General features: G+C 52.1%; 6 protein-coding genes and 2 long non-coding RNA genes across 54 annotated transcripts in view; 4 read left to right on the top strand and 4 right to left on the bottom strand.

The window, feature by feature from the left end:
- The window catches only part of LOC104063992 (centrosomal protein of 290 kDa), an 11,143-nt gene extending 1,704 nt beyond the window's left edge, over positions 1-9,439 (top strand). For 4 of the 8 annotated variants that reach the window (XM_054075461.1, XM_054075459.1, XM_054075458.1 and 1 more), the window contains 3 exons: positions 885-1,013; positions 5,161-5,212; positions 8,276-9,439. In XM_054075461.1, the coding sequence (XP_053931436.1) occupies positions 8,308-9,225 (918 nt within the window). In that variant the 5' untranslated portion in view covers positions 885-1,013; positions 5,161-5,212; positions 8,276-8,307 and the 3' untranslated portion in view covers positions 9,226-9,439. Of the gene's footprint in view, positions 1,014-5,160; positions 5,213-8,275 lie in introns of all 8 variants that reach the window. The other 4 variants (XM_054075456.1, XM_054075460.1, XM_054075457.1 and 1 more) reach the window with 1 other exon arrangement.
- A 5,424-nt stretch (positions 9,440-14,863) lies between these two features.
- Positions 14,864-19,241, bottom strand: LOC128853131 (uncharacterized). Its single transcript, XR_008451422.1, has 4 exons — positions 18,806-19,241; positions 18,163-18,690; positions 15,213-15,303; positions 14,864-15,008 (listed from the first exon to the last, which is right to left on the bottom strand). It is a non-coding gene; the product is annotated as an uncharacterized LOC128853131 (long non-coding RNA).
- Positions 19,242-24,264: 5,023 nt separating this feature from the next.
- On the top strand, positions 24,265-30,582 carry LOC128853130 (uncharacterized). The gene is made up of 6 exons (XM_054075462.1): positions 24,265-24,332; positions 25,432-25,761; positions 25,891-26,163; positions 26,336-26,395; positions 27,646-27,697; positions 28,766-30,582. Exons 1-6 carry the CDS (start codon positions 24,275-24,277, stop codon positions 28,767-28,769), a joined length of 777 nt encoding a protein of 258 aa, XP_053931437.1. The 5' UTR covers positions 24,265-24,274; the 3' UTR covers positions 28,770-30,582.
- Positions 30,583-30,753: 171 nt separating this feature from the next.
- On the bottom strand, positions 30,754-52,839 carry LOC128853129 (hepatocyte cell adhesion molecule-like). 11 transcript variants are annotated; one of them, XM_054075448.1, is made up of 11 exons: positions 52,686-52,839; positions 47,750-47,881; positions 45,777-46,118; positions 41,769-41,996; positions 41,462-41,566; positions 39,281-39,379; positions 37,891-38,010; positions 37,555-37,650; positions 36,684-36,776; positions 36,023-36,099; positions 30,754-34,938 (listed from the first exon to the last, which is right to left on the bottom strand). In XM_054075448.1, exons 2-11 carry the CDS (start codon positions 47,781-47,783, stop codon positions 34,897-34,899), a joined length of 1,236 nt encoding a protein of 411 aa, XP_053931423.1. In that variant the 5' UTR covers positions 47,784-47,881; positions 52,686-52,839; the 3' UTR covers positions 30,754-34,896. The 11 variants fall into 11 exon arrangements, 9 of the variants coding, with proteins under 9 accessions (XP_053931423.1, XP_053931421.1, XP_053931422.1 ...); XM_054075446.1 differs by having other exon boundaries at positions 30,755-34,938; positions 41,769-42,041; XM_054075447.1 differs by having other exon boundaries at positions 30,755-34,938; positions 39,281-39,376; positions 41,769-42,041.
- A 4,974-nt stretch (positions 52,840-57,813) lies between these two features.
- LOC128853110 (uncharacterized) lies at positions 57,814-89,934 on the bottom strand. 15 transcript variants are annotated; one of them, XM_054075173.1, is made up of 16 exons: positions 85,684-89,934; positions 84,188-84,655; positions 81,412-81,516; positions 80,054-80,091; positions 78,098-78,316; positions 77,066-77,171; positions 67,579-67,633; positions 64,534-64,878; positions 62,995-63,264; positions 62,390-62,506; positions 61,220-61,321; positions 60,555-60,677; positions 59,931-60,023; positions 59,534-59,626; positions 59,217-59,274; positions 57,814-57,966 (listed from the first exon to the last, which is right to left on the bottom strand). In XM_054075173.1, the coding sequence occupies exons 7-16, from the start codon at positions 67,631-67,633 to the stop codon at positions 57,915-57,917; spliced, it is 1,308 nt and encodes a 435-aa protein (XP_053931148.1). In that variant the 5' UTR covers positions 77,066-77,171; positions 78,098-78,316; positions 80,054-80,091; positions 81,412-81,516; positions 84,188-84,655; positions 85,684-89,934; the 3' UTR covers positions 57,814-57,914. The 15 variants fall into 15 exon arrangements, 14 of the variants coding, with proteins under 14 accessions (XP_053931148.1, XP_053931154.1, XP_053931149.1 ...); XM_054075178.1 differs by having other exon boundaries at positions 57,858-57,966; positions 59,931-60,018; XM_054075179.1 differs by lacking the exons at positions 62,390-62,506; positions 62,995-63,264.
- Positions 89,935-90,085: 151 nt separating this feature from the next.
- On the bottom strand, positions 90,086-108,055 carry TMLHE (trimethyllysine hydroxylase, epsilon). Of its 8 annotated transcripts, none has more exons than XR_008451362.1 (12): positions 107,921-108,055; positions 107,583-107,823; positions 102,874-103,006; positions 101,044-101,233; positions 99,219-99,395; positions 98,207-98,486; positions 97,000-97,119; positions 93,855-94,091; positions 92,456-92,594; positions 92,253-92,355; positions 91,982-92,087; positions 90,814-90,950 (listed from the first exon to the last, which is right to left on the bottom strand). XR_008451362.1 is itself a non-coding variant. In XM_054075180.1 (9 exons), exons 3-9 carry the CDS (start codon positions 101,222-101,224, stop codon positions 90,819-90,821), a joined length of 1,266 nt encoding a protein of 421 aa, XP_053931155.1. In that variant the 5' UTR covers positions 101,225-101,230; positions 107,583-107,823; positions 107,921-108,050; the 3' UTR covers positions 90,086-90,818. The 8 variants fall into 8 exon arrangements, 2 of the variants coding, with proteins under 2 accessions (XP_053931155.1, XP_053931156.1); XR_008451363.1 differs by having other exon boundaries at positions 101,044-101,230; XR_008451364.1 differs by having other exon boundaries at positions 102,874-102,996.
- LOC128853111 (uncharacterized) lies at positions 107,985-117,114 on the top strand. 3 transcript variants are annotated; one of them, XR_008451367.1, is made up of 3 exons: positions 107,985-108,126; positions 111,551-113,254; positions 113,342-117,114. It is a non-coding gene; the product is annotated as an uncharacterized LOC128853111 (long non-coding RNA). The 3 variants fall into 3 exon arrangements; XR_008451368.1 differs by lacking the exon at positions 107,985-108,126 and adding an exon at positions 108,218-108,297 and having other exon boundaries at positions 111,551-113,219; XR_008451366.1 differs by lacking the exon at positions 107,985-108,126 and adding an exon at positions 108,218-108,297.
- Positions 117,115-127,226: 10,112 nt separating this feature from the next.
- Positions 127,227-137,775, top strand: part of SPRY3 (sprouty RTK signaling antagonist 3) — a 15,408-nt gene continuing 4,859 nt past the window's right edge. The window contains exons 1-2 of one of the 7 annotated variants that reach the window (XM_009562281.2): positions 127,227-127,363; positions 135,542-137,775. The exon at positions 135,542-137,775 is cut by the window's right edge and continues 4,859 nt beyond it. In XM_009562281.2, the coding sequence (XP_009560576.2) occupies positions 135,589-136,509 (921 nt within the window). In that variant the 5' untranslated portion in view covers positions 127,227-127,363; positions 135,542-135,588 and the 3' untranslated portion in view covers positions 136,510-137,775. The other 6 variants (XM_054075779.1, XM_054075776.1, XM_054075778.1 and 3 more) reach the window with 6 other exon arrangements.

Here is a 137,775-nt window from a genome sequence, read left to right as displayed (position 1 = left end):
CCTATGAATTGCTTGGTGAATAGATTTCCAGGGTTGCTGTACTTTCATCAGAAGTTTCTGCTTTCACCAGAAGGGTAAACAATAATTTTCCTGAATCAGCAGCAAAATAAGGGAAAAAACTATGTGCTGGCCAGAGCGCTACACTACCTGAGTTGCACTAAGTGCTACACTGGAGAAAGAGGGAGCATAAACCAAGTTGCTGCATATTATTAACTTAGGTGTTTGAGAAAGGGAATAATTGTGCCACAGAGCTCACTTTTCCTTCCTGCGGCTTTAAACGTTGACCGGAAGTGTTTCTCATGTTCGTATTGTAATGCAAGAAATGTACCGAAGGATATAAGCTCTGGGTGCTGTGAATAGTTTAGCTTGACTATTGCCACAGTCTGTAAATATTATTATAGTCGATAGCTTAAGCAAATTAAAGTAGTTGGAGTAGCCCTTCAAATCCCGATAGAAAACAAAGATAATAGAAAGAAATGCTGCTTACACAACTTAAGAAAAGAGAATAAGCTGTCCTTACTCAGAAAATGTCCTTACACCTCCTTTGATGCTCTTCTACCCCTTCCTCTGCTTTGTTTTCACTCTCACTCAACCCCTGCATTCTATTCCATTGAGCACTATTTAATATTTATTACTTCTTTCACTTTAAAGTGGAGATGCAAGTGCTAATGTTAGTAATTTTTAGAGATGGGACTGTGTACTTGTGTCAGCCTGCTTGCAGATGATGCCTAAAACTAAAGTTGTCTCTCGGAGTAGCTCCGACTCAGGCAGTGTGGAAGCAGGTTCACTCTTCCAAGGAGCACTCTGCATAATGGCAATCCTGGGCTGACTGCCCAATAAATGCCTTTGCTTCATCACAGTCATGCTTTCTTGCATCATTACAGTTAAATTTCCAGGCACCGAAACCTACACTGACCCTGAAACTTGGGAGGACCCAAACAGAGCTGCCCATCAATTTGCCAAGGAGCTGGATGCCTCTTGGATTAAAATTGAGCGTGTGATTGAGCGTGCAGGTAAGGCTGCTGGGGCTTCTTGAATCAGCGGTTCCATTCAGCTGGGATCGAAACTCATGCCTCATAATGACAGGCAAATGATTATACCTCGAGTACAGGAGAACTTTTTACATTTGCCGGAGTGGTTAAGAGCAATGAAGCTGCACTTGCTTCTAAAACGGAAAAAAAAACCCACCCAAACCCCAAAACCCCAAATATAGGGGAAAACCCCACAAAAAGCAAATAGGTAAAGGAAGAGTCTTGCTTGACATTGAAAGCTTGGGGGGTTTCTAATTTTGTATCTGCCATTAAAAATGTAATTGGAGGGAGTGGGACGGTTTTGCTGCCTATTAGGCATTAGGCATGAGTGCAAATTCTGCTTGCTTTCTTTTTGTAAGAGGGATTTCTGACCTCTGAATTTTTGTTCATGCGAGTAAGGAAAACTGGCTGCAGCACAAAATCTTAAATAGAGACTAGGAGGGTCTTTCTTCTGTATAACAAAATCTTCCCTAAGGCTCTTTTTGTTCTACCATTTTCCTTTTTGATATTTTATGAATACAAAAAGTTACTGTTTAACTTCTCATGACTGATTGTAATTGTACCAGCATTACACTGCTTTTCTTCCTCTTGAGCTGTCTACCACCTCCTTAAGCCATGGTGTTAATGCTCTAAAAAGGCAGTTTCGTTTGTTTGCATTAATAAGATATGTGACATTTTTATTACACTGCTCCATGTAGTGAAATTAAGTTTCCATGGGTAAGAAAAATATCAAATACTTTGGATTCCTGGATCCCAAAGGGATTCTCTATTCGACTTTCTATGTTAGTCTTTCCTAATTCAATACTTTTTTCAGCACTCTCCTTGTAACATGTCTTGGCTACTTGCATATACTTTTGCTTTCCTGTTGTTTTATACAAGTTTTATAAAAGCAGAATACTTTTAAAATCACCCCGGCATGAAATGTAAATTGCATACACGGGTATTATTTCAAAAGAGAAGTATCTCTAAAATAAAGTGATTTAACTGTAAAAAGAACTTCACACTGAATTCACAGTGCCTCTTGAAAGTGGCCTCACTCATGTTGAATCATGTCTTAATCAACTACTATCATTGAAATTAAAAATACTGCTCTAGCAAATTATTCCTTCAGATGAATAAGAGCATAAGAATTCAGCCATTACTAACTAGTAATTTTTGTGATGCTAGAATGGCAGCATCTTTTCTAATAAATACACAATATCAAGGAAGTAAATTCAAGATTACCGTAGAAAAAGTACTGAGCTTTATCTTTTGCTTTGAGTTAGAAAACTGTCAGCATAGCAACTGTTCAGAGCACAAAGAAGTTTTCAGTTGGACTTTACCGATGCCTTCTGAGAAAAATGCTGAAAACTCTTCAGCTGCAAAGAGAGTGTAAACCATATTTTCACCATTATGACAGAGTAATTCCAGCGTGTTAATTTTGTTGACTGTATATTAATTTATTCTTGATTTTAATGAGTATAACCGATAGCAAAAACCTAAAGTCTGTCAGGAGACATCCTGAAGAAAGCTAATTAGAAGCTCTGTGGTGAAACCGCATTGTGTATGTGGTTTAGCTATGGCTTTAACCTATTGATGTAGATAGCAAATAGGAGTGAAATGAAATACAGTCCAAGAACAACAGAATGTTTAAGCCCCAAAGAAGAAGCTGAAATGAAAATACAGTATTTCTATTAAGGAGAGCACTAGAAAAGTCACTTAGCAGTCTCAATATGCCTCAACAATGATGGCCACGTCAGCTGTTGAGCAGTATCACATCTCTCTCAGACAAACAAGGTGCAAGGATGCTGTGCTCAGTTTGCATGAGGGATATGTGTTTTCCTCGTCAACATTTTCACCACTATCCCGCTGCGGCCACCTGTCAGATCCAGAATATGGTGTCCACTATATTGAGTCCTTGTTTGCACCACACGTCCTTTGTTTCAGCCTTTTCCTTGCTGAGATAGTGGCTGTGCAGCTGTGCAATATTCTCACTCTTGTCCTATTTTCTGGACCCTTTGGGGGCATCATTTCAGACGAATATACTATTTTCTTGGGAATAAAAGTAGTTCATTGGCTAGCATGCTGCCCTGAAATGCATAAGATACAAGTTCAGATCTCTGATTTGCCTGAGTGCGAGTGATCTGCTTCTGGAAACCAATCAAAATCAGATCACGGAATGCTGGAAATGAGTTAAGTTTTAGTGTCTCCTGTGCCAAGTATCCTAATTACCTGGCTCTGAACTATCACATACATGCACACGCTTGTAATCACATCTTGGTTTTGCATGGAACGAAAGCCATTTTGGAAGGTAGTGCTACAGAAAATTGTTATCCTTTCATAAGTTCTTGTGGCTAGGAGCTGTGAGTGAGGCGAGTGGTGAATTCATTAATAGTCGTCCCTATTGCTAATGAAGTGGAGGATGAGGTTAAGGCATCAAGCTAAGAGCATGTGCCGCTGGTTGTTATGTATGCCCCTGCCTCATGGTATTCGTGGCTGTGAGATGGATATTCAGATCATGATTTCAGTGCCCAAGGATGGTTGAGGCTAATGCCTCACCTGGGCAGACAGGAACAGTACTCTGGCCAGTTAGCTCAGGTACAGCAGAAAGTTAGCAGAGGTATATGGAGTTGATTTGAGCTAACCTTCATCCAGCTGGTGTAGAACAGAGGGAAAGGAATTTGATTCTGTATGCAGTCATCGCCTATGAGATTCGTAAAAGCAGCCGTGCTGAGCAGAGCTTTGCCCAAATAAGTCAGTAGTAAATATTAAGCTTTGGCCCAAGTTCTACCTTTCTGGCTGGAGAGCAGTGAAGCTGATGCCTTTATCTTTCTCTAAGCTCTGTTACTGAGGTGCCAGGAGAACAGTAGTGTTGGATTGGTGACGGTGCCCAAAACAGAGCTCATTCATTAGGACCCTTCAGCATCTACCTCATCAGGCAGTCAGACCCGTTTGCAGGCACACCTTGCTCTCCAGTGCCAGCCAGGTGCCTTGCCAGTGTATATACGCACTTAACTCCTAATCCCACCAGGTTTTGCAGGATCTCAGCCTATGTCCCAAAGGGATTCTCTAGTCGACTTTCTAAGTTAGTCTTTCCTAATTCAATACTTTTTTCAGCACTCACCTTGTAACATGTCTTGGGTATAGGTGCGTCCGCGTACTTGCGTATACGCAATAGTTAAGGTATGCCATAGGCATGCGGGAGATAATTTCTGACTTGATTTGGTGGAGGAACTTGGATCTATATCTCTCATACTCCAGATAAATTTGCATACCACCAGGTAACTAAATATTTTTGGGATGAATCTTCCTCTTTTTAAACAAGAGATGTTTTTTCCTGGCAGCAGAACGGGGGGGTCTCTCTTTCTCTCTCCGCTGACATAAATAATCCTTAGATCTTTCATAATCTCAATAATAGTGAGGTAGATGTATTGCCATTCAGCTCCACATCTTGCATGCTTCCATGTTCTTTCCTGTCCAATGGAGTCTAATTACGTCTCTCCCAAATGATAGTTGTTGAGGTAGCATTTGCTGCTGGCCGTTTGGCCAGTTGACCACCCAAGTGTTGTTCACTTTAAAAGGGGTCGTTACCAGAGGTAAGCAGTGACTCAATCTGTCAGTCAAATAACAGCATAACAGTAGAAATTACTTCAGCTTATTTGTGGTCACAGATTTAAATTATAAACAGGCTGCACACTCCTAATGGATTTTCTCCTGGTGTGTAACTAAAACAATACTTACTTTATGCTACAACCCGAGGAAAAAAATTAAGATGCATGCATGATTAAAAGACGAAGTACTTTGAAATATATTATCTTTCTAGTTTCATTTAGCCTCAAGGACCATGCAGAGAAATAAGTTTTCTCATGTATTTTCATATTATTCAGTGTCATTATTACAGAGTCCTGTTCACACAGCAGGAGTTAGGAGAACAAAATGAGGTTTGATTTGTATGGTTTAATTTTATGAATGATGACCACGTTCCATGCAGACATTTAAGAACCTATTAGAGCTCAGTAACAGTGCTGAACAGAAATGTTCGCTATCTTAATGATTTAGTCCTTCAAAGGAATATAAGGTTTTTTATCAGGAAAAGGCACTCCATTTGTGTTACAGTTTCTCAAACAAAATCTGTTGTCTTCTCTTTCAGGGAAACCGGTCATGAATACACAGAGAATGGGGCCTTAGATGCATTGCTTAGGGTGAGTACAAAAATCAAGACATATATAAATGTCTTTTAGGTGGCATATATTTTGTCACTTTTACAAACATGGTTTTGTTTATATCTGTGCATATCTGTGCTTATACATGCATGATATTCATACCATTAAAATGTTTTTCAGGCTGAGAAAGGCTTGACAAGTACCAGCATTTCTTTACATCATTTCAGCAAAACCAGATCAGAAATGAGAGAACGAGGCAGGATTACATGGAATATTCTAGGAATTTAAGTGGCTTAATGCAGTCATTTGTGGGGAGATTTGTTGAGAAAGTCGCATTTGGAAGACCTTGTGAGAGGATTTGGGGTAGAAAAATCACATGTGGGGGGAGTTTGAGTGGAAATTTGAGAAGATATGGGGTGAAAGTCATGGTTTGGGGGAGTTTGAGGAGGGCTGTGAGGAGATTTGGGTGAAAGTTACATTATTGGGGAGTTTTTGAGGGGATATTGTTTGACTTCTCATGACTGTTCTGGGCAGCCAGGGCCTCCCCACCCTCACAGGAGAGCACTTCTGCCTCAGATCTCATCTCAATCTCCGCTCTTTCAGCTCAAAAACATTCCCCTTGTCCTTTCACAGCCAGCGGGGGCTTTTCCTTATTAATGTGACCACTGTAAATCCTGTCCTTCTAAGCCAAACTGACAAAGCATGTCATAGAAATCATAGAATCACCAAATAGTTTGGGTGGGAAGGGACCTCAAAGCCCACCTGGTTCCAGCCCCCTGCCATGGGCAGGGACACCTCCCACTGGATCCAGTTGCTCAGGGCTGCATCCAGGGGCAAGCTGGGAGCTGAAATGAGAACCTCGCTGCAGGGCTGCTTTTGTGATATCACCTGTTTGATCACCATGGCCACACTCAGGCTCCCAACACTGAGCTCCCTGGGGCTCAGAGAGCAGCCACCAGCAAATGCTGCCCAGGGAACTGCGAGTAGCAGGCATCGGTGCTGCAACCAGCAGCTATTTGGGAAACCTGGGAAGAGCAAAGGAGCAGCAAAGGTCAGTGTTTTAGAAAAAAACCCACGTTTTGTGTAATTCCAGCCTGAGCAACGTTTGTTTTTTCCATGGCGATGTAGTCATTCCTCTAACATTCCCACAGCTCTGCATCTACCTCTCCCCTAGAACCAAAACAACTGCACAGATTCCTGTACAGATTCCTGTGCCTCCCCATTTCCACTCTACTCCTGATGCAGCTCCCACATTCCCAGTTTGGAACCTGTTCTGCTATTACAATGATGGGCGACTTTATTAAAATTATTCTATTATGTTCACCTCTCTACTGGATTTGTTCATATTTTCTTTAAAAGGGGGCACCAGTTGTATTGGGAAACAGTAAGTTTTAGTTACAAATGTTCATTAAAAGCATTAGACTTAATAAGATTTCTCCCTAGTTCTAAATCCTGGATTACACTGTTCCTCTTTTCAATAACTAGTTTACAAAGAGCAAAGTCCCACGCCCTCTTTTACAAGCGCAGGAATCATGAACACTGATGCAGGCTCTTTCTCAGTGCAGGGAGAGGATGAGGGGGAATGGTTTTAAGATGACAGAGGGGAGATCTAGATCTTCAATCTAAGGAAGAAATGTTCTCCTGTGAGGGTGGGGAGGCCCTGGCCCAGGTTGCCCAGAAAAGTCGTGGCTGCCCCATCCCTGGAGGGGTTCAAGGCCAGGTTGGATGGGGCTTGGAGCCCCCTGAACCAGTGAGAGGTGTCCCAGCCCGTGGCAGGGGGTGGAACTGGGTAGGCTGTAAGGTCCCTTCCCTCTTAAACCATTCCATGATTCTATGATTTTCCTTCCTTTAGTCCCCGTTGTGGACTCAGCTGTGCCTCTCACATTGCAGGCCCCTCGGCAATTTTAAAACACAACACTGCAAGTTATAAAAAACCTGATGCTCTCCTGAAAGGACTGCTTAAAGACAATCAGCAGATTCCTAAGGTGGGATTGCAGGCACAGAGCTCACTCAGTCTAAAGAGACAGTCAAATAATTACTTACCACTTGCTGTTAATTCAGCAGCTCCCTGCCTCCTTCACATCACAAAAAAATTCATGTCTACTTACTAGACTTCCCTTTCCTGTAATGTATTATCTTTTAATACCCTGGTATGTACAGGTAATGGATTTTTCAAAGCACTGTAGAGGGCATTGACCATTATCATGAATCATAGAATCGTGGAATGGTTTGGATTGGAAGAGACCGTGAAGATCATCCGGTCACAGAATCACAGAATCGTGGAATCATAAAATGGTTCAGGTTGGAAGGGACCTCAAAGCCCATCTAATTCTTAACCCCTGCCATGGGCAAGACACCTCCCACTGGATCAGAGAGCTCCAAGCCCCATCCAACTTGGCCTCGAACCCCTCCAGGGAGGAAGCATCCATGACTTCTCTGTGCAACCTGGGTCACGGCCTCCCCACCCTCACAGGAAAACATTTCTTCCTAAGATACATCTAATCACCTTCCAGTTTAAAGCCATTCTCCTTCACCCTATCACTCCAGGTCCTCAGAAGAAGTCCCTGCCCAGATTTCCTGGAGCCCCTTTCCAGACTGGAAGATGATCTAAGGTCTCCCCAGAGCCTTTTCATCTCCAGAGTCCAGGGCACAACCCCAACTCTCTCAGCCCGTCCCCATAGCAGAGGTGCTCCAGCCTTCTGATCATCTCCATGGCTGCCTCTGGACCCATTCCAATGGATCCATACCCTTCTTTTATCAAGGATTACAGAACTGGATGCACGACTCCAGGTGGGGTCTCACCAGAGTGCAGCAGAGGAGGGGAGATTCCCCTCCCTTGCCCTGCTGGCCACGCGGCGTTGGATGAAGCCCAGGACACGGTTGGTTTCTGGGCTGTAAGCACACGTTGCCAGCTCATGTTGAGCTTCTCATCAACCACCAGCCCAAGTCCTTCGCCGCCACGCTGCTCTCAATCACATCAAACATTTTAGCTGCCAGTTGAAAACACAAGAGGCCATGGCTGGGGCGGGGGGGGGGGCAGAAAGCAACAGTCATATAAGTGGCATAAATGCTTAGAATTTGTAATTGTTCTTTCTGTTACAGTTTGGTAGAGTTTGACTCCCCCTATGTGAAACATGGCGTCCAAGACAAAGCAGATGAAAGAAGACACAACACGCGCTGGGGAAGAACAGCAAAGGGCAAGAACTAAGAATGAAGATCAATCCAAAGAAACAAGTGACGTGGAAGTGCTTGCACAGGAGAGGAAATCATGTTTGCAGAAGGAATCCAAGATTCTCAATGAACTCATGAACACGTACATGGGAAGAGCAGAGAGCTTGATGCAGGAAAATAAATTCCTAGAAAAGGAAGGCAATCGGATTCAGAAAGAGAGCGACGCCTACCTGTCCTACACAACAAAACGCAGCCAGAAGCGTGAGAACCTGGTAATAACACTAAATGACCAGAATCACATTCGCCTGTCTCAAGCCCAGAAGCTGACCTCACAGTGTGCAGCGAAGGAGGGGGAGGTCAGGAGAGCACTAAAGGAGATGGAGACAAAGTTTTACCTTATGAACGAGGAGGTTGAAGACCTGCGGCGTCTCATAGGCCCATCCACTCAGCTGGAACGGACGAAAAGGATTGAAGAGCTGGAGAAAGAATTACAGGTCACAAAGATAGAGTGTGCAGATAAAATGCGCGAAATCTGGAGTGAGTTCCTGCGGGACAAGGCTGCCTGTGAGATGGACTGTCGCCAAAAGATCCAGGTGCTCACCCAGAGAGCAGAAGCAGCAGCAAAACAATGTCTGAGTGAGCAAGTCAAAGAAATAAAGGCAGAGAATCAGCACCTGCGCCAGGAACTGCACAGACTCATCGAAGAATCAAAAGCCCTTGAAGAAACCAAAGTCCGTCTGGAAGAGCAGCAGCAGCAGCTTCTTCGGGAGAACAAATACATTCTGAACATGGCATGTGCACGCTACCAGTTACGCCTGCAGCAGGCACACAGTGCAAATAGCAAACCCTCCAGCTCTCACAGGTTGGAACACATCCATTGACCTAAAGAAACACTTCTCCACCCCTTGGTCATGCCTGGACAGCCAGCTGTTGGGTTTACAGAGTAAATGTCCTGTGGGTGGATGAAGAGATTGATTTATGTAGCGCATGCTCAGCGTGCAATCCAGACCGACGGTCTTCAAGGCAATCTCAGCTTTAACTTTCATGACATCTGTAGTGAGATATTTGAAACTGCAATCTCTTCACCTCCCTAAATAAAGAATCAGATTTCCTCTCTCAGTTCAGACTTTGAAGTTTCATTAATCTGTAGTTTTCCATGGGAAAACTGTAGTGATTGAAGGCCCAGCCTCCAACTGGATGGTGCAACAAACTCCTCCTCATTATGCCCAAGCAAGGCTTTATACACCCTTAGTGCCTCCTTAGCAGCTATCCCGGTGATTTGCCACTTCTAAGGATCTTACAGCTGCAGCAATTAGGCCTAACTCAGCTGGCCACCAATTATCTCTTATCTAGCAACCTACAGGAAAACTATCCTCTTAGACATAGTGAGGCCACTTCTCTGCTACTTTTCACTGCTGCCACAGGACAAACTAGTGCAGGTCAGCTCTTGCCTTCAGCATTACCTTCATTTTCATAGAATGGTTTGGTTGGAAAAGGCCTTTGAGATATTCAATCCAACCGTACCTGTCCACTACTAAATCATCCCTGAGCACCTCGTCTACCAGAGTTTTAAACCCCTCCAGCGATGGGGACTCCACCACCTCCCTGGGCAGCCTCTGCCAGTGCCTGAAAACCCTTTCCGAGAAGGTATTTTTCCCGATGTCTGATCTCAACCTGCCCTGGTGACACTCGAGGCTATTTCCCCTCATCCTGTCAACTGTTACTTGGGAGAAGAGACCAGCACCCACCTTGCCACAGACTCCTTTCACGGAACTGTAGACAGTGATAAGGTCACTCCTCAGCCCTCTTCTCCCCAGGCTAAAAGAATGCACTTCCCTCCGACGTTCCTTGAAAGATTTGTACTCCAGACCCTCCACCAGCTTTGTTCCCCTTCTCTGAATGTGCTCCAGCCCCTCAAATGTCCTTCTTGAAGGAAGAGGCCCAAAATGGAACCCAGGATTCAAGGTGCGGCCTCACCAATGCTGAGTGCAGGGGCAGAATCACTTCTCAGCTCCTGCTGCGTACACTGTTTCTGACACAGGCCAGGATGCCATTGGCTTTCTTGGCCACTCGGGGCACGGCTGGATCATGTTCAGCTGCTGGTAACCAACACGCTCAGGTGCTTCAGGTGCTTCTTTGCAATCGAATGATTGCCCACCACTCAAGGCCCACCCAGTTCCAAACCCTACCATGGGCACAGACACCTCCCAATGGATCAGGGGCTCCAAGCCCCATCCAACCTGGCCTTGAACCCCTCCAGGGATGGGGCAGCCACCACTGCTCTGGGCAACCTGGGCCAGGGCCTCCCCACCCTCACAGGAGAACATTTCTGCCTAAGATTGATGATCCAATCCCAATCTCCCCTTTTTCAGCTCAAAATTCTTCCCCTCACCCTACCCCTGCACTCCCTGATCAAGAGTCCCTCCCCAGCTTACCTGGAGCCCCTCTCCATACTGGAAGCTGCTCTGAGGTCCAGGCTGCAGCGGGGAGGTGATGGTGTGCTGCCCCCGCTGCTCCGCGCCACTCTGGGGAACCTGCGCTCAGCCCACGGCTCCCTGTGCGACGGGGCACGGGGGTGCTCAGTGCTTGGCACACCGTGTGCCCCCTGTGCCAGGTGAGGAGCACAGGGGTGTATCCCAATACAGCCCTCCCGGCTCCCCCAATCCCACTGGATCTGCTCTCTCCCCAAGGTCCCGGTCAGCTGGCTGTGGCCGGTCCCTGCACCCCACACGAGGGACACCAGGAGGCAGGAGCTGGGCTGCCCCAGCTGCAGGGCTGCATTTGGAGCACTTGTTTCACAGGAGGCACCTGATGCCTCCCCAAGCCCGAGGTCAGGCTGAGACCAGACAAAACTCATCATGTACAGCTCAAGCGCTCTTGATACACAGACCTGTTCTGGATAGGGCAGCTTGGGGGGAGCTGTAAAACCCCACAGAGCTGGGGCAAGCACAGCCGACTTTCTGTGCTATGTCTCCTGCCAACCCCTCCACCCTCCCCTGAGAGCTCTCCCTCGCCAGGGCTCGGGCCAGGCCATCCCACACCCACGGGGCCGTGGGTGGGTCCCCATCTCCCCTACCTGTTACTGTGCTGCTGCGTCTCCTTGGTTTTGGCATTGGTGGTGGAGCTTGCAGTGAGGTGTGTGGGCAATGGCTGCAGCAACGGGAGGGACACCTTTTTCCTGGGGAGGACAGGAGCTGCGTGTGGGTGACTGGGGACAATCGACCCACCCTGGCTCGGGGCAGCACCCCAGAGCCTTGGGCTTGTACCCACTGGCAGCCCCCCTTCTCCAGGCAGGTGTCACTGTCCCCCTGCTGCCAGACAGGGCTGTGCAGGGCGCTTGGCAGGGCTGGACTCCCAAGCCCCCGTGTGCCACACAGCGGGGCAGCGCCAGCGCCCATCTCCCCCATCCCACCCACGGTGCCGGGTGTTACTCATGGGCCGGGTGCCGTCATGGTGAGGGGGTGGTCGCAGGACAGGCGGTGGCAAAGGGCCTGCGGGTACCTGGGGAGGGGAGAGAAAGGCTGGGTGAGCTCCAGGGGGGACACGGCACGCAGGCAGCAGCGAGGAGACAGGCACTGCCCTGTAGGGAGTTACCACGTCTGCACAGGGAACTGTCGGGGGCTGAGCCTGGTTTGTCCCCCACCAGCTTAACACAGTCTGTTTGCTTCCAGAACCGAGGGGCTTGGAGCAGGGAGAGCGGATGTCTGTGGGCTGGGACCACCTCAACCTCATATTAGGCACCAGAGAATCCACAGAGGGGAGCGTCCAAACACCACCACAAGCACATGAACTGCGCCTGCGTACACCCACTCCACTGCAGTCTCATGCACCCCAGTCCCGTGGGATCTGGGCATGCTGGCAAGGCCAAAAGCAGCAATTACGGTAGTCTTTACTGGGATGGGATTCTCCCAGCCTGGGAGCAAGTGCTGAGCCCGGGGCATGCAGCCATCCCATGGGTTTAGTATACGCTTTGTCACCGCTGCCTGAGGACCCGGACATGCTCACCTTGGCCCTGCCACCCACTCCGAATCCTGGCAGCCGCCCAGGGCTGGCAGAGACAGGGAGTGAAGGGCACAGGTGCCCACATCTGCCATCCCAACCAGCCCTCACAGCGCATGCCTCAGTGCTAATTACACCCCTGTGCCTCGCCAGGAGGGCAGCTCACAAGCCAGGTCCGCAGGGCACTGCATGTCGCAGCCCTGCCCAGGAGGACAGACCTCCATCCCCAGTCCTCAACTCAGAAAGGCTTTAGTACCCAAACCGCAGTGCTGGTTTGGGTGGGCCCTGTCCCGCAGGTGTCCCCTCCTCTGGCGTGGGGAAGCTGCTGCTGGCTCCTGGGGGAGGAGATGGCCCAGCTGCATCCTCACCATCTCCACAATCTGCTGCTAAATTGCTCCCGTGCCAGGGTACCACGCTGTCCCCGATGGCCAGAGAGCACGAACGGGGCGAGTGCTGTCCCCAAAGTCACCTGCCCTGTGCCCATCACACTCTATTTCAGCTGCTTCATGAGCTGCCTCTGCCTGTGACGCCTTGTCCTTGAGCTGCTTCAGGGCATTCTTACAGCGCTCCAGTTGCTTCTGGGCAGGCCGCAGCTCCAGCTGATCCAGCTATGGATGGGTGAACCCCCTCAGCCCACTGCCCTGGCACGGGACGTGGTGGTCTCTGAGGGGAGAAAAGCGGTAGAAAGCAGCACACGTGGGTATTCCACCACCACCCACATTGCTAACACCACTGTGTTTTCCTGCAGTTTTGGTGTATTTTATTTTCCTTTACTGCTGCCCACTAATGAGATCCAGGGGCACAGGATCTCTTGAGGACCAGCCTGGGCCCCGGCTGCCGGCCCAGCTGTGGTTTGGCTGGCCCCCGAGGTACCCTTCCAGTGATACTGATGGAGTGACTTCTTGCTGGGCCAGGAGGCATCCTCAGGGCTGCCAGCCACCCTCCTCCAGGCTTGCTGCCCCCCCAGGGGTGTGCTGTCTGCCGCAGCTGGGAGTGGCAGTGCCTGGGCAGACACCTCTGTCTCCCTGCAACTCATCACCCCCCATGGGTGGGAAAGGCGGCATTGGGAGGGCAGGTCTCCTGCTCATGGCCAGTGCAGGTGCCTGCAATAATACATGCACGGCTTTGGCAGGCACAATGACGTCCACAAGCTGGAGGACAAAGCTCTTTGTGTGCCTGCCAAAGACAGCCAACAGATCGATCAGAGAGCCTCATGTGGACCATTGTGCAGGCTGGATACCACAAAGTTCTGCACTAATGCTGCTTCCTGGGTATCCTCAAGGTAAAGCCCAGCTTCCAGCGTATCAAGAACAGCAGGGGATGGACAGCACGCTCAGATCTTAAGCAGGGAGGCTGCCCGCTGCATTCACGGGCACCAACCCCTAGGCTGGTGGCAGGCATGCTGCAGGGTGACAGATTGTAGGCAGCTGGGTGTCCAAGAACTCCCCCTCTCAGGCAAGCAACCCCTGATGCTGCTGCAGGCACTGCGATACTGCACTCTTCAAAGTTCTCACCGGCCTGCACCAAACAGCAGATGGAAGCCTCCCAGTTTCTTGCACCTGGGTCACTCAGGCTTGCTCTCAGCCTGCCACACAACGCACCAGTAGAACTGGGGCATACATCATCCCAGGTGTCCAGGCGGACTGCACAGCGCTCCTCCAGCCCCGTGGCGCGCTGCAGGGACCCGGGGGAGCCAGGAATCATGGAGCCTCCCACCAGCTCCAAAGCAGCACCTGTCACACTAGAAAAAGAGAGGCCACAGACACTCAGTAGTCCAGGGAGTGGTCTAAGTCTCCAGGCCCCCCATGAAGAAAACTGTCCCAGCTCCCTGGGCCTGTGATGTGCCATAAAGACATGGATACATTTAGATCAGATACTGGGACACAAAACTAGTACTCCAGAGACACCAAACAACACTGTTTATTTGGTTATGAGGCACGCAACGAGCGTAAAGGAAGAAGGAAGGGACGCAGCTAGGAGAGCGCCGGGGAGAGATAAAGAGCAAGCGAGCGCACAAGAGCAAGCACTGCCACCACACATCTGTGGTATCCAGCCAGTCCGATGGGAGAACATTCCATGGTTGTCACCCTTGCTCCGCCCTTTTATACACCCAGGACCACAGCCTGCATATGGAGCAGGTTTCATGAACTCCACTCGTTATTTTCATGCCAAGAACACGCAAATGTTCAGCCACGTCCAGAAAATGTGCACATGTCCACACACATCCACGTTCTGACAATCTTGTTCTGTACCTGTTACCAGGGCGGGCCCTGAAAAACATCCTGCTGAGCACTGCAGCCCACGTGCAGTCGTCAAGGCAACGAGATGAGACCTTCAGTTTAGGCACTGAAACACACCAGTTCTTTCCACAGTATACTACACTACCCAGATGCGGCCCACCCAGGCCCCTCAAAAAGTAACACCCCCCCTCCTCCCGCTCCTCCCTACAGGGCTTCCCCGCACAGCTCACATGAGCTGCTTTGAGTACACCTCTTGGGTGCCTGGAGTGACAGGTGCTGATCGACAGGCCTGAAACTGCATGACTCATGGGTGTTCCATATTCCACCGCTACATGTACTGTTCAGTGTAACTTCCCACATTGCTACCATGAACGGAGCTGTATCGTGCCATTTCTAATACACAGGAGCGTACCACTTTCATTGTGCTGCGGAAGAAAAGAGACTGACATGAAAGTTGTTTCAACAGCCCCTTAGGTTAAAGACAAAATATCCAGCTGCTTCCTTGGCCAATTCGAGGAGGAGTCGGGGGTAGTAAGCAGCTGGAGCCCAACTCTTTTTGGGGTGACACAACTTGTTTGTTCAATGGTATAAACGCAAAGCCCCTCACAACAAAGATTAGGAGACCTCACCCAGGCTTGGATGCACCATGTGGGCTTCCCAATTGCAGTTCTCCACATCCTCACCGCCAAGAAGAATCCGGTCCCCCCAGTGACTGCAGACCTGGATGATGTTAAAGAGAGTGGACATCTGTTTTTCTTCATCACTGTAATTATTCTCTTATGATAATCATTATACGTATCACCTTTATAAGCTATTGCTGTTACCTTGTGACTGATGACTACTAATAACCCACTTTCTTTCTTAAGTGTGATAACTCAAGAAAAACTTCATTTGACTAAATTTGGGCATTCCTGATTTTTTTTTGCTCAAGGCTGACGAGTATTCAAGCCTTGGCAATTATTTTTTGCTGAAGACTCCTCAATATTTTAGGATTTGTGCCTTTCTCACAGCTTTTTGCAAAGACCCCCTCTCCTTATGATAATGCAGTGCCCCAGCTGCCTCAGGCAAGCCAGACTGAGGAAAACCCTTCAATGCCTCCAAGTTTGGGAATCAAGACCTGCAGCTAGGAACTCCCCTAGCACAACCCCAGCACCACCAAAAGCCTTGTGCTTAGCACGCCAACCTCGCTACCACGCTCAGGTGACATGCACACATGAGCCAGCTGAGACTCGCACCCAGATAGCACCAGTGACGGATGACTGGTCACAATCCATCGCTGACACTTCTCCTGTCCTCACGCAGCTGGGGCCCACGAGCTTGCTCTCAGCCCCACTGCACGATGCACGAGGAGCAGAACTGCTGTCATAGGCAGTCATCCCAGCTCTCCAGGCACATTGGACAGCACTGCTCCAGCTCCACGGCCACTCTACATGCAGCAGGGGCACATTGGGAAGCAGACATCAAGCCACTCCCTCTCACTTGCCATTAAAGCAGCAGCTATCGAGGGAGCAATAGAAGTGCCCTTGGTCACGCCAAAGAAACCCTCCCAGCTCCCCATCATGAGGATTCTCTACACACTGACATATCCCTCCCCCTCTTGAAGCTGCTGAAGAGGGCTGCTGTCTTTCTGAGCGGGGTGGAGGGGGGACAGAGGAGATCTGGTGGCCACTCCACATCAGCGTCCACATCAAAGCCCACCTGTGCAGCAAGGAGGAGTGGGGGAGAATGAGCCATTATGTCTCTGCCACTCCTTTGCCTATCAGGATGACTAAAGTGGCACCTGGTCATCCCCTTATCAGATTTACACCATAGATTTCAGAACAAAGACTTGGAGGTGATCCTCAAACCAAAAGTATTAATAAGATTTGTGAAAAGAAATCAACATATGTTGCACTTGGGTGATTTAGACTATGAGTTTTTGTGATGGAAACATCCTGATCTACCACCCTGGATTTTCTGGATTCCTACACGTTGGTGGGGGTTAAGCAACTCCCTGTGTCCTGTACCATCAGGCGCCACTGACCAAAGTAAAGGAGATGGGCTGACTGTAACCCGAGATGTTATCACTCCAGAACGGACTATAAGAGAATAAGAGGAGCAAGCCTTAATCGGAGCTCCCTCTCAGCTGGTCTGAGATCCCCCACTGACGTCAACAATCGACGAACATCGAACATCAGAGCGTTTGCAGAACATCTGAAGACTTTATCACCAAACTCCATACAGGTCATATGGTCCCTCACAAATCCTTATAGGATGCTAATATTGGTTAGACTTAAGCTTAATATTCTTGACTTAGAATTGTAACATTATAGGTAATAAACTAAATGTTTAAACACAGTTCTGGGTCCTACTCTGTCTCCCTCGGGGTGTGACACGCATTTCACCTGGGGGCCTGCCAGTGAGAAGCCCACAGTTCCCGCTCAAAGCCTGGCTCCTTCTTGGGCCTCCCGGGACTGCTTCCTGTGGGGGAATCTAGGTGGCGGGGGACCCTGGTTAGGTACCCCAGGCTGCCACTCTAGGCGCGAAGTCATCCTGCACTGCGTGTCCTCATCCAACTTGGGGCTCTTCACTGGGGTTGAGTGCCCTCCGTTGCCTCCACTTCCAAGCAGGGCAAAGGGCAGCAGGTTTATGAGCAACCCCGCACCGCTGAGGGCAAAGCCCAGGTCACCCTCCTGGCATTTCCCCAGTCTCTGTCTGCTGGGAAGAGCCTCTGCCTGTCCTCCAGCCTCTTCTGGGGAAGGAAGGGATTCAGGGGTCAGCCTGGCCACAGGCAGTGACGCTGTGAGTGCCCACAATCGGGGGGACAGGCCTCATTGCCAGGCGATGCCCCCAGGAACCGTGGGCACCATCACAGGGTCCCTGCCTGGACCTTGGATCAAATTCTCCCTAGGGATGGCAGATGCCCGGGGTCCCTGCTGCCTTCTCCAGTCCCTCCCAGGCTACTCCCTGGCAGCTTGAACCACGCAGGCAGTGTGGGAGCTGCCACCGCTGCTCAAAAATACCCCAAACCTCCCAAGTCTTGGTGTGAAGTGGGGGAAAAAAGAACCAAAACAATTTCTGAGGGGAAAATACTAATTTTGTCTTCCTCCAACCCTCATTAAAAATGCAACCCTCCGCCCAACCCTCATTAAAATCCGTGGAAAACCTCCTCCTGCCTTTCCTCCCACTGCCTGTTATGGAGAGCCCTTGAATTGACTCACAAGCAAAGTGATGCCCTGTGCAGCTGTGGTTGGGGGGAGTTTGGGGAGGGCTGTGAGGAGATATGGGGGGAAGTTGCATTTTTGGTGAGTTTGAGAGGAGTTTTGAGGTAAGAATCACCTTTTGGGGGAATGCATGAGGGGATCTGGGGTAAAGCAATCACATTTGGGGGGCGCTTGAGGGGAAATTCGAGAAGGTTTGAAGTGAAAGTTGTGGTTTGTGGGGGTTTCGGGAAGGTTTAAAGTTATCATTTCGGGCCATTTGTAAAGACACACTTCCAGCTCCCCATCATGGGGTTTCCCTACACAGTTCAGCTGGGGGGACTGCTGGGACCCCGAGGAAGGGCTGGGGTCAGTAAACCTCCCTGGACAATCAGCCCACCTGGAGAAAGCCTCAGGGTTGGCTGCCTCTTCCTCAGCAGCATGGGCATTCTTGCAAATATCAAGCATCAGCGCACACGATGGTGTCAACGACCTGGGGGACAAAGCTCCTCATGCACCTGTTGAATGCAACAGCTTCATTAAAGCCTCCTCACATCGGCTACATTTTGTGGCTGGGATGCTGCTTGTTGACAAAGATGGTTGGCAGCTGTGTCTTCAGGAAGTACTCCTGTCGGGCAGATGACCACACAGGCACTGCAGGCAGGTGGCCAGGTGTCCCACACCTGCACGAAGCGCAAGATGAATCTTCCTCTTTTATCTGGGCTACTCATGCATGCTCTCAGCCCACCGCATAATGCATGAGGAGCAGAACTAGTGCAGTACGTTCATGGCCTCATCCCAGGTGTCCGGGCAGACCGGAGAGAGCTCCTCCAGCTCCTCTGCCAGGCTGTGTGCTGCCATGTTCTGGCAGGGCCAGGAATCAAAGAGTCAGTCCTTCTCACCAGCATTAAAGCAGTGGCTCTCATACCTGAAATAAAGACAGAACAAAGTCATCCACTGGTCCACAGACCATCAAATGTGCCCAGTCCCCTCAAGAAGGAAACCCTTCCAGCTCCCAGGTGAGCTTTCCCTGCACAGCTCACCTCCACTGCTGCAAGTACGCCTCCTGGGCACTCACACGCCTGTCCAGCGTCACTGCTGTCCACTCTATGCTTCCATCTCCTGTACTGAGCTCGGCATCCCTGTTTCACACCTGCTACTGAGGCCTCCGCCACCTTTTCCTGGAGCTTCAAGGGCCATGGTTCACGCTTCCAGGCACATACAGCAAAAAGGTCCAGTAAGTACCACGTAGTTCCTCTCCCAAAGCAGGGAAAAGGTCAATTACTGTAGGAGCTTCTGGCCCTCGCAGCCTCCCCACAGCCAAGAGTACTATTGGTGCTTTGCAGGAGAAGGAGAAGTTGACAGTCATCAGCCAGAACTGGGGCTCTTCTCTCCTGGACCTCTGGGCGAGGCAGGTGGGAGAAGGCGATGCCATGGTGCCTGGAGAGAGCGCACTGCAAGCTCTGAGGAGCATCTGCCACGGTGTTCTGCAAGGAAAGAGCATCAGAATGCATCCTTTTAGCATCCCCATTTAAGCAGTACCCCTGCAGTCAGCCATACAGCTGATCATTGTCACCAAGTCAAATACAGTCAGGACAAACCAGGGAACTCTCTGGACCGATCTGGTGCTCCGAAGAACAGCTAGTGGGTAACAGAAGCACGCGCCAATGAGGAGCTCTGGAATCCAAAGCTGAATTTGTGCTTTTACTCATTATTGTATAAGAAAGAAAACAAACTTTTAACAATTAAAATGAAGAGTCCTACGTAGTAACTCCTGTACAAGATGGCTGAGAGCTACTGGGATTAAGGGCTCCCAGTAAAAATGCTATCAGCTTTCCCATCCTGCCACCCAAACTGCCGCAGCTGCACTGGCCTGTAATTGCCTTATGATCAAAATAATCCTGCACTTCAAAATCACTCAGCTATTGCCAGACTCCATTTCAGATGGTAATACAGTAGGCATTTTAGCAAAGTGAATTACTTCACCCTTGTTAGTTAATATCTAACTTTATTTTGAACCTGGTCCAGAGATTCATTTTACTTTTTGTACTCGTAATGACATGATGGTAGGTATCAACATCCACTCTGTTGTGTTTCTGGTGGTTCTCAAGTCATGCAACTCCAAGAAAATTATAGCCTCTGGCACGATATGATCTGCATTAAGCTAAATGAAGAACAAATTAGCAACAACACATCACATACACCACCTGGTTCCAGAAACCCGGGCAACTGACAACTGAGCCGGAATTGGAAGTTGTTTTAGTAACTCCTCATCTTACTGTCTTTCGTGGGCTGTCTTGTTCTCACTCCCAGGAAAAGCAAATTGCAAATGGCTCTTCGGCAGGGTGTCATAAGCAGCTGTTGTACAACGTGGGACCTTTGCTTTCCTGTCAAGACAGTGCTTAAGGCCCAGTGACTTCTGATGAAAAGCACCCTTCCTGAGCTGTTCTACTACCTATTTTTAAGTCCCTATATTGATACTTTTGCAACGATTTGTGTGGCACTGGTAGGAAATATGTGGTGAAGATAACCACTCATTAACACAATGAATGAAGGAATGAATTCACTGAAGATTCACCACAGCTGACAAAAGCTTTACTAGGTATCCTGTCAGAAAGGCCTTTTAGTTTCTGCAAGGAACTTGAGCAGCAACATCAGGCATAAAACTCGCTACGGCAAAAGAAGAATTCTGCAGCAACTCAGTAGTTATGGCCTGCTAATCTGATTATGTTGTTCCACAGTATAAGCAAATTCTGCAAAGAGAGGTCTCAATATGCTACCCCACACAGATATCTGCATCACAGATATACCACAGCTGCAGAACAGCTAAGGATTTACCTCCCAGTGAAAGACTGAAGAAAGGAAGAGAAGAAGAAAGGAAGAGAAGAAGAAAGGAAGAGAAGAAGAAAGGAAGACTGAAGAAAGGAAGAGAGCAGAAAAAGGCAGCTGTAGGCCAAGCACAGTAATCAGAGGCACCAACTAATGCAACACATATGCAAAAAAGTAATCCAGTCAAATAAATAAAACATTGAAACATTTGGTTCCTTGGGCTGAAAACATTTTCTGCTTCAGAGGTCAACACATCTATGGTATTTCACATTCTGATTCATGACTTTTGTACATATGTCTATAAAGTAAGAAATCTGTATTTCTAAGGAGTTCAACTAGACTAAGGTGCCCACTGCTAGCAGTTCAACAGCTGAATGGTCTAGAGGTTAGTCCAGTGCACAGAAACTGTTACCACAGTTGCACATAGCCACAGTTCCTATCAAATTCCTATTTGCCTAATGCTACCAGTTCTACCAGGGAAATGCCAAGTCACTTCAGGAAGAGCAGCACTAGTAGTAGTTCAGGTTCCCCTAAAAATACCACTCTAAGGTATTAATGTAGGAAAACACCATAAGCCGATAAAGCTGACTTTTTAGGGCCTGCATCAACAGATGAGGAACTTGAAGCAGGGAACTAGAACAGCTTTTTTGGTCCTGTGGCAACTGTAAGGGCGCAACCAGAACTTGAGTCTCCTGAGCCCATGCAGGCTGGCTTAACCTAAGCCTCCTTGTAGCAAGTTATACCAAATGCTGTTCTATTGTCTCTCGAGACATCTCTGTCTTGCTTCAAAGCCCTCAACTACTTGAGAACTATGCACAGCACAGTACATGGCCCTCATCCCACTCCAGCACTGCTTCTCAGAGAAGGTATCTGCAGAACTACAGCTCTTTCTCATTTCTGTGACAAAAGTAGGACTGCATTCATCTTTCTTCCTTGAAAGACAGCTGTACAGCTCCACTGATTACAATGCATAAATACCTGGGACTCTAATTAAAAACCACACTGTTTCCCAGAAGAACGCACCAAGGCACAAGGATTTCAAGTTACTATCATTAATACAAAGCTTGTTGCCTTATCTGTGGTACCACAACGAGGAGAGGGTGTGCCACAGACCAGCCTTTCCATCCAGGAAGGTAAAGGAGCGTCCTCCCAACAAAATTCGGACTCTAATTAAAGTGCTTTTCCCCCTGCAGTGTGTCTGCACCACAGCAGATGGCACTGCTGAGACACCAATATCACTAGGAGTGATGTTCTAAGAAGATGCTGTCAAACTTTGAATACTGACTGTGCCTTACGTTCAGCTCAATAGCTTTCTGTGAAACACTTAGGACTCACATTCCCAAGGCTGTGGCATCTCTCTCCGTATCAGACAGCCAAGCATATAAAATTGCTTCTTCCTTACTTTGCTTCAGGATCACCCGAATAATTGACCTGGTAGCACTTTCTGTCTCGGGAACACCCATTCCTGGCTCATGCCCAGATGAGGACATGATGCACTGAGCTGTGGCAATTTGGGAATATGCTCAACCTTCACCACCAAGAGAAAAGGACTCGTTCAAACGTTGATTACAGCAAATGCCTGCTGAGCCCTGAACACTTCAGCTAGAACTTCAGTTCTCTTGCACCACGCAGCCCATCTCTCCCTTTTCTGAGCTGTGTGGGCAGACGTCACGCCAACCCACCTGGTCGAGTCCAAACCTGACTCTGCGGGGGGACGGGGGGGGGCGGACAGGAAGGGAAGGAGGGGGGCGTTCATCTGTGCAGTGACCCAGAGGCAACCTGTCACTCTCAGGGCAAAAATCAAATGCACCGTTTATTCTGGCCTGACAAAAAAGAATGGAACAAAATACTCGGGTGCATGAACGAGATATAGGGGTGCTGATACCGAAAACGTCAGCAAGTAAAACTCTCCAAGATTAGTTTTGGAGTTTTAGAAAGCAAGTGCACTTTATCAGGCCTGGGCAACATCTGGATGTGATCTCCATCAGTCATGTGCAGCGGGACAAGGGCTGTTACTGCACGTATTTCCCACTTACGTGCACAGGTATAGGTTTTCCCAGAAATCCTGTACACGTTCTGTTACTTTCCAAGGTCTAATTTTAACCTTATGAAACTTTCCAACAGTCTTGCTAATTTGGAGCTGGCTCCAGCACTCTGCTTGCCCTTGGCTTTTAAGAGATGAAGAAAACTCCAAACAGAGGTGACTACAGCAGACACATTCATTTAGCAGAAACTGTACCTCATACAGTACGTTTTCATTTTTAAAGGAAAAACAGTGTCTGAAATACACCGTTTTTATGAAAACAATGCACCAGAGAAAGAAAACAGACTATCAAACAGCTCTAATTTAACTCCACTTTAGCTCAGTTTAAAATATTCCTGGTTTTGTAACGGTAACTACTTAGAATCACACAAGAGTTTGGGTTGGAAAGGACTTCAAAGGCCACCCAGTTCCACCCCCTGCCATGGGCAGGGACACCTCCCACTGGATCAGGGGCTCCAAGCCCCATCCAACCTGGCCTTGAACCCCTCCAGGGATGGGGCAGCCACCCCTGCTCTGGGCAACCTGGGCCAGGGCCTCCCCACCCTCACAGCAAAACATTTCTTCCTCAGATCTCATCTCAATCTCCCCTCTTTAGCTCAAAACCATTCCCCTCATCCTGTCCCTGCCTTCCCTCACCAAGAGCTCCTCCCCAGCTTTCCTCTCGTGTCCAGTTACAGCAGCATCTGGGGGGACACTGGGAGGTCACCCAAGCACCAGCAGCCCCCTCCACGCTGCTGACGGCCTTGGAAGGAGTCTGAGGGGACCCAGTCCTTGCTCTAGGCTCTGAATGATGCTGGAAGGAGTCTGAACCTGCCCTCAGGAGGAACTTCTGCACGGGGGGCTCTCAAACCAGTTTGACTCAGCTTCGTGTTTCTCAACATATAAAAACCTCCATGGTTGGTTGTGCCAGATACCAGGGGCCACTGGACCACACAAAGCACCACAGCGGGCTTTGCTGCCGTAAAACAGCTGTGTCTATGCTGCTGAGGGGATGGGAACAATGCGGGGAAGGGGGAAGAAACCCACCTGCCTTCTATGTGATTGCAAAACCTCCCGTGGGAGCAGTGGGGAGCTCTGTGGTCCCCCCCGAGCCCCCAGGGCTGTGTCTCAGCCACTGTCCCGTCTCTCACACAGCCCTGCATTGTGCTGGAAGGATGCTCCAGCCCATCATTAAACCCCAACTCTTTGTTGCTGTTGTGGGCTCCTTCGCCTGCCCTGGACCCCCGGCGCAGGGAACCGGGTGATGCCATTGTCGCAGCGCCTGTTTTGTGGTGGGATTTGGGGGTTTTATGCAGTGTAGTGAGCAGAGCGGGGGGGCGAGGGGCAGCGTCTGCTGGCAGTGTCGGAGCAGTGCGAGGAGGTTGGATACTGCAAGGAGGGGAGCAGAGAGGGCGGGAGGGGAGGGAGAGGAAGAGGAGAAGAAGAAGAAAAGGAGAGTGGAAAGAGGGGAGGGGGAGGGGAGAGGAGAAAGTAGAAGAGGAGAGGAGGAAGAGGAGAGGGGAGGAAGAAGTGGAAGTGGAGAGCAGGGAGAGGAAAAGGAAGAGGAGAGGAGCGGGAGAAGGAGGAGCGGGAGGTGCCGGTAGGAGGTGCTCGGGGCGGTCCCGGTGCCGCCGCCCCGTCCCGTGCGGAGCCGCCGCCGATGCTGCCGGTCCTGCTCCTCCTCTTCGTCCTGCCGAGCCCCGGCAGCCCCGCAGCCGGTGGGGGGGTCACAGGCCAGTGGTTGTCCCTCTCCTCTCCTCTCCTCTCCTCTCCTCTCCTCTCCTCTCCTCTCCTCTCCTCTCCTCTCCTCTCCTCTCCTCTCCTCTCCTCTCCTCTCCTCTCCTCTCCTCTCCTCTCCTCTCCTCTCCTCTCCTCTCCTCTCCTCTCCTCTCCTCTCCCTCTCCTCTCCTCTCCTCTCCCTCTCCCTCTCCCTCTCCCTCTCCCTCTCCCTCTCCCTCTCCCTCTCCTCTCCCTTTAGCGGGGCAGGAATCTTTTCCTGTCTCCTTTGATGAGAAGCAAAGACAAATCCCAGGCTTGGGCAGTGCTTAATCCCATCATTTTCCTGGCAAAAAGGTTTTCATAGGATCATGGAATAATTTGGGCTGGAAGGGAATTTGTCAAACTTCCCATCTCTCTCACTTTGCTTTCTTGGCTTGTTCTTGCTGCAGGTCCTGTTTTTGCTGAACTGAGACTGTTTATGGTTTGACAAGTGGTGGGAGAGAAAGGAGAGATCTTCTCTTGCTCTCCCTGGAGAAAGGAGAAGGAGAGGAATCATAGAATCATGGAATGCTTTGGGTTGGAAGGGACCTCAAAGCCTATCCAGTTCCACCCCCTGCCATGGGCAGGAACACCTCCTACTGAGCTAAGGTTGTTTTCAAGGATGATTGGGAAGGTGTTTGTGGGCTTTCTCATCTCTGAGAGCAATTTCTGGCCAGTGATCCGATGGGAAATAAGCTTTTGTGCGTGAAGAGGGCTCCTTTAGCTTGGTCACCCCTGGGTTTGTGCCCCTGGCAAAGCGGGAGAGAGGAAAAAGGCTCCCCAGATGTGAGCTGAGAGCAGTCGACTCTCCCAGCTAGGTCTGAGCTGCTGGAGCTGTCAGATCCACGAGTTAAGGCAAAGAGCTGCATCTTTTGGCAAGAGATAGGAAGGGAGCCTATAAGCATCCATCAGGACCTCCTGCTTTTCCATGTTGCTGCTTAAATCCAGAAATAATGAAGTCCCCTACGCCGCTGTTGCAGGGCAGCTGAGCCAGGGAGGGTTTTGGCAGCTGAAGTTGAATCCCAGGCACTGTTTAGTGACATCTCATTTCTTTTTCAGCCCGCACGCTTTCTCCATGCTACTCTGCTAACCTCAGCCCTGCATCAGAGAGGCTGGTCTCGGCCGTGGGCTGCACTGTGCTTTTGACAGTCCCGCCGCTGAACGCCACCAAAGCTGTCTTCTGGGAATACAAAACTGGCTCGCAGGAAGGAGTTATCATCAGTTATGCTTTCAATAGACCTGCCAACGCATCTCGCTCCTACGAGAATCGCACCAAGTTTAATGAAACAGACTTCTCGCTGCAGATGGTGCTTCAAAGGGGAGATGATCGGCTGTACCGGTTCCGGTCCGGATCGGATGCCACGGGCTGGTTCCAGCTGCGTGTTGTGGGTGAGTGATGAGATAGCAAACCCTTCACTGCAGCTGGAGAGCTTGAATCGCTGCGGAGGAAGGTGCTGCTCTTCTGGCACCCAGGGAGCAACTGGTTTCAATGCTGACTGTCCTTCCGTGTCTCCCCAGAACCGCTGTCTGAGCCAGAAATTGTGGGCAACTCATCGGTGAACGCAGGAGGCAACACCAAACTGGTCTGCAATGTCCTGGGAGGGAAGGCAGATTTGTACTGGTGGAAGAAAAATGGAGAGCTGCTGCTGGGAAGCAACCACGTCCAGTTTGTTGACAACACTACCACCCTGTGCATCATGAAAGCGTCGATGAATGACAGTGGCTATTACGCTTGTGTGGTCCGCAATGAAGTCAGCCAGAATGAAACCTCCTTCCTGCTCCATGTCCAAAGTAAGTGGGGATTTCTTCCTGATGCCCAGGAAAAGAAACAGGGGAAGCAGTCCCCAAATCTCACCCAGTGTCTCTGTATCCCTGTGCCAAGTGGCAGGTTTTCGCTTGGAGGGTGTGGGTAAAGGGTTGCATTCGATCTAGGTGCAGAGACTGTGGATCTTTTCCTTTGCAGATGCTGCAAATGTGGTGTTGCCCATGATCCTGGCTTGTGTTTTTGTCGGCTTGCTCGCAGGTTAGTGCTGGGTGGGGCTGTCTCTTCACCACGTTTTTTTGGCCAGCTGGCTGCATCGCTGGTGGGCACTGCCGCAGATGCTGCATGAGGGAAGGGATGAGGTGAGAGGAGCTGTGCTGGCTGGTGGGGCTTCTCCTTGCTGGAACCGGGGTTTCGTAGAATCATGGAATGGTTTTAGTTGAAAGGGACCTTAAAGTCTCCTTGGAGCTTTCTCCTCTCCAGGCTGAACAACCCCAATTCTCTCAGCCTGTCCTCGTATGGAGGTGCGCCAGCCCTTGGATCATCCTTGTAGCTTCCTCTGTTTCCATTCCAACAGTTCCATATCCTTCTTATGTTGAGGATTCCAGAAGTGGGCACAATACTCCATGTGGGGCTTCACAAGAGCAGAATAGAGGGTTTCCCACCCAGGCAACTCATGGGCAGGGGCTGGGGCTTTGTCACTACCATCATTTCGTGCCAGGTGTCCCCAATCCGCACAGGTAAGGTTGACCTCCATGGCCTTCCCTTGCCTTCCTGCTCCCAGGCGTGGGAGGGAAGGTGGTCATGAAACGCCTCCTGTGTGTCAAGAGCAGGCATGAGATTCAACTTTACTTTCCTTATCTGGGTCAACCCCCTGCATAGTCCCATGGCTCTGGGGGATGTTGTGCATCCCTTGTAGGGTCAGAGTACCCCCGGCTGTGGTCTGCCCACAGAAGGGAAACTTGCTTTCTTACTCAGTGGCCTCGCTTCTCCTCCTTTTTTGGAGCTGAAGAGCCAGTCCCTGGGAAAGTGGGGATTTTAATTCTCAGATTAACAAGTGCACACTTGGAGAGGGGAAGGGAAACAGAAACAGGCAAATCTGGACCCAAGAAGAGGCTCTGGCAGTGTAAAAGAGAAGTGGGAGGTTCTCCCCAGGTGGTTTCTTTGGATGTTTTGCTATTGCACAAAGTTTTCAGTTTTTTTCCTGTGCAAAGCTTCCAGGCGCTGGGCAGGTGCTGGGGTAGTTCCTCGTGCGTTCTTGTTCTCGTTGTCCCTGTGACGCTCCCCTGTACCTGCCCACATGTTGCCAGAACCGGTGGCCAATTCTGCTCCCCAGTCATCATCTGGGCTGGGGCAAACACTGGGGCGATGGGCAGGGGTGGTTTCTCCAGATGCCAAACACCAGCTGATGGGCACTCCTGGCTCAAGGTTTTGTAGCCAAGCATTGCCACGCTTTGTCTGTGCACCATCTCTAGGGTATTTAATGGAAATGATGACTGCTTTGTCCCCAGGTGTCTTCGTCTGGTGCAGGAGCAGGGACCGCCCGTGTCGCAATGGCTGTTGGTAAGATGCCTTCAGCTCCTCTCTTGGGGCTCCCCCAGTCATAGCTACAAGCCCAAAGTTATCGTTGGCTGGAACTGAGAAGTGGGGCAAGTGGAAGAACTTGGAGTCCTTTGCCAGCTTCTCCTTGCAGGTGTAAGAGGCAGCTGGGGAGTTGCTCTCCCCACTCTGGAGGCAAAAAGGATTTGCTGTCCCCCCTGTTTAGTCCCCACTGGGATTTGCTCTGGAAGTATCTGTGATTCCTCCACCCAGACTGTAGTACTGCTGGCAAAGCAGGTGCCAGCATTGGGGAGTGCAGGCTCACCAGCAGCGAGGAACCTCAGAGCTCCTCCTGGTCCATCATCCTTTGCTCCATCACCTGTTCTCCCTCCACACTGGCTTTTTAATTCTCATTACACATTTCCTGAAGTCATGTGTACTGGGGTATAAGCAGAGGTCCTATCCCAATTACTCCCATTGCACAAACAGCAAAAAACTCAGGCTGTGTTTTTTTGGAGAGCAGAATTTTGCCTGGAGGGGTAACACTCAGCTTCTCCTGTCTGGGGCTCAGATGGGGCCAAGCTCTTGTTTCCAGTAAAGCTTTCCAGATTTACATCAGCCAAGCTGCAGCAGCCTCCGGGGTGGAGCAGATGCAGAGGCTGTGCAGACCCACTCGGAAATGTGCTCCTTAGTGTTTTTTTTGTTTGAATTATCCAAAAGGCTCCAGAGATTGTGGAGAGTGAGTAATTCTCAACATCTTCTGGGAGCTTGCTCACTCTATGACCACAGAGTGCTGTTAACTGAAGCTTCCCGGAGGGTGAGGATAAGGATACGATCCTGCAAGGATAGCAAACTCTTTCCCATGTTGTGGCCAGTCCAAAATAAGAGAGATCCTGGTTGTTTGTTGCAGCCAGTCCCAGGGAACTCCTCCCAGGTATAAGGTGGCTGAGGTAGCTCCTGAAATTTAGAGTAGAGCACAAGTCCAGCACTGCCACCGCCAGCATGTGACACTTGGCAGCTGCCTCAGAGGGGTCTAAGTGAGGATCCAAACCCAGGAGATGCCTTAGCTGGAGACCTTCCTTCTCATTGCAGGTAGAGAGCTGAGTGGCTGCACTCTCCCTGCCTTCCGGTGGTGGTGGTGGTGGATGCTGCCTGAGGAGCGCCACATGTCTGATGCTGTCCCAGCCTCTTCTGGGCTCACCTCTGAAATGGAATTACTTGGCCTGGCATCTTCACCCTGGAGAAAACTGGTTGCTCTCCCAGGAGTGCTGGACCTCACTTGCCACCTGGGCTGTACATGTGCTGGTGCAAGCTTGTCCTTCCCTTTGGCCACTCCTAGGGGTGATGGACCTTGCAGGTCATCAGGCCAGGGTGTTTGCACCCATCTTTCATTCTGATGGGAACAACCCCAGGTCCAGCACCAGGGCTGGGTGTTTTGGGTGCCCTGGTCCGGCTGCTGGGTGCTCACTTCTCTCTCAGAGCAGCTGGTGGCTCAGGAACCTCTCTCCTTGCTCCGGGTTGCTGTCAGGAAACGGAGAGCACAGGTGCATGTCTCTGTTGCTTGGGTCTTGTTTGTAGACCTGCTTTGCCAGCAAAGGGTTTTTCTGGCCAGGGGAATGGTGGGTTTCCCTCTCCTTGGAGTTACCCTTTCTCTTTGGAGAAGTGCACCTGGGAGAGGCTGAAATCATGCCTCATGGTGTGAGCAGTCTCTGAGAGGTCGTACACCTCTTTCTGGGGCACACAGGGAAATCACGGGCAGGCAAACTGGCTCATGGCTTGACCATCTTGGATGCTGCCTACTCTGTCCAGGGGAGATAACCAGGTATAAAGGGGCCGGCAGCACAGGGCCATCTTTCAGCCTGGGTTTTTGTGTTGCAATTAAAGTGTTCAAAGAATCAGAGCAGTTTGAGTGGAGTAAACCAGATTTCAACCTGAGTTTTAAGCTTCAGTGCAGGTTGCCAAGCTCCCTGTTGCACTCGCAGGTGTCAAATAAATGCAGCCACGTTTTACTTCTCTAAGGTTTTTGGAGAGATGTCTGTAAACCGTTTGGGAGATGTTGTGGTTTTTAATATCCATTGCTGCTAATAAAAGTGTGTGTTACCCCAGGTGATATTGTTGTGATCATCAAGGGTGGAGTATCTAAAGCTAGCAGAGACATGTGCTTCCCACTGTTGGTACCTGTGTGGGATTCAGGATTCGTGGTGGGTTGCAGGTGGTGGCAGACCTTGAAGATGCTGGATTTCACCCCATGTTCAACTCGGAAGAGTTGGAAGATTTCACCCAATGTTCAACTCGGAAGAGTGGGAAGAGCCGCTGTGCCCAGGGAGGACATCTGGCTCCTGCATTCCCACTGGAACAGCTGCCCAGGGAGGTGGTGAAGTCCCCATCCCTGGAAGTGTTTAGAAGACGGGCAGATGAAATGCTTAGGGCCATGATTTAGTAGTGGACAGGTACAGTTGGACTTGGTGATCTCAAAGGTCTTTTCCAAGCTAGGGATTCTATGATTCTTCATCCCCTCCTTTTCCTGGGCAGCCCGGATCCTCCTGTGGCAACTGCAGTTTGGGGAACTGAGCTGGGGTTAAAACCAACCCAACAACCTTGTGCTGAGGCCAAGTGAGGGTATTTTTAACCTGAATCAGTTCGCTGAGTCACAGGAACCTGGCAAGCAGCTGTTCTGGCACAGCCCATAGTCCCAGGGATAGCTGGGCTTGGGAGAAGATGCCACCGAGGTCAGAGATGTTTCTGAGGTTCACCCTGTGGATCATTTACAGGGGAAGTTTCAGTCTGGAGGTTAATCTGGTGGCCTTTTACGTGGATTTATGCACAGTAGCTGTGTTTGAAATCAGAAAAGCCTTCTGCAGGCCATAGGAAATACCTTTGTGCATTGTAACAGCCAAATCTGGTGGGGAAAAACAGCCTTTGGGAAGGACAGTACGAACATGTGGAGTTTCAATGTGCTCTGAATAGATGAGTCCCTGTTTGAGTTTGCCAAGCAAACAGATTCCTACTGGTAAAGCATGTTGGTATTTCAAGTTACTACAAAATTACACCCAGAAAACAAGTGTATGTTTATATTTCAAACTGTTTTATTGCCTATGATTAAGCTCATCTGTGATTAATTTGTTGTATGAATCATAGAATCTTGGAATGGTTTGGGCTGGAAGGGTCCTCAAAGTCCATCCAGTTCCAACCCCCTGCCATGGGCAGGGACACCTCCACTGGATCAGGGGGTTCAAAGCCCCATCCAACCTGGCCTTGAACACCTCCAAGGATGGGGCAGCCATCCCTGATTCTTCCCAAGTTCTCATCTCAATCTCCCCTCTTGCAGCTCAGAACCGTTCCCCTCATTCTGTCCCTGCGCTTCCTGATCCAGAGCCCCTCCTCATCTTTCCTGGAGCCCCTTTCAGCACTGGAAGCTGCTCTAAGGTCTCCCCACAGCCTTCTCTTCTCCAGGCTGAACAACCCCAACTCTCTCAGCCTGTCCTCATATGGGAGGTGCTGCAGCCCTTGGATCATCTCCGTGGCCTCCTCTGGACCCATTCCAGCAGATCCATGTCCTTCCTGGGCTGAGGACTCCAGCACTGAATGCAGGGCTCCAGGTGGGGTCTCGCCAGAGCAGAGCAGAGGGGCAGAATCCCCTCCCTCGCCCTGCTGGTCTCACTGCTCTGGATGCAACCCAGGACACGGTTTCTCAGTTATGAGAGCACGTTGCTGGCTCGTGTTGAGCTTCTCCGCCATCAGCACCCCAAGTCCTTCTCAGGGGTGCTCACAATCCATTCTCTGCCCAGCCCGTGTATATGGATTATTTGAAATGCTACCCGTATATTGCTCAGCTAATCACTCCCAGGAGCGAGGCCAGTTGGTGATGGACAAAGTCTCCCTGCCTGGATGATCCATGCCAGGGAATCAGGAGTCAGTAGGGGGGTGCCATAGAGAAGTTTTCTCTGGGGAGTCTCCATTTTGGATAGAAAGGAAGTGATTTTTACAACACAGTGACATGAGGGGGCGTAGGACACCGCTATTTGGAGCAGAAGTTTCTGTTTCACACGGAACACTATTTTCTATTTTTCTCAGACCAATTTTTGCTTTCCCAGGCTGGTTCTCCCTTCCTCCACCTGAAAGAGACAAGACCTCACACCAATTCCTGCTTTCCCAGTCTGTTTTCCACCTTTTTTGAATAGTTTTTCCCTACCCAAATGCTAAGGATGGGGCTCTGAGCAACCTAATCTGATTGAAGATGTCCCTGCTTGATTCTGAAGTGTCCCCTGTGATTCTGTGATTCTAAGATTTGCCTTGCAATAAGACAAGAATCATAGAATCATAGAATCACCAGGTTGGAAAGGAAGCACTAGATCATCAAGTCCAACCATTCCTATCAATCCCTAAACCATGCCCCTGAGCAGCTCACCCACCCGTTCCTTAAACACCTTCAGGGAAGGTGACTCCACACCCTCCCTGGGCAGCTGTTCCAGTGCCCAATGACTCTTTCCGTGAAAATATTTTTCCTGATGTCCAGCCTGAACCTCCCCTGGCGGATCTTGAGGCCATTCCCCCTTGTCCTGTCACCTGTCACTTGGGAGAAGGTCCAGCTCCCTCCTCTCCACAACCTCCTTTCAGGTAGTTGTAGAGAGCAATAAGGTCTCCCCTCAGCCTCCTCTTCTCCAGGCTAAACAACCCCAGCTCTCTCAGCCGCTCCTCGTCAGACTTGTTCTCCAGCCCCCTCACCAGCTTCGTTGCTCTTCTCTGGACACACTCCAGAGCCTCAACATCCTTCTTGTGGTGAGGGGTCCAGAACTGAACACGGTACTCGAGGTGCGGTCTCACCAGTGCTGAGTACAGAGGGAGAATCACCTCCCTGGACCTGCTGGTCACACCGTTTCTGATACAAGCCAAGATGCCATTGACCTTCTTGGCCACCTGGGCACACTGCTGGCTCATGGTCAGTCGCTGTCAACACCCCCAGGTCCTTCTCCTCTAGGCAGCTTTCTAGCCAGACTTCTCCTAGTCTGTAGCACTGCATAGGGTTGTTGTGCCTCAAGTGCAGGACCCGGCATTTGGCCTTGTTGAACCTCATGCCATTGGTCTCAGCCTGTTCAGATCCCTTTGCAGAGCCTCCCTACCCTCCAGCAGATCGATGCTTCCACCCAGCTTCGTGTCATCTGCAAACTTGCTGAGGGTGCACTCAATGCCTTCATCCAGGTCATTGATAAAGACATTGAACAGAGCTGGACCCAGTACCGAGCCCTGAGGAACCCCACTTGTGACTGGCCTCCAGCTGGAGTTAACTCCATTGACCACCACTCTCTGGGCCATCCAACCAATTTTCAACCCAGGAGAGTGTGCGCCAGTCCAGGCCAGAGGCTGACAGTTTCTGAAGCAGAATGCTGTGAGAAACTGTGTCAAAGGCTTTACTGAAGTCCAAGAAGACTCCATCCACAGCCTTTCCCCCATCCAGTAGTTGAGTCACTTTGTCATAGAAGGCGATCAAGTTAGTTTGGCAAGATCTGCCCTTTGTGAACCCATGTTGACTGGGCCTGATCACCCGGTTCTCTTGCATGTGCTTCATGATAGCACTCAGGATCACCTGTTCCATGACTTTCCCTGGCACCGAGGTCAGGCTGACAGGCCTGGAGTTCCCCGGATCCTCCCTGCAACCCTTCTTGTAGATGGGCACAACATCAGCCAGCCTCCAGTCTAGTGGAACTTCCCAGTCAGCCAGGACCGCTGAAGATGATGGAAAGGGGGTTTGGAAAGCACATCCGGCAGCTCCTTGAGTACTCTTGGGTGGATCCCATCCAGCCCCATAGACTTGTGGGTGTCTCGCTGGGCAAGCAAGTCTCTAACAGCCTCCTCTTGGATCATGGGAGCCTCATTCTGCTCCTCTAACTCCTGGGTTTGTACACAGGGGGAACAACTTCCCTTACTATTAAAGACTGAGGCAAAGAAGGCATTAAGTACCTCAGCCTTGTCTTCATCCCTTGTCACTGTTGTTCCTTCTGTATCCAATAGGGACTGAATATTCTCCCCAGTCCTCCTTTTCTTGTTAATGTATTTGTAGAAAGATTTTTTATTATCTTTTACAGACTTAGCCAGTTTGGTTTCTAGTTGGGCCTTAGCCCTCCTGATTTTTCCCTGCACGATCTCACTTCCTCCCTGTAGTCCACCCAAGACGCCTGTTCCTTCTTCCAAAGCTCATAGACATTCCTCTTCTTTTTGATGTCTTTCAAGATCTCCCTACTCAACCAAGCTGTTTTTTTCCCCCACCGGCTCCTTTTCCGGAACATGGGGACTGCTTGCTCCTGAGCTGCTAGGATTTCATTTTTGAAGAGCGCCCAGCCCTCGTGGGCTCCCTTGCCCTGAAGGACTGTCTCCCATGGGACTTTGCTAACCAGCCTTCTGAACAGTCCAAAACCAAGGGGAGCTGCTGTTACTGAGAATCACTCACCTGCCTCTCTGCACCTTAAAAGGAGACTCACCAAGGTGAGAGGAGGATGTGGCACCCAGAGCAGCACCATGCATTGGTGCCAACACTGAAGAGTGCTGCTGAAAGCAAACCAGGGTCAGGTTAAAGGTTCAGAAGCAAAAGCAAAGGCAGGGTGGCTCTGGCAGGACTGCATCCCAGCAGGGCTTGGACAGTATGGTCCGCACATCTTTTGTACCAGAACAAATATTAACCAGGCCAGTAGCTAAAGCTGACAATCTGCTCTTCTGCAGTTGTCTATACTAATTATTGGCAGCAACCCATTCTGGATCAAATTCCTTGAAGTGCTCCAGAGCATCAGCTTTTCCCCTTGATTGACATTCACATGACTTTTGGGCTTTTTTTGTTTGTTGACTCATTAATGTAATAAAAAAACAAGGCATGTGGTGTGGCAGTGTTAGTGAGGCTGGTTAAGCTCCAGCTTGGTCCCAGGTACAACTTCTGGCTCATGGAAAAGCTGCCCCTGCTGGGGTGATGGCCAGTGTTAGCAAGAGCGATGCTCGTATTTTCTCTTAGCCTTGGTTTTATGAATAGAGGGCAGGGAAAGTGAAGGGAGGACACATCATTTGTCACCTGGAGCTATTGCTTAGGGACCTGGGGGCAGCGTTTTGGCAAGATCTTTGCCAAAAGCCTTGTCTCGTTGGTGTCAAGGTAGAGGCAGATCTTACAGACGCCTTGTTTCAGCTGATGGCAGCTTCCCAGCTCCATGGGGCTCTACTCCAGCTGGTGAAGGGACGATCCTTTACTCCTCTTCCTGCTTCTGTCCTCGGGTTTCTTCCAGCACCTGCCAAAACCATAGAGACCATGGCTTTTGGTGGCCTAAAAGGGACTGAGAGCTCTTCAGCCATACCGTGAACTATCCTATAGGAAGCTCTGCTGTGAAGCATCCATAGGAAGCAGTGTCACAGTCCTAGGACGAGCACCCCTTCGGCACACAGAGACATTGTCCTCTCTTAAACATCCCCATCCCTCAACTCACCTCCAGAGACTGTCCTGGGAGAGGCAGTAAATCACCTCCACCATGACCCCCTCCAGAGTCACAGAACCATGGAATGGGTTGGAAGGGACCTCAAAGCCCCTCCAGTTCCACCTCCTGCCATGGGCAGGGACACCTCCCACTGGATCAGGGGCTCCAAGCCCCATCCAACCTGGCCTGGAACCCTACGAGGGATGGGGCAGCCACCACTGCTCTGGGCAACCTGGGCCAGGGTCTCAGGCTCAGTTGCAGGAGAGACAAGGAAGGGCTCCACTGACCCCCAGGTCCTTCTGGCACCACTCAAATAAGGCAGGAGAGGAAGGGGACATTAGGGCAAATCGGCAGTGCTGGCGTGGGAGGGAGGTTACTCTGAGACAGAGTGCAGTGGAGGAGGGAGGAGGAGTAAAGTGAGCACAGGAGGTGTACTTGATGATGTTGGTAAGAGACTGGTTTTCCTCTGTGCGTTATTTGTAACTGTTCCGGATTAGGTGTAGTAAAAGAGTGTTTTTACCCAAATCAAAGTGCAGCAGCCCGTGGAGCTGGGGTACGTGGGACACTGAGGTGCTCTTCCCAGCAGCTGATTGCATCTCAGCAATGCCAGCATGGGCAAGCAAAAATGCAGTGCTCAGGGCATCATCCACTGCCCACCCAAACCCAGGAATGCTCCCCAGGGCCTGACAGTGACCCCATGGGACCGAGCTGAACTGGTGGCCCCAGCAACCAGCGGGCTCACTGTGCCCCCTCAGGATGAGGACAAAGCCCGAGCATTCTGCAGAGATGCAGGCAGGTGCTTCCTTGTTATTATGAATTAAATATTCATTGTGAATTAAATATTCATCAGTAAATAATAAGGGCTTGCAATAGCAGGGAACCAGCTAAAGCAGAGAGTTACCGGGCTGGTTGTGTCTTGTGTGCTCCAGGTGAAACGCGTGATATTCGTCGTCTTCTCTTTTGGCTTATTCCTGTGATCTGCGAAGAAAGGAACGGCCAAATGACTCTTGGTTTCCAACAATGCTTCAGTAATGCAGGCTGCACCCTGCGTTTCATGGGAGAGGCAAAGAAAACCTGGCTGCAGAGAGCAGTGAGGATGGGAGCCTTTCACTGGGCAGAGCCCTTCTCTTTCAAAACCAGGAGAGCCCTGGTTTAGGCAGGGAAAGCAAGAAGCACCATGGAATTCTGCCTTCAACACCCATCTGGGCAGGCTTTCCAGTGCCTGACAACCCATTCAGGGAAGAATTTTTCCCTAATATCCAATCTAAACTTCCTGTGGCACAACTTGAGGATATTTCCTCTCATCCTATCACCTGTCACTTGGGAGAAGAGCCCAGCACCCACCTTGCTCCAACCTCCCTTCCAGGAGCTGCAGAGAGTGACAAGGTGTCCCCTCCTCCTCCTCTTCTCCAGGCTAAACAGCCCAAGGTCCCCCAGCAGCTCCCCTGTTCTCCAGCCCCTTCCCCAGCTCCATTCTCTTCTCTGGATGTGCTCCAGCCCCTCAATGTCTTTTCTGAACTGAGGGGCCTGGAGAACAAGTCTTGTGAGGAGCAGCTACTTACACCACAGGAGAAGGAGCAGCAGCATGATGAAGATTGCTACAGCAGCAAAGCCACAGCTGGCTGTCAGATGAACAGCCTCTGAGCAGCCTCGCTCTGATGAAGAGAAAGGGAGAACCTGTCAGCAGTCACTTCTCGGGCCAACACCACCCCCTGAACATTTGGGTGCCATGAATTTAATATCGGGAATTTCTGCGTTTCAAATCATGGGACCAAACAGGCAAAACTTCCTTTTTCTATGCCAGAGCTAAGAAGCTGCCAAGACTGCATTAACTGCAATAAGGTTTCTGGCAGGACCAGCTCTGCAAAGCCACATAAAGAATCTCTGTGCCCCATGTGGAGTAACCCCTCCTCAGATACACTTCTGTTCCCCAGAAGAAAGGCAAGCAAGGGCAAGAATGGTGCAATGGGGGCCACGAAGATGATCAGATGATCCAAGGGCTGGAGCACCTCCCGTCTGAGGACAGGCTGAGAGAGTTGGGGTTGTTCAGCCTGGAGAAGGGAAGGCTGTGGGGAGACCTTAGAGCAGCTTCCAGTGCTGAAAAAGGCTACAGGGAATGTGGGGAGGGGCTCTGGATCAGGGAGGGCAGGGACAGGATGAGGGGGAATGGTTTTCAGCTGAAACAAGGGAGACTGAGATGAGATTTTAGGGAGAAATGTTTGTTGTGAGGGTGGGGAGGCCCTGGCCCAGGTTGCCCAGAGCAGTGGTGGCTGCCCCATCCCTGGAGGCGTTCAAGGCCAGGTTGGATGGGACTTGGAGCTCCTGATCCAGTGGGAGGTGTCCCTGCCCATGGCAAGGGGTGGAACTGTATGGGCTTTGAGGTCCTTTCTGACCCAAACTATTCTGTTATTCTAAACATGGGCCACCCCTTACCATGGAGCTTCTGGACGTTGTGGAGCAAAAGGGTGGTGAACAACAAGTTGACGATCAGCGTTGTGGGGGCTGTAGAATTCTGGCTGACTTTGTGCCCTGGGAGAGGCAAAAAATGCTGACAGATTAGAGAAAAAGGCACGATGAATGCAGGCTGGAATGCAGAGGAGTTGGGCTTCAATGAGAGAGTGAGCAAGGTGTGGAAAAAGTCTCTGAACAGGTGCCATGGGAGTGTGCTGGGCCTGTGCTGCCTCCTGGGGGTGAAAACCTAAGGAATTTAGTCCTGGGCTCTTATTATGCCTTTTTCAACAGAGATTTAGATCATAATCAGCAACTTACATATTTTGATTTTGTGGTATCTTGGAGATGCTGGTCTCACTGCTGCTGCTGCAACCTCGGTACTTCCTATCACCCCAACAAGGCAGAACAGGGCAAGCAAGATGAAGGCAGCAGAAAAACCTGTGGGAGCAGAAGTAAACCAGAGGGTGAGATGGAAGCTAGTGAAGACAGCAGTCTGAGAACAAGGTGAGGAAAGTTGGCTTCTGGAGACCCTACAACCTATTGCTGCGTGTGGGTGTGGAGGATCCATCAGCCTGTGCAATGGGGGTGTGCAGTAGAAGCTGGACTGCAGACAAGAAGGGTCCCCACATCCTGAGGATGAGTCTGGAAGCAGAACTTACTCAGTGCTGCTGGCCAAGGGACCATGTCCTACAGCTGAGGACAGTTTTTATCCTGTAAGTTGGTAGCAAGCAAATGGTACTGTGTTCAGCTCTGGAGCTGTTGGAGCACCTCTGGAGGAGGCCACAGAGATGATCCGAGGGCTGGAGCACCTTCCGTACAAGAACAGGCTGAGAGAGTTGAGGTTGGTCAGCCTGAAGAGAAGGCTGCAGGGAGAACTTAGAGCAGCTTCCAGTCCCAAAAGGGGCTCCAGGAAAACTGCGGAGGGGCTCTTGATCAGGGAATGCAGAGAGAGGATGAGGTGCAACAGTTTTCAGCTGAAAGAGGGGAGATTGAGATGAGATCTGGGAAGAAATGTTTTGCTGTGAGGGTGGGGAGGCCCTGGCCCAGGTTGCCCAGAGCAGTGGGGGCTGCCCCATCCCTGGAGGGGTTCAAGTCCAGGTTGGATGGGGCTTGGAGCCCCTGATCCAGTGGGAGGCGTCCCTGCCCATGGCAGGGGTTGGAACGGGATGGTCTTTAAAGTCCCTTCTAACCCAAACTACTCCGTGATTCTATGATCCTATTATAAACGTACACATAGGCAAAAACTTTCTTTCAACGGAGAATGGAGACAAGACGTGTGCGTTTCGGAGGGGGCTTCTCTGTGCTTGTTTGCCTTAATGTGTGCTTCCAGCTCAGCGTGTGGCAAAGAGGCACCCATGGTGTGACAAGCAGGCAGCCTCAGCCTGGGGCAGGGAAGAACTGGCTATGGACTGGTTTCAGAACAGCCAATCTTTGTGTTCCTCCCCTGTGGTCCCTTAAGGTCTGGTGGAAATGGTTTCTGAACTGCTTTTCTGAAGCCACTAGAAAAGGGATTGTGGTACATGAAGAGTGCAAAAGGACAAATGTAGCACTTTGGTTTAAAAGAGCAGAGAAAGAGGAGCCTGCTGGCTTACCGAGCAGGACACTCTAATTTCTCCAAATCAAACACCGCTACATCAAAGATGCTGGAGGGAAAAGAAAGATGAGACACTGAAGCAAACAAGAACAGATCAGGTTAAATGAATCCTACCTTCTTCCAGCATCCAGATGATGGAGGCAGCAAGCAGAAGGAGAGAGGAGATACACAAAAATCCATGGGCAAACAGAATTACGGGTTTCCTTGCTTCTTCTCATAGGGGAAAAAAAGGCAAATGTATTCAGTACCAGACAAACTGTGTCCTGCGCTTGAGGCACAAAACTCTTGGGGAAGAGTGGCTGGAAAGTTGCCTGTCAGAGAAAGACCTGGGGGTGTTGATTAACAGCAGTCTGAATACTAGCCAGCAGTGGCCCAGAAAGCAAATAGCATCTTGGCTTGCATCAGAAACCGTGTCTCCAGCAGGGCCAGGGAAGGGATTCTGTCCCTCTACTCAGCACTGGTGAGGCCGCATGTCGAATCCTGGGTTCAGTTTTGGGCCCCTCAGTACAAGAAAGACATTGAGGGGCTGGAGCGCGTCTGGAGGAGTGAACGGAGCTGGGAAGGGGGCTGGAGAACAAGTCTTCCAAGGAGCGGCTGAATGACCTGGGGTTGTTCAGCCTGGAGAAAAGGAGGCTGAGGGGAGACCTCATCACTGTCTACAAGTGCCTCAAAGGAGATTGCAGAGAGGTGGGTGCTGGTCTCTTCTCCCAAGAGACAGATGATAGGACAAGAGGGAATGGCCTCAAGCTGCACCAGGGGAGGTTTAGATTTGACATCAGGAAAAATTTCTTCACAGAAAGGGTTTCCTCAGGCACTGGAACGGCTGCCCAGAGAGGTGGTGGAGTTCCCATCCCTGAAGGGGTTTAAAAGGCTGGTAGATGAGGTGCTTGGGGATATGTAGTGGTCAGGTACAGTTGCAGCTGATGATCTCAAGGGTTTTTCCAACCTAATGATTCTATGATTCTATGAAAAACAGAATGGGTGCATCCTGCAAAGGGAAGATCAACAACAAGCATAGCTTTTCTTTGCTTGTTCAAAGAATTGAACTCCTGAGCTTTAGAAACCCTGAAAACCAGCTTCTTTCTTTGACTTCAAGAGGAACCAGGAGACACCAGACAGGTTCAGGGTTTTTCCACACTGAACCAGACACCAATCCCACCTAGTGAGGCACTTTATGACACTTCTGAGTGTTTGCTGCCTGTAAAGATTTAACAAGTGCTGGATTTCCTCTGGAGACTCATCTCATGGGGGAAAGCCCACCTGGCACGAGCTGTTGCTCACCAGGCATGGAAAGCTCTTCAGGGGAGATTACCCCAAAGACAAGAGCTAATGTCATAACCTGCACATGGTCCCAGAGGTAATGCTGAGAGACAAATACACATGGGAGAAACTTTACCAGCTGTAGGGCTTCCCCACTGCTCTCCACATGGTCTCTGTTATTCTGGGAATTATTTCTGGTGGGCAGAAGAACCCCCTAGCAGATTACTAGGCGCCCTCCAACTAGCTATGTTGGAGGACTCACTGTTGGCTCCGTCTTTAGGTTTGTTTTTTTAATTAAGATATATGTTGCTACTGGAGCACCCAGGTTATCCATGGGTTAGCAGATCCAGTGTCATGACTCAAACACCAATGTGCTCGGTCACCAAAACCCATGAGATGTGATCATTGACCAACTCCAGGCAGGAAGGCTCTTCCAAGCAGTCTGCCTGTCCTGCCCTTTTTATTTCTTCCCAGGGATGTCTGAGGAATGGGTGAGGAACCACTTGTCTGCTTGATACTTTGACTCCATCTCTCACAAGGCCATTTGGGATTAGCTGCTTCTAGGGAGCTTTATTTTCTGTGTAAGCAGGAGGCATCAGAAGCACACAAGCTGAGCACATCTCCTCCCACTACCAAAGTGGGTTGGGATGATGGGGAGAAGAAACTTGGCTGAGGCTTTCTATCATCTGCCCTGTCCTAGAATCATTAAGGTTAGAAAAGACCTCTAAGATCATCAAGTCTAACCATCAACACAACACCATTGTGCCTACTAAACCTTGTCGCCCAGTGGCACATCTACATGAATTTTGAACCTCTCCAGGGATGGAGACTCCACCACTGCTCTGGGCAGCCTGGTCCAATGTTTCACCACTCTTTCAGTAAAAATTTTTTTCCTAATATCCAACCTAAACCTCCCCTGCTGCAATTTGAGGCCATTTCCTCTTCTCCCATCACTTGTTACCTGAAAGAAAGTGCTGTTCACAGTGGGGAGAGGAGGGTTGAATCTAGGGCCTGGGGTGAAGTCCTGGCACTCACCGAACCTGTGAAAGAGCTGGATAATGAAGCTGATGGCAGAGACAGTGGTGAACATCAGCGCGACGATGACCAGCCTCTGTGCGTGGTGTAGAGGAGGTGTGAGACCTGCGGCAGGAGGAAAACCCAACACTGAGGACAACCTCTAAACACAGAGGGGCAATCATACAAAACCGCAAAATGCAGGAAAACCTGAGGGACAAGTCCTTGCCTTGCTCAGGAAAGTCCATGAGAGACAGTTGTACCCTGCAGGGTGGATGTGCAACAAGAGGACACACCACTGGACCCACCATAGCAGGGCAAGTCTAACCTGTCACCATCAGATTCAGAGTTGCCTCCTTCCAGCTTATCATGTTGCTGATGTTGCAGGAGTAGGTGCCACAGTCTGACTTCTCTCCATTCCTTATCCACAGCACAGTGATGTTTTCAGAGAGCAGATAGCACTTTTCAGCAGGAAGGGGACGTCCATCCTTCTTCCAGGAGATGGAAAAAACCTCTACTCCCTCTGGCACCAAGCAGACCAGCTCGATGGGCGAACCTGCCAGGTTTGAAGTACACTGGAGCTCAGGCTGGGGCACAGGCTCTGAAAAGCAGAGAGCAGTGTGGTAGCGCTCCCAGGAGCATGAGAACTGCCCTGTTTTGAACCTCAAAATTGGCTGACATGCAAGAATACCGAGCAAGAATACTGAGCCCCTTGGGCAGTAAGCAGGTCCTGATTTACACCCCAGGTCAGTTTGGAGGAAGAAAAGATACTGCAGGAGCAGTGCAACAACAGTTAAGTTACAGAAAGCAGATGTCCCCATCCCTGCCACTGCACCACTCCTTGGATGGACTCTACCAACCCCTGGAGATCACTGTGGGCTCAGGGGTAACATCCTGAAAGAGCTGTGAGATGGGATTACCGGAAAGTGACTTTCTGGACACTGTCTGACATGGGGTGTCCCCAGAGGAGAGAGATCTTCCCACACAGTGGTGGCACAGGCAAGTATGGGAAAGGAAGAAGAAGCCATGAAGTTCAGCTGAAGAGCAGCGACGTGGGACTCCACTGCTGCCTGCATTTCAACTGGTCCAACTATGTGTGGGCCTAAGCACAGAGAATCAAGCCTTGTGTGCTGGAGAACCACATGCAGAAGGAGGGTTGACTGTCTCTCAGCTAACACCTAGGTACCTGCACTGGTTGGGGCTGCTTTTAACTACATCCGGATTTCCATTTGGTAGCAACCCCATGGTCCTGAGGTTCTTCATTCCTGGATGTCCAGCCTGCAGTATGCTCTCATAGTGATGCGGAGCTCTAGGAAAGGGCACTTCAAAACAGGGAGAGCTCTTGTCAATTTTCCAGGGAAATTCAGAGGCAGAGAAAGGCAATGGTGGTGGGAAGGAAGACAATCTGCAAGGCCTGGAGCTACGCAGGGAGCCACAGGAGATCAGCCCCGTCTGCCTGGCAGACCCAACCTCCTGCATCCATAAACCCAGCTGACCTCAGGATCTGATGCTGAAGGGGTTAGTAGGGCCATTGGTGAGGCAGCAGCATGATTGCTACCAAGGAGCTTCTGGCCTCAGCTCCAAGGGACTGGTCACAAGCTCCTGAGTTCCTCAAATCAAAGGTGAGCAGAAATCCTTTCTCCTGAGGAAATTTTATGCCATACATTTCCTGTAAGGGGCTTTTCATGACAAAACAACCAGATTAGTCTCTGCTCAGGCAGAAGGTGTCTCCCGTTTCCATCACTCCAGGATGAAGTGACCATGCAGCCTGATGTCCCAACCAGAAACTCAGCCCTTTGCCAGATTCAATTGCAAAAAAAAATGTCTGGCATTTCCCAGCAACTCTTTCAGGCTCTCCAGGCTGTGTCTTTCAAGACAGTGATGAAATCTTCCTCTAGTCTGAGACTTGCTGCTCCAACTGGATGCACATAAGCCTGATGAGATTCATCCTGGGGTGCTGAAAGAGCTGGCTGATGTTATTGCAAGACCTCTCACCACTATTTTCAATGGTCTTGGGAATCTAGAGAGGTCCCAGTCGACTGGAAGCTGGAAAAGGTTCTTCCAGCTTTCAAGAAGGATAAGAATCATAGACTCACAGAATGGTTTGGGTTGGAAGGGACATCAAAGCCCCTGACATGGACAGGGACACCTCCCTCTGGATCAGGTTGTTCCAAACTCCACCAAACTTAGCCTTGAACACCTCCAGGGATGGGGCAGCCACCACTGCTCTGAGCAGCCTGGGCCAGGGCCTCTTCACCCTCATTGTGAAGAATTTCTTCCCAAAGTCTAACCCAAATCTGCCCCTCTCCAGTTTATACCCATTGCCCCTCGACCTATCACCACAAGCCTTTGTAAACAGTCCTTCCCCAGCTTTCTTGTAGCCCCTTCAGGTACTGGAAGGTCGCTATAAGGCCTCTTCAGAGCCCTCTCTTCCTCAGGATGAACAATCCCAACTCTCCCAGCCTGTTCTTGTATGCAAGGTGCTCTAACCCTCAGGTCATGTTTGTGGCCTCCTCTGGACCCACACCAACAGCTCCGTATCGCTCTTATTCTGGGGAACCCAGAACTGGACTGGTGGGGTCTCACCAGAGGGGCAGAATCCCCTCCCTCCCTGCTGGTCCCACTGCTTGGGATGCAGCCCTGGACACAGTTAGTTTCTGGGCTGTGAACGCACATTGCCAGCTCGTGTTGAGCTTCTCATCCCCAGCACCCCAAATCCTTCTCAGGGCTGCTCTCAATCACATGAACCCCAGCCTGTATTGAAACCATGGACTGCCCTGACTTAGCTGTAGGACCTTGCAGTTGGCCTTGTGGAACCTCCTGAGGCTCACGCACGCCCACCTCTCCAGCCTGTCCAGGTCCCTCTGGATGACATAGCATACTTCTGGTGTGACAACTGCACCACGCAGCTTGGTATATCTGCAAACTTGCTGAGGGTAGGAAGACCTTGGAAATTATGGGCTTGGTAATATTATGGAGAAGTATCTTCCGGGAGTTATCGAGAAACACTTGAGAGACATTGCAGTCATTTGTCACAGTTAACATGGGTTCACAAAGGGAAAGTCCTGCTTAACCAACTTAATGTCCTTTTATGGTCACCCATCTTGTTGACCAAGAGAAGCCAGTAAAGGTGGGCTTCGTGGGATTTTAGCGAAGATTTTGATGCTGTCTCCCATAGCATCCTTCTGTGGTGGATGTCACAACACACAAATCCATAATACATTGAGCAATTGGCTGACAGATTGGGCTCAAAGAGATACAGCAAATGGGGTGAGGTCAGGCTGGTGGCCAGTCATCAGTAGGGCTACCCAGATTTTGGATTTAGGGCCAGAGATCATTAGTGTTTTTATAAGTGATTTAGGTGCAAAAGTCAATTGTACATTTGCTGATTTTACTAAACTAGGAGAAGCTGTGGACTCCCTTGAGAGTAGAGAGGCCTTACAGAGAGATGTGAATAGACTGGAGAGCTGGGCAGTCACCAACTGTATGGAATCCGTGTGGTTGTTCATTGCCCAGCTCTCCAACCTGTCCAGATCCCTCTGCAGGGCCTTTCTGCCCTTAGGAGCATCAACAGCTCCCCCCAGTTTGGTGTCATGCACAAACTTAATTATTAAACCTTCAGGTCCTGCATCCAGGTCATTTTTGTAGAGGTTAAAGGGCACTGACCCTAGGAGGGATCCTTGCGGAACACCACTGGGGACTGGCTGCCATCCTGATGGAACCCCAGTTACTGTGACCCTTTGAGCCCAGTCCATTGCTCACCCCGTGCATTGTGTCTTTGTCCAGCTGTGTGTGGGACAGTTCATTCAGGAGAAGACTGCGAGATATTCTATGATGCTATGGCTCTATTCTGGTTGCCAGCTTGTGGACCTGTCTGCTGCACCAACTGGTGGATCTGAGAAAACTATCCTCTGGAGGACAAGTCTTATGAGGAGCAGCTGCAGGACCTTGGGCTGTTTTGCCTGGAGAAGAAGAGGCTGAGGAGAGACCTCATCGCTCTCTGCAGCTGTAAAGGAGGCTGGAGCGAGGTGGGTGCTGGGCTCTTCTCCAAGGTAAGACGTGATAGAGTGAGAGAGAATGGCCTCAGGTTGCACCAGGAGAGGTTTAGATTGGACATTAGGAAACATTTCTTCACCAAAAGGGTTCTCAAGCACTGTAACGGCTGCTCAGGATAGTGGTGGAGGGGTCCCTAGAAGGGTTTAAAAGACAAGTAGATGAGGGTGTTCAGGGATCTGGTTCAGGAGTGGGTAGGTATGGTTGCACTCAATGATCTCAAACGTCTTTTCCAACCTAGGTATTCTATCATTCTAAGATCCTTTCAACACATCTGACTTACTGATAACTTTAAGGAGGGTTGTCCTAGCTTTATCCTGCATCAGATCAACTGTCGCTTTATAGGTGCCGCTGTCTGTCTCTTCTAACCCCTGCAGGAGAATTGAGCCATTCTTCTGGTAGAAAGTCACTCTGCCTTGGTACGCTGGGTAAATGGTGAGAGACTGGGAATCTGCGTAGTGCTGCAGGATTAATGCGGAGCTGGTGGGGCTCAAGTATTCCCACTGGATGAAGCTGATATTCTTGATATCCGGCGCGTGCATCAGTATGGAAGATCCTTCCGCTGTGTATCTTCTTTCTGTGATTTCCAGCATTGCAAAGGACACCTGCAAAATCAGCAACAGGTCTGGCAAGGGGGGAGATATCAGAACAGTGTGGGTTAGTTTTAAAGCAAAAGCCAAAGAGCAATTTAATGTACTTGGGCACCCTATTTTTATCCTTTACATCTTTTTTTTGCCCATGTTACCATCTGCCTTCCTGAAGCTTATTTGTGCCATGTATCTGACTTCCTTCCTCAAGATAAAAACTGGAACGTTTTTGTTGGTGTCCTCTAGAAATGCTTCTCAGCTGGTTAAAAAAATTCCTTGCCCTTTGCAATGAAACTGGTTGGAAACTGGGCTTTTTGGGCTTTCCTGCGCAGCAGGGGTTGCTAATGGGGACCACAATCAGTGCAGCTTCACCCCTGCATCTCCAGCTGCTCCCTCAGGACCTGAAAGGAAGAGCATGGCTTGGAAAACAAGCTCTGAAATGCACTTTGCTGGGACTATGTAGTCTGCTAAATAACTGGTGTCTGAGGGCTGACCTTTCTGTATGGTGTTAAAACCTACAGGCCTCTTCAGCCCTGGCCTCATCATCCCTTCCAGAGGAGGCTGAGCCCTGCAAAACAGATGCTCCCCCTGAGCTAGATGTGACCTTTCTGCATCTGGAAGGTGCTTGGTTCATCGCGCCGTCACATTTCCTGGTATCACTGAGTAATGCAACTGCCATGTGGGCGAGCTCTTTTCATAGAATCATTAGGTTGGAAAAGACTTTGGAGATCAGCAAATCCAACCATACCTGCCTACTGCTAAGTCCTGTCCCCAAGCACCTCATCTACCCACCCTTTAAACACCAGGAATGGTGACTCAACCAGCTCCCTGGGCAGCCATTCCAGTGCCTGGTATCCCTTTCAGTGAAGAAATTTTCCCTGATGTCCAATCTGAACCTCCCTTGGTGCAGCTTGAGGCCATTCCCTCTTTTGCCCCATCACCTGTCACTTGGGAGAAGAGACCGAGACCCACCTCTCTGCAACCTCCTTTTAGGTAGTTAGAGAGAGCATGAAATGGAACCTGAACCAGCCTTTAAATAAAAGCCTTTGTCTTGAAAATGTTTTGTGGTTTCCCCAGGGGATACGGCAGCTAGTGTAGGTGTCAGCCTGTGAGTGTGATCCTGAAACGTGCCCTTGGCTCTACCAAACCCAGACATGAGAATCCCATCGTAACGCTGCTGGGATAAAAAGATGTAGCAAGAGGAAAGGCGCATGTGATATCTCCAGCACCCAAATCTGCCAGAATCATCATCCTGGACCCACTCTGAGCGTGTTTCAAAGGTTATGCTGGTTGCTGAAGAGGGAACAATCTACAAAAAACAGGTTCCAAAAGGAAATCATGTCTAAGCAAAGAGGAAAGGTGGTGGAGGGGAGGTTCAAAGGCTCACGGAAAGGAAATGGAGGGTACAGCATGGTGGGAGAGCAGAGAAGAGGCTCCCAGAAAAGCAATCTGTACGAATGCAGTGAAGGAGAGCTGCATGGAAGAGTTGGTGGTGGCACCCAGGTATGATGATGCTGCAGCACTGGAAGGAGGGACCTTCCTGCACACACCCCTTTCCCAGTACTGCCACAGCCCGGAGCAGGGACACAAGGAGAGCTCAGAAATGCTGCAAGCATGTGCTCTTCAGGGAGGTGATACAAGCCCTTCATAAGTTAATTTTCTTACTTACAGCCTGTGATGGCTGCCCGCAGTTGGGTTAACATGGTAACGCCCTGCAGGCTCTTTCAAACCACTCCAAGGGATGAGCTCTTTCTGCAGCTCTACACTCTTGGGATGGCTGCTCTAGGTGTGATGGATGGACCTGTGAAGGACACGGTGAAAAGCATCATTGGCATCTGCTGTGCAGGGGTTGGAAAAGGTGAAGGGTGCTCAGTGCAGCGATGGAGGAGCTATCAACCTTCTCCATGTGCTCCCTCAGCTCTAGTGTTTCCACAGGCAGCACTGGCTGAAGCCTGAGCCCACACTGCTCATCATGGCACAGCTCAGGAAAACCATCACAGCGATATCTGCCTCCAGTGCCAGTTCACCACAGTGGTGGAAAAAGGATCTCCTAAACACAAAGACCATTGATATCAACAGCATCAACTCCAGCACAGGTGTAGCAGTTAATCGGGAGGGACAAGAGTGCTCCAGCCCTCAGATCATCTCTGTGGCCTCCTCTAGACTCTTTCCAACAGCTCCATGTCCTTCCTATGCTGAGGACTCTAGAAGTGGACACAGGGCTCCAGGTGGGGTCTCACCAGAGGAGCAGAATCCCCTTCCTCGCCCTGCTGGTCCCACTTCTTCCAGTGCAGCCCATAGTGCTCAGAGGTGGTTTGCAGAGTCACATTGAAAGCTTTGGCTTTTGGACAGCAAGGACTTCTCTCAGTGCCAGGTTTTGTAAGGCTCTGGAGCAAGGGGGAGGGCAGACAACTGTGGTAAAGTGGACAATGGGACAATTTTTGCCAAAGGTTTTTCATTGCCCTGCGAACAGAGTCTCAGCCAGGACTAGCAAAGGTCAAGATGGTCTCCTTTAGAGACGTGATTTATTTTAGAACCAGTCTGAGGCTGACAGTGGCTAAGGAACTGGCTTTTGATGCAGGGGATGTGTGTTTAAGGCTGAGCTCCCTTTGGAGAGACATTACATCCTGGCAGCATCCAGCTTTCGTCTGGGAAATCCAGCAAATAGCAGAGGAGGATCTGAAAGGGAATCAATTTCAACCACAGAGCTGCCCATAGGTGCAGCATGATCTCCTGGATCTGGCCCATCCCATATCCCCAACCCCAAGAAGGAGAAGAGAGAAAAAAATCCCCAGATCCAAGGGAAGAGAAAACAGCCAGAGTGTGTCATGTTCAGCCCTGCAACAGAGAACTCTAGCCAGAACATCCTCCCCAACACCACTCCCAGAGGAGCCCTCTGCAGATTCCTGTTTTCTGCCTTGCCAAGACGATATTCCAGCCCTCAGATAACGCAATGGCTGGAGTACCTCCCATCTGAGGACAGGCTGGGAGAGTTGGGATTGTTCAGCCTGGAGAAGAGAAGGCTATGGGGAGAACTTAGAGCAGCTTCCAGTCCCAAAAAGGGCTCCAGGGAAGGTGGGGAGGGCTCTTGATCAAGGAGTGCAGGGAGAGGATGAGGGGGAATAGTTTTCAGCTGCAAGAGGGGAGACTGAGATGAGATCTTAGGGAGAAATGTTTTGCTGTGAGGGTGGGGAGGCCCTGGCCCAGGTTGCCCAGAGCAGTGGTGACTGCCCCATCCCTGGAGGGGTTCAAGGCCAGGTTGGATGGGGCTTGGAGCCCCTGATCCAGTGGGAGGTGTTCCTGCCCATGGCAGCAGGTGGGACTGGAGGTTCTTTGATGTCCCTTTCCACTCAAACCATTCCATGACTCTGTGATTCTAGCAGCTGTGGAAAGAAGCATTTATGTTGTTTAGAGATGAAGGATTCTGTGCCTACAGAGAGGGAATGAGGTTTATTACAGGAGATGGAGAATATGGCGTCTTTGTACAGAGAACAAGTACCACAGCTCCTGCTTAAAGTGCTGCTGGTCCTCCAAAAAATGAACACCTCCTCCTCCCTTCTTGCCTCCACCAGCAGACCAGGACCCCTCAGATCTGTGGCTGGGGAGACGGGTAAGAGCCTGTGGGTACAGAGTTGCCCCCACAAGGTGGAGGGTGGGTTAGCTCTGCCTGCCATCCCACAGACTGGTGTCTCTCTTGAAGAGAACTTCTTGTCTCACACAAGGCATTAGCCTGGTCCAACGTTTGCAGCCTGGAGGGCGGGTGTAAATGTGACTCAATGCTTTTGGTAAAGGGGCAGGTATTTCCAGTAGTTTTCACGGACTGTTACATGGATAAGGAGAGGAATCAGACAAGAAAATGCACAAACAAAGCACTCTTGTTTTCCCCTGTCCTCCAGCATCATTGCTATGCCGTTATCCTTCCTTTTTAGAAGCTCCACATGGAAAAGCTGGCACAGAAGCATGCTGCAGCCTGCTGGAGTTCTACAGAGACGACTTTTTAAGGGGTATCTTAGGAACTTCACTATATACCATGTATTTGGGAAACAACCAAAACGATTCTGCCTCTTCTGCAGCCTTTTATGGAAATGGAATGTGCGTCAGCTCTTGTTCAGCTGAAAACAAAGAGATTGTTGGATGACTTCGGCTAGGATATGACTGTGTATCAGGACAAACATCTGTGTCAGTGGAAGGGAAACTCCCAGTACTACAAAGTCCTTCTGTCCTTTCAGGGCTGCCAAGGACTCAAATTGAAAGAGGGGAGATTGCAATGAGATCTCAGAGAGAAATGTTTTGTTATGAGGGTGGGGAGGCCCTGGCCCAGGTTGCCCAGAGCAGCGGTGGCTGCCCCATCCCTGGAGGGGTTCAAGGCCAGGTTGGATGGGGCTTTGATCACCCTGATCCAGTGGGAGGTGTCCCTGCCTATGGCAGGGAACTGTGTGGGCTTCAAGATTCCTTCCAGCCCAAACCATTCTATGACTCTATAATTAATATAATTAATTATGACTCTATGCAAGCAAGGCATCCCTGCTGCTGGAGAGAGGTGAGAGGTTCCTTTAGGGATGGGGCAAAATACTTCTTATATTACAATTCTCTCCTGCTCCTCGGCGGTTTGCCCGTAGCAGAGATGTTAGCAGCTGACATCATCTGGCTGGAACTATTGTGGTCTGGCAAAGGAATCTGTGAGAGGAATCGAGAGCAATCAGCACAGGCACAGGCTGATTTTCTGTTATCTCTGGCATGATCTCCAGCATCTGTGCAGTCCTACTAAGGAGGTGGGTAAAGAGGAGACATGGCTTCAGCTCCTGGCAGTGGAAAAGGCCGTTATCCTAGCATGGGCTGCACTCCATTAGTGGTCCTTAAAAGAATGTACTTCGCCTGACCTTGGCAAAAGGGTGATAACAGACCTGGTGTTGACAGGAGCAACAGGAATGAATGATTGTTTCAAAGATACACTTTGACGAGAGAGAAACTCTGCTGCAGAGGCAGCGCAGGCACCTCTGGTACGGGCTGGTACAATCAGGCCCTTTGGTAAGGATCTGTGTGCCCTCTCTCTGCTCTGATGTGAAGCCTTTCACTGCAAAATAGAGAGGAATGATCTTTGCCCTGCCCGGAGGAAATAAAACAAAAGAGATGAAACCATTCCATGATATCACCCTGACAGCTGGGAAAGGTTGGATTATCACATTAGCAAATATTAAACCCTGGCTCTGCTCTCTCTGTCTCACATCTGCTGAGGCCTGGCAGAAAGCACGGCCATGGGTGAACTGTTACAACCAGTGGCAAGGACAGAAACTGTGAAGCGCTGCTCAGCAGTCATGGTTTGCAGGGAAAGGAAAACCCGTTTCAGGTAAAACTTAAAGGCATAGAGCTGTTGGAGCGAGTCCAGAGGAGGCCATGGAGATGATGTGAGGGCTGGAGCACCTCCTGTACAAGGATAGGCTGAGAGAGTTGGGGTTGTTCAGCCTGGAGAAGGGAAGGCTGCAGGGAGACCTTAGAGCAGCTTCCAGTGCTGAAAGGGGCTCCAGGAAACCCGAGGAGCGCTCTTGATCAGGGAGGGCAGGGAGAGGATGAGGGGAATGGTTCTGAGCTGCAAGAGGAGAGATTGAGATGAGATCTTATGGAGAAATGTTTTGCTGTGAGGGTGGGGAGTCCCTGGCCCAGGTTGCCCAGAGCAGTGGTGGCTGCCCCATCCCTGGAGGGGTTCAAGGCCAGGTTGGACGGAGCTTGGAGCCCCTGATCCAGTGGGAGGTGTCCCTGCCCATGGCAGGGGGTGATGAAACCGCATGGGCTTTAAGGTCCCTCTGATCCAAACCATTCTATGATTTTATGATCCTGCATTTCTATGATTTATGACACATCTGCCTCCCTGTGAGTATTTATTTACTGTGGCTAGGTAGGAGGAGAGAGCTGAGCCTGGGGAGCAGATCCCAGTGCCTGGTGGAGGAGAGCACCCACGGTGCGGCAGCGAAGAGCTGCGGTAGAGGGGGAGGAGGGCTTTTCCCTTGTCCCCTGCCTCATCCCCATTGCTCCAGCCCTGGTGTTATCCAGCCCTGTCACTTCAGTACAAAAATCACCCCAGCCCCATCTCTCCAGTACCTGCTCTCATCACTCCAGGTCCCCGTTCTCATCACTCCAGCCCCAGCCCCACCTCTCCAGTAGCTGGCCCTTCGCTCCAGGTCCCTGTTTCCATCACTCCAGCCCCAGCCCCATCTCTCCAGTAGCTGCCCCTTCGCTCCAGGTCCCTGTTCTCATCACTCCAGCCCCAGCCCCACCTCTCCAGTAGCTGTCCCTTCACTCCAGGTCCCTGTTTCCATCACTCCAGCCCCAGCCCCATCTCTCCAGTAGCTGGCCCTTCGCTCCAGGTCCCTGTTTCCATCACTCCAGCCCCAGCCCCACCTCTCCAGTAGCTGCCCCTTCACTCCAGGTCCCTGTTCTCATCACTCCAGCTCCAGCACCATCTCTCCAGTAGCTGTCCCTTCGCTCCAGGTCCCTGTTCTCATCACTCCAGCTCCAGCCCCATCTCTCCAGTAGCTGCCCCTTCACTCCAGGTCCCTGTTCTCATCACTCCAGCCCCTCCCCATCTCTCCAGCCCCCTCCCCACTCACCCTGGTGCTGGCAGCTCTCCGCAGTGGTCTCTGCTCGTTGCTCTCAGCTCGGGGCGGTAACGGAGCTCCCGCCCACAAGCAGCAATTCCAGCCTTCTCTGTTTCGTTTTCTCTATCCTCGGCTCTCCCAGGCGCTCTCCATTGCTAATTGGAAGCAGGAGGTGGCTAAAGCACTGGTGGTCTGGTTCCTGCTCAGCCTCTTGTTCGCCCACTTCCTAAGCAATGGGACCACTGAAATGTTTCCTCTTCCCCACGCCCCCACCCCTGCAGGGACTGGGACCTCCAGCTTTCTGCACGATGGTGAGCATTTAAAAGGAGCCCAGGAGAGCTTAGTAGGATCTGGGTTTGCCTTGCACAAGACACAGGGAATCTCTCTGGGTGATCCAGCACACAGGGGCAAAATGGGCTTAAGACCTGGAGGAGGAAGGCAGGAGATAAGGCATGAAAAGGGTCATCTCCACCTGCCTTCAATGTTTTCCCAAAACTCACCGTCATGCAGATGGACACAAGAGTCGTTTGGCTCTCAAAAGAACCTCCAGCCCATCCAGATGGTCTGGGTTCTCACTTAGTCCCACCTTCTACCCATCATCATTGCACTTGGCAAGTTGGTCGTTTGACACCGTGTCTCTTAGCATCCTCATGAACAAGCTGACCAAGTCTGGGTGGTGGGGTGGGTTGGAAACTGCCTGAATAGCCAGTTCATAAGGGGTTGGTAGTGGGATCAGTCTTCTTGTTAAAGGGGGACAGGCAGGGAGCAGGGACTTCGAGTGATGGGACCAGGGACAGGATGAGGGGACAAGTGACTGGAATAAAGGGAGAAGCAATGGGGCCAGGTACTGGAGCAGCGGACTAGGAACTGAAATGGTGGGGATGAGGACTACAGCAAGAGGACCAGAAACTGGAGCAATGGGGGGCCCTTCATTAATGACCAGGACAATGGGACAGAGGTCACCTTCAGCCATTTTGCTGTAGCTACAAAGCTGGGAGGAGTGGCTGGTACATCCAAGGGCCACGGTGGCATGCAGAAGAATATCTACAGGCTGCAGAAATGGGCTGAGAGGGACCTCAGGCAGTTCAACAAGGGGACATGCAAACTCCTAACCCTGGGGAGGAACACCAGGCTACCAGTACACATAGAGCTGCCCAGCTGGAAGGCAGCTCTGCAGATCCTGGAGGGGGATCCTGGTGGACACCATGTTCACCATGAGCCAGTAACGTGCTCATGCAGTAAAGGTGGCCAATGGTGCTCTGCGCTGCATTGGGAGGAGCATCACTGCAGGATGAGGAAGGTGACCTTTCTCCTCTGCACAGCGCTGGTGAGTCCCCATCTGGAGTGCTGGGTCCAGTTCTTGCCTCCCAGTACTGGAAGAATATGGGCTGATTGGAGAAGTCCATGAAGGTGATTCAGGTACTGAAGCATCTCTCATCTGAAGAGTGTCTGGGAGAGCTGAGACTGCTCAGCCTGGAGGAGAGGAGCCTCAGGAGGGTCTCATCAAGGGGGATAAACATGTAGAGAAGGGATATAATGAAGAAGGAGCCAAACTTTTCAGTGGTGCCCACTGGCAAGCCAAGAGGTGGTGGACACACGTTAGAAAGGAAAGTCAATCCGAATACAAGAAAATGCTGTCTTACAGTGAGGGTGACCGAGCGTTGGCGCAGGTTGACTGGAGAGGTAATGGAGTATCCAACCTCATCAGCATTCAAAAACCATCTGGCTACAGTTCTAAACAACCGTGTACCCTTTGATGAAATCAGGCGCTTGGTTTTTAACCGTAATGGTATTAGAGAAAAGCCAGAGACTCCTAAGCAAACACAAATGTAATCAATGTCATATTCGCTGCTACCAGGGCGACAGGAAAGCAGGATATAAGGCTCAGAGAAATATAAATGTGGCCCATGCCTATCAGCAAAGCTCCTTTCCATCCATTATCAATGAGCAATTCTCATGGATTCTGTTGTAACGGGTCCAGAGGAGGCTACAAGGATGATCCGAGGGCTGGAGCGCCTCCCATACAAGGATAGGCTGAGAGAGTTGGGCTTGTTCAGCCCTGAGAAGAGAAGGCTCCAAGACCTTAAAGCGACCTTCCAGTACCTGAAGGGGGCAACAAAAAAGGTGAGGAGGGACTTTTTATGAAGGCTTGTAGTGATAGGACGATGGGGAATGGCTTTAAATTGGATAGGGGAAGATTTAGACTAGACATAAGGAGGAATTTCTTCACAATGAGGGTGCAGAGGCCCTGGCCCAGGTTGCCCAGAGCAGTAGTGGCTGCCCCATCCCTGGAGGTGTTCAAAGCCAGGTTGGACGGGGCTTGGAACAACCTGATCCAGTGGGAGGTGTCCTTGCCCATGGCAAGGGATTGGAACCGGATGATCTCTAAGGTCCCTTTCAACCTAAACTATTCTATGATTCCATGATTTTGAGCTTGTAAGAGGGAGGAAATTGCCTTCACAAATGCTAGCAACTGTTGGTCTGCTCATGTTTGCTTCCCCTTGGGCCAGCCCCAGGGTTTGCTGTGTGTGGAACTGCAGGACTCAGTTACATTTGCAAAAATAACTAGGAGTAGGGAACTGAAAAAGCCACAGAAACGGGTGAGTTCTCAATTCCCAACTCTAAGAGACCTGCAGGCTCTGGGACAGCAGAGCTCCTGGTCTTGGGAGACAGCAAGAAGCTGAATATCACCCCGATGGGATGAGGGTGTTTTGCCTGAGATTCTTGCTGGGTCCATGAGTTCCTTTGTCTCTGACTATGCTCTGCTGCTTCATTAGCTCTATATAATTCGTTGACACCAAAGGCCATAACAACCACCATGGTCTTTCACAACTTGATGTCCCATAAAAATTGTACAGGAAAGCTGGGGAAGGGCTGTTCACAAAGGCTTGTAGTGACAGGATGAGGGGGAACAGGTATAAACTGGAGAGGGGCAGATTTAGACTGGACATTAGGAAGAATTTCTTGACCATGAGAGTGGTGAGGCACTGGCATAGGTTGCCCAGGGACATTGTGGCTGCCCCATCCCTGGAGGGGTTCAAGGCCAGGTTGGATGGGCCTTGGGCAGCCTGATCTAGTGGGACATCCCTACCCATGGCAGGGGTTTGGAACTAGATGACCTCTAAGGTCCCTTCCATCCCAAACTATTCTATGATTCTATGAAATTTGCAGTCACTGAACACTCAAGCTGAAATTAAGCTACAAGTCACAGTTTTGTAGGATCATGACTAAAAATGGCCACGCAGCCATTGGGAAACCACAGGGTGCTCTGTCTAAACCTCCCCCTACCTTTAATTTTCAGGTATAGTTTTCTTATGCCTCCATCTAACTTAACAGGACTCATTAACATCTGCATAAATGACATGGACACAGGGCTTGAAGGTTTAATAACTAAGTTTGCTGGTGACATGGAATTGAGTGGAGCTGTTGACACTCCTGAGGACAGAGAGGACCTGCAGAGGGATCTGGACAGGTTGGAGAGCTGGGCAATCACCAGCCCCAGGGAGGTGAACAAGGGCAAGTGCTGGGTTTGGCACCCAGGACATGGCAGCCCTGGATGGATGGACAGACCAGGGATGAAAGGCTGGAGAGCAGGCCTGTGGGAAGGGAGCTGGGGGTCCTGGTGGATGGCAAGTTGGACATGAGCCAGCAGTGCCCTGGCAGCTAAGAGGGGCAACCGTCTCCTGGGGTACATCCAGCACGGCATCACCAGCCGGGTGAGCAAGGGGATTGTCCCACTCTGCTCTGCACTGGGGTGGCCCCACTTTAAGCAGTGGGGGCAGTTCTGGGCACCACAGGATAAAAAGGATCTGAAGCTGCTGGAGAGTGTCAAGAGGAGGGCATGGAGTTGGGGAAGGGCTTAGAGAGGAAGAGTGCCTGCAGTCACTTGGTCTGTTCAACCTGGAGGGGACTGAGAGGAGATCTCATTGTGCTCTGCAGCTTCCTCACCAGAGGAGGAGGAGCAGGTGCTGAGCTCTGCTCTCTGGCCACCAATGACAGGACCCGAGGGAATGGCAGGAATTTGGGCCAGGTGACAGTTAGGTTGGACATTAGGAGAAGGTTCTTCCCCCAGAGGGTGGTGGAGCCCTGGAACAGCCTCCAGGGAAGCAGTCACAGTGCCGAGCTAACAATATTCCAGAAGCTCTTGTTCCAGCGGGAAGTGTCTCCGCCTATGGCAGGTGGTGGAACTGGATGGGCTTTGAGGTCCCTTCCAACCCAAACCATTCCATGATTCTGTGACAATATGATCAGATCAACACCCCCTGACACAGGGTCAGGGATTGTGTGAGGGGGATTTGCATTTAAGGAAGGAACTGAAAGAGCAGCCTCCCTCATGGTGGAGGGGAACCCCCGTCCCCTGGAGATGCTGTCTCACTCTGAAAAGGACAGGCAGCACACAGACCTGTGGATCGACAGGGAGAGAGCCCGACATCAAAGTCAAGCAGGAGGACAGGAAGGGGTCATTTGTTTACCCATAAATGTTTAAAAAAAGATGCGGCGAGAAACTGGTACGAAAGACTCTTGCAACCATTGCTAAAGACACCCTCTCACTACAAGAAAGATATTGAGGGGCTGCAGCATGTCCAGAGAGGGAAACGAGGCTGGTGAAGGGTCTGGAGCACAAGTCTTAGCGGGAGCAGCTGAGGGACCTGGGGCTGTTTAGCCTGGAGAAGAGGAGGCTGAGGAGAGACCTCATCACTCTCTGCAGGTCCTGGAAGGGAGGTTGGAGCGAGGTGGATGCTGGTCTCTTCTCCCAGGTAAGAAGTGATAGGATGAGGAGAAATGGCCTCAAGCTACACCAGAGGAGGTTTAGATTGGATATCAGGAAAAATTTCTTCACTGACAGAGTGGTGAAGCCCTGGCAGAGGCTGTCCAGGGCAGTGGTGGAGTCTCCATTCCTGGAGGGGTTCAAAAACCATGTATCTGTGGCACTTGGTGACAGGGTTTAGCAGGCATGGTGGGGTGGGGCTGAGAGTTGGACTGGATGAGCTGAGAGGGTTTTTCCAGCCTTAACAATTTTATGATCCTTTACTTTAGGTCCTGTTTTTCAAAAGAAAGAAAGGAAAAAAAATGTACATTTGGCCTTCTCCAATTCTGTGTTAAATATAGAAGACAGAAGTGAGTTCATTTCATTGCCGTTTATTACAGGTGTTGCAGAGGATCAAACCAACTGAAACCGAGAGCCCTGAACCCGTTAAGTTTGGGTTGACTCAGCCAAATGAGAATCACCCCAACCATCCTCTAATGAGTGGAAACAGCATCCTTGCTGCGGAGCTGAGACATTTCGAAGGACCTGGAGGGAAGAGGAGGTGGATGTGCTGAGCATTGCTGGAGCGAGGGGCTCTGTGATCCCATCCAGACCTGCCGTGTGCGCCAGGCAGATGCAAGGGCTATGGTGGCCCCTCTCTGCATCCACCCTTGCATGGCCCAAAGACACAACTAGACCCTCCAAATGGCTGTGGGTATGATACTTGCTCCTCTCTATCTCAGGGTAGTTTTTGCTAGGGTAAAAAAGAGAAGCTGGCTGAGGCCCAAGAGGTTGTGTTCCTGCAGGGCACACAAGTTGGCTAAGCCCAAATACACCAACAGCGTGGCTGAAATCCAAAGTGCTGGGATGAACCCAGCAGGAATTAAAGCTTAAGGGCTTCAGGCTGAGGCAAGAAGGGAGAGATTTGTTGGGAGATTTGAGCAGAAGCTCAAGCACTTTGCTGGCTGGAGACCTGGGGATGCTGGTTGACAGCCAACTGAGCATGAGCCAGCAGTGTACCCAGGTGCCCAAGAAGGCCAACAGCGTCTTGGCTTGGATCAGAAACAGTGTGGCCAGTGTGAGCAGGGAAGGAATTCTGCCCCTGTAGTCAGTGCTGGTGAGGTCACACCTCAAATCCTGTGTTCAGTTTTGGGCACCTCATTGCAAGAAAGACATTGAGGTCCTGGAGCATGTCCAGAGAAGGGAACGGAGCCGTGAAAGGGGCTGCAGAAGAAGTCTTATGAGGAGTGACTGAGGGACCTGGGGTTGTTTAGCCTGGAGAAGAGGAGGCTGAGGGGAAACCTTACCACTGTCTACAACTGCATGAAAGGAAGTTGTAGAGAGGTGGGTGTTGGTCTCTTCTCCCAAATGACAGGTGATAGGACAAGAGGTAATGGCCTCAAGCTGCGCCAGGGGAAGTTCAGATTGGACATTAGGAAAAATGACTTCACTGAAAGGGTTCTTGGGCACTGGCAGAGGCTGCCTGGGGAGGTGGTGGAGTCCCCAGCCCTGGAGGGGTTTAAAAGGTGGGTAGGTGAAGCGCTTATAGATACAATTTTGTAGTGGACAGGTACAGTTGGACTCAATGATCTCAAAGGTCTTTTCCAACCTTGGGATTCTATGATTCTTTGACCTATCCCAGAGCCACCCACTGAACCCAGAGTGAAACCAGGGGCTGGGAGGGCAGTTGCTTGGGTTCTAGGACTTAAATCAAGGCAGAGGTTAGTTTCCATGTCCCGTTCTTTTCCCTTCAAGACAGTATGAATTTACACAGAAAAAGGCAATAGAGAATCTACCTCTCCTTGTCCGCCCACGTGGATTCACATTCCTTCAGCCATCCCTGAGTTGTGTGATCTGCGAAAGGACAAGTCTGTTCCCAGGCATCAGAAGGAAGCGTTTGAGAGGCACTGAGGGCCCAGGGTGGGGTGTTGTACTCAGGGGAGGGTGGCTGGGGCTCACTGGGAATGGGACACGGTCAGTGGAGGGAGCTGGGGGTCTTCACATGAGTGTTGAACAAATTCACGTGGTTACTTGGTGTGAGGACAGGGGGAAACCAGCTCGCTAGGTATAAGGCACTGGGAGGGGCAGGGTGAGGAGGACCAGGGAGACTTACAGCAGAGGTAGATAGCAAGGAGCGGAAGCACTGACACGGCCGCTGTGCTGACGGCAAGGACAGTCACCTCTACAAACTCCGTGCATCCTTCTCCTGGGCAAGCAAAGCAGGTGTTAGTACAAAACACCGTCCGAAGCAAGAGAGCAAGGAGAAAGGCAAATTCCCACCATGAAACATACACACACACAAACACCCCCCCAAAAGTGTGGGCTGAAAACTATTTTGGCTTTTGCAAAGATTTCACTTCCTTGAGAATCCCAGTTTGTTGGGGTTTTTTTTGGAGCAGGTCTAAGTCCAAATGGCTGAGTTGAAGGGATATTGGGATTACGGATCATGGGCAAGTTTTAACCTCAGTGTGACAAAGCCTTGGTGTGGTCACTGGAGCATCCCCTCTCACCATGGCGATTGTGGATGTTCTTGACGAGGAAACTGGTCGTCAGCACCACTGCAACCACTCCTCCGGGAGCAGCGTAGCCCAGAGTGCGCTGCGCTGGCCAAGGGAAAGGGGTAAAAAGTGATGTTAATGTATGCTACAAGACACAAGTAGGGGTCTGCCTTCACCCATGGCCTGGTGTGGAATCCACCAGCCGGAGTTAGCACAGAAGCTGAAATAAAGGTTTCATTTAAAAAAGTTAAAGATGAGATTTTAGAATCATGGAATCATTGAATGGTTTGGGTTGGAAGGGACCTCAAAGACCAACCAGTTCCAACCCCTGCCATGGGCAGGGACACCTTCCACTGCATCAGGTTGCTCCAAGCCCCATCCAACCTGCTCTGGGCAACCTGGGCCAGGGCCTCCCCATCCTCTCAGCGAAACATTTCCCCCTAAGATCTCATCTCAATCTCCCCTCTTGCAGCTCAAAACCATCCCCCATCGTCCTCACCCTGCCCTTCCTGATCAAGAGCCCCTCCCCAGCTTTCTTGAAGCTCCTTTTGGGACAGGAAGCAATTTTTGTGTGAAATGAAACCCCCATGGACCAGTTTTCTCTCCCTCCCTGCCATCCTTGGTAAAGCAGGTCACCTGTTTTGCTTTTCAGTTGGATGAACTTTGTTGGCTGGAAGGTCACAGTGGCCGAGACCAGGAAGTTTACCACGATTGCGTACGTAAGGGCGATCTCTGGCAGTATCATTGCAATAGAAGGGCCTGAAAGAAACCAGGACAAGGCAGAGCACCAGTTCTTGTGCTTACACCTTCATCACTGTGTACCCCTCCACTGTTTCTCTTTCCCAGCCTCTGCTGACTCCCAGCCTTTTCAATCTGTCCCTGCAAGCAGCCTCTCCACCCATTGATCATTTTAATTCCCTTCTGCAACTAACTCTGGGAAGGGGCTCTGGGGAAGGGGGAATAACTCTATTAATTGTGTGGATGGGTGTGTGATCCATCCGGTGGGCCAGGTTCCCATGACTAGATACAATCACACATGAGGAAGCCGTGTGTCTCTGGCTAGGTCTGTCCCCAGGTGTTTAGCGACGTGACCCTTCCTCTCCAGGCCACTGCCTTCCTCTCTGACTTCTCGTCTTCCTTCTCTTCTTCCCCATGAGACTCTACATCTCCCACGAGGTCTTCACCCTATATGGTTCACACGTCAAGGATTGCTTTTCCGTGCTGCACCTTGCAAAGGGGAAAGGAGTGGGGTCTGCACTGCACCATCCACCCACTCCAAACTGGCCCAAGCCACCTCTTACCTTCCTCTCGCATCCAGAGGATCCCTGCGGTGCCTGCCAGGATGGAGGCAATGCACACCAGCCCGCAGGTGTAGGCACTGAGCCACCTCCATAGCTCCCCTCCTAGAAACCCAGAGCAGCGAGGGGTGACTGCTGTGACCCCTCAGGATGTCCCACACCAGCTCCCACCCCTTCCTCAGGGTGGGGTGCAGCCCATCCCCACCTGTGATGCTGAGGAGTATCCCTGTGGGGACGCTGGTCAACAGTGGCTGAACATGAGCCAGCAGTGGCCAAGGTGTCCAACAGCATCCTGGCTTGGATCAGCCATGGGGTGGCCAGCAGGAGCAGGGAAGGGATCGTCCCCCTGGACTCACTGCTGGTGAGGTCTTGAATCCTGGGTTCAGTTTTGGGCCCCTCAGTGCAGGAAAGACCTTGAGGGGCCGGAGCACGTCCAGAGAAGGGAATGGAGCTGGGGAAGGGGCTGGAGAACAGGGGTTTTGGGGGCAGAGGAGGGCCCTGGGGCTGTTTAGCCTGGAGAAGAGGAGGCTGAGGGGAGACCTCATCGCTCTCTGCAGTTCCCGGAAAGGAGATTGGAGTGAGGTGGGTGCTGGGCTCTTCTCCCAAGTAACAAAGGATAGGATGAGAGGAAATGGCCTTAAGTGGTGCCAAGGGAGGTTTAGATTGGAAATTAGAAACAATTTCTTTGCTGACAGAGTGGTGAAGCCCTGGCAGAGGCTGCCCAGGGCGGTGGGGGAGTCTCCATCCCTAGAGGCATTCAAAAAATGTGTGGACGTGGCACTTTGGCACAGAGTTTGGCAGGCACGGTGGGCTGGGCTGACGGTTGAACTGGATGAGCTGCGAGGTCTTTTCCAACCTCAATGATTCCATGACCTGCTCTTTAGCATGGAAGCTGGAAATGTCTCTGTGCCCCAGGTACACTTTGTTAAACATACTCTTAAAGATGGAGCCTTGCAATAAAATGCTCCCAAGAAACATCTTTTTCTATAAAAGCATCAGTCAATCACCTCAACCGTCTACAACAAAAATGTTGGGGAAGTGCCAGGCTTTGTCTATGTTTAGATAGCTGGAAAGGGGATCAGCTGATGCCCAGCTCTTCTCACATCAACGCTTTTCTTCCTCTCGTCAAATGAGGGAATGGATGGCTTGGCTGCCTCACAACCGCAGACTTACTTATTCTTAGCTTTTCAGACTGGCAGACAGGAAAAATTAATCCCCATCCTGAGACGGCAGCAAACACCACAGCGACCACTGCAACCCTCAGCATGTCCTGCAAGGGAAGGGAGAGACCTGGAAAAGAAGCCGGGAGTCAGGGCATTGGCAGGACCAGCATGGATGGCACTGGTGGGCCATGGGGCTCCTTCATCACCAGGATGGACTGGATTTTTCTTCCAGCTAGTGGTCAAACCAGCACTCTTTACTGCACTCTGTGCTCCATGAAATCTCTAGTCTGAGATGTATGCTGCCTTTCTGGCCACCACCTCACCCATGCCCATGTCCTACTCAACATCACCTTGGCCAAGGGTCATCACTAGGGACCTTCTCCAAGAAGGAACAGCCAATCTCCTGCTGCCCATCCTGCCAAGGACTGTGCCTGAGACTGGGAATTATTGCTGGTCATACTATGATGGAGAGCTCCTGTCAACAGCGTGTGAGCCAGAACCTCATGAGAAAGACAGCAGGACCTTGGGGGATGGAGGGGGGGTATGCTGAAACCACCCAGGGATCCCAGGGAAGAGTGCAGAACGGTGAAAGGGGAAACCTTCAGCAGTGATCACCTGCGACAGTGACGTTCAAGGAGGTTTCCTGCCAGCTTATCCCATTGCTAGCATTGCAGGAATAGGAACCGCAGTCTGATTTCTTCACTGATCTCAGGTACAAGATGCTGAGGCCATCAGAGGTGTGAATGCGTCTGTCTGGAGGAAGGGGCTGCCCATTCTTCTTCCAGGTGAAGGTGTCCACTCTGCCTTCTGCCACCTCACAGAGCACCTCGCCAGTGCCCCGGGCCACGAGGACACTGCTCCAGAGCCGAGGGTGAGACACAGGCTCTGGAAAGAGGACAGAAACACCAGCACTTCCATCAGACCCAACCTGGAGCTTCTGTGCTGGGAATCTGAGCTGCAGCTGTCACTGCAGCATCCCAGAGTCTGCAACAGTATAACCGCAGGCATCTTTTCCTTGGAAAGTCTTGTGCTGCACAGGGCTGCTCTGCTTTCCATAGGATCATGGAATGGTTTGGGTTGGAAGGGACCTCAAAGCCCATCCAGTCCCACCCCCTGCCATGGGCAGGGACACCTCCCACTGGATCAGGGTGATCAAAGCCCCATCCAACCTGGCCTTGAACCCCTCCAGGGATGGGGCAGCCACCACTGCTCTGGGCAACCTGGGCCAAATGACTCTCCACCCTCACAGCAAAACATTTCTTCCTAAGATCTCATCTCAATCTCCTCTTTTGCAGCTCAAACCCATTCCCTCTCATCCTGTCCCTTCACTCCCTGATCAAGAGCCCCTCCCCAGCTTTCCTGGAGGCCCTCTTGAGGTTTGGGCTTTTTTTTTTCTAGCTGAGGTATTGCTTTCACTGCATTTCAGTATTCCCAGGGCATTTTAAAATGTATCAGGAAATGGGAAGAAAGAGAGCAGGTACGCAGATCTCATTTAGATTTATATGTGGTGGAAAAGAGAAATGTGTGCTGAAGGGCTGTGGCGGTGTTGTGGCAGCAGCGATACCACAGCAGAGGAAGGGTAACACATTAGCGAATTGTCCAGAGTGATGTTGAGAAGAAAGTTTGTATTATTCCAAGCATGCTCTTCTCTCTGTGACAGCAGCTGGTGCCTGCAGATTGTGGACTAGGATTCAGGATCAGCGGCGGGGCAGACGGTTTTTGTGAGTGCTCTATAAACCTACCCTGCTTGGCTTAGCTCCATCAGCCCTGTCAGGTCCCCATTGCAAAAGGTGTTAGAGGTAATCTCACCGGTAGCAGCAGATACCTGGCATCCCACCAGTCCCTCAATCCCTGCTCAGAGTAGAAAACAAGAGTGGAAATCGCCTTTCCAGGATGGAGCCTGTACCTCTGTCACCTCAGAATGTCTCCTTGGGCAGTACTATCAAATCTTCTCCACTGGGACAGGTTAGAAACCTCTTCCCAAAATCTCCCTGGGGATGTCTACATGCATAGCAGGTTCAAAACCAACTCATTAGACCTAGCTCAAACCCCTTCCCCTGAGCCCTTTGCTTCATTGATGATCCATGTACAAATAACAACACTGCTCTGCCTGCATCCATCACCCTGCTCCTCCCTCCCATGCCCACCACTTACTGAGGACTTCCAGCAGGATTTTCAGGCTCTCACTGTTTTGCACGTTGACAGTCACTTTGTAGATGCCACTGTCGCTTTCCTGGACATCCTCCAGCAAGAGAGATCCATTAGATGGATGGAATATGGCTCGTCCTGTGTAGGGCGCGTGGATGGCTTGCTTGTGAGACCCCCTGTAGTACTGCAGGATGGTGTTGGAGCTGGTGCCATTGAGGAACTCCCATCGTGTGGAGTCGATGTGCGTGATGTTATCCGGCCCAGGAAGCAGCACTGAGGATCCCACAGCAGTGACTTTTCTCCTGAGGACTCCTGGCGCTCCTACAGCCTCTTGCAAAGACACCAGCAGCCCTGGATGGCAGGAGAGAGGAAGATGATCTGGGGAGATGGAGCAAGCCAGCATGGCTTGGGAGAGGCTTTGGTCCCCCCTGTGCCAAGGACACATATGGGGACCTGGACCACTTGGTCACTGCCTCTCACAAAGCCATTACCATTGCCTGTCATGCTCCCAGGCAGCAAGACATCCCAGCCAGAGCTGAGAGAGGTGCCTAAATAGAGCACAGGGTGCTTGGGGGTGTCCACCGGCAGGGCTGTGAGCTTTATCTACTCCAGTTTTGTGTGCATTTGGGTGGCATTTCCAGAAGGGACCTCCTAATCCTCACATAATTTCCGTGGCTCATTCCTATTTCCTGGTCTTGTTTGGGGTGAAAGTGTCCACTCATTCACAGTGGAGAGGGGATGCAGTTGTCTCTCCAAAACACATGGCAGTTTCTGGGCTTGGCATGACTTGGGCCCTAATAGCCACTTGAGGACTTCAAGAGGAGCTGCTGCGGGTAGGTCACAGCACCCAGGGTCCCACCCAAAAAAGAGCTTTGTAGGAAAGCCAGGCAGAAATCACTACATTAGCTCTATCTTATCAAGTGGATCCTTAATACAAAGAATCATAGAATCACAGAATCATAGAATGTTTTGTGTTGGGAGGGACCTCAAAGCCTATGCAGTTCCACCCCCTGCCATGGGCAGGGACACCTCCCACTGGATCAGGGGGATCAAAGCCCCATCCAACCTGGCCTTGAACCCCTCCAGGGATGGGGCAGCCACCACTGCTCTGGGCAACCTGGGCCAGGGCCTCCCCATCAACACAGCAAAACATTTCTTTCTATGATCTCATCTCAATCTCCCCTTTTGCAGCTGAAAACCGTCCCCCTCATCCTCTCCCTGCACTCCCTGATCCAGAGCCCCTCCCCAGCGTTCCTGGAGCCCCTTTCAGCACTGGAAGCTGCTCTAAGGTCTCCCCACGGCCTTCTCTTCTCCAGGCTGAACCACCCCAACTCTCTCAGCCTGGCCTCATACAGCAGGTGCTCCAGCCCTTGGATCATCTTTGTGGCCTCCTCTGGACTCGCTCCAACAGCTCTAAAAGTGCGAGTTTAAAACATGAGCCATCCCTAGACAGAGGAAATGAAGGAAATAATGTTTATCTACCCAGACAGAGGTCCAGTAGAAGCTGCTCTGAAGGAGGCACCACGATTTCTGCTAAAGGCCCTCTTCTTCTCCTCAAAGCTGTCAGTTGAGCCCTTGCAAGCGAGTGTCAGGGCTGAAACTCTCCCAGACAGGGAGTGGCGGCAGCGATCCCAGTTTGTCCCCACGCAGCCACCACTGTGCAACCGCAGCCATGCTTCCCAACAAAAGAGATGGCATAAACAGCCCTTTCCAGCCGCCGCTGGCCGCTCACCCCGCCGCCCGCAGCGAGGCTGAGGGTTGCTGTGCAGGCCGGACGCTCTGAGCACAGAGCCACGAGCTGCACAGGCTGTGTTTGCTCTTCTCTCTCCATCGTATCTCGGTTCCTGCTCTGATAAGCAGATATTCGTGTGTTTACACTGCCGCCTGCTGTCTCTGCAAACAATCCTGCAGCCTATCTCTTGTCCTCTGTCCGGTGATCGCTCTGAGCAATTTTGCAGCACAAACGGAAAAGAAAATAGGCATAACAATTCAAGTATATCAAGCACATCTGATGGTTTTCATTTCTCACTCCCACCACCTCGAGAAACAGCCATCGGGTTTTATTTTTGAGCCTTCATCCCCTACAAACTCTGGGATGTGCAGGAAGAGGAAACCCTCTTATGACTGAAAATCCCCTTGCCTTAGAAGAACTCTGCAACTGCCTGAAGGGAGGTTGGAGCCAGGTGAGTGCTGGGCTCGTCTCCCAAGCAAGAAGTGGTAGGATGAGAGCCTCAAGTTGCACCACATGGGAGGTTCAGGTTGGGTATCAGGAAAAAATTCTTCCCTGAAAGGTTTCTCAGACATTGAATGTCTGGCCAGGGCAGTGGTGGAGTCCCCATACCTGAAGGGGTTTAAAAGATGGGCAGATGAGGCGCTCAGGGATCTGGTTTAGTGGTGGGCAGAGATGGCTGGGCTTGATGGTCTCAAAGGTCTTTTCCAACCAAATGATTCTATGAACACTGTTCATACAGACCAGGTGATACTACTAGCAGAAAGTAAGAGAGAACACTTCATCACAGGCACCTTTTTACAACTACAACATCCAAAGCTTATTCTATCGATACTCAGAGCTCGTTAACACCAAGGCATCTGAAAATCTAGGACTATTGCGATGGGTTTGTTTTCTATTTCAGGTGCTCTCCTTGAAAATCTTTGTACATTTGTGCTTCAATACAGCTATAAGGACCACAGCAAAGCTGCCCACACGAGGATAACTGCAATAAAGTTGGTGTTATTACATACAGTAATGAATGATTACATACAGTAATGAATTATTACCCAGTAATAAAGCCCCAGTATAAAGCTCTGCCATAGACTTCAGCTTTGCACCATACCTGGCTCCTGAGCTGCTTCTACCTCCTCTGTGTTTGGACAGCAAGGCAGAGACACCTTTACCCTTCAGGTTAAGCATTTTGCCCTGTCTGAAAAGTCTGACTGCATGCACCGAATGTCCCCATGCACAACTGCATCACTCGAGTGAAGCCTCAGGCTCTCCATGGTGAGGATCTGCCAGACGGCAGCAGTATCTCACCCAGCCTGGGGACAATTTACCTGCAAGGAGCATCCAGCTGGTCCCCAGCAGCTCCACGGGACGGCACATCAGCATCTGTCAAGGAAAAATGCCTCCAAAATTACCCTGGTTTAAAAACCACCCCTTGATAGTCCACCCTGTGAGGAGAATAACAGGTCAGGCTGCACTGCGGGAGGAGTTTTTGCAGTCTTAGGGGCTGGATTTGCGATGCTCATGCAGGCGGTGTTGTGAATAGTCCCAGTCTGGACTGGCTCCGACCTCACTGTTTTCCTGCTGATGCTCCTCTCCTTCCTCACTGCCTCCTCTCCTGCCCCTCTGGTGGGGACCCTTCCCAGTGGCCGCTCCCCAGTGCTGTGCACAGGCTGCGTGGGAAGGCAGTGCTCCCTGGTCCATCCCTGCATGGCACCTTCTGCAGCCCCATGGGGGCCAAGGGACTCCAGAGGTGGCTCCGTTGCAAGAAACACTGACCTTGATTGTCAGGCCAAACCAGGGAGAACCTCCCACCTGAATCCAATCCTAACAGGGGTTTCCTATTTCAATTCTTACAGCACTATAAATCACAGGGATGTCCCAGATCTTTTCCATGCCCTAAGGCTGGAAGATCTATCCCTGCTCCTTTCTTACAGCTCAGTCATCTTCCATCCTGCTCCTGGGGAGAGGAGCCCAGCTCCATGAGCAGAGCAGATGTTCAACTCATCCTCCAGCCTGTTTCTAGTGGTGGCCAGGGGCTCAGGAAGGCTCTGAAACATTTGTCCCCCTGTGAGCAGCTTTTTCCTCCACTAACCTGACCATAGAATCATAGAACGGTTTGGGTTGGAAGGGACCTCAAAGCCCATCCAGTTTCAACCCCCTGCCATGGGTAGAGACACCTCCCACTGGATCAGGTCCATGTCCCACAGGCTTTCTGCAAAGGGAATTTCAGCTGAAGGGAGAGATGTGCCCGGGATCAGAGGACCGAGTTTCGTGATCTGCACTGAGGAGCAGAGGGAACAGAGACTTGGGAAGGTTTGAACTCTGGGGAAAGCTTTCCTGCCCTGGTGAGCACAGCTGGCCCTGTCTGACTCCCAGGGATCACCAAGGCTGGATTGAGATGGATGCTGGGACAGGACAGCTGCATGTAAAGCATTAAGAAAGGGTGGGTGGAAGCAGATGTCATTGGGTTTGGAGCACCAACACGGTGATACCGGTTGGCTCCATCAGCCCTATCTTCCTCCAGCAGCAGGGGGCAGAGACTGGGATGGCCAAAATGCACTGCCTTGCAGAGCACCAGCCAGCTATATCCCCCTCCCTTCTCTGCATCACTGACAGGATAAGGGGTCTTCGTGTCCAGCTTGGATACCGGCATCCAAAGTGACAGGGACCGATCAACAAGGCTGAAACAAAATCAGTGCCCCATGGATGACCCTTATCACATTGCTCTGTGCACTGTATAATTGTAACGTCTTGCATCAGTAGAATTGCGCTGTGCTGCTGTGACTGTATCTTCTTCAGCACACGCAGGATATGCGTGCACCGCCTGGGGCTGATGGGCACGGTGAGACCCCTCTCTGCTTCTCGGGAGCTGCTGTGCCCTTTGGAGGGGCCGTGGCTGTGGTTGGATGGCCATAGTTTGCCACCCCATTTGATGAGCAGTGCCATGGGACCAGCCCAGACTGGGCTGCTTCATTGCTCTGGGCTGTTGGGAGAGGACAAGAGGTGGGGAGAGGCTGGGCTGGAAAGAGCCCAGGAGAGGAAAGCACCAGTGTGGAGTTGAGCTGGGAGTGTGCAGAGTGAGGGCACCCAGCAGGTGCTCACGGTGCAGAGCCAGGTGCGATGGTGAAGGAAGGAAGGACCAATGGTACGAAAGAGACAGACTTGGTCTGTGCTGTGTTCCTTGGAGACTGTGAGAAAGCTGCCCCAGGGAAATCATCCCAGATGAGTCCCACACCCCAGCCATTTCCATATCATTCAGGTGCTGCCAGGTGCTCCCAGGGGAGCCAGGGTGAGCTGGCGTCAGTATCAGTGCTGGCAGCGATGGATGAACAGCCAAGGAGCTGAGAACAGAAGGCGGGCTTGGTTTGTGCCCCACCAGCCTAACACGATCTGTCTGCTTCCAGAACTGAGGGGTTTGGAGCAGGGAGAGTGGCTGTTCGTGGGCTGGGAACCAGCTCAACCTCATATTAGGCCCGAGAGAATCCACAGAGGGGAACGTCCAAACCCCACCAGAAGCATAGGAAATGCTCCTGTGGACATCCACACCACTGCAGTCCCATGCAGCCCAGTCCCATGGGATGTGGGCGTGCTGGCAAGGCCAAAGGAAGGGATTGTCATAATTGTTACTGAGGTGAGATGCTCCCAGCCTGGAAGCCAGTGCTGTGCCTTGGGGAAGCAGCGTTCCCATGGGTTTAGTATAGGCTTTGTCACCGCTGCCTGAGGACCTGGACATGCTCGCCTTGGCCCTGCCACCTGCTCCAAAACCTGTCAGCTGCCCAGGACAGGCAGGGACATGGGGTGAAGGGCACAGGCACCCATGCCTGCCATCCCAACCGGCCCTCACAGCGCTTGCCTCAGTGCTAATTACACTCCTGTGCCTCGCAAGGAGGGCTGGGCACAAGCCAGGTCCGCAGGGCATTGTGTATCCTCACCCTGCCTGGGAGGACAAGCCACCATCCCTGGCCCTCAACCCAGAAAGCCTTTGTTATCCTCACCCCAGTATTGATTTGGGAGGGCTCAATCCCACAGGTGCCCCCTGCTCATGCCTGTTCTGGTGTGGGGAAGCTGCTGCTGGCTCCTGGTGGGAGAAGAAGACCCAGCTGCTTCCTCACCATCCCCACAATTTGCTGGCTAAATCGCTCCCTTGTCAGGGTACCACGCTGGCCAGTGGGCATTAAGGGGGCAAGTGCTGTCCACAAAGCCACCCCTGTGCCTATCGTACTCACTTAATCCCAGCTGCTTCTTTGGCTGCCTCTGTGGCACTTTGTTCTTGAGCTGCTTCAGGACATTCTTAGCACGTTCCAGTTGCTTCTGGATAGGCCTCACCTCCAGGTGATCCAGCTGTGAACGGGTGAACCCCCTCAGCCCACTGCCCCGGGGTGGGAAGTGACAGTTCCCGAGGGGAGAGCTAGAAGGGGAGACCCTCGGATGGAGGGATGGAGAGCAGCTTCCAGGACTGAAAGGGGCTCCAGGAAAGCTGCAGAGGGGCTCTTGACCAGGGAATGCAGAGAGAGGACAAGGTGCAACAGTTTTCAGCTGCAAGAGGGGAGATTGAGATGAGATCTGGGAAGAAATGTTTTTCTGTGAGGGTGGGGAGGCCCTGGCCCAGGTTGCCCAGAGCAGTGGTGGCTGCCCCATCCCTGGAGGTGTTCAAGGCCAGGTTGGATGGGGCTTGGAGCCTCTGATCCAGTGGGAAGTGTCCCTGCTCATGGCAGGGGGTGGAACTGGATGGGCTTTGAGGTCCCTTCCAACCCAAACCGTTGTGTGAGTCTATGATTTTCAGACAGGAAGGACAATGACCTTTAAGAGAAGTGGTGCTCACAACTGGCTCAGTACAAACTATTCACCAAGCAGACTTGAATAGAATCATAGAATCACAGAATGTCCAAATTTGAAAGGGTCTCACAAGGACCACTGCGTCCAACTACTCTCCCTGCATAAGACGACTCTAAAGCTCACACCATGTGTCTGAGGGCATTGGCCAAATGCTCGGTTTGGGCGTCTGTGTGTGTTAAAGGGGAGGCTCAGATTCTGCCTTTCTTGTTATTTTGTGGTCAGCTGTACATTTTCATTTTTAATTCAACTTCTCTTTCTCCCCGTGCCCAGCAGAGCACAGGTTCTCTGTTCCCGTCTGCCTGTTTCCTCAATGCAGGGCTGGATATTTGTAGGGTCACCTCACAAGTCTGGCATTTTGTCACTGCAAGGAAGGGCTGCTGCATCCTGCATGCAATTTATGTGTGCTTGGGATGTCTGAGAATCCAAAAACAACTGAAAGCAATGCCAAGGCATGGGCATGAGATGCAAGCAGGATGCCCCATCCCTGGAGGAGTTACGTCCTAGCAGAAACCTGTCATGGTTTATCATTTAGTTTATCTAGGATTAAGTGAAGAGTATGGAAGTGTTCAAGGCCAGGTTGGATGCGGCCTTAAGCAGCCTGATCCGGTGGGAGGTGTCCCTGCCCATCGCAGCAGGGTTGGAACTGGATGATCTTTAAGGTCCCTTCCAACCCAAACCGTTCTGTGATTCTCCAGACAGATATTTTGTTCACTTGCTGGAAGGATGAGCTGCTGTAGATGAGCATTACCCACCCACTGCTTCCACCGTGTCCCCATCATCCATATCCACCTTTTCCTTTGACTACTCCAAAGAGTAATATTTAACCGTCAGGGTACTCTGACCCCATTAATCCTTCCGGGTTGCTGGAAGGAAACTTTAAAAAAAAAATCATAGAATCCTAGAATGATTTGGGTTGGAAGGGACCTTAAAGCCCATCCAGTTCCACCCCCTGCCACAGGCAGGGACACCTCCCACCGGATCTGGGTGCTCAAAGCCACATCCAACCTGGCCTTGAAGACTTCCATACTCTTCACTTAATCCTAGATAAACTAAATGATAAACCATGACAGGTTTCTGGTAGGACATAACTCCTTTCATGAGTATTTTAAAAGCTTTCCCTGGCACTTGCATTGCACCCAGCCTCTTGAGGGCTGAAAGAGATCAAAGAGCAAACACAGCAGCACAGACCTGTCAATATCGGCTGCGAGGAAGAGTTTGCACACCTGCCGCTCTGGGCTACTGCAGGTTATTGTGGTTGGAGAGAGATAAGAATAGCAGGCAACCAGAAGCAGCTGTGAAACTCATGCAAAACCCCAGGTCCTTCTCTCTTCCCACTCCCTCGCTGCTGCAGCCCAAAGTCACAAAGGGACAAGTGTCCCTCTCTGCTAGAAGTGTGTGGATGAAGTAGTGTTACAAATTGCATTTTCTAGTCCCCTTCAGCACTCCTGTTGCTGTCAGAGACCCCTCCACCCTCAGCAGGACCATGCTGAGCATGCAGCAGGCATGTGTGTGGAGCAGCTGGTGCCTGCTCACCCCTTCTGTGGTCTCCAGGCTGGAGAAGACAAACTGCCTCCACCCTGCAGTCAAGGGTGACAGGTGAAGCCTCCTGAGTCCTGCCCACAAAACCACTAAGCTGGACAGTAGCGTGCTGGGACAGCTTGGGCAAGGAGAGGGCTTTGCTGTGGCCACTGTGCTCCTGGCTGTCACCAATGCTCATGTGGGTGCTCAGTGGAGATATCTGTGCAGAGCTTTGCATTGAGGCGGCAGGTGGTGTTTCTTGAAATTCTCCACTTAGGATGACATGAGAGAACAAAAAACATTAGTGAAAAGGAGTCCGACTCACCTGAGCAGTCCCAGTGAAGATGGTGTTGTCTGGAGACCCAGCTCTGGGAACCCAGGGGATGGGGAGCTATTCCAGCCTGCTCCCACGCACAGAGGTGTACCTTGAAGCCTTGGCACACATCTGTAATCTCAATGATGCCGTGTTCATCACTTTAAATCAGCTCAGGTAGCCATGATATGCATCCCATAGGCTCTGAGCCACCCTTGTACCAGGGACAACTGTGACACTTTTTCCCTCTAAACAAATGGTGTGGCTGAATCCCAGAATAACAGGGGAGCAGTGGTTGGTAGGTACCTCTGTGGACGAACTAGTCCAAGTCCCTGCTCATGCAACACTACACAGAACAGGTTGCCCAGGACCGTGTGCGGGTCCAGTTGTTTAGCCAGATTTCAACCTGCAAAAGTGATAAATCCACTCATCTAACTCCTACTTTGTCAGCTTCTTTATGAGGATGCTGTGTGAAATGGTGTCTAAAGCCATGCTAAACTCAAAGTAGACAACACAGACTCTCTCCTCTTGTCCACAAAGCCAGCCACCTCATCACAGAAGGCTATCAGGTTGGTTAAGCAGGAATTTTCATTCACAAATCCATACTGACTCCTCCTTATCACCTTCTTGTCCTTCACATGCTGGGAAATGGTTCCTAGGAGTAGCCTCTCTATCCCCTGTCCAAGGACTGAGATGTGGCTCACTGTTCTCTAGTCCCTGACTTTTTGCCCCTGAGGACAGGACCTCTCCAGAAACCTCCCTGGGTGCCACAACCTCTCAAAGATTACCAAGAGCGATCTCACAGTGCTGCCCCAGGGCTCATGACTACATCCTCTCAGGGCCCATTGGCACATCCAGTGTGCTAAAGCACTGCCTAACCTGATCCTCTCCCATCGAGGGAGTCGTCCTTGCTGTGACCTTTCTCCAAGCTCTTAGATCGCTGGAGATCAGTCTTGATGGTAAAAGCCAAGGTGAAGAACACCCTTGGCCATGTCCTTTGTCACCAGGTCCCCCACCCGCTCAGCAGCAGCCACAAGGGATGATATTCAGCCACGTGGGCCTAGGATGGATTGAAACGTGGAAGAAGCAACTACAAACAGCAGCAAAGCCGTTGAGAGGACCACTGCAGTGCTTGAAATCTTTAAAAAACGAGGCTGCACATCTCCAGCAGAAGAAAGCTCGCACTGAGATGTAGCCAGCAGGCACCTGGAGGTCTGCAAGCACTGAGCTATTTGCAGCAACAAGGAAAGCCACACCACCCCTTAAGAGCTTCAAAAAGCAAAGAAGGGCCTGGGAGGTCTAAGCCCTGCAAAGAATGTGCTGAGAGAAGGAAAGGAAAAAGCGAAAAAGCGGAAGCACCTGGTAAGGCTGTGGCACGGGTTAGAGAGAGGGGGGGAAGCCACAGCATAGGCAAAGACGCAATGTCTTCTGTGGTGGGAGATCAGGGTGAGCAAAAAGGTAGAGAAGAGAAAGCAGAAACACGGAAGCATGAAGGGCATCACAGAGTGAATACGGCTAGCCCTGTCTCCTCTCACTTTTAAGGGTTTCTTTGCCATTAATATCTGTATTCCTCTCCATTTCGTACACAGAGTGCGGAGACCCTTGGCGGAACCCTGCTGGCACTCAGTCTGTGGGGCTGCAAGAGGAGCTGTGGGCTTGCTGCAAGGACTTAACAGCTCAGCTACATCAGGTGAGTGTAGGGGCTGCTCTCTCCTCCCCCAGGCTACACTCATGGTCTATCAAAAAAGCATAAAATTTTAACTGCACGATGCCACGAATGCAGTTACCATGCCTCTTCAACCAAGTAACAAGGGATAGGATGAGAGGAAACGGCCTCAAGGTGCAGCAGGGGAGGTTTAGATTGCATAGTAGGGAAAATTTCTTTCCTCACAGAGTGGTGAAGCCCTGGCAGATGCTACACAGGGCAGTGGTGGAGTCTCCATTCCTGGAGGGGTTCAGAAACTGTATGGCTGTGGCACTTCAGGATGTGGTTTAGCAGGCATGGTGGGGTTGGGTGACAGCTGGACTGGATGAGCTCAGAGGTCTTTTCTAACCTTAATGATTCCATGATTCTATGATTTCATATTGGCCATCGTCAAGGGCAAGTCTAGGCAAGCCTCATCAGCACTAAACTGCATGTAATTAGTGCCAATGCAGCATCTCGCCAGCCAACAGCAGGCACTTGCATCTCTCTGGAGGTGCATGGATTTTCTGGTACCCAGCTCAGCTGCCTGATGGGAAAAGCAGCCACTGCTGGCAGGATTGCACAGGCTAAAATGAATATACAAAAGCCTGGAAGCTCCAGAGCAGGCATGGAATGCAAGAGCCTGGTTTTCCTGGTTGATGCATATGGCAAATAACATGCACGTGATATAACGGACAGGAAAATGAGTGCAAGTGACACCTCACAACCAGAATCAGATGCTGAATCATAGAAAGGTTTGAGTTGGAAAGCATCTCAAAGCCCATTCAGGCATGCCCGGTTTGATTCGGAGTTAAAATCATAGAATGGGTTGGGTTGGAAGGGACCTCAAAGACCATCTAGTTCCCACCTCCTGCCATGGGCAGGGACACCTCCCACTGGATCAGGGGCTCCAAGCCCCATCCAACCTGGCCTGGAACCCCTCCAGGGATGGGGCAGCCACCACTGCTCTGGGCAGCCAGGGCCTCCCCACCCTCACAGCAAAACATTTCTTCCCGAGATCTCATCTCAGTCTCCCCTCTTTCAGCTGAAAACTATCCCATCTTTCTGTTGCTGCACTCCCTGATCAAGAGCCCCTCCCCAGCTTTCCTGGAGCCCCTTTCAGTCCTGGAAGCTGCCCTGAGGTCTCCTCAGAGCCTTCTCTCCTCCAGACCGAACTACCCGAACTGAAGATCCCATTAAACCCATCCACCCAATCCTGGACCTCCAAAAGACAGCCTCCCTAACCCTGCACAAGACAGGCTGAGCATGGCAGAAACAGCTCAAAACAAGAGGGGAAAAAAGCCACTGAGTTTCCTGACTAGAAACTGATCTTGGTCTTCCTATGGGCACATTAAAGCAAAAGCAAAAACTGCAGCTCCTCTGTGAGATGCCCAGGAAGCTGCTACAATTGCCCTTCAGCTCTAGGTGAACTCCCTGACACCTCTCTGCTGCCTTCCTCCCCACACCACTGCCAGCTCACACAGCCAAAGAGCTGCCAGCCTTTCTGCACAGCCCCTTCCTGCCTGAGCAGTGCTCCTCACCCTCACACCAGTGGCTCCAGCCCCAGAGGGGTGGTTTTCAAAAGCTGGTGTGAGTTATGGCTGGGGAACAAACCTAAGAAGACAGTAGCCTCCACCTCTGAGAAAAGCGTCGTTCGTAGAAGAAGCTCGAACGAGGCTGAGCGGGGTCAGTAAAACACAAGATCCATGGTGCATCTTCATGCTACAATCAAGCCCCACACCAGCATCCTGCTCAAGAGTTAAACCTTTTACCACAAGTGCTTCCTATACAGAAACAAGGTGGCCCATCAAGTGAACTTTGCTCAACAGCCCTGTTTTCCGAGTCCAAAATAAAATCCACCCTAAATTGACCTTCCAGTTGGGCACCACAGCCTGGTGGTCAGGTAATGTTCCTGACAACGCTCCTTTATCTGTACGGCCCAACACATGCCTATGTATTTTCACACAGAGCCACAGAGGTTGCTCTGTGTCAAACACCTACTTAGTTCCTCTTCTTTCCTACCTCTCAACCTTACCAAAAGGCAGAAGGATAAAGCAAAATTCTGGAAACTCTTGCAAAACTTCACCTTTTGCTGTTTTCAGCATAATTACGATGACATCAAGCTGAGTGGTACAGCTGACATACCAGAAGGCCAGGATGTCATCCAGAGGGACAGAGACAGGCTGCGGAAGTGCCCCGTGTGAGCATCATGAGGTTCAGCAAGTCCCAGTGGAAGGTCCTGCACCTAGGTTGGGGCAGTCTGCAGTATCAATACTGGCTGGGGGATGTTGTGATTGGGAGCAGCCCTGAGGAGAAGGACTTGGGGAGCTGGGGGTGAGAAGCTCCACATGAGCCGCCAACTTATGCTCGCAGCCCAGAAACCAACCATGTCCTGGGCTGCATCCCAAGCAGTGGGACCAGCAGGGCAAGGAGATTCTGCCCCTCTGCTCACATGAGACCTCACCTGGAGCCTGTGTTAAGTTCTGGAGTCCTCAGCATACGAAGGACATGGAGCTGTTGAAGTGAGTCCAGAGGAGGCCATGGAGATGATGTGAGGGCTGGAGCACCTCCTGTACGAGGACAGGATGAGAGAGAGTTGGGGTTGTTCAGCCTGGAGAAGAGAAGGCTGCGGGGAGAACATAGAGCAGCTTCCAGTCTTGAAGGGGGCTCCAGGAAAGCTGGGGAGGGGCTCTTGATCAGGGAGTGCAGGGATAGAACAAGGGGGAGCGGTTTTGAGCTGAAAGAGGGGAGATTGAGATGAGATCTTAGGGAGAAATGTTTTGCTGTGAGGGTGGGGTGGCCCTGGCCCAGGTTGCCCAGAGCAGTGGTGGCTGCCCCATCCCTGGAGGTGTTCAAGGCCAGGTTAGATGAGGTTTTGGGCAACCCGAGCTGCATAGACTGATGAGGTCTCTCCTCAGCCTCCTCTTCTCCAGCCTAAAGAGCCTCAGGGCCCTCAGTAGCTCCTTGTAAGATTTGTGCTCCAGACCCTTCCTCAGCTCCATTCCTAATAGGTGGGGCTGGCAGTGCTGTGGCTGATAGAGGAGTGGAAGAGCAGCAGGAGCTGCTGCTGCACTGGAAAGCAGTCAAGGAAAACCACAGGAATGATTAGAAACCGTAAGGTCTGGACTCCCTGTTTCATACATTCTTTTAATATAACAAGACTACTGGTAGCGAACCTGGGACACGTGATTAAAATCCATTTAATTCTCTACATTACCCGTCATATTAAGGCGAGTCTATGAAAGCAAGCTTCCCATGGATGAACTATTAACTTGCCTTTGCCATCTTTCCATCACACTGGATGTGTTTGTACCCTCAGGATGCCTCAAGTTAAAACTAGAACCAGCTCATCCCTCAAATTCAAGAGAGTTACTGCAGTTCGAGAAACTAATGCATTTCTGTTGCTCCAAGTCCTTCCAACTCTGGGCTCAGTGTGTAGAGCTGCTGGAGGGGGAACACGGGCAAAAGTATCCTCTTTGCTTTGAGGCACAACTACCTTCTGCAAAGCTCCTGCTTGAGGCAACTCCCACAGTCAAACCAGGAGATGGTAGGGTCTGGTGTTCAGTCCTGGTGGATCAAGAGAAGTTATGGACGTGTACACCACCTCTGGTGTTGGTCTTGGCGGTGGTTGTTCAAAGCTGTTTCCAATTGTGGCATAAATGGTTACGACAGCCCCCCCAGTGCTTTCCATGTGGGCCTTCTCCATACCCGAGACCTAGAGAAGAACAGAGCAAATGCTGAAAATGGGAGCCTTCAGAGGCTGTGCTGGGATCAGAAGGGGTCCAGAGCTACTGACTGCATGCAATGAGGAGTTGGCAGAGACAGGAGCTACAAAAAGCCCAAATGGCTTTATCCACGATAGCAGTGGGGGAACATTGGCCCCACCTCCATACCCCAGGGATGCCAAGCTGGCTCAGCCCATCAGGCACACCAGGGGTGGCACTGACTTTGCCTAAGGACCTCTCAGACAAAACACACACCCTGGAGAGCAGATGGAAGCTCGATGGACTTATGACAAGAGGGGTGAAAACCTTTGTTGGAGTTTTGTCGTGGTTTCCAGTTTCTCAGACCAGGGAGCACAGGGTGGGAACTGTTCTTGGTTGAGCTGAAGCAGAATCAGTTTCCCACTCCAGCTCAGCCTCATCTGAGTAACTTCATTCTCTGAAAGGGAACTGCATGTGTTTCGGATGCTGTTTCTCTCTAGAAGAGGTAACTCGGGGCACGGGGATGCAGAGAGGCCTTGGCTTACCCTTATTCCTAGAGAAACCAAGGCCATCCTGGGGGTGGGGGAGCCGGGAGGGAAAGGGGTGAAGGGCAGCACCTGCAGGGAGGGGTGACAGGAGAGGTGACCCCAACCTGACAACAGAGGACTCCACCCCATGTAAATTATTCTGGAGATAAAACTGAGGGATCACAGGGGTCTCACTCTCTTCGTCAACAGCCGATGTCCACTGAGGACCTCGTCTGTCTGTTTGCCCTGATCCTGGATCCGTGTGTTGCTGAATCCCATTCCTGAGCCCAGCTCCCTCCTAGCCTGGACCCTTCCCTGTGCCTGCTGCTGGTTACACTGTCATCGAGTGGTGGGGGTGAAATTTCATATATTTGTATATATTTCATTATTTTCTTATTAATAGTGGTAATATTACTATTTCATTTATCTGTTTTAATTTTGGTTTCCAACCCACAAGTTTTTTGCTCTTATTTCCTTTTCCCTGAGGTGTTGGGGAAGGGAATTGGGAGCCCAGCTGGTCAGATTTAGCTGCCAAACTGGACCAGGCTGGGGCTAAACCATGACAGGAACCTACGCTCCACCTTGGCTATCCACACCAGAAAAAAACCCAAAATCCCAAATCCCCTCTTTATTCTCTTTAAGTGGCAACAACCCCAGGCTAGTGGGATCTGCAGGATGTGGTCTCTGGAGTTCTCCATCGTTTCTAGGACACCTGCCACCCCACCCAGTCACCTTCACCAGCGCTACATGGTGGGCAGAGAAATGGCTTGAGCTATCTTGGTCTCATGTCTCCTTAGGTTTCTTTGCCTCTCTCTCTCCCATTTAGTCATTTCTCACAGATAAAACTCTGTGAGAAGAGCCCCGAGGTTAGCCCCACCGATCCCTGAAGAAGTAAGTGCTTGAAACGTAAATCCCGGAGCCTGGGAAGCAGGGAGGGATGAAGAGCTGCACATCTCTCCGCATTTAACCACTTGGCATTGTCCTCGCTGCTGCTGGCCAGAGCTGTCCCAAGGCTGCCCATCCACGATGGTTTGGTTCAGGTTCATTTGGGGTCTGGCAGGGAGGGATGTGGAGGGGAATTGTGCAACGGGGGCAAGGGCTGGTTCTTTGCACTTCCTAGTTTTATCTCCAGCATTGACTCTTGCAGCTCAGTCCATCAAGCCAGCAGCGTGCAGTTACCCAGCTGCCTGTGCCCAAGAGCTTTCAGATTTTCCCCTGTACCTGCTGTTGTTCGGTGATTTTTCTCTTCTGCTGTTGAGCTGCACCTCGGAAAAAAACAGAGTCTTATTACCTGGCAGATAACAGAACCACAGAATCACCAGGTTGGAAAGGACCCACTGGATCATCGAGTCCAACCATTCCTAACACTCCCTAAACCATGTCCCTCAGCACTTCATCCACCCGTTCCTTAAACACCTCCAGGGAAGGTGACTCGACCCCCTCCCTGGGCAGCTGTTCCAGTGCCCGATGACTCTTTCCGTGAAGAATTTTTTTCTGATATCCAACCTGAACCTCCCCTGGCAGAGCTTCAGGCCACTCCCTCTTGTCCTGTCCCCTGTCACTTGGGAGAAGAGGCCAGCTCCCTCCTCTCCACAACCTCCTTTTAGATGCACAGATGCTTTGCACATCCCTCTCTCCCAGGGCTGGAGGACATGGACTCCTCTGTTGGCACTTTCACCAGGGGAATGTGTTGATTTTGTCTTTAAAATGGAGAGCTCTGTAACTACTTTCTCAGTGCAGGCAAAATCTCCCCCTTGGAAAGAAATGGGTTTGTTTCCTGTCAAAGGCATCCTCGGGGGTGAAGGTTCTGAAGACACATCTGATGGCAGCTGTGGAGATATGCACCTTGCTGGGGTTGTTCAGCCTGGAGAAGAGAAGGCTGTGGGGAGACCTTAGAGCAGCTTCCAGTGCTGAAAGGGGCTCCAGGAAAGCTGGGGAGGGGCTCTGGATCAGGGACAACAGGGACAGGACAAGGGGGAACGTTTTTCAGCTGGAAGAGGGGAGATTGAAGTGGGATCTCAGGGAGAAATGTTTTGCTGTGAGGGTGGGGAGGCCCTGGCCCAGGTTGCCCAGAGCAGTGGTGGCTGCCCCATCCCTGGAGGGGTTCAAGACAAGGTTGGATGGGGCTTGGAGCAACCTGATCTGGTGGGAGATATCCCTGCCCATGGCAGAGAGGGGAACTGAATGGGCTTTGAGACCCCTTCCAATCCTTCCTGGAGCTTTAAAGGAACTACAAGGGACCAGTCACGGCCACGCTTAGAGGATGCATTTCAGAGTCCGTGAAATCACACCCCTTTTACAGGCTGAACATGTTGCAGTGCCTTTATTCTGCTCTGACTTTCCCCGAAACCCTTTATAACAAGCCCAGCCTGGGCCTCTTGAAATGCATTCAGCCACTGTCATGCCTGGAATGAGGTGGCACGTTTGAAAGGTGCTCTTACGGAAGGAATAATTCTGGTGTGAAGAGCAACACCCAGGCAAGTCCCACGCCCTCCACTGCCTTTAACATCCAAGAATGTGCCTGGGTGAGCTGGAGGATGCAACATGGAAGGGTAAAAAGCAAGAGTGAGTCCACTCACCACGGTGTCGCATGCAGCAGAAGAGCAGGAGTAGCAGCAGGAGGGAGGCTGAAGAACAAATGGCAATAGCACAGTTGCGGATGAGGTCTTGCTGCACTGTCTCTGCTGTTTGGAAGAAAGCAGATGGTGTAAATGTTCGCTAAAGAAGGAATTACAGTGGCTTTCCCACATTTTCTAAACCATGGCTATTAATGGGAGAGGGGGAAGATTTAGACTAGACATAAGGAGGGAACTCTTCACAATGAGGATGGGGAGGCCCTGGCCCAGGTTGCCCAGAGCAGTGGTGGCTGCCCCATCCCTGGAGGTGTTCAAGGCCAGGTTGGATGGGGCTTTGAGCCCCTTTATGCAGTGGGAGGTGTCCCTGCCCATGGCAGGGGGTGGAATTAGATGATCTTCAAGGTCCCTCTGTTCCTGTTGATAACAGCAGGATCTTGGGATCAAAGCACAAGATGCTGGAGAGCAGCACCACAGCCACAGGGCTCCAAGGAAATATTGCGTTGTAAAAAGGCCACAGCTTCACCTCCTGCTGGCCAGAGGCTGGCATGTGTGTGTCAGCCCAGAAAATACCCTCAGGAATATTTATATCCTGGAGAGAGCAGGAATCCTGTCCAGGCTCACAGCTCTGCCAGAGGGGAGAGGGAAGCAGCTCACCAGATCTAGCAGAGAAGGCACAGACATTTGGGTGCTGTATACGATGATTTTTACTGAGCCGTGCCAGATGCCACCATAGAGATTATTTAACATACTTTGTACACAGGGCAGCAGCAGAGCTGTGGAAGAGAGTTCTCATCTGAGCTGATGCAGAATTGGTTTCTCACAGGCTCAGTCTCATCTGAGTAACTTCATTCTCTGAAAGAGAACTGCATGTGCTTCAGATGTTGTTTCTCTCTAACTGATCACTCGGGGCACAGGGATGCAGAGAGGCCTTGGTTTACACTTATTCCTAGAGAAACCAAGGCCATCCTGAGGCTCCAGGAGCAGAGAGGGAAAACGGTGGAGAAGGGCGGCAACTGCAGGGAGGGGTGACAGGAGAGGTGACCCCTACGTGACAACAGAGGACTCCATCTCATGTGCATCAGCCTTGGGATAAAACTGAGCGATCGATCGTGAGGGTCTTGCTCTCTTTATTGATGGCCAGCATCCAATACGGACCTCGTCTGTCTGTTTGCCCTGATCCTGGATTCGTGTGTTCCTGAATCCAGTTCCCAGCTCCCTCCTAGCCTGGACCCTTCCCTGCGCGTGCTCTGCAGCATTGCTGGTGATGCTGTCATCGAGGGGTAGGGGTGAAATTTTATATATTTGTATATATTCTATTATTTTCTTATTAATAGTGGTAGTATTAATATTTCATTCATCTGTTTTAGTTTCGGTTTCCAACCCACAAATCTTTTGCTCTTATTTCCCTTTCCCTGGGGTGTCGGGGAAGGGAATTGGGAGCCCAGCTGCTCAGCTTTAGCTGCCAAATTGGTGAAATTTAGTATATTTGTATATATTAATATTTTTATTAATGGGATTTCTGATGTTATTATATTATTATTTCATTAAAGCTGCTTTAGCTTCGGTTTCCAGCCCACATTTTGCTCTCACTTCTCTTTCCCCTGGGTGGAGGGTGGGGGAAGGGAATTGGGAGCCCATCTGTTCTCTTTTAGCTGCTGAAATTGGCCGGTCTGGAGCTGAACTGTGATAGTCATCAGCACGAAGGAACTTGTGCTCTGTTTCATGCTTTGAGTGATGGCAGAGACCCAGCAGAGAAGGGAAAATCCAAGGAGGGAACGGGAATTTACTGAATGCAAAGTTAGGACTTCAAACCCCTGTGCTCCCTGTGGAGATGATAAATCAGGGCAGGAATCAGCGAGAAACTAACACAGGAGGAGAGGTGGGGGCAAGGCAGGGCATGAGGACTGCATGGCAGGATAAACACACCAGGCTCAGGCAGTTAAAGAAGGAGCCCATCCTGCCACAAGGATGGAGGTTGACAGTTTAACCCCATGACACACACATACCTTGCACAGGCACAAACAAGAATCACTTGGTGAGTTTCCCTTAGCCCACAAAGCCACTGATTTATCCCTGACTCTTTGTCCTCCCCACTGAATACTACATTTCCCCCAACCCCAGCGCTGAGGGTGTCTCAGCCCATCTCTCTGAGCTGTAGCCATTTGTGATGGGTAAAGGCAAGACTGGTTAAAGAGCATTTATCCTGTGGAGACAACCAGCTGCACATGAAGCCCTTCTACTTCCATAAAAGCTGGTGATGTGGGACAGGATAAGTTTCCTGCCATAAAAGAGATACACATAGAATCATAGGATGAATCACAGAATCATGGAATAGTTTGGGTTGGAAGGGCCTCAAAGCCCATCCCATTCTACCCCCTGCCATGGGTAGCAACACATTCCATTGCATCAGGGGCTCCAAGCCTCATCCAACCTGGCCTTGAACACCTCCAGGGATGGGGCAGCCACCACTGCTCTGGGCAACCTGGTCCAGGGCCTCGCCACTCTCACTGTGAAGAATTAATTTCTAATGTCTAATCCAAATCTTCCCACTCCAATTTAAAGTCATTCCCCCTCATCCTATCACTAAACACCCTTGTATCACATCATCTAACATCTACAGCACCATCTAAGACATCCCTGGAAACCCTCTCTTCACCACAGCAGCTCAACCCTCTGCGATGAAGGACAAAAACTGTGCCAGTGCCATGCTCCTTCCCATACGCGTGGCCGGGGCAGTGCAGGAGATGGCTGTGCTGAGCACACTCCCACTTACATGTACCTGGATGCTCGGAGGTGAAACGCTGCTCGTGCACAGTGAGGGTGATGTTCCTGGTATGGCATGACTCTCTGAAGGTGCTGTGCCTGGTTGAGTGTAGCTGTCTAGAGATGCCATTCCCACTTTGGTATGTCACTCTGAAGGTGACAGCGTAAACCCCACCATCGCTCAGACGTAGATCCCAGAGCAGCAGAGACCCGTTCAGGGGGAAGAGAGCAGCACGGTCACGGTAGGTTTTCTGTGGGAAGAATTCTGCAGAGCAGTTGCTGGGAGCTCCCCTGGCATCCAAGGAGCAATTCTGCAATGCACAGGCGATGACTGTGTTTGAGCTGTTACTGAATGTCCAGGAAATCGACACTGGGAAGAGAATGGCACCATCAAATCTGTAGGAGACGGGCAGGAGCATGGGCTGACCCACAGTGCCATTGACCGAGTCCTGATGGATTTCGATGAGAGCACCCAAGTTTCTCCCTGCAGAAAAGGGACAGCTCAGTGACACGCTTAACCCCATGGCACGAGAGCACAGGCTGGACCCGCTGCCCATTCCTCTCCTCAAGCACAGCCCCGTGCAGGCACTTGCAGCAGACATCATTCCACCACTCCATTTCATAGAACCACAGAATGGTTTGATTTGGAAGACACCTCAAAGCCCATCCAGTCCCACCCCCTGCATGAGCAGGGACACCTCCCACTGGATCAGGGGCTCCAAGCCCCATCCAACCTGGCCTTGAACCCCTCCAGGGATGGGGCAGCCACCACTGCTCTGGGCAACCTGGGCCAGGGCCTCCCCACCCTCACAGCAAAATATTTCTTCCCAGACCTCATCTCAATCTCCCCTCTTTCAGCTGAGAACCATCCCCCTTGTCCTCTTCCTGCACTCCTTGATCAAGAGCCCCTCCGCACCTTTCCTGGAGCCCCTTTCAGTCGTGGAAGCTGCTCTAAGGCCTCCCTAGAGCCTTGTCCTACTCCTACACTGCACCTCCACACACAGAAGCTGGGTGTCAGCAACATGCAGCTGCTGTATCCATATTTTGTGGGACCCAAGCTCTGCTCTCCAGGGCTTGCAGGGGCTGAGCCAGCCCATGAGCCAAGGCAGCAGCTGAGAGATGGGCTGCAAATATCCACCACCCTCAACGTTATTTGTCCCTTAGCACTTCAGCATGCTGCACCGCTTCACAGCTGGGCTTGCCTCTCTCACCATCTACAGGCAAAGCAGCTCTCAGTCCTTGTGCCCAGATGAGAAAAGCGGAGGCAAAGGCAGAGCCCTCTCCTACTTTTCACCTACTGGTGGACAGAGCCACTCCTGCCACCCTGACCCTGCTGGGACTGAAGCCAGCACAGGTCCCTGATGGCACATGTCATGGGGATGACGTTCCTGGGGGTCACCAGTGAACTGTCCCTGCCACCCAGCTGAGGAGCCATTCAGCACCACCTCCCATGGCATCCTTCCATTCTGGCTCCTGGCCACATCACCCATTCCCTGAGACCCCCAAACTCACCGAGGAGCAGCAGGAAGGAGCTGAGACTCCAGTAGTGCCAGCTGGAGGACATCTCCTCTGTCCTCAGCAGAGGAGCTGTGGTAGGAGCAGTGGCCAGCTGATCACCACATCTGCAGCGTGGCCTTGAACCCACCAGGCTCTGCATCACAGCACCCAGCCAGCATCTCCAAGGTGTCGCCTCGGCAGCAGAGGAAGTCAGTGGCTTTTCTTCAGTACTCTGTGGGCTGCAGGGTTTACTTGTGAGCATGCAAGCCCAGGCTTTCTTCCTGTCCCCACCAACCACAGCTTGAGTGCTGGAACCAGCACTGGCAGCAGGAGCTGGGCAGGACCCAAGGTCTTCTGCTTCCTTGCCCTGCTCACTGCTGGTGCTCACACAGCGAAAAGTGTTTGCAGAGTTGCCAGCCGGAGGTTCAAACCTAGAGGCTGCAGGCAGAGATGAGAGGAGGCTCCAGGCTGTGCAGAGGGAAGCTTCTCCTGAGCAGGGCCTGGGGAAGCCAGCAGTGAAAAGCTCTGCCTCTCCAAGGCTGAGAAACACCAGGCAGGCAGCCCGAGAGAGAGCTTTTCTCCCCTCCCAGGAATGGGCACAGCCAGGAGTTGAGCCAGCTGTTGCAAACACCCTCTTAGAGTTAAATTTGTGACTTCCACCTCTAAAACATTTAAGCCTTTTCATATGTATTTGATCATCACATGAATAGAAGCAGAGGAGATCTAAAGTTACAGCCATATTGCCATTACAGAGCGTCCTGAGTTGGAAGGGACCCACAAGAACCATCAAGTACAACTCCTGGCCCTGCACAAGACAACCCCAACGTTCACACTGTGGGGCTGAGGGCCTTGGCCAAATGCTGCTGGAATATTGTCAGGCTCAGTGCTGTGACTGCTTCCCTGGGAGCTGTTCCAGGGCTCCACCACCCTCTAGTGGAAAAACCTTTTCCTAATGCCCAACCTAAATCACTCTTCATTGGCTGTCCAGAGGTTACCAGTGACAAATGACACAGCACATACACAGCAGCAGCAAACGGCTCTGCTGGGTCTGCCTGCACCGCTGCTCTCTCTGGGAGTAGCTTTGGCAGATGCTTGACAGTGATTTTATGAACCATATTGTGGTGCTTCTCCTCTGTCCCAAATTTCCAGCCTTTTACAGTTCAGAAGAGTGTTTATGGTCACCACCAGTTGCTTCCACTTAGCTTTTTAGCTCAGTATTATCCCAGCCCCAGCTTTTACAACCCATCAAGGTGCTTTTTGCCTGCCCCCTCCCACACTCACCGACCAGCATCACGATGGAGCAGATGGTGCAGCACAGAATCATAGAATGAATCATAAAATCATAGCATGGTTTGAGCTGGAAGGGACCTTAAAGATCATCTAATTCGAACTTCACCTAATGCTTAAAAGGATCTACAGTGCGACAGAGCTGCTTTTGACAGCTCTGGGCAGGGACAGGCGAGTCCTTGCTCTCCTGTGCTCCAAACAGTCGGTGTCTGCTCCTTGTTCCCAGGGTCTCCTTTCTCCTCACTTTTTCCCATTTGGACTTCGAAGATCTCTGTAGTCCTTAGCCAGGGAAAGAACGTCTTTGTTGCTACATGTTGCTGCTGCTCATTGGAAGCGCCCATTTCCAGCTCATTACTGTTCATTAGCTGTTTTGCTGGAGCACTTCCAGCCTTGGGAATGTAAAGAGGCTCAATGGATGAGATGAGAGAGAGAAGCAAATCATCACCCAGGCCCTTCTTCATAACTTCAATAGATTTAATGAAACAAAGGGAAAACCTTACAAAACTCAGAGGAGTCTGCAGGTATAGGGGCCTGTGAGGCTTTGAGAAAAGAAGCAATCCCTGTCTGTCACCAGTTAAGGACCCTTTTAAATCATAAAATCGTAGGTTTGGGTTGGAAGGGATCTCAAATCAAACCCTTTGGCCATAAGCACACGTAACCAAATTTCTCTTCAGCTATTTCCTCCTTGCATTAAGCAACAGTGTGACCTTATAATTGAAAGCTATTAAGTGATGCTTCTTTTATTTAAACACAAGTTTTGTCTAAAAAAACTCATTCATGACACCTGCCGCCTTCAAGTCACCTCCACTTTCCCCCATGCATCCCCCTGTTCCCCTCTCTAGCCTTCTCTGGCACACTGGACACTAACTGCTTGCAGCTACTTAAATCCGTTCACAGCCACACAGGCTCGTGAACAACAGCTCCTGGGCTTCTCTAAAGAAATGGAATCAGCACAGCAGAAGAAACAGAGCCATCATCACTGTTAGCCCTAAAGCCACGCCTGGATGGGACTTAGCAGTGACTTCTTTGTAGTAATTCCTTGCATCTTCTGCCACTGTGTGGCCTGAGAATGAACGACAAGAAGTGGAAAGAACTGCAGTGACTTACTGCTCCTCACGTTTATTCCACCTTTGATGGGTAACATAGACTTCTTTAAGTTCATTATTGCTTGAAATACCTCTTTTGTTAAGCTGACCACTTGATAAATCATTTCTTTGAAGACTTGCTTTCTTAGTTTAAGACATTTTCCAACACTTTCTGGTGCAGTGGGAGGGAAAAGGATGCAGTTCATATTTATTGGCTGAAAGGATTGAAAAAGCTCGGTTACAAGAACTGATCTGATCTCATCATAGCAAACAGAACCTGTTCCATAACACGGCACAACTGACGCCCATATTGGACAGATGGCAACTGCCAAGAAGCCCCTTTCCTTCCAATAATCTTTTGATGCTCAAGAACTGCAAAGGGAGAGTTTAGTCCTCTCGGTAAGTGGGGAGAGGTGAAGCATGAGATCTAAACGTAGCTCTCTGCACTCCCCATTCTGCTGCTGGGGTGGCTAAATTACTGTGAGCAGCAGATGAGGAAATGTGTTTCCTCTACACTCATTACGAGCAAAATACATTACACAATGCCCTTGAGGAGCGTGTTGGCTGTGAGCTGGCTCAGAAGAGGAGTCTGGTGTCTGAAGACCACAGCCCTTGGCAGCGAGAGGCAGAGCTACAGTGACCATGTCCCTTGTCAGAAGGCACCCATGTCATGACAATCAGTCGCCAATGCACTTCAGGCAGCTCTTCCTCAGGCCAGAGCCAAAGCCCCACATGATCCACCTCAGAGCGGAGGCAGATTCTCTGTTTGTAGCTGGAGTTTTGTAGGTGGATATCCCCTCAGCAGGAGATGGTACAGTTGATTCCATTGACTAAGGGAAGGTTTCCACACTACCTAAGCCTTTCCCCTTTTATCCTGGGGGGACAGAGAGGCAAAAAGAGCTCAAGAAACCCTTGATAACCTCAAATAATTTGAAAGAGTGCTCCACTGCCCAAAGGTTTCAAATACCGACCAGGCTCCTTTGTCAACTAACACAGTGATGGTTTTCCGTCACCCCCAGCTCTAGGCCATGGCTTTACCCAGAAGGATGTGGTGAAAACAGCCCCTGAGCAGCTGAGCTGTTCTGGGTGAGAGACAGCGTATGTAACTGCTGCAGTTTGCTACTTCAACGTGATTAACAAAAGTTTGTGAAACTCCACATCTAAGTAGCTGGCACCTCGGGAGAGCCTATAAACAAAACGCCAGATAAAGGAACATACACTGCAGGCTGCTCAAGGAATCGCTGCCTCGGCTTAGAGGAAAATTCAAGTTCCTGCCCATGCCTGAGGCTGCCGTTCACAGGCCCTGAAGACACCGACAGACACCTGCTCACCTCAAGCTTGTAGTACCTGTCACCGTTGCTCACATTTCATGTCCTCACACACCCTCTGATTAACAGCTCCCTGCCAAGCCTCTGCTCAGATACCCCTTTCAGCTACTGACTGCAGCAGTGGCTCACTGCAGGCAGGAAATACTGCGAAAGACAGCGCCAGGTAGCTTAGACCACGAGAAGAGAAGCTTTCAAGAGTGTCTGGGGCCTATGATCTAGATATTCCGTATGTAGATGAAGAAGGCAGCAAGTTTAGCACATATGCCTCCATGCAGCACTTGTACCTTGGACACGAGAGCATCCTGCCTGCACAGGACAGCCGGGACTAAAAGGGACCAGCCCTGTTTTAAGGTCCAGAGGAGTGAACACTGCCAAACATAGGGAAGAATAAACAAACCCTAAAATCTCCTCCTGGGTCTAAAAATTCCAGTGTTCCTAATAATGATAGGATTTTATTTTCTTCCTTATACTGTGGCCCTTCAATAAGCCACGCCTCCCCAGCTCCCAGGAGTGGAAAGGCGCCACTGTATTCATTCTGGCAGGGGAGAAAAAGCCAGCTGCATCAAGCAGCCAGTGGAAAGATGCTCCAACTTAAAGTCCTTCTTCAGAAAAGAGGAAAGAGCAGGCATAGTAGGAAATCCATCAGGAAATACCGTAGCTGCTGGGCCTTTGCCCTTCATACAAGCACAGTGCAACACCCAGAATGAACACAAACAAAAAAATTACATTATGTTACTACAAACCAAGGAAACATGAGAAATACATCCCTCTAACACAGTCAATTCTGCTTCCAAACAGGCAGATCTTGCTACTTGCCCCTTTCTTTCTAACATAAATCTTTTCAGAAGTAGCCTAACTACTCCAGGTCCTCTTTCCATATCATCCCTCAAGTATCGGTAACAGTGGCAGAGATACGCAGCATATTTAAGAAAGAGATACACCAACAGCCGCTGGCTTGAGTAGTGGCATTTTCATCAAACAGGCACCATAGATTTTCATTTACTCTAGAAGAGGTAAAGTCCAGTCTGGATGAGACAAGATCCCAAAGATTTCCATTGTGCTCTGCTGAAAAAACACCCAGAACTGCCAGCTGACAGAAAGGCTGAAAGGGAAAAATGCAAAGATTTCAGAACCTGAAGGCACTTGACTGGAGGAGCACTTCACATCAGTCGGTGCTGGGAACCTGGTGCGATTGACCCTCTCCCAGCAGAGCTGAGATGACGTCTCTGGCGTCAAGGCCAGCGGGGTGCACAGGCAACAAGAGCTGATCACACGTGAAGGCAGAATATGGTCCCATCAAAATCCCATAACCTTTGGCTTCCACCTGCTCCTTCTCCTGCGCAGGCACCAGAAATGGCTTGGAAAGGGTGGAGGTGTCTGAGGTATGTGCAACATCTTCATCGTGGTGGTGCTGGTGGTTGGACAGCTGCTCTGCAGAGCAGGGACTGTGCTAAGCTTGGAGTCCCAGTAAGCGTGCAGTGTTCAGCACGTCATCTCTCGTCAGGTAGCAGCCACAGAGCTGGCGGTACCCTGTGAACGCTTCCCGTCCGTGCAGAACGCGCCAGTTATCTACAAACAGTGCCTGCAGGAGAAGAGAAAAAGGCAGTCAGAAGGGCAACCACCATAGTCAGGGCCAGAAAGGGTCCTGGAGCTGGAGATCCCTGGAGACTGGAAGTGCGAGTAAGAGTGCGCCATGGGGGGCACGCCTCTTCCTGTTCAACATGGCCAGAGACCACACATAAGGCTGCAGCCAGATGTTTTGTGGGATCTAAGCACAGCTGTTCTACCTGAAGCTGGCAGTTCTGCTCTGCCGCTAACCATGAGTCAAATGTGATGGTTAGCAAAGCAGAGAAACCCATTCTCTGCTCTTTCTTTGCTTTTCTACTGGAGAGGTCGGCAGCTATTCACAAGCAACAGAAAACAGTGATCTTCTGCCGCTACAGTGTCACTTCCCTCAGGCACCCTCGGGAACAGAGGGGTGTAGGCACTTTGATACACTCATTTTTCCTGCTGAACTCATCCCTTTTTGAGGCCCTGGGCTCAGGCTGAATCTAGAAGGGGATTTATTCCTACGGGGTCAAGCAGGCACAGCTGAAGGAAGCAGCCATGCACCAAACCAACACACTTTCAAGCCTACAACTGTGGCTCAAGCTCTTTGAGCCCCTCCAAATCTGCACCCAGCATCAGCCTTTTGAATGCAGAGCAAAGCTTTTCCTTTTAGTACCAAGGTGTGCCAAAGCACTGTAGTCATTTCTAGGACATGAAGATAGCCAAGGTCTCCAGTGATTCACTGGCAACGTAAGGGTTCAAATAAAACCTCAGAACAGAAGTAATTTCATCTTCCTACAACTTAGTATCTCCCTCAAAATAACATTTTCTGGATGGTGTTAGAGGTTGAACATCAGGTGTTCCCAGCCTCTCTGCTCCTGAGGGTCCTCATTTCAGTGACTGAAAGATCTTTCTCCACTCCCCAAGTTGGGACTAACTGTCCTCCGAGGCAGAGTTTGAATTCAACGTTTCTGCCTTATCTGGAAGCTCGTGGGCTAGTAGGAACAAACAGACACACGCTAGATGCCAGTACTGTAAAACACGGGCACCTTAAAACAGCGATACCTTAAAACAGCAGTAAGGAGGAAAACTGCAGCATACAGAGCTTCCCTGAAGCATCTTCCTTAGTTGCAACAAGGCTGCACATCCAGAGGAGCACTCCATCTCCCTCCTTGTAACAAACACACATGAACTTTGGGCGTACAAGAAAACTAGAGAGGGACTTTTTCTAAAGCCACGTAGTGACAGGATGAGGGGGAATGGCTTTAAATTGGAGGGAGGCAGATTGAGACTTAACAGAAGAAGGAATTTCTTCACAATGAGGGTGGTGACGCACTGGCACAAGTTGCGCAGGGAAGTTGTGGCTGCCTCATCCCTGGAGGTGTTCCAAGGCCAGGTTGGTCAGGGCCTTGAGCACCCTGATCCAGTGGGAGGTGTCCCTGCACATGAGAGGAGGGGCCTGGAATTAGATGACCTTTAAGGTTCCTTCTAACTCAAACCTTTCTAAGATTCTATGAACCTCTCAACTCCAAGTCCTACCTTGCCCGGCTTCAGTTTGACCCACAGTTCATTTTCTGGTCTCCTAAGCTCTGCGGTAAGTGTGCGGTGAGCGGCGTACCAGCGATGCACAACATCGTAAGGCACAGTGTTGATGACAGCACGGTCATAGTTATTGTACCTAAGAGTAAAGAAGAGATCAGAGACTGCCCACATGGCTCTGCAAGCACAGCCGGTTATTTCCACAGGGAACTACAGCGGCTGTTGGATTAGGTAGTATTTAAGGGAGGCTACAGAGATGAGTAGGGAGGTTATGCTGCAAGAGCAGGACTTTGAGGAGAATACACAACACTGGGGCAAGAAGGAGTTTATTGTCAAGCATAAAACTGTTCTTGCTGGTTTTCCATGGAAGGATGTGCCACAGCAATGGGCAAGAGTAGGGTTCAGACCAAGTGTGAAGCAGGGCTGGACAGCTTCCTGCCCTAAGCTAAGGCAGAGTTTCAGAAGAAGGGGAACGGTTTTCAGCTGAAAGAGGGATGATTGAGATGAGATCTTAGGGAGAAATGTTTTGCCATAAGGGTGGGGAGGCCCTGGCCCAGGCTGCCCAGAGAAGCTGCAGCTGCCCCATCCCTGGAGGTGTTCAAGGCCAGGTTGGATGGGGCTTGGAGCCCCTGATCCAGTGGTAGGTGTCCCTGCCCATGGCAGGGGTTGGAACTGGATGGGCTTTGAGGTCCCTTCCAACCCAAACTATTCTGATTCCATGGTAGTCGCTGCTTGAAAGGCTTCTTAAGGGAGTTTAAAAACCAGCATTCCATGTGTAAGGTGGTATCACTCAGGCTTTCCCAGGACACTTTTCCATAGTAGATAATAGGCTGCAGGGCACCTTTCACCTCTGCTGAAATGTAACAGGGTGTTTCTTGAAGTAACTCATGGAATTTTTGCCTTTTCAGCATTCGGTGGCTTAGGCCAGGTTGGATGGGGCTTTGAGCAACCTGATGCAGTGGGGTGAAACTGAATGGGCTTTAAGGTCCCTTCCAACCCAAACCATTCCACAATTCTTTGAAGGCAGATCAAACTTCTTTTGGAAGCAGCCCAGCCTGTGCGCTCCCCAGCCTCTGTATGCCAGGCTGGTTTCTAGAGGCTTTTTCACAGGACTGAATTCAACTGCCCATCAAATGAAGCAAGATGAAGGCATGGAGCTGAAGGGAGGACGACAGGAAAAAAAAAAAATCAAGGCTCAGCACTGCTACTCATCTCTGTATCAGTGGTTCTGCCACTTCCTCTACAGCAGCAATGCACAGCCCAGGAGGAAATGCAAGGAGTTTCTGTAGTTTCACTCTTACCCCTCAAAATATCATTTTTTTGTTGTTTATATCTTCTGGAAAATCACTCCCGTCTGGAACAACCCCCCCATAGGCAAGAGGCCTCCTGTAGATGTTACCTGATCAGATAAAGCTCATTGTTCCAGGGATAGACATTGAGGACTGGCCCGACTCCGATCATGTGGTTGTGACAGTCTCCCACGTTCTCGACGTACTCATGCTTCAAGGGCACCTTGCTCAGCAGCTCGAATTGGTCGGGGGCTTGCTGGAGAACTTGCTCTGCCGCGTAGAAACCATCCACCAGCAGCGTCCGCCCACCTGTGCCCTCGTGCTTTAGGCAGTGAAACACTTGGATGCTGCATGGGGGAGAGAATCCACAGCACAAGAGAAAAGACCTTGGCTGCCTGTCCTGCATAGAAGGTGCTCCTTATGGACCCAGATGGGTGTGGATGGATGTGCCACCCTTCTCTGATGGCCGAAATATACTTACTTGTATATGATTTATTTTGCTAAGACCTGCCCAGGAATGGAGACAGCCTGGCAAGAAATGGTTGTACTTGCCATTTCTCGAGGCCAAATCTCACACATTTCGCTTTCAAGAGCCTATGCTGCCTTCCAAATCAAGTGCCATGAGTCTGGCAGACTTCCAATGGTGTAGGATCAGGCTCATCTCACTCAAAGTCCATCCAGGCAGTAGGATGCAGAGGATCAAAAGTATTAAACTACCTTCCCTAGAACATCCTGGAGCAAGAAGACAGCTAAAGGGATGCTGGCTGGACTGTTTAGGCCTCCAGGAACTACACAGGGAGTTCAGAGTGACTCTTGTTCAAAGGCACATACATCGTGATCTCACACACACTGTTGGAAGTCCCTCAAGGCAACATATTAAACCCTTTGCAAAGCCTGGAGCAGTGGAGTCCCCAGAGAGAAGCTCACCTAAATGGATACCTCCTCCTTGCTGGGAAGCCATCCAACTCTGAAGACTGGAGTACCTCCCACACAAGGACAGGCTGAGAGAGTTGGGGTTGTTCAGCCTGGAGAAGAGAAGTCTGTGGGGAGAACTTACAACAGCTACCTGGACTGAGAGGGGCTCCAGGAAAGCTGGGAAGGGGTTCATCATCAGGCAGTGCAGGGACAACACAAGGGGGAATGTTTCTGAGCTGCAAGAGGGGAGATTGAGATGAGATCTTGGGGAGAAAAGTTTTGCTGTGAGGGTGGGGAGACCCTGGCAGGTTGCCCAGAGCAGTGGTGGCTGCCCCATCCCTGGAGGTGTTCAAAGCCAGGTTGGATGGGGTTTTTAGCAACGTGATGCTGTCAGAGGTGTCCCTGCCCATGGCAGGAATTTGGAACTGGATGGGCTTTGAGATCCCTTCCAATCCAAACCATTCTGTGATTCTATGAACTCAGCTTTTGTTCTTCTCTTACTCTGAAACTTCTTCCCTTCCTCCATGCAAGGCAGACATTGTACTGTTAGGAACAGAACCCCAGGAGCTGCCTTGAGCCACCTATTCCCAGTTTTCACAGTGTGCCAACTTCATTTGTCAGAAAAGCAATTGTGACCTTCTAGGAAAGCCTTTATCTTCTGATCTCGCTTTGGGGCCTCTTAACCCAGCCTCACAATAAGAGGTGTGGCAGGGCTCCCAGCTCCACCCTTACTGGCACCTCTCACCCACCTTAGGCCCGCAACAGCTCCAGTATAGTTTTACACAGTCCATAAGCATCAGAGCAAAGGAGACTCTGGGAGTCAAAAGCAACGGTGTCCTCCTGCAGCTTGGTGCGCTGACAAAGCCTCTTCTGAGGGCATGCTCTTTGGTATCTGACAAGTGAGATCATGTTGCAGTCTTTCCCACAGCTTGGGGAGTTTCTATCCTCTACCCTTTGCAATAATTTAACTTGATACTTGTCAGATTTGGCTGATTTCAGCCAAAGCAGTGGGGCAAACAGACATCCTAATGAACACATCTTTCTTGCAGAGCACCTCATTTCCTTTAGAAGCAGGTCAAAGATTGTTTCAAGCGTTCTGGTAGCAAGTCTGAAACAGTCTGGGCAGAAGGGAATTCTGACAGAGATGGGAGCTCAGAAAAAACAGAAATTTATGTTCTTCCTGCACAACTATGGTTTCGCAGAACTGCGAGTATTAATGGTTAGCCCTGCTAATTTAGCCATGCTGTGATTGCCTGATACACTTCACTTAGCTGCAGGTGAGAACACACCTACCTGAAAGGAACACTGCTAAGTGGAAAAGAAAGGTACAAAACCAGCTAATGAATGCTATAGTTCTGGCACCGAGAAGTTTAATCAAAGCTCTGTCGTAGGCTGAAGTTCTGATTATTAGTTATATTTTTTATTTGATTTTGTGGAAGATTTTGAGAGTCAGCCAAGCAGGTAACACTGTGCATGGGCTTTGCTGTCAGAATAGGAGAGAACTATGTGGCAGGACCTGTGCTCTATGGATACACTCCTAGCTCCACAGAGCACCCTAAAATCCACTTTGCTCCTGGCATTGAGCTGCTTTAGAACAAACACCAAAGCAGCCTGGTTTCTGACTACTGCAGGGCTGCACCACTGCCAAAATGCAACCCCTAATCTGTTTGGACTGAAGTAGTGTGACTGCACAGAGCAGATGTGAGCACAGCATGAACATCTGACTCCACTCATGGCTCAGGAGCGCAGAGGGACAATTCCTGCAGGCTGTTCTCCCTCCTTTCCTGGAGGTGGCAGCTAGCAGAGCTCACCCAGCACAAGAGAGGGTGCTGATGTAGTTGGGGAGGGCTTCCCCCGGGTGAGCAGGGCTAACTCAAAGCAAACTTTTGCAGCAGCTTTCTACAACTGCATTTGCTGCAGGAGGAGCTGAGCCCTGCCAGACGCACCCAAAAGATAAACCGAAGGGACTGCTCATTTCTGTGAGGGGTGCCACTGTAGAGACTGAGGAGGGTGATTTCAGAAGAGACTGCTAGATCAGCTTCAGGGCGGAGCAGAAACAACTACAGTCTTTGCAGCCTTCTGTGGATACAAGGACTACTGGAATCACAGCAATACCAGCTATTTCAGAGCCTAATCCTGCACTGCCAGACGTTTCAAGCACAGGAAAAAGTGATCTTGGAGTACTCCACTGGGATCAGACAGGACCCAGAACTGCAGTGTGGTTGTTAAAAACACATCCCACCAGGAGCACCAGAGCCAATGGAGCCCTTGTTGCCGGCATTACTCTGTAATGCTCCTACTCTCTGCACTGCGTGTCTGTGAACCAGGCAAAGCACTCACCCGCAGGGCTCCTGGAAGTATGTTGTGTCAGTGTGACGATCCAGAGCCAGCTTGGTGTAGGCAGTGTCTCCCCGAGAGAAGTCGGAGGTAAAGTACCACATTCTACCGTAAATGGTCTCCCTACAAAAGAAGCAGGAGTTATAGAAGCACTGGAGGGATAAGTGTAAAGCCAGCCCTTTCTTGTATTTGAGGTTGCTCCCCTCCACTTTATGTACAAAGTAAATTAAAGCAGAACAACCCAACAAAATTCACACTGTCAAGAGGTGGTGCTCCTAATGCCGCCTTTAGTATTCAATTTCTCTCTTTACTCCCCAAAAGACTGACTGCACCAAGTCCTGCTTTCCTTCCAGAAATACAGACCTTTCCACACCAAACTTCCACCACAGACAACTCAAGGAAGCCACTGAGCAATGTAAAGAGCTTCCAGAGTGCAGCATCCACTGCGAGGTTCCCTAATAATCCCACTTCTTGTGAGGATACTGCATTTTCAGTCTCTTTCCCTCTACAATGCACATGGAAGGGAGCGGGCAGAAGGCAAGGACAAACAGCACTCAGGGGCTACAGGCTAACGGCACCTGGAGAAAAAAGCTGCCTGGATATCCCTTGGAGCTCCCCACTTCTATTTGGAGTGACAGTTCATTAAAAGGAACCGCTCCTCTTCCAACGGCCCAAGGCTAGTTCAACTGTTTCCGCAGCTTGGATAAAACTTGAAACTCAAACCCTGGCTTGCCATGCTCTTGATGCCTTTTAAACAAACACAGAGGAAACATTTCTCAATATTTTCCTTTAGTGAGAACTACAAAATGTTTTTGATCTCCCTGGCTCCCAGGGCCAGGGCTGCCCTCCTAACCTTTCAAGTCATAACAGGAAATGTCTCTCCTTGCAAAGCTCTAGCATCCCAGGCAGGCCACTTCCTTCAGTCGCTCCTCTTTGTGCACAATCCCACTATCACAAAAGTCATCAAATGCCCAGAGGCAGCTCTGTAACCCAGTGACTCCAGGCTCTCTGCTAAGGAGAGGTCAGATCCCACACTGCAACACTCCATCTCAGTTCAAGCAGAGGCTGTAGAAGACTCAGACCTTTTGTTTGCCAATCAGGCCACACTGCACAATACATGGGATAATGTGGCACCTTTCTAAAGAAAGTAACAATCTGCTCTTCCCCTCTACAAAGCTGTCGGTGGCCTTCCCAGTGCAGCGCACCTTACCTGATTAAGCTGACCCTTTCTGCCAAGATTTCCGTGTCCTCTTTGGTGGGAGTGACATTCTCTACAAAAGCAATTCCATACAGCAAGAAGTTCTGCAGGAACTCCTTCAGTCCCTTGTCTGTCTCCAGGAAACTCCGGCAGTCAATGGATGGAACCTGGGCTTGGCGGTAGATTTCGGCGTTCCAGAGGATCCGTGGGTGCATGACCTGCTGCTTCTGCCCCTCGTAGCTGTTCTTCACCAGCCACTCCAGCCCATAACGTGTCACATGCCCGTCCGGCCCTTCAACAAGGGAGAAGGGTCACAGTCACCACAACTGCACTGAACAGCATGAGACCATGGGCAGTGCAGCCAGCAATCCAGTACAGTCCTCACCCTTTTGATTTTGTCTGATGATGATAGACTATTTGCACCCTGATGTCATCCAAAATATTATCTGGTTAAGGTCACAAGTCCTAAAAGCACTGTTGTTGCTGTCACAACTCCAAATTCAGAGGCAAGTGTTTCAGTTTCAGTAGTTTTCTTTTCCAAGGAGAAGTAAAGCATGGAAGAGAAGCCTATAAACAAAGGTAAGCTACAGCAAAAGGAAGAAAGCAGCTGGGAAGAAAGGACAGAAAATGTAGTTCTGATCAGGGATACCACATAGGACAAAGTATAGAAAATAAAATCAAGCACTTCTTGACCAATTTCCTCACTACCTGCATTGCTTCTGTAAACAAACCAAGAGAACACCCAGACGCTGAAGATAACACACATCTCTACCCAAAAAGGGCTGGGGATTAGAGGGAGGAAACACAGACATGAATTTAAGACTGAGGTGTGTTTACAGTAAGAGTGCTGCTCAGAATAGCAGTGTTTCAAGCCTGCTTACAGCCAAATCTCTTCCCAAAACAGCCACTGATTTAGGGATAAGGCTGCCCTCTCCCGGGAAGCCTAAGGGTGAGATACATCAACAAAGCTCCCTCCAAGGAGAGCTGGTGTGCCCATAGAACATGCAAAGTTTTTGCTACTTACAAGTAAGGAAGAGTGTGGTCTCATCCACTCGGACAGCCTTGGGTTTGATTCCCAGGTCCACGCTTGCTGTGTCCAAGCTGCGCTGGTTCGTCTTGGCATTGTAGCAGGAAGCTGAGCGGCAGTGGTCCCGCAGCCAGACAAAATCGAATCGCATCAGCGTGTTGGCGTACCTGAGCTCTGCAAAGGAGGACAGGCTCAGAAGGTGCATTGGTGAGAACAGTGAGGAAAAAAACAAACCAGGAACCAATGCAGAGAGCCTACAAGTTACGATCCTGCTCACAGGGGATGCAGAGGCGGTTAGACTTAGCGTCTCATGACGTAAATTAAGCTTGACCCATGGGGAAGACCAGGCAGAAATCTTCGCAGAAGGCCTGGTGGTCAGCGATCTTACCATGGTCTCCCTTCTTAATGAGTCTACAGGAAATTTCATCCTGGAACAGGAAGAGGGAGCATCGCTAACAAACATGCTGGTCACATGCCTACACCTACCGCCTCTCTTCAACAAGTAAGGAATTCAGAGCTATGCAGCAGCTGTTGTAGAGAACAACATCTCTCCACACAGGAATACAGGTAAGAGTAAACCAATAATCACTCCAACATCCAAATGTGACAGATAACATTGAGGCCTCGATGTGAAGCTTTGCTATCCACTTAGTATTACAAGAAAGCCTGTCTTCCTTCTCCCATCCAGGGACATTTGATGTATACTCAAAGCCTTTCTGAAGGAGGTCAGAGGCAGCAGAGGCAACAGGAGAGCCCTTCCTGCTCTAGCCCTCCTCAGTTTTGAAATCCAAGCATCCAAGGTCACTTTGCAGTGGGAAAACAACAATCTCCTTTCTTGTGGCCACTGTGTTGGATAAAGTCCCTTTGCTTACAAGCAGCTACGAGTACAAACATCTAAGGAGCCTCATTAGACACCACTCAGGCAGGCAGACGCTCGACCAAACCAAACGGGCCATGGAGACACGGGCTTCAGTTAGTTGTCAAATCATCTCCAAACCCAAAAGCACAAACCCAGCATTACACAGCATTTGTAACAGCCTTGCTATGTCACTTCATATCCAGACACGCTCTCCTCGCTTTTTTGTTTAAGCAGTCCCAAAGCAAGGTATGGTTTGCAGCCAAAAAGCTCCTACGCCCCTGCCTCCTGCTGCTCACACCATCCAGCCACATACAGCTGAGGTGCTCACAAACCTGCTCGAACAACCATGCTTCACCAACACCTGCACAAGTGGGGACAAGAGAGCAAGGCACACATCAGATCAGCCATCCCTCTTGGAAGTTGTTGCCCGGAGCATCACACGGAGTACAAGTGATCAACAGGGCATGGCTCAGGTGCGGTTATTGTTCAGGAAGCTCTTGATTTGATTTCCTATTTAGCATTGCCTCATTTATCATAAAAGACTTACTGCCAGCAGACAAAACTGCTCCACTCTACCTTTTGGGATTCCCAAAGTGAACATGAAACAGACTCTAGCACGCGTTCCTCTAATGCAGGCCATTTCAGAAGGTTCCACTCCCGTGGAACAAGGTCAGGAAAATTATAGAATGGTTTGGGTTCAACGGGACCTTAAAGCCCAGCCAGTTCCACCCCCTGCCATAGGCAGGGACACCTCCCAGGGGATCAGGGGCTCAACCTGGCCTTGAACACCTCCAAGGGTGGGGCAGCCACCACTTCTCAGGGCAACCTGGGCCAGGGCCTCCCCACCCTCACAGCAAAACACTTCTTCCTAAGATCTCATCTCAATCCCCTCTCTTTCAGCTTAAATCTTGCTGCAGTCCCCAAGCAGAGCCAAAAACAGGTACGTGCAGCCAACACACCTACCTAGATGGTCCCCGTGTAACTGCCAGGCACACCTGAGAGACTCTGGGGCCTTGTGATGCCAGCGAGCCGCAGCCACAAGGACTGTCCTGCTGCCATGGAGTATCCATGATGAGCGATGTCCAGCGCTTCCGCTTGGTTGGCACGGCACCTTGAGCAGACACGCCAGCCTCTTGCACCACATCCTGAGCTGCTGGGTGAGAAGGGAAAGAACAAGGTGATTCAGCTGTGCTAGTGCATCACAGCCCAGTCTCAGTGTCTATGCTTTTATGCTGGCACGGTAAGCACTTCAGGGAAAGCTGGCGTTGTCCTGCACGATTTATAGTTCACTGATAGAAGAGGCGAGTGAGAACCAGTTCACTGAAGGCGAAGAAAGTGGGCATGATGAGCGACAGCCTGGCCAGAGGAACCGTGTGGGCAGGAAAAATAACTACACAGAGTTTGCAGAATCTTGTGGTCAGCATCTTCACTGCCAAGTCAGAGTACCAGCGGCACTTCTGCATCCTACCTGTGGCAATCATAGAATCATTTGGTTGGAAAAGACCTTTGAGACCATCCAGTCTAGCCATACCTTTCCACTACTAAAACATCTCTGAGAACCTTGTCTTTTAAACACCTCCAGGGATGGTGATTCAACCACCTCCCTGGGCAGCCGTTCCAGTGCCTGAAAACTCTTTCAGTGAAGAAATTTTTCCTAATATCCAATATAACCCTCCCCTGGTGCAACTTGAAGCCATTTCCTCTTGTCCTATCACTTGTTACTTGGGAGAAGAGCCCAGCACCCACCTCACCACAACAGGAGCTTTTCAGGAGTTGCAGAGACCGATGAGGTCTCCCCTCAGCCTCCTCTTCTCCAGGCTGAACAGCCCCAGGTCCCTCAGCCACTCCCACAACCCCTGGGCTCCAGACCCTTCCCCAGCTCCGTTCCCTTCTCCAGATGCGCTTCAGCCCCTCAAAGTCTTTCTTTAGTGAGGGGCCCAAAACTGAACCCAGGATTCAAGGTGCAGCCTCACCAGTGCCAACTCCAGGGGGACAATTCCTTCCCTGCTCCTGCTGCTCACACCATGGCTGATCCAAGCCTGGATGCTGTTGGCTGCCTTGGCCACTGCTGGCTTATGTTCAGCCACTGTCAACCAGCACCCCCAGGGCCTTTTCTGATTGGTAGATTCCCAGACAATCTTCCCCAAGCCTGGAGCTTCACAGGGTTGTTATGGCCCAAGTGCAGGACCTGGTACTTGGCCTTGCTGAACTTCATACAATTGGTCACAGCCCATGGATCCAGCCTGTCCAGATCCCTCTGCAGAGCCTGCCTACCCTCAGGCAGATCAACAATCCTGCCTAGCTTCATGTCATCCACTTACTAAGGGTCCATTCAATCCCTTCATTCAGATCAATAAAGATATTGATCAGAACTGGACCCAACACTGAATCCCGGAGACATCACTTCTGACCAGCGACCAGCCACACAGCCAAGCTTTTTCCAATGCCTAGAACTGACACTTGCTGTTGACAACACACTGACTGCATGGCAGCCTCCACGAAACAGGGCGCTTTCCCCTCATTTAGACCACCCGCAGCAGTCACTTTTGCAGCCATCACCAACATCCCAGAGGAAGACCAGGAAGCTGCATGTGAAAACCAGCTGCCCTCAAAGACTGTGTGGGATGGAAGGAACAGGGAATGAGCGGAGAGGGGGGCATGGAATGTTTTAAACAAACAAGTTAATCCAGTCCGCGCACATCAGCTGGAGATGGGAGAGAGACCAGGGCATCTTGCTTATGACAACCACAAACCGCACTCCTGAGAAGAAACAAGTGAGCTGTTAGGATTTACCAGGCAAAGTGATTCCAGCGGAGACAGCTGTGTGTTCCACACTCTTGTGCAAACTACTGGCAAAGCCTCATCTGCTGCAGCTCCTGTCCCTTCTCTGGTCTTTCCAGTTGGAATTCACCGTTCCTGGACAGAACTGCAGTGGTCAGGAAAGTAGAGCAAAGTGACCTTACTTAAAAAAGCGAGAGCTGAAGGGAGTCAGAAATTGGGGCAGGTCTAGAACAAGTATGTGAAACGATGAGCAGGAGGATCTCTGCTTCTGCTGAAGGACACAGCTGGCACAGAAAAGAAACCAAGTGTGGTTAATTTTAGGCTAGAGATTAGAAGGCAATTTCTCAGAAGACGATTCGTAACAACGCTTCAATACAAACAGCAAGGGCAAAAGTTTTAAGTTCTACAAGTTTTAAGATCTGAAGCCACAGCCTAAACACCTCGTTATGTTTATTAAGTTCTAGAAGTTTGGCTGTGGTCTGAAGAAATGTGGTATCATGGATAAGACACAGACTTGGAAAGCCTTCTTATCCTAGACTTCTGATTTTCCTTCATCTCTTTATCTGATAAGTCCAGGCACTGGTGCTCTGGCTGCCCAACCTGCTTCTCTGCTTCACAGGCTCGGTGTGGAGATCTTGAGAGTTCGTAATAACAGTAAAACAACAGAGGTGCCCTCTTCCCTGACAACAGCTTAGTAAGGAGGGAGCAGATAAAATGCAACCAGATAGCTCTAGGAAACAAAGAAGCATGAACGTTCCCATAAAGAGAACATGGTTTGAGATGAAGATGCATGTTTTTCAGCCATCAGGTTTTGCAAGGTTCTTGGCTACAGCCTGGGCACAAGTCACCAACAGCTTTAGCACTGCAAAAAGAGCTCAACTCAGACACTTCTGACTTCTGTGGCTGCCAAAACACCACACAATACTCCTCAGCACTGCAGGAACCAGGCCGTTCTGCAAAGCAGCTCGTTTCAGATCAGAAACTGATGTTTTGCTCCGTGCAGAGGAAGTAGAGGCACTGGGAGCTCCTTCCTCACCGCCTGCCACCAGCACTACCCAGGATCTCCAAACAGAACCAATCTCATGCTTCAAACACCACTGCAAAGCCTTTGAAACTCTTTCTAGATGCTGATCGACCTGCAATACCCTGAACAACTCCAACATTCTCACTACAGACAGAGAAACCGGGGTACCAGAGAAGTGAGTGAGCCGGGGTTACTGGGCAGCTGAAGACACCCGGGAACACTTTGCTTTCCCTTCGGTGGTCTCCAGCCCGCCAGGATATCAGATTTTGTAGAACTGTCAATGCTACACCCTGGGAGAACTCCTTCTGACCACCCCCAGCCCAGCTTTGAAGATTTAGTGTAGAAAAAGAACCAGCCAAATTCAATACGTAAAGTTAGTAACTAAGTGAAGAAAACCTGCAGCATGGGAGCTGACCGTGATGTTTATTTGCCTTAAAGACATGATTTAACTTCCTGAACCAAGCACTAACAACTCACAAAGCTTCAGACTGTCCTTTGAGAAAGACACACAGGATGGAAGTCCCTGATCAGTTTGGCTTTTGGATACCAAGGATATCCACTAACTCAAAGGGAAGAAAAAAGAAGCGAGCTCGTTTGCACATGCCTGGTATCTTCGCATGCAGGACTCAAACCTGACAGGAAAAGCTCACGTACAAATCCATTTAGAAAGTGGCCTCTGCCTGGGGCAGCTCCAGCCGCACTTATCTCTTTCTGCACACACTGCTTTTATCTCGTCCTCTTCCAATATCAAAACCTACCAGACAATAAACACAGGTAACGGTAAGTGGCCCAGATATTTAATCAAATCAACAAGACCTCTTGCTTTTTTGCTGTGCTGGCTGGAAGCAGACACCACAACCAGCTCACAGAGAAGCCTTATAATAAATCTTTGCAAGAGATAAACAAACTAAGAGAGGCTGAAAACAAAAAAAACTATATGATTAGAGAGGATTTACATTTTGTGTTTGTCTAATTAGAGCTAACACCTCTTTACCCTCATCCTCCTGTTTACCTCACCTTTCAGCCACCCAGATTCAAAGGGAAAGGGCAGGAGGAAGAAGACATTGAAGCAGACATTGAGAAGAGAGGGCTGTTCCATTATCAAGTCTGTACCTCTGCCCAAACAGGACAAAACCCTACTCAGACACTGTGTGCGAGTATCTGCTGTGTGGCTCATCATAGAAACATGGAACGAGTTGGGTTGGAAGGAACCTTAAAGCGCACTCAGTTCCACCTCCCTGCCACAGGCAGGGACACCTCGCACTGGATCAGGGGCTCCAAGCCCCATCCAACCTGGCCTTGAACTCCTCCAGGGATGGGGCAGCCACCACTGCTCTGGGCAGCCCACCCATCCTCACAGCAAAACATCTCTTCCTCAGATTTCATCTCAATCTCCCCTCCCTCAGTTCAAAACCGTTCCCCTCATCCTATCCCTACACACTCCGATCAAGAGCCCCTCCCCAGCTTTCCTGGAGACGCTTTCAGCACTGGAAGCTGCTCTAAGGTCTCCCTGCAGCCTTCTCCAGTCAAATACAGAAAAACTCAAATGCATTGTGATTTGAGGAATTACCACAAGTCTCTCAAGAGAGAAGACAACAGACATGCTGTGGAAGGAAGAGTGGGCCTCACACGGGCTTGTTTGTCCAGCAGACTTCCCACCGGGCCCTTCAGCAGTCCCTCACTGCTGGCACAAGGAGCCTTTGCAGTAACCAATCCTGACTTCAAAGCTCTTTGATACAAAGCCACAATTCTCATTATAAGCAAAGAAAAGCACAGAGCTGGTAAAATCAGGATCCAAATGGTTTCGGCAATGAAAACCAAAGGAGAAATCACACAAATCTGTGGGTTTTGTCGGCTTTTAGCAAGAACTTTCTAGGAACACAATGACACCAAGGAAGTTGTTCTGATGCCCCGAGTGCTGGTGCTGTGAGCAGACCTGTTCCGTCACTCTGCTGGCATGCCCAGCCTGTTTTTCAAGCTCATTTGTCACCTGAAAACACCTGCATGTTTTTCATTAAACATTTCCAGACACCCAGCTGCTCATGCTCAGCATCCTTTTTCACTGCTAGAAGCATCTGGCTAAAGCAGAGGCTTCTGATCCATAAGAAACAGAGAAATTCCAGTAGCACAACAGGCCTTACACTTCAAAAAGAGAAAGAGAAAACAGATTGGTTTTCAAGGCAGCCTGAGCAATGAGCTCCGACAGAGCTCATGTGGCTCACTCCAGCTGACATTCCTATCAGCTGTGGAAGACCCAAACACCACACAGTCCCACCACTGGAGCAAAGGTGACCTTTGTGACGGGAGCATGGATAAAAGAGGAGATGCAGAGGTCAAGGCAGCGTTGCCGCCTGGATAGGGCTGTGCCAGAAGCCAGGTCGCAGGTTAGCAACAGATCCCTCTGGTGAGACACAGACACTGAGTAACAGTTTAACAGCCCAGGCTCACCCAGCTTACCTATTAATTACAAAAGGCAAGGCAGACTGACTGTCCCCTGCTGAGAACGGCTCCTGCCCACCCCCAGCAGACAGCTGTATTAGATCTCAGCTGTCAGGAATCAGATTACCTTTCCTGGCCTTCCCAGCAAGGCATTGCTATTAAATTAAGGCACTAATAAAGACATCCCAGACACTGCCAGCTTCACAGAAGCAAAGGTAATTATCTGCTCACCCTGCGTTTAACACGAGCAACCCAACTCCAGATGCCGCTTTCTCACAACCTTACAGCAACCTCCTGTTCGCGGTTCCTTCCTTTATCTCAAGCAAACCCTTTTCAGGCTACACAGCTTCACACGAATGAGCTCCCATTCTGTTTCCCAGCAAAGCAGTTGGCCCTCATGGCACATCCCTTGCAGGGACACCTATTGCAGTAAACTCCTACTACTAAATCACTTCATTCAATCACCCCAGCGCCTGCCCTGGCAAAGAGGGGCCAGGCCGCTCTCCAGGGCAGGGCAGGGCTGCCTTTTATGAGGGAAGGAGAGGAAACAGCTCTGCCCACGAGCAAGGATCAGAGAATTACAGAATGGTTTGAGTTGGAAGGGACCTCAAAGCCTCTCAAGTACCAGCCCCTGCTATGGGCAGGGGCACCTCCCACTGGATCCGGGGAATCCGAGCCCCATTCAACTGGGCCTTAAACACCTCCAGGGATGAGGCAGCCACCACTGCTCTGGGCAGCCTGGGCCAGGGCCTCCCCACCCTCACAGCAAAACATCTATTCCTCAGATTTCATCTCAATCTCCTCTCCCTCAATTCAAAACCGTTCCCCTCATCCTACCCTGCACTCTCTGATCAACAGCCCCTCCTCAGCTTCCCTGGAGTCCCTTTCAGGACTGAAAGCTGCTCTAAGATCTCCCTGCAGCCTCCTCTTCTCCAGGCTGAAAAACTTCAATCCTCCCAGCCTGTCCCTGTACAGGAGGTGCTCCAGCCTTTGCATCATCTCCGTGGCCTCCTCTGAACTCGCTCCAACAGCTCCATGTCCTTCCTGTGCTGAGGACTCCAGAACTGGACGCAGGGCTCCAAGTGGGGTCTCACCAGATCGGAGCAGAATCGCTTCCCTCCCTGCTGGTCCCACTGCTTGGGATGCAGCCCAGGGCACGGCTGTTTTTTGGGCTGCTGCTGGCTCCTGTATAGCTTCTCACCCCCAGCCCCCCCGGGAAAGGCTCAGACACCTCAATCCCTGTGCGAGCTGATGTTACCTGGGCCCTTGCAATGCTGAGGTAAGGGAAAAGCCGCAGCGAGGTTTCAGACGGGCTGGGGTCGCCGAAAGAAACCCAAGGGGGGCTGTGCAGCCGCTCCCGGCTCTTCCCCGCCTCCTCCTCCTCGTCGGGGGCTCCGCAGAGGCGCCTCCAAGGCGTTTACACGTTCACCGCTGCAGGAGCTGCGCGAAGCCGGCGCTGCCCGAGGAGCAGCGGGCTTTGAAGCCGGGGTCTCGGCGGCCTAGAGAGAACAAAGAGCAACGAAGACAAAACCGGTTACAAACGGCCCTGCGGGAGGAGAGGGAGGGGACCGCGGGACCCCTCCGGCCTCAACCCACTTCTCGGGGCCCTCAGGTCGCCGCGGTTCCTCTCGAGCGGCTCCGCGGGGCCGCTGGCCGCCCCGGGGCGGGGCCGCACCACAGAGCGCGGCCGGGTGCGGCGAGAGCGCCCGCCACCCGCCATAGAGAGCGCCCCGCGGGGCAGAGAGACGCACCCCCGCCCGACGGAGAGCGCGAGGAGCGGAGTAGAGCGCCCCCAAGCCTCGGTCTGTCATAGCGCGCGGTTCGCCCGGCCGCCATAGAGAGCGCAGTGGGGGAGAGAGCGCCGGGCCTGGCTGCCATAGAGCGCGGCGCGTGGGGCAGAGCGTCTCCCGCCTGCACCCATAGGGGTGGAGGGTGTGGGAGGTCGTGTCGTTGCCGCCTCTGCGGGGCTGGGGGTAAGGCACGGCTTGAGGCGGAGAAAAGCGCTGCCAGGCACGGCCCCGGCGGCGTTAAAGGGCTAGGGGACCGCTGTGTGGGGGCTGCATAGGCCATGGGGCCTGAGGAGGGTCTGACAGAGCAGCACAGTGGTTTGAGGGGGGGAACGGACCTCAAAGCACATCCAGTCTCACACCCTCCCCGAACTGGACACAGGCCTCCAGGTTTGGTCTCACCAGAGCAAAGCAGAGGGGCAGAATCCCCTCCCTCCCTGCTGGTTCCACTGCTTGGGATGCAGCCCAGGACACGATCAGTTTCTGGGCTGGGCGTGCACGTTGCCAGCTCGTCTTGAGCTTCTCACCCCCAGCACTCTGAAATGCATCCTGTGAATGTGGTCATGACTGTTCTCTTATAGTTCCTTTAAAGCTCCAGCTGGGGACAACACCTTGGTCTGTTTGCACTTTCAAATCATAGAATCATGGAATGGTTTGGGTTGAAAGGGACCTCAAAGCCCATCCAGTTCTACCCCCTGCCATGGGCAGGGACACCTCCCACTGGATCAAATTGCCCAAAATTTCATCCAACCTGGCCTTAATGGAGACTGGAGTGCTGAAGCACCTCATGTGCAAGGACAGGCTGAGAAGGTTGGAGTTGTTCAGCCTGGACGAAGAGAAGGCAGCAGGGAGAACATAGAGCAGCTTCTAGTCCTGAAAGGGGCTCCAGGAAAGCTGAGAAGGGGCTCTTTATCAGGGAGTGCAGGAAGAGGACAAGGGGGAACGGTTTTCAGGTGAAAGAGGGGAGATTTAGATTATATCTTAAGAAGAAATGTTTTGCTGTGAGGGTGGGGAGGCCCAGGCCCAGGTTGCCCAGAGCAGTGGTGGCTGCCCCATCCCTGGAGGGGTTCAAGGCCAGGGTGGATGGGGCTTGGAGCCCCTGATCCAATGGGAGGTGTCCCTGCCCATAGCAGGGGAGGGGGTGTTAGGGGGTTGGAACTGGATGGGCTTTGAGGTCTCTTTGCACCCAACCCATTCTGTAATTCTCTTTCTCTCTAAAGGTGCAAGACCCCAACCCTGAAGGTGTCCTGGGGCTGCTTTCATCACCCTGCTGCTCCCCCTGAGCAAGGTTGGGGCAGGAGGAGGATGGTGAGGTCCCTCTGGGCACAGATGCTGAGAGAGCCGTCTTGGAAGGCAGGATCAGGCAGTGGCATGGGGTGAGAGAACACAGGACACACGGTGGCACTGGAGCTCTGGGCTTGGGTTCTGTCCCGACACCCAAACCCCTGAGCCGCTGCCTTCAAGGGATGTTTGGGCAGAATAGGGAGCCCTGCACCCTGCTCACCCCACCAGCAATGGCTGCTCCGCACCTGTGGTGGTGAGGAGAGACTCCCAGACCCTGTCCTGGCAGTGTGGGGCTTGTGTCTGGCCCAAAGGGTGAGCCCAAAGGGTGTTTCCCTGTCATCTGGGGATGAGCTGTGCTGGCAGGCGGTCGGGCTGGCAGGACCTCCCAAAGCGGGACAACCGTCCTGCCCCCCAGCACTTTGCACACATCCAGAGCAGTGCCGAGCCTCAGCGCCCACGGAGGTGCTGCGTGTCCGGATGGGGACACATCCCTGGCAGGCGGCTGCCCTGTCTCCTGCTGGAGGTGGGCAGGATGCGGCATCCTTGGTACCTGCGTAGACAAACCACCCCAGCGAAGCACTGAAAGCTTCAACTTCTCTGGTGGCTGTGTTGGGCTGCCACTTCCATGACTTGGTTTTCTAAAATCAAGTCTTTTTTGGTCATTCCAGTTTCCTGGCCATCACACCCCTGGGTGTGCTGGTCTGGCAAGAGACAAAACAGCCACTTGCCATGGTTGCCTTTGCAGCGAGGGGATGTGATGGTGCCTTTCTCTATTCCTTTCTCGATTCTGAGAGTGTTTTTCAGGAAAGGGGTGGGGACAGTGCCTGGAATGGGCACAGGACCTGATAGGGATCTGCTGCTTCCTCAAAACTTGGTGCAGCTCCCAGAAGAGATAAACAACTTAGTCACTGGGTGAGCTTATGGCAGAGGCATCTTGGACTCCACGAGAATTTGTGGAGGGCCCTTCCGGGCTGTGCCCCTGTGGCTGTGCCAGGGTGCTGGCTCCTGGAGGTGGCTGTGGGTGATGCCTGGCCCCGTGCTCCTCATGCTCCAGCAGTACCTGTTGCCTGTCCCTTGGCCCTTCTCCAACGCAACGTGATCCCAACAGGAATCCCCAGCCCCTTTCCATCTATCAGAGGGCCAAGACAGGCTGGGAGAGTTGAGGTTGTTCAGCCTGGAGGAGAGAAGGCTCTGGGGAGACCTTAGAGCAGCTTCCAGGTCTGAAAGGGGCTCCAGGAAAGCTGGGGAGGGGCTCTTGATCAGGAAGTGCGGGAACAGGATGAGGGGGAACGGTTTTGAGCTGAAAGAGGGGAGATTTAGATGATATCTTAAGAAGAAGTGTTTTGCTGTGAAGGTCGGAGACCCTGGCCCAGGTTGCCCAGAGCAGTGGTGGCTGCCCCATCCCTGGAGGTGTTCAAGGCCAGGTTGGATGGGGCTTTGGGCAGCCTGATCCAATGGGAGGTGTCCCTGCCTATGGCATGATCTGGAACTGGATGGGCTTTAAGTTCCCATCCAACCCAAATCATTCCATGTTTCTATACCCTGGTGCACTGATGCAGCCCCGGAGCTGAGCAGGCACTCACCCAGGTGTCTGTGGGTTCCAGGTGTGTTTCTGATGTGAGCGTTGGGTGTGAACAAGCATGGATAGTCAGTGGATCAGCAGAAGGGCCCTAGAGGGGCCGAGGGAGGCTACAGGCTCTGGGGGATGATGAGCCCCGTCCTGTGGTGCCTCCCTGGCTGTATTTGGGACAGACAGTGCAGAGGCATCAGGCCATCCCATGGATTGTGCCTCGCGGGGCTGTTCGTTGGCCAAGTTACCCTTTTGAGTGTGGAGCGTGATCTCTGGAGCTCACCAGAGTTTGTGGGCCCTCATGCACCACAGAGCCCGTGCTGCTGGCAGGTGCTTGCTGGGTCTTGGCTGCCCCAGGCACCTGATGGTTTGGACAGGCTTCTGCTGTCCCCCGGCATGTGGGATCTCCTGTGCTGGGAACGAGAGCACCTGGGCGCTTTCTGGGGTTTCCCAACGAGAGCTGGGGCCTGGGAATTTCTGTCCCTCTCCCTCCTCCAGCAGTGGCTCTCGCTTGCTGGTCCCAGGGTCACAAATGGCTTTAAAAAAATGCAACAGCCCACACAATGCTCTTCGCTTTTCTCGCAGGCGCTGGTGACGAGAGACTGCATCCGACTGGAGGATACAGAATTAGCCCTGGGAAAGGCCTTGCTGGTGGCTCCAGTGCCTCAGGGCTCTGAGGTCAGCAGCACATTGCCATGCAAGGAGGAAAGCGACTCCGCATCCGATATCTGCATCCTCCATCAGGCTCACTCGTCCCCTCTGCCAGGGCATGCAAGGAATCAGCCTCTCCTTCCAGCTCCTGGCATTTCTTGGAGGTGGCATTGCTGGTGCTGATGTCAAGTGGTGTTCTGTGATGTGCAGTGCACACGAGGGTTTATCTCTACACGTGGCACAGGGAAAGGCAGCTGTTTACGGGAAAGGTAGCAGTTTCCACAAGAGCCACCTGAATCACAGATGGCCGAGCAGATGGGGGGACATTCCTGGAAAAGGGTCCTAGGGCAGGAATTCTGGAAAACTTCAGAGTGAGTGTAGGAACCGTTTTCTTTTGATGCACCCCAGCCCAACCTGAGTGCCACTGGCTAGGCCAACTCAACCCAACCCAATGGGAATGATGGGAATGACCGGATGGGAATGACCCAACAGGACACTGCTCCGCCAGAATGATAGAACCCAATCCAATGGGAATGACCCAACGCAAAACTACTCAGTCTGAGTGACACAGTCCAAACCAATGGAAATGACCCAACAAGTCACTGCTCAGTTGGAATGACACAATCCAACCCAATGGGAGTGATGGAACCTAACCCAATGAGAACTACCCAAAGGAACATTGCTCGGCTGGGTGAGACAATGCAACACAATGGGAATGACCCAATGGAACACTGCTCAGCCTAAGTGACACAACCCAAACCAAAAGGAATGACCCAATGGAACACTGCTCAGCCTAAGTGACACAACCCAAACCAAAAGGAATGACCCAATGGAACACTGCTCAGCTGGACGAGACAATACAACACAATGGAAATGATGGAATCCAGCCCAATGTGAATGACCCAACAGAATACTGCTCAGCTGGATGAGACAACCCAACCCAATGGGAATGACCCAACAGAACACTGCTCAGCCTGAGTGATGCAACTCAAGCCAAGAGAAATGGTAGAAGCCAATCCAATGGGAATGACCCAGTGTAACACTGCTCAGCCTGAATGGCACAACCCACCCCAACCTCAATGACGCAACATGTCCCAAGTCAACCCAACTCATCTTGGATGACACAGCACAGCAAGACTGGAGGAGAATCCAGAGGACCTTCCCCTCTAAATAGGCTGTGAACTGGTGAAATGTGGCCATGGTGTAGGGACCTGAGGGTCCAGGTTTTTTTTCTGGTGTAACAAGGGGTTGAGCCTCTCTGCTGCACCAGACTCTCTGCTTTCAGGACAGTTAGGACTAAAGTCACCTCTAAGCATCTGTCTCTTCCAGTGATATTGGTCAGTGCTTTCAAAAGGATTGAGGGAATAGAGGCCAGCAGGAAAACCTGGAGAATGCAACTGTGTTAAGAAAATGAGCTAAAAACTGAAGCTGAACCTCCAGCGTGGCTGTGATGCTGACTGTAGTGCGTGGCCATCTGCATAGCCCTTGATCCATAGGGTATCGGAGCCAAGGGACAAATGCCAGCTCCCTTCAGGCACAGCAGTGGGCTGCCCACGGGGCTGCTCATTGCTTTGTGGCTTCACTGTTCCAGCATTACTTCTCAGTGAGGCCAAGCTCCCACTCCCAAGAATGCATCAGGTCCCCATGGAAACACAAATGCTTGTTTATTTGACTTGTTTCAATATTTTTTTTAATTTAATTCCCTCTTTATTTTTTTTTTTCCAGTTATTCGAAGGAAGGAAGGAAGGAAGCCCAAACTCGGATGTTTGTTTGTTCTGTCCTGGCCGATGTTCCCTTGGTCACGCTCCAGTGGCTGATAAACTGGCAGGGAACTGGAGTGTGGAGCACAGCAGAGCCTGGGAAAGGCCGAGACCCCACTTCCCTTGGCCTTACGTCACGGTTTCTCTCTGATGAGCTTGGCCCGGAGGCCACATGCTGCCAGCTGCCTTCGCTCTCTCCTCGGACAGGCAGCTTCTGCCTGCTGGTGCCAAAGGGGACCATTCTTGGGATGTCTGCAAGGAGAGCATCTCCCTGCAATCCAGATTCTCTCTGCCTAGGTGTCACCTTTGGAGCCCCTGGTGCACGGTGTGTATAGGACCCACGGTTCACTCCTGGTTGTGGGACCTTGGAGGGGAAGAATCCACAAGGGATCTGGGCTGGAGTGAGAGCTGTGCTCTTCTCACAGAGCTTCACTCTCTTCATCCAAGCAGGTCCCACTCCACGATGGGCCTCCAGTGATGTTTGAGGCAAGGACAGATGCCAGGCAGAGGAAGAAGGGATGCTTATGGGTCGGAATAATCAGGAGCTCATCCCTTGCTCCTGACACAAGCCATTAGGTTGGAAAGTCTCCCCTTCCTCTAAGCTGGAATGCATGCCTACCCTGGTCCACGAGAGGCAAACATTTATGGGATATTGAATATATGCCATGGGTGAGTGATGGGTCGGGGAGCTGGAGGCTTGGTGGTCCTCTTGCTCCCTGCGCACTGTTGAGGGAAGGGACGTGGTTCAAGGGAAAGGGAAACGTGCGATGGAGACTTGATCGGCTCAGGAAACTCCTGGAAATCTTATGGTAAGAGCAGCTTCCCAGGGATGCTGGAGTGGCTCTGGGGGATGTGACACGAGGCTCAGGACACGAGTCCCTGTGGGACCCCTGCAAGGTGAACAAAGAAGTTGGAGATACTGCAGGGAGAGGCATGGTGGATGATGCTGAAGCAAGAAAGCCACCAAGGACTCTCTGTTACAAATGGAGCATTGGCTCTCAGTGGTCTTTGCAGCAGTGAAGTGACCCTGAAGACAGCATTTGTGCCCCCCTCCTTAGAGGAGGACAGTAAGAAATATGGGGGTGTTCCATTCTCTCCCTGTAGCTCGAACTGATGTCCTCATGCAGGGGAGTTGAACTTCTCCCAGCCCAGGCAGTGCAGGTGGCTCCCAAATCTCCAGCCTTTGTCTCTGCATCTCTTTCACCTCTTGCTCATCTGCCATAGAGCATTTTTTCCCAGGGCTCTCAGCAAATTTAACAGAACCACAGAATCCTTTAGGTTGGAAAAGACTTTTAAGGTCCAGTCCTTGACCTCACACTGCCAACTCCACCACTAAACCACGTCCTTAAGCACCACATCCACACAGCTTTTATGTGGTAGGGATGGTGACTCTGCCATTGCCCCGGGCAGCCTCTTCCAATGCTTGACAACCCTTGCTGTGAAGAAATGTTTCCCAATATCCAATCTAAACCTCCCCTGGGCAACTTGACACCATTTCCTCTCATCCTGTCCTTTGTTACTTGGGAGAAGAGCCCAGCATCCACCTCTCTCCAACCTCCTTTCTGGGAGCTGTGGAGAGCCATGAGGTCTCCCCTCAGCCTCCTCCAGGCTAAACAGCCCCAGGTCCCTCAGCCACAACCAGAAACCCTGGGCTCCAGACCCTTCCCAGGTCCATTCCCTTCTCTGGACATGTTCCAACTCCTCAATGTCTTTCCTGCACTGAGAGGCCCAAAAAGGAACCCAGGATTCAAATGACGTAGGGCACCATGACAGGCATCCTAGTCCAGCGAGGAGAACACAAGGGGCTGAGGAAGGAGGTGACTCTTAGGTGTCATGTCCCTTGCCCTTTCATCAGTCCCAGCAGGAGCTTGGCCTTCCCCTGCTCTGGTTCCTTTCTCCCCACCCAGTGCGTTTGGCAGAGTCTGCTCTAAGCGGTGCAGCCACTCGCTCTGGAGGAGGGTGGTGGGCATCGGGGTCTTCCCTGTGGAGTCCTGGAGCCCCTGGTCCCCCAGCACCATGTGGTGCAGCAACTGCTGCCCTGGCTGGCCACGGTGCCCCTTCCAGAGGAGAATATAAAGCTTTGATGCTGCTAATTGGAGCTCTTTTGCTATGCTTCCTCCTTTCAATCTTTGTCTGCCTGCAGCTCTGTGGGGTCAGTAAGTGATTCGCATTAAAGTGGAGTCTCTGTTGGTTTCCGTGCGTCTATGACCACCAAGTTTGCCGGGGGGCTGCGAGGAGGGGGCTGCATCAGCAGGGTGAAGCCTCCAGACCCTCTGGAGATGCTCTATTCAAAACTTCTCCTGCCACGCAGCTCTGCTGCCATTCCCTGAGCACCTGGGGTCCCCCTGCTCCTTCTCTGTCTCCCCGGCCTCGCCTTGGCCCCTCTGTCTGGTGCCCCCGCCCATATCTGACCAGCAGCAGACAGCCAGGATCGATTTTCCTGCTTCAGCAAAACCCAGCTGTGAGGGGAGCAGGAGCCAGGGCTGGGCAGCAGTGACACGGGTGATGGCAGCACTGTCGTGCTGTGAATTGGGAGTGAGGGTGTCAGGGAGATGGCTCAGGAGAGCATCATGGGTCCCTGGTTTTCTGGGAGACCTGGGTGGTTCTTCCCCCCCGTGCCCTGAGCTCCCCTGTTTCTTGAGATCCGATGGTGAGGAAATGCAGCTCCTCCATGGAAAACTGTCAGTGCGGGAGCAGGAAACCCTCTGTGCTCTTCGTTTTGGGGGCAACCATACCTCCACTCCCTCCAAACAACCCCAGGTGGATCTGGGCAGGCTTTCCCCAGGGAGTCTGTGATCTACTCAAGCTCATTCCCAGCTGAAATGTCCCTCTGAGCTCCCTGGAGACACAGGTGTTGGGGGAGAAGCTATGTCTAATGTCATGGCTAGACCATCACCTTTCTTCCACCCTGAACTGTGATGACCCCTGGTGAAGATACTTTGGATTGTAGCATCTTGGAGAGCAGCAGCCAATCTCCTCCAGCCATGCCCTGGGGGTCTTCCAGCAAGTTGAGGGAGGCAATTCTGCCCCTCTATTCCTCTTTTGTGAGACCTTACCTGGTCCAATTCTGGAATCCTCAACATAAGAAGGATATGGAACTGTTGGAATGGATCCAGAGGAGGGCTACAAAGCTGATCTGAGGGCTGGAGCACCTCTCATAAGAGGACAGGCTGAGAGAGTTGGGGTTGTTCAGCCTGGAGAAGAGAAGGCTCCAAGGAGACCTTATAGAGACCTTCCAGTACCTGAAGGGGCTACAAAAAAAGCTGGGGAGGGACTTTTTCCAAAGGCCTGGAGTGATAGGACAAGGGGCAATGGATATAAATGGGAGAGGGGAACACTTAGACTGGATGTAAGGAGGATATTCTTCATGATGAGGGTGAGGAGGCCCTGGCCCAGGTTGCCCAGAGCAGTGGTGGCTGCCCCATCCCTGGAAGTGTTCAAGGCCAGGTTGGAGGCCCCTGATCCAGTGAGAGGTGTCCCTGTCCATGGCAGGGGATGGAATTAGATTGTCTTCAAGGTCCCTTCCAACTCAAACCATTCTATGATTCTATGATGTCCCGTAGCGTGGAAGAGGGAGAGATCCTTCCCAAATTACTGTAGACTGAGAAAAAGCTGTTGCAGATTTCAGAAGGGGTAAACTAAATCAGGGACTGTGAACTGACTTAATTTCCTCATTTCCCTGCATGTGTGCTTGGTGATGTCCTCATGAAAGCAAGAAGCTGGCCAGAGTGGGTAGAGACAAGCCTTTCCTTTGGAGCCCATTGCTGGTGTTTTTTGTGGTGGAGCAGCAGGTCCTCTCCCAGGCTGCTCTCACCCCCTCCACTCTTGGAAAATAATAAAACTTTCAGCTTCACATTGTCTCCTCTGATGAAAATGAGGTGTCCCTGGAGAGACAGACAGCCTGTGTGGTTCTGCAGGGATGGGGTAGCATCTGCGTGTTTCCATGCGTCCCCATGGAAAAAGGGGAAAGGTGAGCCTTCCCACAGCCAGAATTTCCCCTCCTGGGCTGGGGGTGGATGCTCTTCCTTCCCCAGAGTAGATTTTTGGGGAGGGGGGAGATCATCCCCCTCATGGGAGTGAGCGGGACAAGTGACATGAGTCAAGTGGAAGCTACATGGAGACTAAGCCCATTAAATCCAGAACCTCAGTGGTTCCATGTGTTCAAACTGAGAGTTGGAGCCCCACTAGGACCCATGTCCCGTGTCCCCAGGTCTGGCCCATGGCTCCCATGTGGGCTCCACAACAGAATCTGTGCCTAATCCCTTGCCCTGAGGGATCAGAGTATCGCTCCACTCCCGCCCCATGGGGACGTGGGAGCAGCATGGCTGTGGGGAGGGGACGCAGCCCTGTAACAGGGCTCCTCAGCTCAAAACTGCCTGGCAGACACTGTGGGCTCTCCCTCAAGGTGGCTGGCTCTGCTGGATATGGTCCCAGAGCAAAGGCCACCCTGATGGCACCCACCTCCGAGGCAGGAGACAAGAGGAGTGGCTCATGGAGGTCCCTCTTTTTGCCAGTCACTGTATTTTCGATCGAGGGCAGCTTTGCCTGCATTGACTGTGGTGGGTTGCTGTTGACTCCCCTGCCTCTGCTCTGTCCACCTCGGGGCATCCCTGGGGCCTCAGCCCCTCTGCTCCCTACTCCCTAGGATACTCTTCTCGCTGAGGTTACTGCTCTGACCGCTGCACAGCCCATTTCCCCATCCCTCCCAACTTTCCCACTGCCTGTGGCTGAGCCTGGCCCTGCCCCAGCCTTTCCATGGCCTCTTGAGTCGAGCTTGGAGAGCAGGAATGCAAGGCTCTCCAGCCTAGAGGCTCTTGGTCATAATGAGTGGCCCTGGTGGGGGGTCTTGGTGCCAGGATTACTTGGCACAAAGACAGACAGAGTGGTCATGGCCAACCAGGAGAGCCCCTGCACTCAGCCACCCCTGGTAGAGCAGCACAGGGGTGCTCTACAACATCCCTGCGGAGTGTCCCTGCACTGCCAGGACCTGCTGGAAGGAGCTCAGTGGAGAGCGCAGACCCATAGAGATTCTTAGAATGGTTTGGGTTGGAAGGGATGTCAAAGCCCATCCGGTTCCAACCCCCTGTCATGGGGCAGGGACACCTCCCACTGGATCAGGAGGCTCCAAGCCCCATCCAACCTGGCCTTGAACACCTCCAGGGATGGGGCAGCCACCACTGCTCTGGGCAACCTGGGCCAGGGCCTCCCCACCCTCACAGCAAAACATTTATCCCTAAGATCTCATCTCAGTCTCCCCTCTTGCAGCTCATTCTGCCTCGTCCTCTCCCTGCCCTCCCTGATCAAGAGCCCCTCCCCAGCTTTCCTGGAGCCCCTTACAGGACTGGAAGCTGCTCTATGTTCTTCCCGCAGCCTTCTCTTCTCCAGGCTGAACAACCCCAAGTCTCTCAGCCTGTCCTTGTACAGGAGGTGTTCCAGCCCTCGGATCATCTCCGTGGCCTCCTCTGGACCCATTCCAGCAGATCCATGTACTTCCTGGGCCGAGGACTCCAGCACTGGACACAGGGCTCCAGATGGGGTCTCACCAGAGCAGAGCAGAGGGGCAGAATCCCTTCCCTCCCTGCTGGTCCCACTGCTTGGGATGCAGCTCAGGGCACAGTTTGTTCCTGGGCTATGAGTCTATATTGCCAGCTCACATCGAGCTTCTCATTCACCATATAGGGAGCTTCAACCTCCTCCTCCTCACCTTTCCCAGCCCATTAAAGGGCTTTAAGCATCTCTACTGCTCTCTGTCACCAGCTCTGGGGGTGTCGAGGAGTGGGGACGTGGAGCTGGAGGTCGCCTTGCTGGTGTGTGAGAAGACCCGTCCTTATTGTGTACTTTGCCTCCCATTCCATCCCACTTGTAAGTCCCACCACACCAGGTGCCAGTGGCCAGCAGCTGGACAAGCTCCAGCCATTGCTGAAAGGTGGCTTTTGGAGGGGTGCAGGCAGCCGGGGGACACTGGCATCCCACCCCCTCTCCAGCAGAGCCCCGAAGCCTGTCTTGGGGCTTTTCCTGCAAACCACAGTGAGGCATGAATGAGCTGGGTTTGCAAGACCCTGAGGCAGAGCATCAGCTCACCACCAGTCTGACATCTGACCACCATCTGCTCCCCTTCGCTGGCACCAGATACACTCAGTTTGGTGGCAGCAAGGGAAATAGTCCCTTCCTGGTGGTGAGAGCAGCCTGCTTCAGGTGGGTCTGGAGACCCTCAATGTCCGAGGTGCCGCCTGCTTCTCAGGTCCTTGCTTATGGGCTTTGGGCACCTCCTGCTGTGCTACGTGCAATGAGTGGACAAGCCCAGGGGATTTTAGGGCTCAGAGGTGCCTGTGGGGAGGTGGGAGATGGTCTGTGTTGGGGCACAGCAAGGGGTGGAGGATTGGGGGTCATGGCCATGGGGCAGAGCCTCTCTTGGCAGAGGAAGGCAAGGAGGTGAGAGAAGGTCAGCAAAGTTTTTGCCTGGCCCAAAAGTACTTAGGCAAGTGGGGCTGAGCCTCCAGATAACCACTGTTATTTAATTTATTTTTTCTAAATAAAAAAATAAGGAAGGAAGTTAATAAATAATGTAAAGTGGAGAATGCATTAATGAACAAGAGAGTGAGAGAGAGAGAGGAAAAGAGAGGAAGGGACAGGGCAGAGTGAGAGCGTGGGTGGGGGGGAGAGATATTCCTGCCTGTATCGATTGGATATGATTACATTAGACCTATCAAATATTCATACTACATTCCACAAGAGGTCATTGTGTGTGTTTTTCCAATTTAGCTCTGCCTTGGCGCAGGGAGCAGGCTCCAAGTGGGAAAAAGGCTGCATGAAGAGCTCCAACTCTGCAGCCCCAGCGCTGCCACCTGCCCCTCTCAGCTGGGATGTCACCCACGAGTGCCTTGGGGAGGTGACAGGGACCAGGTGGGATGATTTCAAAACAGAAACGGCAGATCTGTTGGAGCAAGTGCAATGTCAGCTGGCAATATACCCTCACAGCCCAGAAACCAGCCCTGTCCTGATCTGCATCCCAAGCAGTGGGACCACCAGGGAGGGAGGAGATTCTGCCCCTCTGCTCCGCTCTGTGAGATCAAACCTGGAGCCCTGCATTGAGTTCTAGAGTCCTCAGCACAAGAAGGACATGGAGTTGTTGAAGTTAGTCCAGAGGAGGCCACGGAGATGATCCGAAGGCTGGAGCACCTCCTGTATGAGGACAGGCTGAGAGAATCGGGGTTGTTCAGCCTGGAGAAGAGAAGGCTGTGGGGAGACCTTGGAGCAGCTTCCAGTGCTGAAAATGGATCGGCTTTGAGGTCGCTTCCAACCCAACCCAAACTATTCCATGATTCTATCACCCACAGCATCAGCAGTCCCATCTCAGGTGGCTTTCAAGGACACAGCTGTCTGGTGGCAGAAGAGATGGATCAGAGTGGGCTGAGCCCACCTTGTGGAAGCCATCCATGGTGACCCTTTCTCCTTGAGAGACAAGTAGGGGCCTGCTGCCCAACTTCACTTCCCTACCAACCACTTACTTTGCCCATGCCTCAGTTTCCTCATACTCCACTGCTGCTGACGGGGGCTACAGCCCCACACCTCCACCTTCCTGCAGCATCACTACTGCCATCCCTGCATCCCCCAGCCCCTGGTCCTCTGCTGAGGCCCTTGCCGCCCTCCGCCCCGCTGTGGCCCTGGCCGGTGCAAGCCAGCGCTGCGTTCTCTGCTTACATTAATAAAAATTTTACAGCACAGTGGCAGGAAATGCATTTTCAGTTCATCTGCTGCAGCTATTAGATTACCAGGATATGGCTGCTGGCCGGCGGCCAGGGCCTCCGAAGGGCCTGCGCACATCCGCCATGGAGTGGAGGGAGAAGGCGAGCAGAGCCCCCAGTGCTGGTGGGCACTGGACTGAGGTGATGTGACTGATCCCCATCATCCTGGATGTCCCTGTGTGGTGCCAGGCTGTCACCTCAAGTGTTGAGTGCGAGGCTGCCTGGGGATGCAGAGCAAGGGATGCTCCAGGCTGCAGGGATCACAGAATCATGGAATGGTTTGGATTGGAAGGGACCTCAAAGCCCATCCGGTTCCAATGCCCTGCCATGGGCAGGGACACCTCCCACTGGATCAGGGGCTCCAAGCCCCATCCAAACTGGCCTTGAACCCCTCCAGGGATGGGGCAGCCACCACTGCTCTGGGCACCCTGGGCCAGGGCCTCCCCACCCTCAGCATAACATTTCTTCCTAAAATCTCCTCTCAATCTCCGCTCTTTCAGCTTACAACTGTTCCCCCTCATCCTCTCCCTGCACTCCCTGATCCAGAGCCCCTCTCCAGCTTTCCTGGAGCCCCTTTCAGCACTGGAAGCTGCTCTAAGGTCTCCCTGCAGCCTTCTCTTCTCCAGGCTGAACAACCCCAACTCTCTCAGCCTGTCCTCATAGAGGAGGTGCTCCAGCCCTCGCATCATCTTCATAACCCTTCTCTGGACTACTGGGTCCTCCTCTGGGATGAATCCATTCCCCACTTGTTTGAGCAGCTGAGAAGGCGTTTCTTGATGGAGCACTGCTCCATCCTAAGAGCAGCAGAGCCCAGAGCAGCAGCCGCCTCTGCTGTGCTGCGACCAGAGAGAGGTGGAAGACTTGGGGCTAGGTCAGGGAAGGTGCCTGTAGGAGCCAGAAAATATCTCTGCAGAGGTTGTTGGTTGTTCCAAGGCATGGGATTTCAGCTGCCATGCTGGCCTGGAGTCAAGAGGCGCACGGGAAGGAGTTAACTTTGTGTTGTCTTTGAAAATGCTACCAAGAGGGGGTAGGTGCCTGGCTATAAATACCTCCGAGGTGGCAGTGCTAATGAAGGGAGGGAATTGCGAGCAGCCCCTCAGAGAGGAGGACCAGCAACATCGGTGGCTCCGAGGGCCCAGGGGAGAGATTTAGTTTTTAGGCTAGGCGGTGATTTTAGGAGAGCCTTCATAGAGGTGATTGCGTCCGAATGCTAGAGCCAGCCTCAAGGAGTGGGACAGCTTCATGCCATGACCCCTCCGAGTCCGATCCAGCTGTCTGCTCTGGGTTCCCCGCACAAGCATTCAGCACCAAAGCTTCCTTTCATGGAGGTGATGCCCCAGGGGTTCAGCTGCTCTGGCTCTGTGCCCACTCCAGCTGCGTTTTTACACCTTTCTGGGGTGCAGTGGGTGGTCCTTCCTTTTGGGGTGCTCCAACGAGCATCTGGGAGTTGAGCTGGGCTCCACAGGGGTGCTTGAGGCCAGGAGCTTGGGGAGCTCAAGCTTTTGCTGCCTGCTTGGCCTCCCAGAGTGTCTGGCTCTGCGTGCAGGATGCTGCTTCTGGGTGCCCCCAGCCCCACTCTGGGGACATCTCCGCTCAGGTCTCTGCGAGGTGGGGCTACATAGGAAAGGACACCTGGGTAGCAGGGAGTGAAGGATGGCAAAGAAGGGAAAGCAAGAGATGACGGAAGGGAGCGGAGCAAGCAAGGGAGCAAAGTGTGGGGAGAAAGCAAGGTCTGAGCCTCACTAAGGTTTATTAAAGTTTAACAGAAAAGAAGCCCTGGTTTGCGTGGAGGGAACCGGCTATTTTTAGCTGTGGGTAGGATGTCAGCTCTGAAAATAGCCCGCTACCAGATCCTAATGAAATCCTCTCTCTTTGGCTCTCACCCGGAGTGAGTTTAGAGGGGGAGGATCGCTGTCACACCCGCAGCCGAGGAGCTCCTGACATTCACAATGACTCGCTGTATTTTTTTTGACTTTCCTTCCCCCTCCGGTTTCTCCTATTCTTCCCCGGCTCTGCCTTACGCCAAGCAGAGGAGTCACCAGCCAAAAAAGTGAATGCGGGGGTGGTGCTGCTTAGCTACGGCCAAATCTCAGGCAACATGTGACCAGATTGGCAATTTAATACCAAGCCTTTCTCCCCTGCACTCAAGTTAAAGTGACATTGAACAGGAACTTAAAGTGCTGAAGGCAAAGAAACTGGGGGGAGCTGTGTTCCTTCCATCACTGCTTCCATCTCTGGGGAATGAGTTCTGCTCAGCAGGGCACGAAAGGGTTGGTCTGGAGTGGGATGGGTGGTACCCACATCAGAGAGGATGCTCGTGTCAGCCACGTGGGCTTGGAGGGGAGCAAGAGGTGGAAGATCTGCTGCTGGGTGCTTGGAGAGCTGAGCACATCTGGGTGACTGCAAGGACGGATACCTGAGACACGTGATGGAGCTCACTCTGGGACCTCTGGAAAGCCTGAAGAATCACAGAATCATGGAATGGTTTGTGTTGGAAGGGACCTTAAAGCCCATCCAGTTCCCACCCCTGCCATGGGCAGGGACACCTCCCACTGGATCAGGGTGATCAAAGCCTCATCCAACTAGACAGCAGGTGGTGGGTGCTCCTAGAAAAGATCAGGATGGTGGAGAAGCATCACTGGAAGCATAGAGCACAGGAGCCAGGGAGAGACATGGCCCTGAGGGCATGGGGACAGCAGAGACAGTCGCGGGAGCATCATGCCCCATCAAACTAGGGGCCGAATGGGCCTTTCAGACACAGGCCGCATGAAGACCGTGTGTCCTGTGGATCCAGGGTCAGGCCTGGAAAGAGAGTCTGGTGCTCCATGGGCTTCCTGGGGACACTCAGGACCCAGAGTGTGCAAACTCTTTGGTACTTGATTACCTGGTGGATGTAGCAATGGTTGTGGTGGGGAAGTACACATCCCCTACTCATGGCATCCTACACAGACCTCAAGCTTTGGCTCATGGAAGACAGCCTGTTTCCAACAGGAGGGAGAAACCTTCAGCTCTGTGCCCTTTGTCTGCTGAAGGAAGGACCCCATGCAGCTGGCCTGATGCAAAGGATGCAGCTCTAGAGCTGGCTGCCCATACCCCATGCAGAATATGTGCCCAGGCATCTGCCAGTCCCTCCAAGAGGCTGCAAGATGGGATTAACAAGTTCCCAGTGTGGAAATCCTTGTGTTGACAGGCTTCCCAGTGTCTCTATAACCAATGCACGGTCTGGCTTTAGCCGCTCTGCTCAGGTTCCCGGGGTGCTCCGGGTCAGAGTCTCTGCATCGCATGCTTGGAGCCCCACTTGCTGCTCAAGTCATGTCTTTGGTTTCTCTTCTGGGATTGTGGTGTGGATGTGGGTAGAATCATGGAGCGACAGAATGCTTTGGGTAGGAAGGGACCTTTACAGGTTCTCCAATCCACCCCCCCTGCATTAAGCAGGGACATCTTTAACCAGATCATGCTGCTCAGAGATTCATCCAACCTGGCCTTGAACACCCTCAGGGATGGGGCAGCCACCACTTCTCTAGGCAATCTGGGCCAGGGCCTCCCCACCCTCAGCACAAACAATTTCTTCCTTACATCTAGTGTGAGTCTCCTCTCTTTCAATTTAAAACCATTACCCATTATCCCGTCACAACAGGCTCTACTGAAATGTCTGTCCTCATCTTTCTTACCAGCCCCCTTTCTGTACCGGCATCTCCTCCAAGGTCTTCCCGCAGCCTTCTCTTCTTCAGACTGAACAACCCCAACTCTCTCAGCCTGTCCTCCTAAGAGAGGTGTTCCAGCCCTTGGATCATTTTCATGGCCACCTCTGGGCCCACTCCAAAAGATCTATGTAGGGCAGGGGACCTTGTGGGGACGAATATGCTTTCTGTAGAAGAAAAGCCACCGCAGAAGTACAGGGGGACCCATCGATGCACTGGGATGCCCTGAGCTTTGCCCACCTTGCCCAGCACTCACTGTACACAATGGGACATAGGGAAAAGCCCTACACATCTGCTTCTCTGTTCTCCCTCTGACTGGGTCCAAGCGTCAGCGAACCCGCTCAATCCCTGCGCTGGATGCTTTCCCCTGAGATGGCACCTCCTGCCTCGCTGCTGTCCGCGTGGGGACAGAGCCATCTGCATCAGTGAGTCAGCAGGACCCACTTAACACTTCTCCAAGCAGGATCTACTCCTTCTGACAGAATGGGCAGCTTCTGGCAAGCTCCTTCAGCGTGTTACAATCTCAGCTCGTTAAAGGGACACATCCTGATCTCTTTATTGATGTTTTATGCTGCCTGGCTCCATCTTCAGAGAAAAACTCACATTGCAGTCAATGACTACACCTCCACGGTGCTGCAGGCTGAGTAAGGAGCTCAGGATCTGGCTTACGTGGTGGAATGGGCTCAGCTCAGATTGCTATGAAGCTACATCGCTGCAAGCAGTGGGGTTTGACACCAAAGTGGCCAAGAAACATCTTGGGGCCAGAATCCTTGTAGGGGGTTTTCTTTCCAGGGACTAGAGAAGTTTGGAAAGGCAAACACAAGGAGGGGCTGGAGTTTTTCCTGCTTCCTTATCCCTCTTTGCTGGGCAAAGGAACTGCGTGATATGGAAGGGAAATGATTTCCTTCCCTAGTGCTGCCGTCTGTTCAGCTTGAGGCCAGTGAGGTCGATGTACCTGGCCTCCTCCTTACCAAGGCATGTGCTGAGAGCCACATGTCCCTCTGCCTTAGGAGAATCACAGACTTTTAATAAGTTCCCCAGCCCTCACTGTTGCTTCTAAAAACCTTGTGGCACTGTCTGACTTCAAGTGGCTTTTACATAATCCAGACTGTCAGGCTAGATAAACATCACGGTCCCTTCTGGCCCTAAAATCTGTGAATCTAAAAATTAGAGGGCACCAGCACTTCATTGTTTCTGGCTGATTTAATCAGGGGAATTGCATGTTCTCTCCATCCCCTCCTTTTCTTTTCCCTCCCTCCCCTGCATCATCTTTAACGGAAGATGGATTTGCCCTCCCCCTGTGTCTAAGCTTGGCTAATGGCATCAAAAGAGATCAGACAGCTTCAGCCTTGCGCTGGGATGCTCTCCTCTCCGCTTCCAGACTGATTCACAGTGGTTAATTGTCAGGCTGTCTGCACAAGGCAGGACGAGAGGTGGTCAGGCTGGGAGGCGGCTGGATAACGTGCCTAGAAAACAGTGCTGAGTTTTCTTAGTTGTTTTGAAATTGCAACTGCGCTCTTCAGGCTCCGGGTTTAGCTCTTTTGATTTAGGTGTGTTCACCTACAGAAACACCTTTTGAGGAGAGGAGGGCAAGTGAGTAACTCCCCGCCTCTTTGGCTGGGTTGAGGATGTGCAGGAAAGAGGAAAGCAGGGAGGGATTACTGGTGCCCTGTGGAGATTGCCAGGGATGAGGGTTCCTCCCGAGGCGGAGATCTGCTGCTGTGCTGAGGACTTGCTGAGCGGGCTAGGCTGGAGTTGGGGACACGGGGATGCGATTCTGCCATCTCAGTGCCTTTATCTCCTTGCTCTTAGCTGGTCCAGGCAGGAGATGTGTCAACACCCTCTAAAGTAAGGCCAGAGACCAGGGCTCCTGGGAGCTGCTCCTCCCTCTGTCCCTTTGCGCAGGACCCCAAGGGTATTTGAGGAGCCAAAACCTGGTGCGTTCAAACCAGGAGTGAGGTCACTCCAAAAGGCCAGTTAAGAGGAGCTGGGATCAGCTGCAGGTAGTGACTGAGAAGGGACTGGGGCAGAGGTGATGGGGCACAGCGTGAGCCATCACAGCACTGCGGCAGACGTTAAACCCCCCACTCAGGGCAGACGCTCTCTCCTGCACACCCCACGCAGGGAGAGACTATCGTAAACCTAACAGAGTCTCACACTTTCCTCTGACCTGGCTCATATCAGGGCTGTGCGCCATCAGGGGACCACAGTCCTCTTCCAGCAGCCAAAAATCCCCCCAAAACCTGCCCAGGTTCTGTCCTAGACTCTTCCTTTGGGAATAGCTCTAAACTTTTCCACTTTGCAAATGCATTTGAGTTCCCAGCCCTCCTCTTCAGCGATGCTGTGGTCAATAACTCACCAGGAGGCTGCTATTCTCCCTCTGCTTCCCACCCTCCCACTTGTCTCGGTATCTGCATTCATGCCTTTTTGGCCCTCCCTCCAGCGAGTGAGGAATAAAGCAGCTCTGGCTGAGCACAACGCAGGCTGCGCTAGGGATGCTGTGAGCCAGCGGAGAGAAGCCTGAATCACCGGCAGCTCAAGGTGGGAGTGATAGATTTGGGCTGGGAGAAAGGGGAGGACATCACACGTGCTTTTAGGAGTCAGGTGCTCACAGCCAGCTGGCAGTCACTGGGAACTGGGCAACTCCGTTCCTTTCTGCGCCTTTAAAGACAGAGCTGAGAGCAATGGGGAGAAGAGGAGGGGCTCGTGGGAGTGCAGAGAGATGCCGGCTCTGAGCTGTAGCTGAAGCTGAAGGATGCAACCCTAGACTCATTCCTCTTGGAGAAACCCCTCCTGGAGGAGCTTCTCTGGTAGGATCCTATGGAGATGGAAGAAAGCTCAGCCTAGAAATGCCTAAAAATGAGCCTGGAAAGGCTCAGCTGGGTTCCACGCGGGAGAGCAGGGTCACTGGCCCCTGCTGAGGAAGACTGCTGCTGGCCTCAGCTGGGAGGGAGCCACTGAGGTCAGTGGGATCACCCTGGTTCATGCCTGTCTGTTAGGGTGACAAGCGGCGGAGCTGGTTTTGTTACCCTTGTTCAGGCTCCTCTTCCCTGCCTGCTCTCAGGCACGCAGAACCTGCAGCTTTGTGCCCCGTGGGAGTGGGTTCCCATGCTGCTGGCGACTTGGCTTGGGATGGCTGAGGACTTGATGGCTTCAGCTTCACTTCTTGCAGACAGGCTCTCCCTGACCTGGTAACGTTGCTTTGCTTCTGGGAAGAACGGGTGAACAACCTGGAAGTGTTGAGAGGAGCAAAGTGAGGGTGGGAGCTCTGGTGGGGTCTATAGCCGACCGATGTACAGTGCCATCAAGGAGAGGCCTTGTGTCTTTGGGATTGTCAAAAGAGGTCCAATTTCTTTATAAACAGGGCCAAGAGTATCACAAGGACCTTTCATGCTCCTGAACAGAGGTTGTTGCCTTAGAGAAAGCAGCGCAGAAGGTCCTGTTCGGACCTTGAATCCAAGGTTTTCTGTTTCTGGGAGAATGGGATATGCATGAACTGGTTCTGCGGGTGTCGGTACAGAAGATGCAATCTCTCTGCCCTGAGTTTCTATTTCAGGAGCTGATTCAGGTAGAGTTTAGACTTTTTGGTAGTATCGGGTGTGGTTGTCATCTGGGTTCCTATTGACACCTCTGGAGATGCCCAGTAAACAGGCATGTGAGAGGGGAGAGGGTGACTGCCCCTGTCTCTCAGCAATTTAGGGACCAAGGGTCCAGAGCCTGATGGTTGATACTTGGCAGCCAAACCCACTGTGCTCCCGACATGACCTGCCCACTGTGTCTGACTGAACCGAGCCCACCCTGCGTACTGAGATTAGCTGATACCCGTGTCGCTGGGATCGGCTGATACCTGTGTTGCTGGGATCGGCTGATACCCATGCTGCCATGATTGACTGACACCTGTGTTGCTGCGATTGGCTGATACCTGGATCACTGGGATCGATGATACCCATGTCACCAGGATTGACTGGTACCCATGTCACCGGGACTGGGATCAGTTGATACCTGTGTCACCAGGACTGACTGATACCCATATCACTGGGATCAACTGATAACCTGTGTCACCAGGATCAACTGATACCCATGTTGCTGGGATTGGCTGATACCCCATGTTGCTGGGATTGTTTGATACCTGTGTTGCTTAGACCGGCTGTTACCTGTGTCACCGGGATCAACCGATACCCGTGTTGCCGGCATCATTGCTACCCGTGTCACCAGGATCAACAGGTACCCACATCACTGGCATCCATTGCTACCCATGTCACCAGGATTCACTGGTACCTGTGTCACCGGCATCCGCTGCTACCCATGTCACTGGGATTCACTGGTACCTGTGTTGCTGGCATCATTGCTACCCATGTCACCAGGATCAACTGATACCTGTGTCACTGGTTCCATTGCTACCCGTGTCTCTGGGATGAACCGATACCCATGTCACCGGCATCATTGCTACTCGTGTGACTGGGATTCACTGGTACCCATGTCACCGGGATCAACCAGTACCAGTGTAGCCAGCATCCGTTGCTACCCATGTCACCGGGATCAACTGATACCTGTGTCACTGGTATTCCCTGGTACCGGTGTCACCGGGACAAGCTGACCCCTGAGATGCTGAGAGCACGGATCCTGCAGCGTGGCTGTCACAAGGATCCCCAGGTGGGCTGTCCCGGGGGGATGATGCCCTGGGGGTCTCCAGGTGGGCTGTCCCGGGGGGTGACACGGTGCCCCGGGGGTTGGTGGGTCGCGGGTGGGCTGTCCCGGGTGTGCCGGGGATCACACCGGCGCAGGGCTCCGCCGCAGTCATTACCGGGGCAGCGGATGCCCGGGCTCGCTGGGGACCGCTAATGGGCCGGGTCCATTTCTGCTGGATGACGCCACTTAGGTAAGCGTTAAGAGCTCCAGCTCCGGGAAAGCGAGCGGCGGGGAGAGGGAGAGCGAGAGATGCTCGCGGGCACCGATAAATCCCTCCCTCGCTCCCCTCCTCCGCGCTGCCCCCGCGCAGCGCCGGCACCGAGCCCCCAGCCCTGCCCCACCGAGCCCCCAGCCCTGCCCCACAGACCCTGCCCCACCGAGCCCCCAGCCCTGCCCCACAGACCCCGCCCCACCGAGCCCCCAGCCCTGCCCCACAGATCCCCCAGCCCTGCCCCACAGATCCCCCAGCTCTGCCCCACAGACCCTGCCCCAGCGAGCCCCCAGCCCTGCCCCACAGACCCTGCCCCAGCGCACCGAGCCCCCCTGCCCCCCGTCCCCGATGGACCCGCGGCGAAGTGAGTGTGGGGCGCGGGGCACGAATATGGGGCGGGGGGGATGCGGGACAGTGCGGGGCAAAGGGGGCGGGCAGGGGGACACGAGTGGGGAGGGCAGGGGGGCTATGAGACGGTGCTGAGTGCGGGGAAGAGGGGCACGGGGTGGGCAGCGATGGGGGGACAAGAGTTGGGGGGCAGCGGGGATGCGGGACGGTGTGGGGTTTGGGGAAGGGGAGCACGAGTGGGGGGCAGAGGGGGTGTGGATCGGCACTGGGTGTGGGGCAGTGGGGGGACACGAGTCGGGGGTTTGTGAGGGGGTCCTGGGCACACGTGGGGCGGCCGGTGTTAGGGACACGTGTGGGGTTGGCGGTGGGGATGCAGGATAGCAGTGGGTGTGGGGCATCTGGGGAAGGGTGTGGGGTGAGCAGGGGGACACGAGTGGGGTGGGCAGGGGGATGCGGGACGGCACAAGGGGGGCGTGTGGGGTGGGCAGCGACGGGGGTACACGAGTAGGGGGTTTGTGAGGGGGTCCTGGGCACGCGTGGAGTGGGCAGTGGCAGAGGGACACAAGTAGGGAGGCAGAGGTGGGGAGGCAGCAGGGCTGCTAGGAGTGGGGCGCCGGGCAGCACGTGTGGGGTGGACGGTGGGGGGGGACATGAGTGGGGTGTTTGTGATGGTGTCCTGGGCATGTATGGGGTGTTTGCTGGTGGGACAGGGGTCTTCGGCAAGCGTAAGGTGGGCAGCAGGGGGGACACACGTCAGGGGGCAGTGGGGCTGCAAGGTGATGCTGGGTGTGGGGCAGGGGGGACGTGTGGGGGGACGTGCAGGGGTTGGGACGTGTGGGGGGACGTGCAGGGGTTGGGACGTGCACATGGGGCAGGTGACAGGAGGACATGCGTGAGGGGGTCCTGGGTACATGTAGGTTGGCAGCTTGGGGGACACGCGCGGTGTCAGTGGTGGGGAGGTGGGCACGTGTGGGGTGGGCAGTGGGGGTGCAGGACGGTGCCGGGTGCTCGGCAGGGCAGGGGCAACACGCGTGGGCTGTTTGTCAGGGGGTCCTGGCCACACGTGGGAGGTTTGCCAGTTGGATGGGGGTCTTGGGTACGCGTGGGGTGGGCAGCAGGGGACACATGTGTCCGGAAGGACAGCGGGGGACACTGGTGGGTTGGGCAGTGCAGGGGCACGCGTGGGAGTGGGCAGTGGAGGGGACACAGAGGGGGTGGGCAGTGCGGAGGGACACGCGTGGGGTGGGCAGTGGGCAGGGACACGTAGGCAGCAAGGGGGACACACATGGGGTAGGCAACAGGGGACACACACTCGTGAACTGTTTGTAAGGAAGTCCTGGGCATAAGTGGGCTGTTGGCTGATGGGACGCATGTCTGGGGCCCCTGTGGGCTGCTTGCAAGCTGTGAGGGGGTCCTGGACACACGCGGAGTGTTTGCAAGGGGGTCCTGGGCACAAATGGGGTGTTGGCTGATGGGACCCAGGCCCTGGGCACACGTGGGCTGTTTGGAAGGGGCGTTGGGCATGCCTGGGCTGTTTGTGGTGGGACAGAGAGCCATGCACACTCGTGGGTTGTTGGTGGAAGGTAAGGGGGTGTGAGGCACACGTGGCCTGTTTGCTGAGGGGATTCCTGGATGCACACCCGCTGTGAGCATGCAGTGAAACTGGGGTTCCAGGGCACACACATGCAGTGGGATGGGGGTCCTGGACATGCATGCAGTGTACGTGGAGGGGCTAGGTGTGAGTGAGCGTCATGCGTGGGGTGTGTGCACAGCGGGGCTGGGGAGTCCTTGAAGACGGACAAGCTGCGTGCACGGTGATGTTTGGAGGTGCTGGCAGCGCATGGGCTGTGTCACCCCATGGGGCTGGGGCTGCTGGTTTAGGTTTGGATCTGAGCCATGTGTGGGCTGTCACACTGTGGAGCCGTGGGCTGCTCCGGATCCGAGCCACGCGTGGGTTGTGTCGAACGGTGGGGCTGGGGTCTGTGAGACAGCTCTGGATCCGAGCCACGCGTGGGTTGTGTCAAACAGTGGGGCTCGGGGCTGCGGATCCAAATCACACGTGGGCTGTGTCACCCGGTGGGGCTGGGGGCTGTGGATCCAAGCCACGCGTGGGCTGTGTCACCTGGTGGGGCTGGGGGCTGTGGATCCAAGCCATGCGTGGGCTGTGTCACCCGGTGGGGCTGGGGGCTGTAGATGTGAGCTACCCATGGGCTTTGTCACCCAGTGGGGCTGGGGGCTGCAGATCTGAGCCACACGTGGGCTGTGTCTCCTGGTGGGCTGGGGGCTGCCAGACTGATCTGAATCCGATCCATACATGGGCTGTTGCCTGCTGGGCTGGGGGAGCCAACACCCATTGGGGCTGTGCATGGGGGCTGCAGCCTGGATCCAGGCCATGTGTGGGATCCGTGCAGAGCAGGACTGGGGGATCAGCCTCCTGCCATGGCCCTGCTCCATCCCACAGTACCTGGACCAGAGTGAGGGCGTCCCTCCGGAGGGAAAAAGCCCTTTTCTCTCACCTGGCTGCTTTGTGTAGCTCATCCCTGCTTGCAGCCACCTCCAACCTGTAAATCATTTGCTTTTACAATGCCTCCTTTAGCCCATTATCACACGAACTTTATATGTTTGGTGACCATCAAGCTCAGCGGGTTTCCGGGGCTGGCATGCCTGCCTTGCAGGCAGGATGTGAGGAGGAGGAGGCTGGGGACACGCTGCCCCTGTCCCCCCAGCTGGGCAGGTAGGCAGGGAGAGGTATAGCAGTGCATCAGGGATGGTTGGAGCGATGGGGTCGGGGTATGGACTCGTTGCAACCCCAGGATTAGGCTGGAGCAAGGAGGGCTGGGAGTGAGTCAGGGGCACTGGGCTCTCTCTGGGGCGAGGGGACAGGAGCTGGGTGCCAGCTCTGGTCATTCAATCCCTCTTCCCCTCATCCCACTGGACTGGAGGGCCCACACATCTTCTGGCTCGCATCCAGTTGGGTCCCAGAGAGACCTCTACCTCCCACAGCCAGCAAGTCTGGATCCGTGCGTCACCCCTGTGCCTGGGGATCATGGGTCTAGGAGCCTTTGGGCTCCAGTTCAGTGCTGGGGTCCTCCCAGGACCTGTCTTGCCTGGGATGCTGTGTCCAGTTCCTGGACTCAGATCCTAAGTGTCCAGGTTGCAACACACTGTGTGGCCCAACTGTCAGCTCCTCTCTCTGGCTACTGTCCCTGGGGCTTTGTTCCTCCTCACCGTGTCCCCTGTGCATCTCCCTGTGCCTAAGCGCGGCTCATGGGTCTCCTTGGGTCTCCCGAGCTCCAGGTCTTGCATAGAGGAATGGATGCTTTCCATTGGGTCTGCCCATTGGGGGCTCTTAATCTCCCAGTTCCACTGCCTCCACCACAGCAGGACCCTCCGCTGCCTCGATCTCTCTCTTTGGGTCACACCTCGGTTCAACCCCACACGAGAACCTCATGGCAGTCTCGCTGGCTGAGCCCTAACGCCCAAGTGCTGCCAAACCCCAGCACACGGGGCAGAGGGGTTGGACACCCCGGAGCAGCTCTCCCCCGGGTGTAAATCAGGATTGTCACCTGAACAATCCCACCCCACGATGGGATCTGGGTCATGAGGCATGTGGGAACCCACTGAGGCTGCTCTCTGCATGTTCCTGGCTGCTGGCTGAGATGGTGCACGGGGGCTTCAGGTCACCACCTTGAGCTTTAGTCAGACGAGGAGCTCAGGTCCCAGCTCACCAGTGGGTGTTTTGACTCCTTGGCCTGCTCTCATCCTGGCAGCGTGCTTGCAAAACCTTCCCTGGGTCATCCGCGCCCTCCTAATTCACCTTGATATTTCTGTTAAACAAATCAGTGTCCAAATCAATTGTGAGTGTCCTGGGAGAGTGACTCATTCCCTGTTTGCATCTCCCTGGATGGGGAGAGCATCTCACTTGAGATCATATGGAGGTGGGCTCCACACACAGGAAAAACCCAAATCTAAGCAGATCCTTTGCCTTTTCTTTCCGTGGAGGGGGATGGGAGGGGCCGGATTTTGCTTGAACAGTCAAAGTAAGTTGTCTTTACTTTTCCCTGCTCTTCAAGGTCAGCCTAGCTAATGAAAATCAATCTTCCTTCTGCCTCTCTCTGCTGCATGAGCAGATTCTACCTGTGGCCCCTCACCTAGTTGAAAGCCTCCGCTGCTGCCGCCTGCCTGGGCTGCTGACCATGTGCAACGCTGGCGGGGAGCTTCCTATTGAAACAGAGCCTTCCTGCGGGCCCGGGCACCGTGACAATATCTGTGTCACTGAGGGATCGCTCATTTGATCTGCTAGAGGAGAATGGCTTTGTCCCAGGGAAGTTGGCCGTGCATGGAAAGCACGTATCCGATATTGCAGTCCAGGCTGGAAGCGCTGGAGGAAAGCTCTTTGCTGGGGTCTGGCATGCAACGCGTGGCTTCTGTCCTCCTGGGCAGCAACTTTTTGCAGGCAGCGTGGGTGTGAAGTTTCCCTGTCCTTTCGTCCTAAAGGACACGTCTCTGTCACAGCCCCACTCTCCTCACCTCGTGGAGGTTTCACCTGGATGCCAACAGCAATATCTGGCAGCCCAAGGGTTCGGCAATGGTGCTGGTGTCCAACCTGCCAGGGTGGGGGGAGTTGTGGAGCACAGAGGTCCTCTCCAACGCAGCCCACAGCCCTCGGATGGTCCTGACTTTCCTTCTGGCTAAAGCAGGCACCAATGCAGCCTCAGAAAGTGCCATTTCCTGAAAACAGCAGCATGGCAGCCTTGGTGCGAGGAGCAAGACGGGGCTTGCCTGCTGGGAAGGCTACATTCCTTGCTTCACTTTAGCTTTGTGCCAAGGTTAAAGAGAAACCTCTCCTTCTCATTGTTTGGGATGGGGCTAAGTTGGTTCCTGGGCTGTCGCTGGGTTGTGCATGGACCAAGGTTGAAGGAGTCTGTAGGCTGTGTCTCATTAGTTGCAATTTGTTGATGCTACTGCCTGACATCAAATGTGTTCAGATCCCTTCCATCCCCATGTCGCTGGTGTGTACAGGGAATGGCACTTGGATGCTGCTTGCAGTGTGCTGAGAATCCCCAAAACAGTCTCCTGCTCTGGAGGAGATGCCGTTCTGTCACAGGCTCTGGATAATTCACATCTTCACGTTTCCCCTCCTCTAGAGAGGGCCAGCACCTTTTCCTGGGGAAGGAGACTGAGGAAAGACAGGGTCCATCAGTTTGGCAAGGGGTGGGAAATCCTCTGGAAGGCTCCCACGGCGTGGGAAGGTGCTGTGCCCATGTGGTTCAAGGGACAGATCTCACAGTCCTTGTCTGTTGGACACTCCAGCCCAAGTCTCCTCAGGCACAGAAGTACTTTGATTCTGGTTGTTGGAAATCACTTTATTAGGAGTTCTCCAGCCAGGCTTTGCTTCCTGCTTTGGATGGATGGATCCACTATAAAACGTAACACAAATGTTTTCTCTATCTTCCTGCCCCATCCTTTAGGAATTTTAGATGTGCCCTGATGCCGCAGGGTCTCCTCACTCCTGGAAATGCAGCTCTCTTCCAGTGTGGCTGAAATCAGTTGTGACGAGACGATGGACCCACCTGCTGAGGACTTCCAGCAGGTCCTGTCCATTGACCAAATCCGCTCCATCCGTGCCAGCAACAACTACGTGGAGAGACCGGCTGTCTGCTTCCAGCAAGCCCTTTCCAACCCCTCCCTGTCCCAGCCACCACACAAGCAAGAGTGGTCCCAGGACCGCCTGGCGTCTTCCACCTTCCAGGACCTGCACCATAGCCACAGCCAACAGCACCAGATGCCCCCTTTGCAGCAACACATGAGCCATTCCAGCACGGCCAGTTCCGTCTCCCAAAGCACCACCGCCTCGGACCAGCGCCTCCTGAGCAGCCTGACGCCCTCGCACTCCGGGCATTCCCTCATCCGGATGCAGCCTCGGGCTGGCGAGCTGAAACCGGAGGAGTCACCTCTGAAGGGGGTGGTGGAGAAGCCCACCCTCCACACGGGCCACCTCTTCATCTGCGAGGAGTGTGGGCGATGCAAGTGCGCCCGCTGCACGGCCGCCCGCAGCTTGCCCTCCTGCTGGCTCTGCAACCAGCGCTGCCTCTGCTCCCCCGAGAGCCTCCTCGACTACGGGACTTGTCTCTGCTGCGTCAAGGGTCTCTTCTACCACTGCTCCACCGACGATGAGGACACCTGCGCTGATGACCCCTGCTCCTGTGGGCCGGGGTCCTGCTGTGCCCGCTGGGCTGCCATGAGCTTCCTCTCTCTCCTCATGCCCTGCCTCTGCTGCTACTTTCCTACTCTGGGGTGCCTCAAACTTTGCCAGCGAGGCTATGATGGCCTGAAACGACCTGGCTGCCGCTGCCAGAGCCACACCAATACGGTCTGCAGAAAGATCTCCTCCTCCAGCGGCACGCCTTTCTCCAAGACGCTGGATAAGCCGGTATGACCCTCCCAGGGAGAAGCGGCTCTACTCCTCTTCCTCCTCCTCTCCCTCTCCCCTCCATCCCCCTCCTCCTTTGGCTCCCTCTGCTCTGCAGCACTCCCGCTTTCCCACCATCACCTCCCAGGAATGAGACGGGTGAACTGGGGGTTCCCCAGCCTTTGGGAGGACGAAGGCCCTGAGGAGCTAGCACCAAGCTGGTGGAAAGTGGTGGTTTTGCACACTCAGGAGAGGCAGAGAGAGGTGCGGGTGCCCTCCTTGGCCATGTCCTGCAGGGAAGAGCAGCCTGAGGGGTCCTAAGGACTCTGCTCTCTGAGGGTTTTAGGAGGTGCTGCTGCCCCATGGTGTGGTCCTTCCTGATGTGAGGAAGAGGCAGATCGATGCATCTCCTGTGCAAGAGTCCTGCAGGAGCCAGACCTCCTTGTCTCTCTCTTTATCTCTCTCCAGCACTTTTTGTGGGTGGCCTCTCTCCTCTCACGTAGCTGTAGGTCTGCTTTCCTCAAGGGGCTGGGGTGCTGCAGGATTCCACCAGTGGCAGTGGCTTTTCTCTGGGCTTGGAAGCCGTTGGTAGAAGCAAGTGAGCTTCAAAATGAGGTGGCATCGTATTTTTCTGTCTCAAAGAGGAAGGGAAAGTGTGGGATGCTGTAGAAACCTTCTGGCAGGGGAAGGAGCTATTGGAGGCAGCCCAGCCCACTCGCTTCTGCCCGATTGCAGAGAGGGAAAGGTCCCCTCTGGGATTTGGCTGAGAACAAGAAGCTGGTTTGAAATTGCCATTCACTTCTCAATGTCTTGAAGGGCTGCCTCCAGAGCACAAACCCTGGCAGGATGGAGGGCTCCATCCCACCACTGAGCAGATGCCACAGGTACTGGCTCCGTGCTCGAGCCCCAAGAACCCCAATCTGGTACCTTCCACCAGCACTGAATTCACTTTAAAAATAATACCCTGATCCCGCCTCTCAGCAGCTGCCACTCACTTGGCTCTCGCTGTCTGAGGAGATGCTCCAGCAGGGGCTTCTGCAGCTCCTGCTTTGGGATGGAGGGAAACTGAGAGCAGAAGTAAGTGTCAAAAGGTGGGTGCCTGACCTTCCCTCCCTGCAGAAGTTGTCTTTGAGTCCTTGCCTTGCTTTCCTTCGCCCACTGGCGTGTCACACCGCCACCAGCATCACACTGACAGGCAAACCCTGCCGGCACTACTGAGGGTGTTCTGCGGCAGCGGCTGCCTGCGGCAAACTGGAGATGGGGCTGAACCAAGCCCTGGGGCTGGGCCAGCTG

This window comes from Cuculus canorus, chromosome 10 (genome assembly GCF_017976375.1).
Source record: "Cuculus canorus isolate bCucCan1 chromosome 10, bCucCan1.pri, whole genome shotgun sequence".
NCBI classification, from domain to species: domain Eukaryota; kingdom Metazoa; phylum Chordata; class Aves; order Cuculiformes; family Cuculidae; genus Cuculus; species Cuculus canorus.
Note: the sequence above shows the minus strand (reverse complement) of the source record. Positions and strands in the feature narration are given on the sequence as shown.

Bases quoted from the DNA above. Each gene is read 5' to 3' on its own strand.
- LOC128853110 (XM_054075166.1), bottom strand. From the start codon at position 86,455: ATGGTTCTTGTGGGTCCCTTCCAACTCAGGACGCTCTGTAATGGCAAT. The intron at 80,098-81,411 runs GTGAGTGGACTC...TTTTTTTCCGAG, and splicing joins CTGCTGCATGCGACACCGTG to GTGCAGCTCAACAGCAGAAG. The intron at 78,317-80,053 runs GTACAGGGGAAA...GTTCTTCTCTAG, and splicing joins AAATCACCGAACAACAGCAG to GTCTCGGGTATGGAGAAGGC.
- LOC128853130 (XM_054075462.1), top strand. From the start codon at position 24,275: ATGCTGCCGGTCCTGCTCCTCCTCTTCGTCCTGCCGAGCCCCGGCAGC. The intron at 24,333-25,431 runs GTGGGGGGGTCA...TTTCTTTTTCAG, and splicing joins CCCCGGCAGCCCCGCAGCCG to CCCGCACGCTTTCTCCATGC. The intron at 25,762-25,890 runs GTGAGTGATGAG...GTGTCTCCCCAG, and splicing joins GTTCCAGCTGCGTGTTGTGG to AACCGCTGTCTGAGCCAGAA.
- LOC128853129 (XM_054075446.1), bottom strand. From the start codon at position 47,783: ATGTTAACCCAACTGCGGGCAGCCATCACAGGCT. The intron at 46,119-47,749 runs GTAAGTAAGAAA...CCCCCTTGCCAG, and splicing joins GCGGGCAGCCATCACAGGCT to ACCTGTTGCTGATTTTGCAG. The intron at 41,567-41,768 runs GTTAGACTTGCC...CTCCTGCCGCAG, and splicing joins TCTGAATCTGATGGTGACAG to GTCTCACACCTCCTCTACAC.
- TMLHE (XM_054075180.1), bottom strand. From the start codon at position 101,224: ATGTGGTGCAAGAGGCTGGCGTGTCTGCTCAAGGTGCCGTGCCAACCA. The intron at 98,487-99,218 runs GTAAGTAGCAAA...CCCTTGTTGAAG, and splicing joins GACCACACTCTTCCTTACTT to GGCCGGACGGGCATGTGACA. The intron at 92,595-93,854 runs GTAACATCTACA...CTTTACTCTTAG, and splicing joins AATGAGCTTTATCTGATCAG to GTACAATAACTATGACCGTG.